The 137,317-nt window shown below is 38.5% G+C and overlaps 4 protein-coding genes and 2 pseudogenes across 6 annotated transcripts; 1 reads left to right on the top strand and 5 right to left on the bottom strand.

Annotated features, from left to right (window-relative positions):
* Positions 1-6,754: 6,754 nt before the first annotated feature.
* ENSA (endosulfine alpha) lies at positions 6,755-13,641 on the bottom strand. Its single transcript, XM_069603631.1, has 4 exons — positions 13,406-13,641; positions 11,625-11,750; positions 10,149-10,315; positions 6,755-7,504 (listed from the first exon to the last, which is right to left on the bottom strand). The coding sequence occupies exons 1-4, from the start codon at positions 13,460-13,462 to the stop codon at positions 7,489-7,491; spliced, it is 366 nt and encodes a 121-aa protein (XP_069459732.1). The 5' UTR covers positions 13,463-13,641; the 3' UTR covers positions 6,755-7,488.
* An 11,484-nt stretch (positions 13,642-25,125) lies between these two features.
* Positions 25,126-72,785, bottom strand: GOLPH3L (golgi phosphoprotein 3 like). Of its 2 annotated transcripts, XM_069603594.1 has the most exons (5): positions 72,555-72,785; positions 70,304-70,510; positions 48,900-49,031; positions 46,372-46,486; positions 25,126-27,549 (listed from the first exon to the last, which is right to left on the bottom strand). In XM_069603594.1, the coding sequence occupies exons 2-5, from the start codon at positions 70,484-70,486 to the stop codon at positions 27,122-27,124; spliced, it is 858 nt and encodes a 285-aa protein (XP_069459695.1). In that variant the 5' UTR covers positions 70,487-70,510; positions 72,555-72,785; the 3' UTR covers positions 25,126-27,121. The 2 variants fall into 2 exon arrangements, with proteins under 2 accessions (XP_069459695.1, XP_069459704.1); XM_069603603.1 differs by lacking the exon at positions 48,900-49,031 and having other exon boundaries at positions 72,555-72,768.
* On the bottom strand, positions 36,285-36,915 carry LOC138447540 (ubiquitin-ribosomal protein eS31 fusion protein-like; annotated as a pseudogene).
* LOC138929730 (enhancer of rudimentary homolog pseudogene) lies at positions 63,254-65,990 on the top strand (annotated as a pseudogene).
* A 795-nt stretch (positions 72,786-73,580) lies between the features above and the next one.
* On the bottom strand, positions 73,581-92,656 carry HORMAD1 (HORMA domain containing 1). The gene is made up of 15 exons (XM_069603667.1): positions 92,576-92,656; positions 91,982-92,039; positions 90,986-91,130; positions 89,387-89,450; positions 88,949-88,985; positions 86,845-86,865; positions 86,553-86,579; positions 83,681-83,748; positions 83,036-83,187; positions 81,610-81,869; positions 80,117-80,183; positions 79,959-80,032; positions 79,135-79,218; positions 75,371-75,439; positions 73,581-74,251 (listed from the first exon to the last, which is right to left on the bottom strand). Exons 2-15 carry the CDS (start codon positions 92,012-92,014, stop codon positions 74,171-74,173), a joined length of 1,182 nt encoding a protein of 393 aa, XP_069459768.1. The 5' UTR covers positions 92,015-92,039; positions 92,576-92,656; the 3' UTR covers positions 73,581-74,170.
* Positions 92,657-105,772: 13,116 nt separating this feature from the next.
* CTSS (cathepsin S) lies at positions 105,773-132,201 on the bottom strand. Of its 2 annotated transcripts, none has more exons than XM_069603704.1 (9): positions 132,075-132,201; positions 129,978-130,072; positions 128,916-129,042; positions 125,627-125,749; positions 124,643-124,792; positions 122,696-122,923; positions 121,299-121,464; positions 119,928-120,030; positions 105,773-106,494 (listed from the first exon to the last, which is right to left on the bottom strand). In XM_069603704.1, exons 3-9 carry the CDS (start codon positions 129,039-129,041, stop codon positions 106,395-106,397), a joined length of 996 nt encoding a protein of 331 aa, XP_069459805.1. In that variant the 5' UTR covers position 129,042; positions 129,978-130,072; positions 132,075-132,201; the 3' UTR covers positions 105,773-106,394. The 2 variants fall into 2 exon arrangements, with proteins under 2 accessions (XP_069459805.1, XP_069459813.1); XM_069603712.1 differs by lacking the exon at positions 132,075-132,201 and adding an exon at positions 130,325-131,172.
* Between the last annotated feature and the right edge of the window lie 5,116 nt (positions 132,202-137,317).

Here is a 137,317-nt window from a genome sequence, read left to right on the forward strand (position 1 = left end):
ACTGTTTCCTAATTCTTTTACTTAATAATACTACTTTTTGTCATCTCTCTTTCATCCTCCTCCCTTTCATCCTCTCTTCAATACTGTGGCCACTCTTAAGTCCCCTAACTCCCACCTTCCTAACTCTCAAGTAGTAACTTCACATCCTATTCCACAAAGAACAAGAAAGCCGTCAGACAAGGACTCCTATAAATTACCGACCCCTATTCACAAACAGCTGTGAGTTTACCCGTTGTATCTTTTTTTAAAAATCATTTTTTACTGCTTTACAATGTTGTGTTAGTTTCTGCTGTACAGCAAAGTGAATCAGCTATGTGTGTGCAGAATCACGTGTGTGTGTGTGTGTGTGTCTCCCCTCTTTTCTGGATTTCCTTCCCATTTAGGTCACCACAGAGCACTGAGTGGAGTTCCCTGCGCTCTACAGTCGGTTCTCATCAGTTATTTTATACACAGCGCTGTGCATGTGTCAACCCCAGTCTCCCAGTTCTTCTCACTACCCCTTCCCGCTGTGGGGTCCATAAGTTTGTTCTCTATGTCTGTGTCTCTATTTCTGCTTTGGAAACAAAGTTCTGTATCTTCACCTTGAGTCTCAAGCAGGATGAGGCATCTGCCCTTCTGCTTTAGACCAATTTCTTACTCAGCTGGCTTGCTAACTAGATTAACCTCAGTACCTCACCTTGTACAGAGGATAGCACATATGTCCTCAATTAATGTTTGCTGAACTATTGTTTAATTAGCCACATCCACTTGAGTTGTTTCCACACCCCACCCTTTTTGGAGCCCTGCTTTTTGGTTATCATCCTTCTCTATGATGCCTCTACTTTTACTTGTTTCTTTTACTTGGTAAATATCCATGCCTATCATTCCCATTCTAAAACAACAACAGACAAGAAAACCTTCACACACCACTCAGGTTTACAAGCAAGATTCTACCTCTACAATACACTGAAACTGGTCCCAAAAGATTACTAACTGGTAAATCAAACTGACACCCTTTCATCCATCAGAAAAAAAACCAAAAAACAAAAACTGTGATTTTATTCTTGTTTTTAGAATTAAAAGTACCTCTAATCATCAAATAGATGCTCATTGTCAAAATCTTGAAAAGTACAGAAAGTAGAAACATACATACACTCCTTAAACCATAATCTTGAAAGTTATTCACAATTTTGGTGCACTGCTTTCCTGAAATTTGGGGGCACCCTGGTGGCTCAGATGGTAAAGAATCTGCCTGAAATGCAGGAGACACGGGTTCAATCCCTTGGTCGGGAAGATCCCCTGGAGAAGGGAATGGCAACCCACTCCAGTATTCTTGCCAAGAGAACCCCATAGACAGAGGAGGCTGGCAGGCTACAGACTATTTGGTTACAAAGAGTTGGATGCAACTGAGCGACTAACACTTTATTACACAGTGAGATTTAAACTTAACTTGTAACAGTACTTTACACTACTGACTGCTTCCATTAACTCTGTTCTTAGGCACCCCATCATCCTGACTCTATTCTAGTGAGCCTGTTTCTCTGTTTCCTTCAGGTGTCAGTCTTTCTGCTCCCTGTCCATGGCTTTACTCGTGTATCCTGAGGTCTACAGAATTTGTATCTCCTATTCTGAAATTTTCTCCAACCTCTAGATGCATAAATCCAGTAACTTAACATGAATCGAGTAACCTACTCTTGGATGTCCTACAGGCACCTCACATCAACTCCTCTGCAAAATGAACTCATTGTCTTCCATGCCAAACTTGCTCTTCCAGCTGTATTCTCTCTGGATTACGGCATCATAGCTTACCCAGTAACTCAGGCCAGAAACCTCAGAATTTTTTTAATAGTGTCCCGTCTCTTTCCGAGTTCCACTCCTCACATCAATTTCTGTTGATTGTACTTCTCATGTATCTTTTGAGTCTGTTCAGTCTTCTTCATCCCCACTATCATTACCTTATTTCCTCATCATATCTAACCTATAGTACTGTAGCTACATACAGGTTGTTATTGTACCTCAACTAACCCATGGTTAACAGTTTACAAGTACAGAATTCTCCACTTAGATGTTTGTTAAACTTATGTCTCAAATTGAATTAATCATCTTCCTTTTCACAGTAGCCTTTTCCTATTCCATCCCATTAGTATTTTCTTAATACACCCATTTTACCATCTCCAGTCTCCTCCTGACACTACAATCAGAAAGATTATCTAAGGGGCCAATCTGATCATGTCATTTCCTTGCTCAAAATCTTTATTCAGCATCTTCGCACTGACTCCAGGATGAAGCCTAATGGGCCCTCTGTGACCTAACCCTTGGTTACTTCCACCCAGGTCCAGCCTACTATGCTACAGTTACTCAATTATTTTAAGTTTCCAGAATATAATACCTCTGCATCTTTGCAGACTGTTCCTTCCACCTGGAAGGCCCCCTTTCCCAATCTAACCCCTTTCCCTAAGTCCTACTACTCTTATCGTATTTCAGCTCAGAAGCTACTCTCCGTGTAAGGATTTTCCTGGCTGATCTCCCATTTATTCAAATTAGGTGCCCAGACTCTACTTCCAGAGCATTTTATGCTCTTCCCTATCTTAGCTCCGAATCCTTGTACTCTAATTACTGTCAGTCCACCTATTCTCAGTATATCCCTCAATAGTCTGTAAGCTCCCTGGGCAGGAACCATACCTTAGGCACTGCTGCAATCCCTGAAGTAAGGGCTTTACATGCTCTATCTTGTTTAATCATCACGGCAATCCCGTACAGTGGGTACTACATCATTCCTATTTTATAAAATAAGTAAACTGAAGCAGAGAGTTTAAGAAACTTGTCTCAAGTCATTCAAATGTATCAGAATCAGGATTTAAAATCAGGAAACTTGATGCTAGAACCAGTCCATCACTAAATCTATCACTTCTAAATCTCACTGGAGAGACTGGTGCTGAAGCTGAAGCTCTAATGCTTTGGCCACCTGATGCAAAGAGCCGGCTCATTGGAAAAGATCCTGATGGTGGGAAAGATTAAGGGCAGGAGGAGAAAGGGATGACAGAGGACAAGATGGTTGGATGGCATTGCTGACTCAATGGACGTGAGTTTGAGCAAGCTTTGGGAGATGGTGAAGGACAGGGAAGCCTGGCATGCTGCAGTCCATAGGATCACAAAGAGTTGGACATGACTGACAGACTAAACTAAATTTCACCTCCACACGATTGGGTGGTGACCTATTTAAAACACAGAACTAGAATTCTTCTTTGCAGTCACCTCCGTGGTTCCTATGCCTGCCTGCAAATCATATCCTTCTGTCTGCCTTTCTGGCCTGGTCTCCAGTCCCTCCCCAGGACTCACTTGATACTGTACTGCAAACTCAGCAGATTCCACATTGCCTCATGCTTCTCTTAGTGTTGGTCCTGCTACCAAAATGCCCTTTCGCACCTTTCTAGAAAAATCTCGTTTCTCCTTTGGACTTTGCTCCATGAAACCTTTCCTGATTACTTTCTTTTGGGGTGTGCCATGTGGCTTGTGAGACCTTAATTCCCTAACCAGGGACTGAACAGGCCAGGTAGCAGAAGCGTTTCCTGATCACTGTCTTCGCCATCCCATGCAGGCACTGGAGTTCTGCCTCCACTCTCAGAAGCTGTGTGATTTGGCCAAGTTACTGATTTAGTTTTCTCACGTCTATAATGGCAGTACTAGCTACTTCGTAGAACTGTTGTGAGGATTAAATGAGGTGATGTAAATTAAGGACTTAGCAATGGGCTAGATGTAACTACTATTAAATATTTGTCCCTATTCCTCTATGTCGCTAAACTTCTATCGCTGCAAGCTTAACACTGCAGCATGATTTCCTCAGGTGTAGTTACCGCACCAGAGTGGAATCTCCTTGCAAGTTGTTTGTTTAGTCTCTAAGTGGTGTCTGACTTTTTTGCAACCCCATGGACTGTGGCCTGCCAGGGTCCTCTGTCCATAGGATTTCCCAGGCAAGAATACTGGACTGGGTTTCCATTTCCTACTCCAGGGGGCATATTACAGGCACTTATCAACTAATAATTAAACTAGATTATTTAATACTACCCATCTTTTAAAGCCCAGTTCAATTTCCATTTCTTCTACTATTTACCTAATGATTCCAGCCCTTTCCCTTCTCTGAATTCCTTTACCACTATCCTGCATTATATGTAGAAGTGCTATCTCAGTGAGTCTTCAAGTTCTTCCAGGGCAGACACCATCTCTTACACTGCTTATTTGCTCAATAACTGCTGCTGCTGCTGCTGCTAAGTCACTTCAGTCGTGTCCAACTCTGTGCAACCTCATAGACCATAGCCCACCAGGTTTGCCCGTCCCTGGGATTCTCCAGGCAAGAATGCTGGAGTGGGTTGCCATTTCCTTCTCCAGTGCATGAAAGTGAAAAGTAAAAGTGAAGTCACTCAGTTGTGTCTGACTCTTAGCGACCTCATGGACTGCAGCCTACCAGGCTCCTCCGTCCATGGGATTTTCCAGGCAAGAGTACTGGAATGGGGTGCCATTGCCTTCTCCTAGTATTTCCAATTGCAAAGAGTCAAAAACTGCTAGTATTTCCCAATTACTTGTAAATTAAAATATCACTGCCCAAGCATGGGGGGGCCTTATCTTTTTAAGTAAGTCACCCACCTCTAAGGAAATTCAGCCAACAACTCATCTCCTGACTCTCCTCTTAGTTCACAGGAATTCTGCTTAGAACTACAGTAATCTGGACACCTTCCGGTGGCCCAATGGTTAAGACTCTGTGCTTCCACCACAGGGGGCATGGGCTTGATCCTTGGTCAGGCAATTAAGATCCCATATGCTTTGTGGGATCTTATTACATTAATTTGCTTTTATTTGCATGCCACTGTCATACCTTAGCTTCCAAGGGAAGAGATCTTTCCTTTCCTTGTAGACCTCCTTCAAGGTCCAGTAGAGGGCACTATGCACATAAGGGCTGCTAGTGTGGGTGTGGCTGGCAGACCAACAGTAGGTATCTTCAATGGCAATTCTCCCAGCTATTTTCTTTTTGCCTGTGTTTTCCATGCTCAGGCCACATCAGCTTAAAATAAATGTGGCTGGACAATAATAATGATGACTTCATCCCTGCCACCCTGCATATCAGATGGCTCTACTGAGAGACTTGTCAACACAATTATCATTCAACCATGCTGGAGGAGTGGCAGAACCCTTGAATCCACTCTTTGGAATAAAGATAAAACACTAAGCTAAAACAATGAGCAAGAACAGCTTTTTGAAGCACTGCAGAATCGGACTTCCTGACTGCCTAGCCCTGTTGTATGAGAGCAAAGGAAAAGGAAAGGCAGGTTTTAAACTGGAATAGAAACAGCAATGACCATTTCTGGGTACCCCAGGATTCCTAAGGCTACAGCTTAAACCTAAGGACCAGGAAAGCCAAGAGCAATGGAAAAAGCATGTAAAAGCCTAAAAGTTAAGAGATGTTAACTCAAGGTCTTCAGTAAACTAGCACTGCCACCTTATAACTTATTTCTATGTCAACGTCCCTTCTCTTTATATTAAATGGAACTTAACTAGATGCTTTCACATTTGGAGCCTTGTTAACCTTATTGCCCAGCTGTTGCCACTTGGCAAACATAAAAGTAGGGACAATGTGCTCAAAAAGAAGTCATGGGACTGGCTTAAGGGGAATAAGACTCAAGAAACCCCATCATAATAAACACTCCTAGCTTTACATACATACATACATCTCCTAGCTTTAAGATGTAAGTTTATACTACTGAAGTGTATAAACTTTTTCATGTATTTTCTTCCAGTTAGATAAGAAACGCCATTAAAGGTGGGGCATGCGTTTCTTTAATGTATCTCCAAACCACCTAGCTCAGTGTCTAGCATGCTATTCAGAAAGGCTGATGGTTAGGAGGCATTGCAGTCCCCTGACTAAATTAGGAGAGAGCAAGTCAGCTTCCTGAGAAGTTGAAAACTTATTTGGAAAGTTTCTGATTAAGAAGAGAGAATGAATCACACGCTGAGAACAACATTCCTTCTCTAGTTCAGAAGTACTCCACCCTCTCAATGTGATAGAAATGTCTCTAGAATATCTCGTCTTCCTTGATGCATGCTCATTTGAGAAGATAACTATGGTAAAATCTCCTACTCATAAAATCTCCTTTATGCCTAAAATCTCCTTGGGCAAATGGGCAAGTTTCCATCTTCACACATAGTAGATTGGTGTGAGGGTGACAGAAGAAAAGTGTGAGTCTGTTTCTCCTTTGGCAACACTTCTTTTGTATATTACACTCACAGGTAGCTTTAAACCCGTTTCAGTGGCAGGATTCCAACGATGGTTAGCACATCATGAGGAAAGAAGTGACTCTGCCTCCTGCTGGCCACTAGCAGAAAGGCAGATCACTAGTGGTTACAATTCAGAGACACAGGAGCTTGAGAAGAAAAGGAAGACTGAAAGGGAAAACAGAGTGGCTTCCTTTCATGCTTAGCCTGGAGTGATCTTCAGGAGTCAATAAACCCTTCAGATCAAACACCGCAAACCCCTCATTTTGTGAGTCAGAACCTGAGGAAGATTCATCTTTGCATTAGCTATAGAAGTCCTGGTCTATATGCCAACGTCCCTGCACCCTCTCCCTAAATGATGGAAACGGAGAACCCAGACACATCCCATCTGAAGGGCCCCTGTTCCTTAGAGGCTCAGCACCCCACACCAGCTTCTCCTGAATGGTATCTTCAGTCTTATTTTCTTCCCTTTTGCCAAACCCCAATAAAACACACCAACTGCTGCAGAGAATTTCTGGGTTGGTTTTTTTTTTTTTCCCGTGGATCTTCTTCTTTGTTTTTTATTTCAAATACTGAAAAAGTCCCCTGGGCTCTGCGGAGCTCCCCACACTCATCCCCTTTCTCCCACACTCACTGCCCTTCTTCCCACAGCAAATCTACTTCAAAGACAGCATTTTTTTCCCCACCCAAACAATTAACATTCAGTTCTTAGCTTGTTCTGCAGAACCAGAGGAGTCATCCGCATCTTTCATATTTAGACAGTTTATCTGACATCAAGTCCCAGTCATATCCAAGCTAGCAAGGCACTCTTCTACACAGCTCAATTAGAACCCCTCACCTTTAGTCCATTTCACTCCCCCCAACCCACCCCCACCCCACACCAGCCACAAGGCCAAGAAGGAGGATAGTTAGGAATGTTTGTGTTATCAACTCTAAGTCCTAATTCATAACCCCTCACATCTCCCACTCCACCCTCTCAACCCCCCACCCCACCCCACCCCCAGGATTTCACTGAGATGTCTCCCAACAATTACTTGGAAAAAAAAGAAAAAACAAAAGAGTCAAGGTCTTGGTGCTCGGCCCAAGGGGCTCCATGCGCTGGGACACCGACGGGCAGGGGCTTCTGCCTCTCCAGCCCGCACCCGAGCCACCTCCTGACCCCTGGCTGCAAAAGCAGGGAGGGGCAGGAGCCAGCACAGGACCCAGGGGGCAGCGTCTCAGGATCTGGCGGAGCCCCGGGCAGCATCATTCGACTTGGCCACTGCGGACGAACACAGAAGAAGAGAAAGAAAACACTGTCAAGTAGTAAGGGAAAAAACCCTAAGTTCCACCCCAGTCTCTACCCCATCATTCTCCCACACTTATCAATCACTGGGGATACACGGCACATCTCTTAATCCTATCCAGAGAGTTGTCTTTTTTTTTTTAAAGAAGAGGAAAATTTTGGTCTTCGCCTAGTTACAACACTGTTCTCTGTCTTTTTGGAGATACCCAAGAAAACAAAGATCAAAATAACGAGGTTTTCAGAGCAGGCTCAGTTTCAGGGGCATGGCCAGAGCCACTTGTCACAGGGGAGATGGACGGACTGGGGTTGGGCGGCACAGAGTGATGAGGAGGCAGCTGCATGGAGGCCAGGGCCAGACAACACACGTGTTTTGAATGGACTTAATATTCTAGGTTTAATCAAACCAAACTGAATTTCAAAATGACCCTTTCTTGCCATGGAAGATATGCACTTCACGCTGTGGAAGCAGGTGGCATCTTTGTTTCCAAGACCGGGTGGAAAGACAGACCAATAGTCTTTCTGATTTCCCTATTTCTTCTATTCCTTCCTGAAACTGAGACTCACTGTGACTTCAGTCTTGAGGATTCACACTGACTGATAGAGAGAGCAGCTCAGACAGAAAAGAGTACAAAATTCGAAAAGATCGGAGATGAAGAAAACGTACAAAATTATATATATATTTATATATATAATAACATGACATATCTATGTACAACATGTCTGGGACGGTTGAGGAAACTATACAAGGATATTCGGCATTTTCCCCTTCCCACATGGACTTTAGACTAAGGAAGACAGCATGAGGAAATGAAGCAAGAAACACAAAAATTATATACAATTACAAGTGACAGTCAAGGAGTTGCCCTAGGGGCCAGGGCATCACGGCATCCTGCTCTCTCCTTCCTTCCTCACCAACTTTTTCCTATCCAATCTGAATGACGGCCTGAAAAGTGAACGGCTGGTCAGGAAAGATGTGTAGACACACCCCAAGGCCCCACGTGTGCATCAGCAAGTTCATCAGTTGTTCTCATTGGGCCAGATGTGTGGCATATCAGAACTGGTGGGCTGAGAGGTCAAGAGAGGACTAAAGACAGACTCTTCCTCTCTTGAACTGCTAGCTCTCACTTGGCCCTCTCTGTCCTAACTAGCAGACTGCATTCAGTGTGGTTCAGGCCAAGCTAGTGATAATCAGATAAACGATGCTGGCCACTCGCAGCCCCTCTTCCCTCCACCTGGTTCATGATCAGCGTTGCTACCTCTCAGAGCACAGGAGCTGAGCTCCAGGAAGGCAGAGGTTTCTCAGTGCTCCTTCTATTTCTCCCTAACTGCCTTCTCTAGCTTTCTCCAAGGTGAATCATCTCCTGAGAACCTGCTGCTCCCAGCCCCACAGCAGCACTAAGCCCCAGAGCGACCTTTCTTCCCTTTTCTTCCTGTCTCCCTAACAATACACCTGGGCAGCTGAGAACATCTGAAATGTGGGACTCCACACATGCATGACTGAGCATGTTTCTTCAGGCCCACAGCCTGGCTCCCAGAGCAGCCTTCTAGCAGCCAAGGCCCAGATTTTAGGAAAGAAGAGAGAGCAGAGGCAAGAGCCTTCGTGGCTAGCTTCTTAGAATTTTTTTTTCTTGACCCTCAAGACCATGACACTTATGAGGTCCTCTTGTCCGCATTTATAATCTCTAAATCTCAACTTCTCTCCTCACGTGGTCTTCAATGAGTTCTCCTCTGTAGTCTCCCCTATGGTCCTTCCTCACTTTTGGTTTTACAATGAATAGCACAGAGTTCTTCAGGATGTTAGAATCAGAATCAATCTGATCTACATTTGGATCTATATTACAGATGAAGAAGTAGAAATCCAGAGAGGTGAAGTGACTTACCAAGGCTACAGGTCAGTTCTGTCTAGAATTGAATGGAAACAGAACCCAGATATCCTGACTGCTAACCCACTGTTCTTTCCACTATCCCATGATACCTTCAAAAAGCAACATGCTGGAAGAGAGAGAGAAGGTGCCCATTTTACATGAATAATATTCGCCAGGGCAAATTGTAAAAGATACTGAACAAAGAAGGTTAGGTGGGCTTTAGGGTTTTAGGCAAGCACATCAGTTTTTCTTTTTGAGGGTTTGCTAAACCTGCCATAATGAAAACATGAAAGCAATAGCAGCCCAAAGGACAAAACACTTAAAGCACAGAAAACAGATCTCGTTCAATCTATCTTTCCCAATCATATCAGGTTAGCCTCGGGATGTTAGACCTGTCATATTATTCCCAAGGCTTAGCCTCACCTATTTTGGAACACATTCTCTTCCAAAAGGAGAAATGACATCTCCCCAGTTTCTCACACAAATGAAAAAGAAAGTCTGCAGCATTATCCAATCCTAGGCTCCTATTTCTGAGCCCCTACTTGGGCCACACGAGAGTGTGGAAATCTCAATTTAACCAAAGCAGTGAACTCAGAGCCTCTCTTTAGCCCATGTTACAGTCTCAGCAGCCCCCAGAAGCAGCATAGTCATTTCTGGCGAGCAAGCTGAGAAGAGACAGCTAGGTGCCTATGTCCCTGCCTATGATATAGAAAAGTCCAGTGGGTGAGAAGGGGGGCAGAGGGGACCCAGGTTACCCCGCAAGCTTGCTGGTGACGAGCGAGGACTTTCTCTGGGGCAGATCCTGGGGGGTGGGGATGTGGTCACCGGTCACCAGGTTCTTGTCTGGTCCTGCACTGGGCAGCTGCTTATTCTTCATCTTGGCTTTGGCCATGTTGTAGTCTCCTGAGTCAAAGTACTTTTGCTAAGAGACAAGAGGGAGGTTTACGTGAGTGAGGAGCTCTGGTCTTCCTCAAAAGCAAGGAGACTCAGGTCTACCATAAACCCTATAAACCTGCATCCACACTCAGATCTTTCAAGTCTTTTTTGATTAGCCTCATGTATACACAGCTTAGTATTAACTATATTTATGCTTTCTCCCCAATGTCTTCTGACTTTTTCACATTTGTAAGCAGTTTCCCAGCTAGGGTGTATATTTTTGGAGTTAAGAGATAGCTCCTATAGCCTTTTACAGCTCCATGAGTCCACAATGTTTCAACCATATTGCTGACTTTAATCCCAAAGGTTTATATAGGACCTATTAGCCTCCAATGGGCTTGGTGCTGGGGAAACAGTAATGAATAAGATATATAAAGGGTCAACCTGGGGCTCTCAGTAGATGATCAACCTCAAGCTAACAACCTCAAAACAAGAAACTGTTCTCTCAGACTATGAATAGAAACTGGGCTTGTTTCTGAGGATAATGTACTTTCCTCCTACTCCAACCACTCCCACACATGTTCCATGGCTGGGAGAGCCTGCCTACGCCTGTCTTGCTTACAGCAAGGTAAGCTGCAAATCAGCATCACTTCATCATCTGTGACTAAGACTCAGTAACTGGGATTCTCCACAGAGATCTGTTTCCCTCTCCATTTCATCTGCATAGAGAAATACACTGCAGGTTAATGACTGACAACCCCTCAGTCAGCTTTAGGTACCTCTGAGGACTGAGGAACCCGAAGAGGAGCTAGAAGGCTATGAAGGTAAGACTCTCCCTTGGGAGAAGGACCACTCTGGACTTTTCCAGTGAGTCTCTTCAGGCACCATAGTTAATGGCTGGTGCTAACTTCAAGGGCCTGAAGAAATCATTTCAAGTTGAGGAAATCTGTAGGACAGATTTCTGGGCCTTTCTTCGGAAATGATGCACCTCAAAATTTAGCTCTAATCCTACATCTGCAGTCCTAAAACTCCCACCATCCAAACAGGCAAACATCTGGAGGCTGTCAGCATTCCAGACTCTGACATCCTTCCCTCACTCTTCCAAGGCCATTCCTACATGCCCCTCCATTAAGCTTTAGTATCCTGAGGGAAATCAGAAAATAACTGATACCCTTTCAGGAATTTACAGTATTTGCCGTGGGTTTGTGGGTTTTTTTTTTACCAAGTTTCTAATTTTTCTTTACTACTGCCCAACAACAAAACCTTCATATCAGTGTTCAGCAGAACTTCCACAGATCTCATCCCTAAAGCCCCTTTGGTTCCAAAGTAAGAGGGTAAGAGATTGTGCTCCATACCCCTTTCTGGAGTCTCTTCATGAGGAAGTCGGAGCCTCCAGGCTTTTGTCCCAGGCTTGGATATTTGGCTTTTAGCTTTGCCTCCTCAGCTTTCTCAGGGAGAACACCTTCTTTCTCTTGGGTGTCCTGGAGGAAACAAATGGGGCCAGTAAAATTAAACACTGAGAAGCAATGCTTCCAATATCTGCTAACTTTTACACTATTACCTTTTCCTGGAGATCTACCCATTTGTAAACATGCTATTCACACTCTTAAATAAAGCCAGACCTTTGTTCAAATCCCTGAAGCTCAAGATGACTGTATTGTGAGAAAAAAATATAAGCTGTTTGTCACACTACACCCAGGGAACCACCCCAGTGACCTGTGAGTACTGAGTTAAAGGTAATACTGAAGAACAATACTTTAATCAAAGAGCAAGCAGTAGCTCACTTAGAACAGAAGCTAGGAAAGACAGAACAGAGCTAGCAGGGATTCTGGTGATGCAAGATTAGTAGGGAGATCTCCAGCTGTCTGTAAAATACAGTACAGGTCAAATGGGAAATTGAAAGGGATAACTGTTGAGATGTTCCCTCCTAAGCTAGGCTTTTGATAAATCTCTCTATGGAGGCTAGCTCTGTGGCCTTCTCCAGAAAGCACCTTAGCAATGGTCAGTACTGGAAAGCAATAATGGACAGCACTGTTTCCATAAACATTGTAGTAGGAAGGTGACAAGTAAACAGAAATTAATCTCAGGAAAATTAAGATATAGTGGGTTCACTAGTACTTACCCACCACCTCTGTCAAAAAATCAACACCTTCCCTAGTGATGGAGGTTTGGGAACATGCCAAGAGCCCAATTAACTTGCAGGGTCTCTTACTGTTGTTGTTACTGTCTGCCTCCCTTTTTTGTGGGCCCTGTCGCCCTCTTCTTTGACTTTTTAAAAAAGGACATGAAGCCAATTTGTGGTTCTTTTTAGTGGAATTGCATTCCTTTGCCTTGAAAACCTGGCCCATATATAACCCAGGGGTATTTAACGAACCCGAGTCCAGTACTAAATGTTATAAATCAAATACAAAACACCTAAAGAAGTTGCCGTGTTTTCATCACAGAATTGCGGGTGAAATAAGTCCCCACTATCTTAGAAGTCGGGGGGAAATATGGTGGCGTCTTTCTTTTCATGACTCTCTAGGGGTCTTTCCTAGGTTAACCTCCATTATTCTGTTTGAAACTCTAGCCCTCTTCAATTTTGTAAGGTCCTCTTTGAAGGTGGGCAACAGACCATCTCCAGGTATCAAAATGTCTCTTTGAGAAAGTTGCAGTCTTAAATTAGCCATGATAATTACTCTTCTCCCTTCCCCCGGTGCTGACCCCTTTTTAAACGTCTATATCTTGACCTGTATCTTTAGGATACAGAATGCAGGACCCAGCCTGGCTGTTGGTTCATTTTACCCCTACTAACCTATAACATACATCTCATCCGGAGACCACCAACCCCCTTTCATTCACCCACTCTTTTCAAACACCCGCCCCACGCTCAGATTCGGCCAATTACAGCACAGCTTCAATAGGCCTAGCAGTAGGTCTACTGACCAATCAGGAAGGGTACTATACTGATTGACAACCCAGCCAACTAACCAGAGCCAAAGCAGCAGGCCCTGTTGAAACTCACCCTGCATGACGCAAGACGTGGCCAACCCCTGCAGAGCCCGAGACCATGGCGACCAATCCGCACTGGTGGGAGACCGCCTCCCGCCCCATCACAATCGCCCCCAACTCGCCCACCGCACCCCCTCCATTTCACCTGCTTCTCCTCGCCGGTCTCTTCCGTAGGGTTCTCCTCTTCTTGTTTCTGGGACATGCTGGGACCGGGACTGTGGAGTGTGGGGGACCCGGGAAGTCAGCCGGAGAAGGGAAGGGGGAGGGGAAACGGGACAACCAGCACTGCTTCTTCAGCTCCTGTCACTAGGATTGCTCAGTCAAAATGGCGGCCCTTGCCTGTGACGTTGCGACCGCCCCTTCCTATGGGAGCCAGTGGGAGCTGTGGATAGGGCAATGACGTAACGATCTACCAATAGTTGCTGGCTAAATGTGGGTTCTATGGAAGCGACGGGCAAGCTGGAACGCCGATCTGGGAAGAGAGTGACTCACAAGGACCAATTGGAAGCACGTGGGGGAGGTTAAGGGGTGGTGCTGGTAGCTTTGGCATTTTCGCTCCTTTCGTGGGGGTCAGACTTTCTGCCGCCCTACCTCGTCGCCCCCAGGGGGCTTTTCTGAGCTTCGAATTGGAGAGCGAAAGGCTGGAAACCTTTTATTTCCAGGTGAAGAGGATTAAGCTTCGCGCAGTAGCAGAAAATTATCAATCTCCAGAAAATAATAGGAAGGTCAGAGTGGACTTTAAAGTGGTCCTCCTCACTCTTCCAGTGTGTCATTTAGGGTGTGGAATGGAGAGACTGAATGGTCCAGCAGAATATGGATGGCTTACGTTTCATCGTTTAACTCTTAACGTACAGTTTTTTTATTCGTTCAGTGCCATCCCATGGAAACTGAGCTCCTTGAAACAGCACAGGTCTAGGTACATGGTAAACACTGCGTAAATACTCGCGAACATATTGAGTGTTTGAAGATGGTACTGTTTTAGTTTTACAAGGAATATATATGTAGTAAGGCAGTCTTTGCCATAGAGGGTTTTCACAGTATGCTAGGTGTACCCAAATCTTCGAGATTAAAAGAGACTCATCTTCCTAGAGTGTTAGTTAAAAAACGTCATTTTTATATTAAAACAGTCTAATACTAACACTGAAGAATTGATATTAAATTTTAATTTTCCAGGGAACCTGTTGTGGCAGCTTTAGGGCTATCTGTTCATTTTTCTGTATAATTAAGTACATTTCTAGTGGGAAAATCTGAGAATCTTAGAATACACAGATTATTATACAAGGCAAAATCTGGTCAGCTTGAAATTAAAATGTTAATAAAGTGGTAAAGGGGTTCAAAGGAAAGTTCACATTCAGCAAATGGCAACCCACTCCAGTATTCTTGCCTGGAGAATCCCATGGACAGAGGATCTTGGCAGGTTACATACAATCCATAGGGTTGCAAAAGTTGGACAGGACTGAGCGACTAAGCACCCTACCCACCCCACCCCACCCCCTGCCCGACCCCCCGCCCTGCAAGAAAAGAAGACTTAATGATGGAGCTGTGTATTTGAAATCAGCTTTAATTTTGCCAGGTAAAGGTGATGGAAGGACATTCTAGGTGATGGGGTCAGTATGAAAGCTAGAAAACTAGAACTGAGTCCAGAACATGGAGGGCTTGAGTGTCAGGATAAGAAACCAGTGGATAATTTAGTTATCTAGGAGGGATATTTAAGGCTTTTAGGCCAGACAGTGGCAGATCAGAATTGTTCTTAAGGAAGATTAATCTAGTGGTAATGAATAAAAAATCATTTAGAATTCCAAACAGAAAGATACTAGAGGGGGACAATCTAGCTAGGAGTCCTCTGCAGTACTCTGGTTGGGAAGTAATTAGTATTTAATCTACAAACGAGGTAGTTTAGAATAGAAAACAGTGATTCTAATTGAGAAAGTCTGTGGCAATGGAATCTACTAGATTAGCATCAAACTGAATATAGGGAATAAGCAGGCCATGTGCCTCAATGTGACTATTTGTAGAAACAAATTCAAGGAAAGGAATCAATTTGGAAATGAAATTGGAAGTAGATAGAAAATGAGGTGTTCAGTTTTGAAAACACTGACTTTTTCAAAGCCAGTGAGCCATTTGGTGGAGATATCCAGGCAATGAAGTCTTAGGATAAGTGAACTCAGATCTCCATATCTGAAATTTTACCATTATAGGACATATAGATCTGGAGTTTGGGATAAATGTAGAAGCCAAATATGAATAAAATTTGGACTTCTTCACATAAATATGGGTTTCCCAGGTGGTGCTAGTGGTAAAGAACCGAACTGCCAATGCAGGAGTTGTAAGAGACATAGGTTTGAACCCTGGGTTGAGAAGATCCCCTGGAGGAGGGCATGGCAACCCAATTTAGTATTCTTGCCTGGAGAATCCCATGGACAGAAAAGCCTGGTGGGCTACAGTCCATGCGGTCACAAAGAATTGGACATGACTGAAGCTACTTAGCATACACGCACAAAAATATAAGTGAAGTTGTGGGATTAGATGGGATCATTGAAAAAAGTAGAAAAGAGGCCCCAGAACAGAAACTAAGGAAAAGTTGGCAAGGGCCACAGATATAAATGATCAGAGTGGTAAGGAGGAGAACCAAGAGAGAATCCCTTGAACAGTATGAAAAGAGAGAAGGCACAGAGAAGTTAAAGTCGGAGCGGACGGAAGCTAGTTGTGCTGTGCTCAGCCACATCCGACTCTTTGCGACTGTTTGTAGCCGGACAGGCTTCTCTGCCCATGGGATTCTCCAGGCAAGAATACTGGAGTGGGTTTCCATGCCCTCCTCCAGGGGATCTCCCCCACCCAGGGATCAAACATGTCTCATTGGCAGGCAGGTTCTTTACCATTAACACCACCTGGGAAGCCCAAGGGAACTTTATAAAAATACAGGGCTGATTTCCTCAGCCCTCTTTCACCCCAATTGAATCAGCATCTCTGCACTTGGGTCTGTAAGTCCGTATTTAAAAAGAAACACAAAATTACCTAAGGAGAGACTGCAAATAAGGCTGATTTGGAACCCCTATGGAATGGCAAGACATGAGGCTGTTCTGGTTGCTGGGGTCCCGGGAAAGACTTGCAAGTCATGCTGAAGTGTTGAGGTTTCATGAAGACAAAGGGGGACTGTCTGATTTAAGCAGGGAAATACTACTGTTAGATTTGGGATTCGGAAGAGGTAACTGTGGAGATTGAACTGAAGTGGAGAGGAAGACTCTAGGGTTGCGGTAATCCAGGCAAGACTTGAGAGGCCTGATCAAAGGCAGGCCTGTGTGAATGGAGGGGAGCTGAAGAGACAAATGATATTGGATGTGGGAAGTGAAGGTGAGGAGAGAACTAAGGATGACTTCCAAATTCCTGAGTAAAGGATGGTACCATTCACCGAGAAGCAAATACAGGGAGAAGAGCACACTGGAGGGAGGAAGTGAGGAGAAAAGAGAACCTGAATTACTTGTTTATTCCTAGTCTTTTGGTCTTTCTTCTTATTTATGTCTGAATTTTTCAAGGGAAGATCTAAATCTTTTCAGAGTGTGAGAGATGAGATATACTGGAATAACACTGTAAAATTTGTCAGTGCTTAAGCAAGATTGTGTGGATCACAATAAACTGTGGAAAATTCTGAGAGATGGGAATACCAGACCACCTGACCTGCCTCTTGAGAAATCTGTATGCAGGTCAGGAAGCAAGTTAGAACTGGATATGGAACAACAGACTGGTTCCAAATAGGAAAAGGAGTACGTCAAGGCTGTATATTGTCACCCTGCTTGTTTAACTTTTATGCAGACTACATCATGAGAAACGCTGGGCTGGAAGAAACACAAGCTGGAATCAAGATTGCCAGGAGAAATATCAATAACCTCAGATATGCAGATGACACCACCCTTATGGCAGAAAGTGAAGAGGAACTCAAAAGCCTCTTGATGAAAGTGAAAGAGGAGAGTGAAAAAGTTGGCTTAAAGCTCAACATTCAGAAAACGAAGATCATGGCATCCAGCCCCATCACCTCATGGGAAATAGACGGGGAAACAGTGCAAACAGTGTCAGACTTTATTTTTTGGGGCTCCATAATCACTGCAGATGGTGACTGCAGCCATGAAATTAAAAGACACTTACTCCTTGGAAGAAAAGTTATGACCAACCTAGATAGCATATTCAAAAGCAGAGACATTACCTTGCCGACTATGGTCCGTCTAGTCAAGGCTACGGTTTTTCCAGTGGGCATGTATGGATGTGAGAGTTGGACTGTGAAGAAGGCTGAGCGCCAAAGAATTGATGCTTTTGAACTGTGGTGTTGGAGAAGACTCTTGAGAGTCCTTTGGACTGCAAGGAGATCCAACCAGTCCATTCTGAAGGAGATCAGCCCTGGGATTTCTTTGGAAGGAATGATGCTAAAGCTGAAACTCCAGTACTTTGGCCACCTCATGCGAAGAGTTGACTTATTGGAAAAGACTGTGATGCTGGGAGGGATTGGGGGCAGGAGGGGAAGGGGACGACAGACGATGAGATAGCTGGATGGCATCATTGACTTGATGGGCGTGAGTCTGAGTGAACTTCGGGAGTTGGTGATGGACAGGGAGGCCTGGTGTGCTGCGATTCATGGGGTCGCAAAGAGTCGGACACGACTGAGCGACCGAACTGAACTGAACTGAAGCAAGATTGTATGGAAGAATGGCCATTATAAAAAGTGAAACGACAGAAATGTCTGGGTTTAATACATATGCCAATAGTACCCTCCAATGGACCAGACTCAGAATACCAGGGAATTAACTAAGCTCAATCCTTTCTTGGGTTGGCTGCCCAAGAAACCCAACAGTGATACTCTTCCCAGGCCTGCCTGCTCCTTTGCCCTGAGATGTTTGAGCAGAAATCTGAATAAGGTGGGGAGTAAGCTAAGCAGCTACCTCTGGGGAGAATTGGTCCAGGCACAGAGGGAACAAGCAGATGCAAAGCTCCCAAAGCAGGAATATATTTACAGTGTATCTGAGAAACAGCAAGACAGTCAGGGGAGCTAGAGCTAGAGTAAAAGAGGAGATGTAGGCAAGGAGTAGATGGCTTTTGGTGCTTTGGATTTTATTGTGTGATGGGCAGCCCTTAGATGGTGCGGAGCAGGGGTGGAACACAAGTTGATACAAGTATTAAATGGATCACTGTGGCTGCTCTGGGGAACAGGAGTGGAAGCAGCAGCAAGATATCAATTAGGCTTTTATAATAGTTGCAGAGGAAAGATGGCAGTGGTTTGGACTAGGCGGTAGTAACTACAGAGAAGGTTGAAAATAGCTGGACATGGAATTTTAAAGGTACAACCAACAGAAATTTGCTGTTATGAGAATACAGGATAACTTCAAAGCTTTTGGCCTGAGCAGCTAGGTGCATGATGGCACCATTTAGTAATATGGGGACATCTGAAAGTAGGAGGTTTAAGAGAAGAAATAGAGATTTTGTTTTGGACACATTATACTCTAAAGACATCAACTAAGATGTGATATTTCTTTTTTTTTCTAAAAGAGTTTGGTTCTTAAAAAAATATCCACTTTTATTTATTTTTTGACACAGTGGTGAGGGGAACAATATTTTATTTTTTGGCCACACTCTGCAGCATGCAGAACTTACCCAACCAGGGGTAGAACCCATGTCCCCTGCAGTGGAAGCAGAGTCTTAACCACGGGAGCCCCAGGGAAGTCCTAAAATGTGGTATTTCTATACAGTGGAATATTAGTGAAAGTGAAGTCGCTCAGTCATGTCCGACTCTTCGCAACCCTGTGGACTGTAGCCCGCCAGGCTCCTCTGTCCATGGGATTCTCCAGGCAAGAATACTGGAGTGGGTTGCCATTTCCTTCTCCAGGGGGTCTTCCCAACCCGGGGATTGAACCCGGGTCTCCTGTATTGCAGGCAGACGCTTTATCCTCTGAGCCACCAGGGAAGCTGGAATATTATTTGGCAATGAAAATAAATGAAGCACTGATACATACTACAACATGGATGAACCTTAAAACATTATGCAAAGTGAAAGCAGCAGTCACAAAAGACACATATTATGTGTTTCCACTTATTGGCAAATCTGTAGAGACTGAAAGTACATTAGTGTTTACCTAGGACTGGCGGAAATAGGGAATAACTGCTAATGGACATGGGTAATGATGTGTTCTAAAATTGTTGTGATAGCACAATGCTGTGAATATACTAAAACCCATCAAATTACTCATTTTAAATGGGCATATTGTATGGTATGTACATTTTATCAAAAAAATGTTATGTAGTTATCAAAATATGTGGTTATCAAAGCATTATGAAATTATTTTAGCAAAAGTTTAACCTGCTAAAAATAAAAGGAAAACTAAGTGGTCAAGGGTGCTAATCTTTCTCTCTTAACCACAGGAAATCTGGCTATTCAGACTGTCTCTGTCAACACACCATAACCAACGTAGGACAGTTTGCTAATTGCAGGAAAATAGTTCCCCCCCGCCACCCGCACAAATAGCTTCTTGATTGCTGGGTTCCTATAAGTCATTCTTAGTGTGAGTGTGAAGGATTGAATTATGTTTAACTTTCATGTACATTGCCATCAGTTTTCCAAAGTATTCAAAATCTATCTTTGCGAATCTCATACAATCTGTGTTTCTCTCTCCAAAGTGCATGCATGCAAAAATATTGTACATATTTTCAGGGTATAGAGACCCCCTGAAGCCTACAAAGTAGTCCAGTTTCTATTAATTTAAACATTGTCACAGGAATTAACAGTGGCCTTCATTTATTGGGCTTCCCTCGTGGCTCAGCTGGTAAAGAATCTGCCTGCAATGCAGGAGACCTGGGTTCGATCCCTGGGCTGGGAAGATCCTCTGAAGAAGGGATAGGCTACCCACTCCAGTATTCTAGCCTGGAGAATTCCATGGGCTGTATAGTCCATGGGGTCACGAAGAGTTGGACACGACTGAGTGACTTTCACTTTCATTTATTCAATACAGGAGACCTGGGTTCGATCCCTGGGTGGGGAAGATCCCCTGCAGAAGGAAATGGCAACCCAGTCCATTTTCTTGCCTGGAAAATCCCATGAACAGAGGAGCCTGGTAGACTACAGTCCATGGGGTCGCAAAGAGTCAGACACGACTGAGTGACTTCACTTTTCATTTATTCAGATTTGTGTTCAACTCAATCATGTGCCCCAAATTTATGACTTGACAATATAAGAGCTCTGTAGTATGGCTGATGGGAGCCTAAATTAGTACAACCATACTTTGGAAAACTATTGGCCCTATGTACTAAAGCTAAATGTAATTCAAACCCTATGGCCCAGCAATTCCACTCCTAGGTGATATATCCAGCTGAAGTGAATCCTCATATTCACCAAAACATGTGTTCATAGCCACTCTATTTATAATCACTCCAGATCCCCTGGAGGAGGGCATGGCAACCCATTCCAGTATTTTTGCCTGGAGAATCCCCATGGAGAGGGGAGCCTGGTGGGCTACAGTCCACGAGGTCACAGAGTCAGACATGACTGAGTGACTAAGCACAGCATAGAACAACCCAAAATGTTCAAAGTAAAATAGATAACAGTCACAAAAAATACATACTGTATGATTTCATTTATATAACGTTCAAAGGCAAAACCAGTCTATCGTATTAAAAAGATCATGGTTACCTCTAGAGAGGGATATAGTGATTGGGAGAGGTTAAGAAGGGGGCTTTTTGGGAGATGATAATGTTTTGTTTCTTGACTGGGGTGCTGGTTACATGGGAATGCTCACTATTATTGAGTTGTATATTTTTATTTATCTTGATTTATGTACTTTTCTCAGAGAAGGCAATGGCACCCCACTCCAGTACTCTTGCCTGGAAAATCCCATGGATGGAGGAGCCTGGTGCGCTGCAGTCCATGGGGTCGCTGAGTCGGACACGACTGAGTGACTTCACTTTCACTTTTCACTTTCATGCACTGGAGAAGGAAATGGCAACCCACTCCAGTGTTCTTGCCTGGAGAATCCCAGGGATGGGGGAGCCTGGTGGGCTGCCATCTATGAGGTCGCACAGAGTCGGACACGACTGAGGCAACTTAGCAGCAGCAGCAGCATGTACTTTTCTCTTGTTAATTTCATAAACCATTTAAAAAGGTATCTAATGTGAAGAGTAAGATGGAGTCTAGAAGCAAAAGGCTGAATTGTCATCTAATTTTTAACACAGGATCATGTTAAAATGAAAAGTATTTGTTCAGGCTTTTAAATATTCATAATGTTTAGAATATGATCAACTACTGTTACCTTCTCTAGTCTTCCCCTCTTTGATCATGAACATCTCTTCCTCCCTGCTCTCAAAGGGAAAGGAATTCAATCAATATAAATTAATTTATCTAAGAGTTTAGATAACTAAAGTTTCTAGCCTCACCTAGCAGTTCAAAAAACCTGGGGTGACACAGCTGGGAGGGAACTTTAAAAAAAATATTAAGGCTAACCCACAAGTATTTTGAGGTATTATATTAATATCATGGCTTTGAATGTCCAGAAATCTTTGAGGAAGTACTCAGCTTTTGATTGGAAGTGGGATCTCAACATCTCTGAAATGTGAGGAAAACTTTGGCTTTGAATTCCGCCCCCCGCCATCAAATCACGAGAATGATATACATCTACTAGGCTTGCTTATGTGGCAAATATATGGGGATTTGGTCAAGAAGCCCTTCTGAAGGGAGAGAAGAAGCCTCTTGATTCCTAGCTGAGTTTCTAAATTAAGTTTAGATAAAATATTCTTTTATACTTGGGGAGGTTCACGTAGGTTGAGAAAAACAAAGTGGTGGGCAGATTATTGAAATTCAGGGGGAAAAATCTACACAAAAGCTTGTCTATTTGAAGAGTTCTTATGGAGTACTTGTTCCCCACCTTCCACCCTAGTGGAATCTACTTTTTTACAATCTGAAATGTAAAGAAAAACTAATGGCAGTGAATTGGGCTGCTAGAAAAAGATTTCTGCCAGGAAGTGACCCTTGGTTTTCTGACTTGCATTCTGTGAGAATTTTATTGCTTTCTGGGAGGGATGGCTCCCTTTCTCATATCAGTAAGAAGTTGTGTCTCTTTCCAAATTATATATACACCTGCAACTCACTGAGGAGAAAAGGAAGACAGACCAAGGCATTGAGAAGAACTGGGGATGCAAAACAAAGATTCATGCACTCATGTAATAGGTGATAGAAAAATATAAAAAAATCCATTCTACCTAACTTATTTCATCATTAAAGCAATGATTATTTAAAAATTAATATTTTTATTCTTTTAGGGAATAAAACATTTTTAGAAATTATATGAATATATATGTATGTTAGCTATATAGAAAATGGGAGGAACAAATTTTTTAAAATCTTTCAATTAAAATTCTTCATAGTTTTGTTAAAATTTGATATCAGAAAACACTCACGCAAGAAGAGAGTAAGTAGAGTGAAATATTTGAAGTGTTATAAAACAAAAACAAAAAATAAAACCACCCATGAATCAAGAATTCTATAACCAGTAAAATTATCTTTCTGAAGTGAAGGACGAAGACTTTCTCAGACAAAAACTGGGGAATTTATGTCCAGCACACTTGACCTGTAAGAAGTGTTAAGCTATTAAGGCAGAAGAATGATGTATCAGAAATTTTTACACAAGAAATCATCAGAGAAGGAATAAAAGAAGGTGAACAAAAAATTTTGCTAGTTTCGAAAACCCTTCTTTAGTCTACAATTTGAATATAATCTCTTAGAATGATCTCTTTTGGAAATATATAAGAAAAGCACACACAATTCATGAAATTCTAGCATGTAACAAATTATTCTGTACATTTTTAAAAAGTTCCTTTATTTTTGGCTGTGCAGGGTCTTTGCAGCAGGTTTTTCTCTAGTCGTGGTGCACAGGCTTCTCATTCAGTGGCTTCTCTTGTTGCAGAGCATGGGTTCTAGGGTGTGTGGGCTTCTGCAGTTGCAGTTCCCAGGTCCTAGAGCACAGGCTCATAGTTGTGGCCCATGGGCTTAGCTTCTCCTTGGCATGTGGGATCTTCTGGACCAGGGACTGAACCCACGTCTCCTGCATTGGCAGGTGGATCTTTACCACTGAGCCACCAGGGAAACTCTATTTTGTACATTTTGTGTTTTGTTTTTTATATTTTGTTTTCCTAGCCCAGAATAGCCTCAGCTCTTCCTTCTCAACCTGAGAAGATTCTTCAAGACTGAGTTTAAATGGAGGAAGGAGAGAGTAGTGGTTAAGAGCATGCATTTGAATTCAACCTCTGCATGGTGTCCTTAGGCAAACCTCACTACCTCTGAATTTTCTTTAGAATTTTAGAATTTTAGTTTTTTAGAATTCTGAGGAATAAATGAGAAAATATATGAAGTGGTTAACATAGCAGAAGTACTCAATACATGAAAGCCACTCGAGTAAATATACTCCTGTAAGTTTTTCCTAATGTTCCCAGGAAGAATGCTACTCCTTTGTGCTTCTAAAAATTAAGTTTATACTTCTACTTGAGCATTTTTCACAGAGTACCTCATTTTCCCACTTAAATGTGAGTTGTTGGGAGCTGAGATTGTGTCCTATGTAACGCCTGTGCACTACAGCTAGTCAAGTCTGTGTGCTGCAATGAAGACCCAGCACAGCCAAATGAATTAAAAATAAAGTGTTCTCAAACTTTAACATATAAGTTTTTAGAGACTATGTTTTAAATGCAGCTTCCTAAGCCCTAAACCCCAGTGACTGATTTACTAGGAACGCCTATTTTGGCAAAGTACTTACACCCACAAAAGTTACTTTGATGCACCATATTTTGATAAACATTGTTATACTTTGTTTTTATACTTTCTCTGAAATACAAATAGCAAGGAAGTAGACAATTCTAGTAAATACATTTCATGTTGTTCCTTATGCTGTGTGCCTGTGTGCCAAGTTGCTTCAGTCATGTCTGATTCTTTGTGACCCTGTGGACTGCAGCCCGCCAGGCTCCTCTGTCCATAGGGTTCTCCAGGCAAGAATACTGGGTTGGATTGCCATGCCTTCCTCCAGGAGATCTTCCGAACTTAGGGATCGAACCCGAGTCTCTCATGTCTCCTGCATTGGCAGGTGGGTTATTTACCACTGGCACCACCTGGGAAGCCCCCCTTTATGCTGTAGACATTATAAAAGACAGAAGAACAGTAAGCCGATAACAAGGTCAATTATCTTTCTTTTCATATGTTGTTAACTCTGTTACACTTAGGTTTGTTACCTACGCTTGGAACTTAAAGACTTTCAGCTCTTCAGTAACTTCAGGTGTCACTTGCAAGTAGTTATTAATAGACTAGAATATACTCATTCTCTTCCTGGTAATAATGATGTAATTGGGTAACTTATTTTGCTTGAGATGGAGACACTATTCTTCAGACTTTACATTAGCTGGTGTTTGAGTTAGATTTAATGTACCCTGCCCTCCAGTATGTGTGTATATATATATATATAGTGTATATATATGTATATTTGTGTATTCCTAATTTTCCACAAGGGAGTCTGGGTGGCTCAGTGGTAAAGAATCTGCCTGCCAATGCAGGAGACGCAGGTTCAATCCCTGGATCAGGAAGATCTCCTGGAAGAAGAAATGGGAACCCACTCTAGTATCCTTGCTTGGGAAATCCCATGAACAGAGGAGCTTGTGGGCTACAGTCCATGGGTAGCCCCATGTCTCACAAAGAGTCAGACATGACCTAGCAACTGAGCATGCATACACAGTTTTCCACACAGAATGAAACAGAGGCTGGTATCCTAGGGTAAGCAGGGAGTGTTACTGGCCTTGTATGAAAAGTTATTTCAAGTTAAAATAACTTTAGTTGTAAAATTGCACAGAGAGACCAGGGAGCCAATAATTGATCTTTATTACACAGAAATGCGAAGGCCATATGCATTAAATGGTGTTTTGCAGTGAACATTATGCAGATTCAAACTGAAGACATCCTCATCTTAATGAGATACAATATAAAAATAAACACTGACCAAGAGTTGCCAGAAAGAACTCAATTTCCACTCTCCCAATCAAGCTGAAACTCTCCACAGAAAAACCTGGTTTAAATTCATGCCAAACTGTTCAAATGGAAAGAAAAACTAAGTCAGGTAGAGACATCCATGGACTGGTTTTTATAGTTTTAGGGAGCCAGACTGAAGCTCTTCTCAGCTTCACATTTTTTAGGAATTTGTTTCATTTAAACTTTTTATCTTTAGTCACCTAAGTGATAACCTAAAGTGAAAAAAAGTTAAGTGAGTTGGGGAATTTTGTGGGGCTAGACAATTTTAGAGGAGGGAAAGTTACAATCATTCATTTAATTACTTCTGATCAGGAAAATTTGATATCAGGTCTGGATCATCTGTATTAGCCCTTTGATAGACTCTTTGTCTGTAGTGGTCAAGAGGCAAGATCCATTCAAGTATCAGCATTAACAAATACTTGACATTAGCACAGTTTGGTGCCTGTCCTCTTTATATTCCCAAATGCTGGACTTTATATAGGATGCTTTTAACATAAAATTGCCCTTCTGAATACGATTTTTCTCAATAAGCTTCTCTTTGCATTTACTACTGACTTAAAAAATGTTTTAGAGAATGAGTTAGACAAAGGATTGTGTTGAGACAAGACTAATGACTAGGAGGGCATCTGTGGATTAAATAGATAAAACTACTTCCAGGACCTCTAAATGTACACAGAATAGGTGGCACTAGTGGTAAAGAACCTGCCTGCCAATGCAGGAGACTGAGACTCGGGTTCCATTCCTGGGTAGGGAAGATCCCCTGGAGGAGGGCATGGCAACCCACTCCAGTATTCTTACCTGGAGAATCCCATGGACAGAGGAACCTGGCAGGCTACAGCCCATAGGGTCACAAAGAATTGGACACGATTGAAGTGACTGAGCACGCACACCCATCAGTTTATGTAGGAAGCCAAAACAGGTAACACGATCTAGAGTTTAGATATATTGTCTGGACTCAGGATGGTGCTATTCAGCAATTGAAATTTATAACTCCCTAAATTCAATCAGAACAGAGACACTTGAAGTAGCCTGGAGGAATTCAGATAGTGATGTGCTAAAGAGTAGAAATTCTGATACCACTTTCCTTCTTTGCAAATTGTATTGGTGACTGCATAAAAGAGGTGGTTAAGAGATACATTTTTTAAAAAATTTAGATTTCTGTTCTAATGAATGATGGAGTAGGACAATACTGAGAGAAAGTAGAGAATATATTTATGGTTCTAGGACTGCGAGAACCAGGTAATCACATTTGGAATAGTCTCATTAATTTAGAAAAGGAAAGATGAGAAAATCAGTAGTGGAACATAACATTTATATCTCAGAGACCATCTGCTCCAAAAATCAGTTTTATTTCCATTGCCCCTTATTCAAAGAGATGGTTACTTCAATAAGCTACATTACTTAGCAGAGCCTGAGAGATAGGCTGAAAACATATAAGACAGAAAACAAACTTTAAAAAATGAGATAAATGGTTTGCTCTACATCTCATTCACATTCTATGTCTAGAGAAATCCAAATCTCACTGAAATATTCCTGATAATCCAAAAGCACACTGGATGGAAGTGAGCCAAGAAATGAGAGATAATGTTTACTGGGTGAGTGCTGGTTCACCCAACTTATTCACCTCTGGAGTGGAAGTATAGGGAGATATAAAGCCTGCTTATAAGAGACAAGGTCTATGGAGAAGCCCTGAAGTTGCTTTCCCCAAATAACAAATTTGATTCAAGAGGAAAAAAAAATGATGGAAAACATCTCATCACACAAAACTCGGTGATGGTGTCTCTGATAGTCACTGGCCAGCAATGGAAAAGGAGAAACCCAACAGCTGGCTTACGATTTATTGAAGGCTGCCAGCACAGCCCAGATCATCTCTGTGGCACTGTGCTTTGTCCCCTCTACCTCAGGGTCCAGTTCTACTAGGTCCTTGGCTCGATTCATCGCCATATCATACTTGTCATCTGTCAGAGAGGAGAAGACATTCTCTAGCACATCGGAGGAGTGGGCTAGCACCAGCAGTGCTAGTGTTCGCTTGTCCATACGCTGAGGGTCATTTACCCACCGCTCTAGGACACTATCTTGAAGTTTTTTCACTAGTCGTTGCTTCTCTGTTGTATTGGTCACTGGGTGAGTAGTCATGTCAAATAGGAGGAAATTCTGCTTCTCAGTGGTTAGAATACCCTTCTCTACTAGGTTCTTTGCAATTCTCTCTCTTACATTTCTCAGCTGGTACTGTAATTTGAAAGGGTTCCAGGTCTCACCTATGGGAAAAATAAATAGAATGCTTGAACAAGACTATAAACCAACTAGACTTCAGAAGACATCTATAGAATATTCTACCCTATAACAGTAGAATGCACATACTTCTCAAGTGCATATGAAACATTTTCCATGATACACCATATGTTAGGCCATAAAACAAGCCTTAATAAATTTAAAAGAACTGAAAACATACAAAGTATGCTATTCAATCACAATGGAATTATAAATTGATAACAGAAGGACATTTGGGAAATTAAAAAGATATGTGGAAATTTAAAGCCACACTCTGAAATAACCAATGAGTCAAAGAAGAAATCATAAGAAAAAATTAAAAAATACTTTTGAGTTGAGTGAATATACCAAAACTTATGGGATGCAGCTTAAAGCAGTATAAAGAGGGAAATTTATGATCCAAATGCCATATTAAAAAAGTGAAAGTCACTCAGTCTTGTCCAACTCTTTGCAACGCCATGGATGTAGCCTGCCAGGCTCCTTTGTCCATGGAATTCTCCAGGCAAGAATACTGGAATGGGAAGCCATTCCCTTCTCCAGGGGTTCTTCCCAAACCAGATCTTCTGCATTGCAGGTGGATACTTTACCATCTGAACCACCAGGGAAGTCCTGTATTAGAAAAGATGTCAAATCAATAACCTAACCTAACTTTAAAAAACTAGAAAAAGAAGAAAATACTAAATCCAAAGCAAGCAGGATAAAGGAAACAATAGAGACGAAATAGAGAAAATTAATAAAATAAAACTCTGGTTCAGTGAAAAGATGAAAAAAACTGACAAACCCAGATGATCAAGGAAAAGAGAAGACTCAAAATTACTAAAATTGGGAATGAAAGAGGAGACATTACTACTAAACTTACAAAAATTAAAACAGTATGACAACAATTTAGACAACCTAGAAGAATGGACAAATTCCTTGAAATACAATTACCTAAACTGACTCAACAAGAAAGAGGGAATTTCAATAGAACTATAACAAATAATGCCCTGGTGGCTCAGACAGTTAAGAATCTGCCTTCAATGCAGGAGACTGGGTTCTATCTCTGGGTTGGGAAGATCCCCTGAGGAGAAGGGAATGGCACTCATACCCCAAATGTCCCAGTATTCTTGCCTAGAGAATTCCATGGACAGAGGAGCTTGGTGGGCTATAGTCCAAGGGGTCACAAAGAGTCAAACACGACTGAGCAAGTAATACACACACACAATAACAAGTAAAAGGCTTCCTAGGTGCTGCTAGTGGTAAAGAACCAACATGCCAATGCAGATATGAGTGAAGTCGCTCAGTCATGTCCGACTCTTTGCGACCCCATGGACTGTAGCCTACCAGGTGGCTCCGCCCGTGGGATTCTCCAGGCAAGAGTACTGGAGTGGGTTGCTGTTTCCTTCTCCAGGAGATCTTCCCAACCCAGGGATTGAACCTGGGTCTCCCACATTGCAGGCAGATGCTTTACCATCTGAGCCACCAGGGAAGACTCTAATGCAGATATAAGAGATGCAAATTTGATCCCTGGGTTGGGAAGATCCCCTGGAGAAGTGCGTGGTAACCCACTCTAGCATTCTCTCCTGGAGAATCCTATGGACAGAGGAGCCTGGTGGGCTACAGTCCACTGGATCACAAAGAATCGGACATGACTGGAGCAACTTAGCACACATAACAAGTAAATAGATTGAATAGTAACTCTAAAACTTCCCACAAAGAAAAGTGTGGTCAAGACGGCTTTTCTGGTAATTCTACCAAACATTAATGGAGAATTAATGCCAATCCTTCACAAACACTTAAAAAAAAAAGAACAGGCAGAGGAGGGAATACTTCCTTAGTCTAAACAGTAAGTATTCCTCTGATACTAAAATGAGACAAAACTTCACAAGAAAACTATAGACCAGTATCTCTTATCTATATAGGTAAAAAATACTGAACAAAATATGTACAAACAAATCTAGCAATATAATAAAGACATAGGGAACTCTCTGATAGTCCAGTGTGCACTTTCATTGCCAAGGGCATAGGTTCAATCCCTGGTCAGGGAACTAATATCCTACAAGCAGTATGGCTCAGCTGAAGGGAAAAAACAAACAACCCTATCCCTAAACTACATAATACGATAAAAAGGGGGACTTAAAACAGAAATGTAAGTTTGATTTAAAATACGAAAATCAATAAAATGAAAAGCAAAAACCAAATGATCATCTCCATAGACAAAAGAAAAGCATTTGATAAAATCCAACACTCTTACATCATAAACACACTCCATAAGCTAGGAATAGACAGAAACTTTCTGAACTTGATAGAGGAATTTATGGAAACCTCACAGCTAGCATATTACTTAACAGGGAAAGACTGAATGTTGTCATCTTAGATCAAGGATAAGACAAGGAAGTCCATTCTCATCATTGCTATTCAGCACCATACTGAAAGTTCTAGGCAGGGTAATTAGGTAAGAAAAATAAATAAAAGGCATCTAGCTTAGAAAAGTTAAACTATTTTTATTTTCAACTGAAATAAATTCAATTTTATTACAATTTTAATTACAGCAAAATTATAAGTAACAAAAGAAAAAAATTAGGTGAAATGGATCAAAATTAAAAACTTGTACTTCAAAGGATACCATTAAGAAACTGAAAACACAACCCACAGAACTGGAGAAAAATTTTGTATTTAGACTTGTATTTAGAACATATTTTAAAAGTACAACTCAATAGTAGAAAGCAAACCCAATTTAAAAATGGGCAAAGGATTTGAACAGACAGTTCTCCAAAGAAAATATACAAGTGGCCAATAAACACATATAAAGACGTTCAACATCATTAGTCATTGCTGCTACTAAGTTGCTTCAGTCGTGTCCGACTCTGTGCGACCCCATAGACGGCAGCCCACCAGGCTCCCCCATCCCTGGGATTCTCTAGGCAAGAATACTGACGTGGGTTGCCATTTCCTTCTCCAATGCATGAATGTGAAAAATCAAAGTGAAGTCGCTCAGTTGTGTCCGACTCTTCGCGACCCCATGGACTGCAGCCTACCAAGCTCCTCCGTCCATGGGATTTTCCAGGCAAGAGTACTGGAGTGGGGTGCCATTGCCTTCTCCATCATTAGTCATTAGGGGAATGCAAATAAAAATCACAATGTGATACCACTATGTATCACTAGGATAGCTAAAATAAAATTACAAAGACAGAATAACAAGTGTCGATGAGGATGTGAAGGAACTGAAACTCACACATTGGTGGTAGGAATGTAAGACAGTCCCTATTCCTGTCCTCAAGAAATTTACAATCTAGTATGGGGTGAAAGTGGGGACCCAAAAATAGTATTTGAAGTAATCCCTAGTGACAAACTGGATATACTTGACCAGTTGAGTTCAGTTCAGTCACTCAGTCGTGTCCGACTCTTTGCGACCTCATGGACTGCAGCACCCCAGGCTTCCCTATCCATCACCAACTCCTGGGGCTTACTCAAACTGATGTCCATCAAGTTGGTGATGCTATCCAACCATCTCATCCTCTGTCGTCCCCTTCCCACCTTCAATCTTTCCCAGGATCAGGGTCTTTTCAAATGAACCAGTTCTTCACATCAGGTCGCCAAAGTATTGGAGTTTCAGCTTCAACATCAGTCCTTCCAATGAATATTCAGGATGGAGTTCCTTTACGATGGACTGGTTGGATCTCTTGGCAGTCCAAGGGACTCTCAAGAGTCTTCTCCAACAAAGCATCAATCTTTGGCACTCAGCTTTCTTTATAGTCCAACTTTCACATCCATTCATGACCACTGGAAAAACCATAACTCTGACGAGACAGACCTTTGTTGGCAAAGTAATGTCTCTGCTATTTAATATGCTGTCTAGGGTGGTCATAGCTTTTCTTCCAAGGAGCAAGTGTCTTTTAATTTCATGGCTGCAGTCACCATCTGCAGTGATTTTGGAACCCAAAAAAATAAAGTCTGTCACTGTTTCGATTTGTTCCCCATCTATTTGCCATGAAGTAATGGGACCGGATGCCATGATCTTAGTTTTCTGAATGTTAAGCTTTAAGCCAACTTTTTCACTCCTCTTTCACTTTCATCAAGAGGCTCTTTAGTCCTTCTTAGCTTTCTGCCATAAGGGTGGTGTCATCTGCATATCTGAGGTTACTGATTTTTCCTGGCAATCTTGATTCTAGCTAGTGCCTCATCCAGCCCAGGGTTTCTCATGATGTACTCTGCATGTAAGTTAAATAAGTAGGGTGACAATATACAGCCTTGACGTAGTCCTTTCCTGATTTGGAACCAGTCTGTTGTTGTATGTCCAGTTCTAACTGTTGCTTCTTGATCTGCATACAGATTTCTCAGGACGCAGATGGGTCTGTTATTCCCATCTCTTTAAGAATTTTCCAGTTTGTTGTGATCCACACAGTCAAAGGCTTTGGCATAGTCAATAAAGCAGAAATAGATGTTTTTCTGGAATTCTCTTGCTTTTTCCATGATCCAATGGATGTTAGCAATTTGATCTTTGGTTCCTCTGTCTTTTCTAAATCCAGCTTGAACATCTGAAGTTCATGGTTTATGCACTGTTGAAAGCTGGCTTGGAGAATTTTGAGCATTACTTTGCTAGCATGTGAGATGAGTGCAATTGTGCAGTAGTTTGAACATTCTTTGGCACTGCCTTTCTTTGGGATTGGAGTGAAAACTTACCTTTTCCAGTCCTATGGCCACTGCTGAGTTTTCCAAAATTGAGCGAAGCACTATAAAAGCATTGTCTTTTAGGATCTGAAATAGCTCAACTGGAATTCTGTCACCTCCACTAGCTTTGTAGTGATGCTTCCTAAGGCCCACTTGACTTCACATTCCAGGATGTCTGGCTCTAGGTGAGTGATCACACCATTGTCGTTATCTGGGTCATGAAGATCTTTTCTGTATAGTTCTTCTGTGTATTCTTGCCACCTCTTCTTAATATCTTCTGCTTCTGTTAGGTACATACCATTTCTGTCCTTTATTATGCTCATCTTTGCATGAAATGTTCCCTTGGTATCTCTAATTTTCTTGAAGGGATCACTAGTCTTTCCCATTCTATTGTCTTCCTCTATTTCTTTGCATTGATCACTGAGGAAGGCTTTATCTCTCCTTGCTATTCTTTGGAACTCTGCATTCAAATAGGTATATCTTTCCTTTTCTCCTTTGCCTTTCACATCTTTTCAGCTATTTGTAAGGCGTCCTTGGACAATTATTGTGCCTTTTTGCATTTCGTTTTCTTGGGGATGGTCTTGATCACTGCCTCCTATACAATGTCACAAACTGTCCATAGTTCTTCAGGTACTCTATCAGATCTAATTCCTTGAATCTATTTGTCACTTCCACTATATAATCGTAACAGATTTGATTTAGGTCATACCTGAATGGTCTAGTGGGTTTTTCCTACTTTCTTCAATTTAAAGCTGAATTTGGCAATGAGGAGTTCATGATCTGAGCCACAGTCAGCTCCCGGTCTTATTTTTGCAGGCTGTATAGAGTTTCTCCATCTTTGGCTGCAAAGAATATAATCAATTTATATTTTGGTATTGACCATCTGGTGATGTTCATTTGTAGAGTCTTCTCTTGTTTTGTTGGAAGAAGGTGTTTGCTATGACCAGTGTGTTCTCTTGGCAAAACTCTGTTAGCCTCTCACCTGCTTTGTTTTGTACTCCAAGGCCAAATTTGCCTGTTACTCCAGGTATCTCTTGACTTCCTACTTTTGCATTTCAGTTCTCTATAATGAAAAGGCCATCGTTTTGGGGTGTTAGTTCTACAAGGTCTTGTAGGTTTTCATAGAACCATTCAGCTTCTTCAGCATTACTGGCTGGGGCATAGAGTTGGATTACTGTAATACTGAAATGGTTTGCCCTGGAAACGAACAGAGATCATTCTGTCATTTTTGAGACTGCATCCAAGTACTGCATTTCAGACTCTTTTGTTGACTATGATGGCTACTCCATTTCTTCTAAGGGATTCTTGCCCACAGTAGTAGATATAATGGTCATCTGAGTTAAATTCACCCATTCCAGTCCATTTTAGTTCTCTGATTCTTAAAATGTCGATGTTCACTCTTGCCATCTCGTTTGACCACTTCCAATTTGCCTTAATTCATGGACCTATCATTCCAGGTTCCTACGCAATATTGCTCTTTACAGCATAGGACTTTACTTCCATCACCAGTCACATCCACAGCTAGGTGTTGTTTTTGCTTTGACTCTGTCTCTTCATTCTTTCTGGAGTTATTTCTCCACTGATCTCCAGTAGCAACTGGGCACCTAGGGACCTGGGGAGTTCATCTTTCAGTGTCCTATCTTTTTGCCTTATCATACTGTTCATGGGGTTCTCAAGGCAAGGATACTGAAGTGGTTTGCCATTCCCTTCTCCAGTGGACCATGTTTAGTCAGAACTCTCCACCATGACCCGTCCATCTTGGATGGCCCTACATGGCATGGCTCATAGTTTCATTCAGTTAGACAAGGCTGGGGTCCATGTGATTATAGCTGATAAGGTTCTTTAGAATGTTAATCATTGAGAGATTACATCTGGGATAATGGCAGCAAGCATTAGAAATTCATCTTTCCACCTAGACAATAATTATACTAGTAGCATCTATCTGAAACAATTATTTTTGGAACTCTTGAGCTTCCACAAATACTTGTCAGTTCCAGGGGAAGCTAGGCTGGCAAATGTGGTCAATATCAATTTCAGTCAATTTCAGCCTTCAGTGCAGCAGTGACTACTTAGCCCCTAGTCCCATGAAAGGTAGCTGTGGGAACAGAAATCTGTAGTTCTGGTGTAGCCTACTGGAATCAGGATGAGCAATAAGGACCCTGTCTTTGAAATCTCAGGACCAGTGTTCTGGTTATGGATTGTAGCTTTTGATGGCTGACATACAGCTAAAGGCTGCCACTGTTCCAATCCCCACCAGCTAAGCAGCTTCCAGGGGATTTAAAAGAGAAGCTTTTTTTTTTTTTTTACATTCAGAAACAACTGCATGTACACAGTATTTAAGAAAGCACCCGTGGTTGCTTAAGAAAACATGTAATCTCTGAAGTACAACCTTGGAAAAGACCTGAGATCTGAAGCTTTCACCTCAGTTGGATCTACAACACAGAGAAACCATAATATAATCAACAAAACAACAACAAACAACTCAGCAAAACCTGGGGAATGGGGAAAGTCTGATTTCCAGAGTTACTGTATTATAGGATTTCAATATCCAGCTCTCAACAACGAAAAAATTACAAGGCACATAGTGAAAGAAAAAGGTACGTTCCACTAAAAGGAACAAAAGAAAAAGACAAAATTTGTACTTGAGGAAGCCAGATGTCAAGTTTACTAGATAAATACTTGAGAACAGCGGTTTTAAAGATGTTTCTTTATGATGCTTTCTTTAGCAAATAGCTAAAGGAAGACATGGATAAAGATAAGAAAATTATGAACAAAATTAGAATACCAATAAAGAGATAGAAATTACAAAAAGGAACCAAAAAGAAAATCTGGAGCTTAAATACAACAGCTAAAATGAAGAATATACTATATGGGTTCAAAAACAGATTTAAGCAGGCAGAAGAATTAACAAATTTGAAGATAGTACAACTGAAGTAATAAAGTTTAGGGAAAAACAACAAAAATGGTGAATGAAGCCTAAGGAACCTCTGAGACTCCATCAAATGGACAAATATTTTCATTGTAGGAATCCCAGAGGAGAAGAGAGAAAGGGCAGAAAAATATTTGAAAAAATAATAGCTGAAAATGGTCTAAATTTCATGAGAAATGTGAATCTACAAATCTAAGATACTCAATGAGCTCAATGTTGACTAAAACATCCAAGATAAATTATCATCTAACTATTGAAAGCCAAGGATAAACAATCTTTTAAAACCAATTTTAAATTGAAGTATAGTTAATTTACAATGTTACATTAGTTTTAGATGTGTGATACTGAGTTACACAAACATATATTTGAGCTTCCCTGGTGGCTCAGATGGTAAAGAATACACCTGCAGTGCAGGAGACCTGGGTTCGATCCTGGGCTGGGAAGATCCCCTGGAGAAGGGATGGCTACCCACTCTAGTATTCTTGCCTGGAGAATGCCATGGACAGAGCAGCCTGGCAGGCTAGTCCATGGCGTTGCAGAGTCAGACAAGACAGTGATTTTCATACACACACACATATATATTTTAAATTCTTTTCCATTCTAGGTTATTATAATTGACTGACTATATAGTTCCCTGTGCTATGTAGTAGGTCCCTATTGTCTACTTATTTTATATATGCTGTGCTTAGTCACTCAGTTATGTCCAACTCTTTGTGACCCCACGGACTGTAGCCTGCCAGGCTCCTCCTCTCCACGGGCATTCTCCAGGCAAGAACACTGGAGTGGGATGCCATGCCCTCCTCCAGGGGATCTTCCCAACCTAGGGATCAAACTCAGGTCTCCCATACAGTAGGCAGATTCTTTACTGTCTGAGCTATCAGGGAAACCCATGAATACTGGAGTGGGTAGCCTATCCCTCTCCTCTAGATCTTCCTGACTCAGGAACGGAACCGGGGTCTCCTGCATTGCAGGTGGATTCTTTATCAGTGGAGCTAACTGTTAGTCCCAAACTCCTAATTTATCTACCCTCCCCCCACTTCTGCTATCCACTTTGGTAACCATAAGTTTGTTTTTTATTTCTATGAGTCTATTTCTGTTTTATAAATAGTTCACTTGTATCATTTTTAAAGATTCCACATATAAGTGATATCATATGGTATTTGTCTTTGTTTGTTTGTTAGCTCATATCTTTATTAACCAATATACAATTACTTGTCTTCTGGTTTGTTGAAACAATAGGTCAGACAACATTTGCCACAATAATGTCTGCTGAAGTGACTGGCCATAAAATACTCCAGGACCACATTCATCTGAGGGACACTCCTGGCTAAGGTGACTGATTTTGCCATTCTCATCCACTTTATAGTATTTCAGAACAGCCAATTTAACCTTCTTTCTCTTATGCTTATTCTTGGGAGTGGTATAAGACTTCCTCCTTTTCTCAGAGCCACCACAAAGTCTCAACACTAAATGAAGAGTGGACTCCTTTTGAATGTTGTAGTCAGACAAAGTACGTCCATCTTCCACTTGCTTGCCAGCAAAGATCAGTCTTTGCTGGTCAGGAGGAATTCCTTCCTTATCCTGGATCTTGACCATTACATCTTCTATTGTATCCGAGGGCTCAACCTTGAGAGTGATGGTCTTCCCTGTCAAGAGTCTTCACAAAAATCTGCATCTTGGCAGCGGTTCCACCACAGATGGAGGATCCGAAAGTGGTATCTATCTTCTTCTGTCTGAGTTACTTCACTTAATATGATAATCTCTAGGTCCATCCATATTGATGCAAATGGCCTTATTTCATTCTTTTTCATGACTGAGAAATATTCATATTATATATCCATATCTATATATCTTCTTTATCCATTCAGCTGTTGACAGACATTTTGGTTGCTTCCAGTCTTGACTATTGTAAATAGTGCTGCTATGAACACTGGGTTGAATGTATCTTTTTGAATTAGTTTTCTCAGATATATATGCCTAGGAGTGTGACTGACAGATTGTACTTAACTCTACTTTTAGTTTTTTAAAGAAACTCCATACTGTCCTCCATATTGGCTGCACCAATTTACATTCCTACCAAGCATAGGAAGATTTTTTTTGTTCCACACCCTCTCCAGCATTAATTTAGCTTACAAAGATAAAGAATCTTAAAAGCAGGAAGAGAAAAGTGAGTTGTCATACACAAAGTTATCTTCAATAAGATTATCACCAGACTTCTCATCAGAAACTTTGGAGGCTAGAAGACAGTGGGTTGACATACTCAAAGGGCTCAAAGAAAAAAATCTGTCACCTAAGAATTCTATATCCAGAAAAAGTGTCCTTGAAAAATGAAATTAAGACTTTCCCAGGTAAATAAGGAGAAGGCAATGGCACCCCACTCCAGTACTCTTGCCTGGAAAATCCCATGGACGGAAGAGCCTGGTGGGCCGCAGTCCATGGGGTTGCTAGGAGTCGGACATGACTGAGCAACTTCACTTACACTTTTCATTTTCATGTACTGGAGAAGGAAATGGCAACCCACTCCAGTGTTCTTGCCTGGAGAATCCCAGGGACATGGGAGCCTGGTGGGCTGCCATCTATGGGGTCGCACTGGGTTGGACATGACTAAAGTGACTTAGTAGCAGGTAAATAAAAATTGAGGAAGGTTGTCACCACTAGACTTGCCCTGCAAGAAATGCTAAAAAGTACTGCAGGTTGAAATGAAGGAAAGCTAGAAGTAACTTGAAGCAGTAATGAAGAAATAAAGACACTCAATAAAAGTTAAATACATGGACAACTATAAAAGTTAATTAGTTAAAAAACTAAATAGTTAAATAGTTAAAAAACTATTTTTTAATTTCTATATACTTTAAAAGACAGATGCATTAAAGAACACTTATTAACCTATGTTATTGGTCATACAATTTATAAAGGTATAATCTGTGACATCAAAACGGAGAGTGGAATGGAGCTGTATAGGAACAGACTTTTTGTGTTATTGAAGTTAAGTTGGTATCAATTCAAATTAGGTTGTCATAACTTTAAGATATAAAATGTAATCCCCATGGTGCAACAAAGAAAATGTCTATAGAATATACACTAAAGAACATGAGAAGGGAATCAAAATGTTTCACTATAAAAAAATCAACCAAACATAAAAGGAGATAGTAATGCAGGAAATGAAGGACAAAAATCTATAGGCCATATAGCAAAATGGTAGTGTCTCCTTATCAGTAATTACTTTATTTATTATTTATTTATTTTATTCTTGACTGCACTGGGTCTTTGTTGCTGTGCACAAGCTTTCTCTAGCTGCAGCGATCAGGGGCTTATGCTCTAGTTGTGGTGGGAGGACTTCTCCTGTTGCAGAGCACTGGCTCCAGAGTATGCAGGCTTCAGTAGTTGTGGCACATGGGCTTAGCTGCCCCATGGCATGTGGGATATTCCCAGGCCAGGCATTGAACCAGTGTCCCCTGCATTGCAAGGCAGATTTTTTAACCACTAGACCACCAGGGAAGCCCCAGTAATTACTTTAAATGTAAACATATTAAACTATTTAATCATAAGAAAAAATTGGCAGGATGGGTTAAAAAACATGATCCAACTATATGCTGTTTATGAGAGACTCACTTTAGATCAAAGGACACAGACAGGTTGAAAGTGAATGGATGGAAAGAGATATTCCATTCAAATAGTAACCAAAAAAGAGAAAGGATGTCTATACTAATTTTGGACAAAATACACTTTAAATCATACAAAAGAGACACAGAGACATTATATATTAATAAAAGGTTCAGTACAACAAGAAGATAAAACAATTATAAATATTTACACTCCTAATAACAGACTCAAAATACATGAAGCAAAATGGACAGAACAGACAGAAGTAAACAGTTTTGTATCACCCTACTTGCAGAATACATGTTCTTCTCAGATTTACATGGCACATTCTCCAGGAGACACCGTATGTTAGGCCATAAAAGAAATCTCAATATATTTCAAAAGACAGATATCATACAAAGTATCTTATCTTCTCTGACCATAGTGGGAAGAAATCAGATATCAATAAAAGAAGGAAAATGAAAATTTGCCTATATGTGTAAATTAAACAAGCTGCAAGGAGATCCAACCAGTCCATCCTAAAGGAGACCAGTCCTGGTGTTGTTCACTGCAAGGACTGATGCTGAGGCTGAAACTCCAATACTTTGGCCACCTCATGCAAAGAGTTGACTCACTGGAAAAGACCGCGATGCTGGGAGGGATTGGGGGCAGGAGGAGAAGGGGACGACAGAGGATGAGATTGCTGGATGGCATCACTGACTCGATGCACATGAGTTTGGGTGAACTCTGGGAGTTGGTGATGGACAGGGAGGCCTGGCGTGCTGTGGTTCATGGGGTTGCAAAGAGTCGGACATGATTGAGCGACTGAACTAAACTGAACTGAAACACCAATGTGTCAAAGAAGAAATCACAAAGGAAATTAGAAAATACTTAGAAATGGATGAAAACACAACATATGAAAGTATATGGGATGCAGTGAAAGCAGAGGGAAATTTGCTGTAAATGCGTAAATTTAAAAAGTCTAAAATCAATCTCCTAACTTTATACTTTAATGGACTAGAAAAAGAAGAGCAAAATAAACCCTAAGTTAATAGAAGGAAGGAAATAGATTAGAGAAGAGATATACAAAAAGAGAGATCAGAAAAACAACCAACAAAATTGAAGAAACTAAAAGTTGTTTCTTTGAAATGATCAAAATTCACAAACATTTAGCTAGACTGCCAAAGGAAAAAAGATAGAAACAACTAAAAATCAGAAATGAGAGTGAAGGCATTACAATGGATCTTGCAGGGATTAAAAAAAGGATTATAAAATAATACTATGATGCTTAACATCACTCATTATCAGAGAAATGCAAATCAAAACCACAATGAGGTACCATTTCACGCCAGTCAGAATGGCTGCGATCCAAAAAGTCTACAAGCAATAAATGCTGGAGAGCGTGTGGAGAAAAGGGAACCCTCTTACACTGTTGGTGGGAATGCAAACTAGTACAGCCACTATGGAGAACAGTGTGGAGATTCCTTAAAAAACTGGAAAGAGAACTGCCTTCTGACCCAGCAATCCCACTGCTGGGCATACACATCGAGGAAACCAGAATTGAAAGAGACACGTGTACCCCAGTGTTCATCACAGCACTGTTTATAATAGCCAGGACATGGAAGCAACCTAGATGTCCATCAGCAGATGAATGGATAAGAAACCTGTGGTATATATACACAATGGAGTATTACTCAGCCAGTAAAAACAACACATTTGAATCAGTTCTAATGAGGTGGATGAAACGGGAGCCTATTATACAGAGTGAAGTAAGCCAGAAAGAAAAACACCAATATAGTATACTCACGCATATATATGGAATTTAGAAAGATGGTAATGATAACCCTGTATGCGAGACAGCAAAAGAGACACAGATGTACAGAACAGTCTTTTGGACTCTGTGGGAGAGGGAGAGGGAGAGGGTGGGATGATCTGGGAGAATGGCATTGAAACATGTATAATATCATATATGAAATGAATCGCTAGTCCAGGTTTGATGCATGATACTGGATGCTTGGGGCTGGTGCACTGAGAAAACTCAGAGGGATGGTACGGCGGGGAGGAGGGAGGGGGGTTCAGGATGAGGAACACGTGTATACCTGTGGCAGATTCATGTTGATGTATGGCAAAACCAATACAATATTGTAAAGTAATTAACCTCCAATTAAAATAAATATATTTATATTAAAAAATGATACTGTGAATAATATTAAACCAACAAATTAGACAACCTAGAAAAATGGACAAACTCCTTGAAAAGTTCAAATTATTTAAACTGACAAAGAAAATTTCAACAGATTTATAGCAAATAAAAAGATGAAATCAGTAATCAAAAATCAAAACATCCCAACAAAGAAAAGTCTGGGGCCAGATGACTTCATCAGTGAATTCTACCTTACATTTAAAGAAGAATTAACACCAATCCTTCGCAAAGTCTTCCAAAAATCTAAAGAAGGAACACATTAATTCATTCTGCGAGGCAAGATTATCCTCATACTAAAGCCAAATAAAGACATCACAAGAAAAGAAAGTTACAGACCAATAAGTCTTATGAATGTAGATTCAAAATCCTTAGTAAAATATTAGCAAACTTAATCCAACAACATGATAAAAGGATTATTCACTGTGATCAAGTAAAATTTATTCCAGGAATGTCACATAAACTCAAACAGACTAAGGATCTAAATAGACGCTTTTCAAAAGAAGACATAAAAATGGCCAAAAGACACATGAAAATGTGCTCAACGTCAATAATCATCAAGGAATTGCAAATCAAAACTATAGTGAGATATCACTTCACACTTGTTAGGATGGTTATTATTAAAAAGATAAAAAATAACAAGTGTTCAGGGAACTCTGCTCAATGTTACCTGTTAGGCTGGATGGAAGGGGAGACTGGGGGAGAACAGATACATGTATATGTTTGGCTGAGTCCCGCTGGCCACCTGAAACTATCACAACATTATTAATCGGCTATACTCCAATATATAATAAAAAGTATTTAAAAAAGATAGGGACTTCCGAGGTGGTCCAGTAGCTAAGACTCCACCCTCCCAATGCAGAGGACCCAAATTTGGTCCCTGGTTGGGGAATTAGATGCCTCATGCTGCAGTTAAGATCCTGCATGCTGCAACTAAGACCCAGTGCAGCCAAATTAGTAAATAAATAAAAATAAATATCTGAATATTTTAAAAATTAAAAAAAACCACAAATGTTGGCAAGGACATAGAGAAAAGGGAACCCTCATGCACTGTTGGTGAGAATGTAAATTGGTGCAGTCACTATAGAAAACAGTATAGAAGTTTATCAAAAAATTAAAATGATAACTACCATATAATTTAGTAATTCTACTTCTCAGAATTTTTCCAAAGGAAATGAAAACACTAATTTGAAATGTTGCAGTGAACTACCCATGTTCACTGCAGCATTATTTACAATAGCTAAGACATGGAAGCAACTAAAATATCAATTATGGATGAACAGGTAAAGAAAATGTGGTATACACACACACAAACATACACATATACACATACACATATACATACATTGGAATACTAATAAGCCATAAAAAGAGGAAATCTTGCCATTCATAACAACATGGATGGGCCTTGAGGGCATTATGCTAAGTGAAATAAGTCAGACAGAGAAAGACAAATACTGTATGATCTCACTTGTATCTGGAACCTAAAACAAAACCAAAAAATTCCAAAATTTTAGATACACAGAACAGATTGGTAGTTGCTAAGGGTGGAAAGGGGAAGAATGCCACAATGTGTGAAGATCAAAAAACACAAAATTTCAGTTATAAAATAAATAAATCCTGAGGATGTAATATATAGCATGGTAACTATAGTTACTAACATTGTATTATATATTTGAAAGTTGCTAAGAAAACAGACTTTCAAATGGGCTTCCCAGACGGCACTAGTGTTAAAGAACCTGCCGGCCAATGCAGGAGACATAAGCAACGCGCGTTTGATCCTTGGGTTGAGAGGATCCCCTGGAGCAGGGCATGGCAATCCACTCCAGTATTCTTGCCTGGAAAATCCATTGACAGAGGAGCCTGGTGGGCTACATACAGTCCACAAGGTCGCACAGAGTTGGACACAACTGAAGCGACAAAGCACTCAAAGCACTCAAGAAAACAGATCTTAAGAATTCTCATCACAAGAAAAAAAAGCTATTTGTGATGATGGATGCTAACTAGACTTATTGTGGTAATTATTTCACAATACACACAAATAGTAAATCAACATGATGTACATCTGAAACTAATATAACATTTATGCCAATTATATTTCAATAGAAATCAAACAATGTATCAATAATACATCATTTAATATAATTTTTTAAAAAACCCACATACAAAAACAAACACCCTTTCATTATAAAAACTTATAGGAAACTAGGAATAAAAAAAAATTCCTCAATATAATAAAGAGTATTCAGGAAAGCCTTACAGTTTATCTCTGTCTGCAGATGACATGATCCTATACATAGAAAATCTCCCCAAATACACAAAAAGCAACTAGAACTAACAGACTCGACTAAGTTGCTGGGTACAAGATGAAAACACAAAAATCAGTTGTTTCTGTATATCAGAAATGAATAATCTGAAAATGAAATTAAGAAAGCAATCCCATTTATAACAGTGTGTAAGAAAATTAAATATTTAGGAATAAGTCTAACCAGTGAGGTTAAAGATTTGTACACTGAAAACTATAAAACTGATGAAAAACAATTAAAGAAGACCTAATTAATGGAAAGACAGCCTAAGTGTCTTTTAATGGACAGGAAGATTTAACACTGTTAAAATGGCAATAACCACCCAAAAAGATCTACAGGTTCAACCCAATCCCTATAAAATTCTAACAGCCTTTTCCACAGAAGTGGAAAAGTTGATCCTCAAATTCATACAGAATTGCACAAGACCCAGAACTGCCAAACAACTTTGAAAAAGAAGGATAAAATTAGTGGATTCATACTTTTTCAACTTCAGAACTTACTACAAAGCTACAGTAAGTAAAACGGTATGGACAAACATACAGGTTAATACAACAGAATAGAGAGTCCAGAAATAAACCTTTGCAGATATGGTCAACTGATTTTCAACAAGACTTCCAAGGCCATTCAAGGGGGAAAGAATAGTATTTTTAACAAATGGTTCTGGGAAACTGCATATCCACATGCAAAAGAATTAAGCTGAACCTTTATATCATATTCAAAAATTAAGTAAAAATGGATCAAAGAACCAATTTAAGAACTAAAACTGTAAAACTCTTAGAAGAAAGCATTGGGAAAATCGTTATGACATTAGATTTGGCAAAGATTTCAGTGATATGACACCAAAAGTCAGGCAACAAATAAACTGGACTTCATCAAAATTAAGAACTTTTGTGCATCAAGAGTTACTCTTAATAAAGTGAATAGATAACTGATAGAATGAGAGAAAATATTTACAAATCATACATTTGATAAGGGATTACTGTTGAGACTATAGAAAGAGCTTGAAAACTCAACAAAAACAACAGAAGCCAATTGAAATATGGGCAAAAGACCTGAATAGACATTTCTCCAAAGAAGATACATAAATCATCCATGAAAAGATGCTCAACATCATTAATCATTAGGGAAATGAAAATCAAAACCACAATGAGATACTGCTTCGTATCTACTAGAATGGCTATAATTATAAACAAAACAAGAGCTAATGAGGATGTAGAGAAACTGGAAACTTACCATGGCTGGTAAGAATATCAAAGACTGCAGCTTCTGTAGAAAACAGTTTGGTGGTTTCTTAAACTATCGAACTATCACATGACCCAATAATTCTACTCCAAGATATACATCCAAAAGAATGGAAAGCAATGACTTTATCAGATATATGCACAAGGTTCACAGCAGCATTACCCACAATAGCCAACAGATGGAAATACCCAAGTGTTCATTAACAGATGAAATTAACAAAAGGTGGTATATCACATACAACAGAATATTACACAACCATAAAAATGAATGAGATTTTGATGTAAGCTGTAAGATGAATGGACCTTGAAAAAATGCTTAGCTTTCAAGTAAGTCAGGCATAGAAGGACAAATACTGTATGATTCCACTTATATGAGTTACTTAGATCAGGTAAATTCATAGAGACAGAAGGTAAATAAGAAGTTGCCAGGGAATGAAGAGAGGGAGGAAGAGGGATATTTGGATGATGAGAAAGCTTTGAGTATAGAGAGAAGTAACAGTTATATAACACTGTGTTTTTAATGTCACTGAATTGTACACTTATGATTAAGATAATATGTGTATTTTACCACAATAAAGTTAACTATATACCCCCGAAATGAAAATGTGTCCACACAAAAACTTGTCTATGAATGTTCACATTAGTCAAAAAGAGGAAATAATTCAAATGTCCATCAACTGATAAATAAATAACTAAAGTAGTATAACCATCCAATGAAATATTATTTGGAAATAAAGAGCCAAATTAAAACTGGGGAAATTTGTGACTTCACTGGCTGTCCAACAGTTAAGATTCTGTGCTTCCACTGCAAGCGGCAAGGTTTGATCCCTGGTTGGGGAACTAAGATTCCACATGCCACGTGGTGCAGCCAAAAAGAACAAAAAAAAACAAAAAACCTAGGCAAATTCTAACAAGATTGGTGAATCATATCAATTTCAGTACTCTGATTATCATACACTAAAAATTTGAGAAATTTTACCAGTGGGGGATTCTAGACAAAACATATAAAGGGATCTCTCTGTATTAATTCTTACAACTGCATGTCAATATATTGGGTTGGCCAAAAAGTTCCTTCGAGTGTTTCTGTAAGATGTTATGGAAGAAACAGAATGAACTTTTTAACCAACTCAATACAAATGTCTCAATAAAAACTTCAGTTAAAAAAAACTGCTCCAGAAGGTGACACTGGCTATGACCTCAAAGTGCCTTGCGGAAGATTCTCCTATAATTTTATGCCATAGGCTTAGTTATTCATATTAAAGTTTTTGAACTTGCCTTAGAGGAAAAAAGGAATGAAGTGCTGATACATGCCACAACATGGATGAACCTTGAAAATATTATCCTTGGAAGTCAGTCACAAAAAACCAAAAGTTGTATGGTTTCGTTTATATGAAATATCCAGAATAGGCAAATCTACAGAGATAGAACGTAGATTAGTGGTTGTCGGAGCTGGGCAGGAGGGCTGGGAAACATGGGGAAAACCGCTAGTGAGCATAGGGTTTATTTTGGGGATGATGAAAATGTTCTAAACTTAGGTTGTGATGATGGTTGCACAACTGTGTGAATATACTAAAATCCATTTAATTGTATACTTTTAATGGGTCAACTGTATGATGACCCTGTATGTGAATTATACAACAACTGTATGTGAATTATACATTAGCACAGATGTTAAAAAAATTTCTTGTGAGCTTATGAGGTGTACAGAGGTAAGGTGAAGCTTTGGGAAACTTTATGTATTGATTAATCATGCCTTTTTTGGTTCCTCATTAGTACAGTTTAAAAGCGAAATATATACATTTTACTCAGTACCCTGAATTTCTATACTTCTTCTCCCAACCTTAAGAGTAGGGTAAAGATTATAAAATGTGGGATATTTTAAAAATCATTCTGCATCATCTTACCAGTGAGTAGCTCTATCCATGTTTGGACAGTTTCTGTGGGTTCAGTTGCTTTGATGTGTTTGAGAGTTTCATCCAGTAAAACATCACCCGTTGGGCTGTCTGACTTTAGCAGTACCTTTCAGAAAAGAAGAAACAAGAGACTCTGGTTCATCTATTTCATTCAAATTAAAATCAGTGAATATGTTATATATATGAAGTGAAGTGAAGTGAAGTGAAGTCACTCAGTCATGCCCGACTCATTGCAACCCCATGGACTGTAGCCATGGGATTTTCCAGGCAAGAATACTGGAGTGGGTTGCCATTTCCTTCTCCAGGAGATCTTCCCGACCCAGGGACTGAACCTGGGTCTCTGGTATTGTAGGCAGACGCTTTACCATCTGAGCTACGGGTTAAATGTCATAGGAAAAGCAAAGCAGCATAACATATTGTCTCTGTTTCCTCAAGAAATTTAAAATCTAGTATGGACAGATAAAAATAACATTTGAACTGGGTCCCAGTGGCAAACGATATAAATGGTAATGGAGAAAAACAGATTCAATAATAACTCTTTGAGCCTGGAAAACCAACTTGTGAAACAATTAGTAAAGATAGGAAACTCAGGTAAAGTTGATGAAGCTTGGTTTTAACTGATATGGGATAGCCAAGTTGAAATGTCTGGACAATAATTAACTATGTCCTTGGAGGAAAAAGAAGACAGGTCTAGTAATTTGAAAATTAATAACATAAGGGTGTGATAGATGAAGCTGTAAAGGTAAATGATATCTCTAAAAGGATACAAGGTGATATAAATTGAGATTTAGATATCAAGGAATGGAGAAGTAAATGAAATAGGGTACCGCTAGAGAAGCAAGAGGATGTAATATAACAAAGGTCAAAAAGAGAGGAAATTTCAAATAGGAGGTAGTCAAAAGTGTCAAACACCACATACAGGTTAAAAAAGAAAAATAAATTGAAGACTGAAAATTAGCTGGTGACACCTAAGAAGGTAGTTTCACTAGAGTGCTAAGTATGACAGTGAAGTTGTGAGTGGAAAAAACAAGTAATAAGAAAATGGAGAGAGTCGTATAACTCATACTAGAGAGGACTTGCAAAATAATTGGAAGGAGGGAAACGGAATGGTTATCTGAGATTGACCAGAGTTAAGACTGCATCTGACCCACATGTTTACCTCCTCATTATATAATACTGTTTCATAATATTACAGCTATAGATAAATACAGAAAAATAATCAACACCATCTTAGATCTGACTTTTCTGCATAAAAAGGGAAGACAAAACCATGAACTTCTTACAACTCTTTAGACCAAGGATACTTAGATTTCTCTCTCTGCTACAGGATAATTAAACCTGTTAGACAATAAACTGTGGAAAATTCTGAAAGAGATGGGAATACCAGACCACCTGACCTGACTCTTGAGAAATCTGTATGCAGGTCAGGAAGCAACAGTCAGAACTGGACATGGAACAACAGACTGGTTCCAAATAGGAAAAGGAGTACATCAAGGCTGTATATTGTCACCCTGCTTATTTAACTTCTATGCAGAGTACACCATGAGAAATGCTGGACTGGAAGAAACACAAGCTGGAATCAAGATTGCCAGGAGAAATATCAATAACCTCAGATATGCAGATGACACCACCCTTATGGCAGAAAGTGAAGAGGAACTCAAAAGCCTCTTGATGAAAGTGAAAGAGGAGAGTGAAAAAGTTGGCTTAAAGCTCAACATTCAGAAAATGAAGATCACGGCATCCAGTCTCATCACTTTATGGGAAATAGATGGGGAAAGAGTGGAAACAGTGTCAGACTTTGTTTTTCTGGGCTCTAAAATCACTGCAGATGGTGACTGCAGCCATGAAATTAAAAGACACTTACTCCTTGGAAGAAAAGTTATGACCAACCTAGATAGCGTATTCAAAAGCAGAGACATTACTTTGCCAACTAAGGTCCATCTAGTCAAGGCTATGGTTTTTCCTGTGGTCATGTATGGATGTGAGAGCTGGACTGTGAAGAAGGCTGAGCGCTGAAGAATTGATGCTTTTGAACTGTGGTGTTGGAGGAGACTCTTGAGAGTCCCTTGGACTGCAAGGAGATCCAACCAGTCCATTCTGAAGGAGATCAGCCCTGGGATTTCTTTGGAAGGAATGATGCTAAAGCTGAAACTCCAGTACTTTGGCCACCTCATGCGAAGAGCTGACTCATTGGAAGAGATTCTGATGCTGGGAGGGATTGGGGGCAGGAGGAAAAGGGGATGACAGAGGATGAGATGGCTGGATGGCATCACAGACTCGACGGACTTGAGTCTGAGTGAACTCCGGGAGTTGGTGATGGACAGGGAGGCCTGGTGTGCTGCGATTCATGGGGTCGCAAAGAGTCGGACACGACTGAGCAACTGAACTGAACTGAACTGACAATGGGACAACTGAATAAGTGATATTTTTATTCTGGCGTCTCAAATCTTCCTATTCTTCCAAAATGGACTGTTGGTATCTGCCCTTTCATAAGAGGATATTCATAGAGGATGCTCTACCTTTCTGTCTAGTAGTCGCTTCTTACGCATGGTTGGGGGTTCTAGATAGATTCGACCTCGCATGGCCAGCTCTATCAGGATGCCACCTCGCAGGCCAGATGATATGCAGTCATTCCAGAAAGATGTGTAACCCTAGGAAAGGGGAAAAGAGAAAAGAAAGAACGTTCTGAAAGGGGTATGGACTTGCAGCAAGCACCCAAAGAATGTTCCATTTTGTTCTGTGATTCATTTCACATCACATTACATGAACTCAAGGCAAAATACAGAATAAATGAAAAAAAAAAAGTCTCTTTAACTTCCTTAATCCACCCCTCCCCTCAAAGTATGACTTTCTAACTTCAAGCTCTTTGTGAATTCCTATGGTTGGGCTGTTAATAACTGGCATGCCAAATTTCAATTTTTGAAAATTTTTTCAATTTTCAGTTTCAATTTTGGTTTCTTTGCTTCCATGACATTCTAAATTTCACAGTGGGATACAAATAAATAGAAAGATGTATATTGTTTGAGCTTTTTTACCTCCAAGGTATGTATTAGTTGCAGGCTATTTTGATGGATGGTGTAGTAGAAACCCACCTGTCCCATTGACTAGTTAAATGCCTATGTATGTTACTTAACCGTTCTCAAGTGCAATGTCCTCATCTGTAAAACAAGGGCACTAATGTCTATATAAGTTTATTTTGAAGAATAAGATATATATTATCAATATAAGAAACCATTTAGCATAATACCTGGCATATTGTACGCACTTACATGTTAGTTTCCCTTCCTGAGGAACTACAGGGAATACAAAGATATACAATTAATAGCCACTATCTTAAGGATCTGAAAATGTAGCTGGAAAGACCTGGAAACTTGAGGGAAGCTTTCTGTGACAATATGAAATTTAAATAAAGGCTCAACTGAAAAATGGAGTAGAAGAAACAGGTATAAATTACTATAGAAGGCCTGGTTTAGATGATACATTTTCAAATTATAAATTACTTTTGGGCTAGAGCAGTCAGGAACTCTTATGGGACCTGAGCTGGGATTTGAAGAATAGGTTGGATTTAGCAGAAAGTGAGGGTTTTCCAGGTGAAGGAAGTCATTCAAATTTTACCTATTCTTCAAACAGGCATTTTAAGCAAAAGCATTAAGGAAGGAGACCTCAAATATGTTTAGAGATTTAACTCAAGGATTTAAAGAGAACTCATGAGATCAAGTTGGTCGGGCTAGGCTGTAGAAAGCCTTGAAGCTTTGAACTTTTTACTGAAAGGCAATATTGAATTCTGAAGGTTCTAAGCAAGGAGTTGTGATTAACACAAGGAAGACCTATCAGTTTTGAACTGTGTAACACGTTTTAGCTATCTTTGGGTGTAGCTTTCCCTCTCACTGGAGAGAGGATGGGTGTGATATTGGCAGATTCTAGCATGGCTTTCAAGCATGAACAAGACTAAGTCACTATTCTTAACAGTAATGTCTAATATATATTGAACACCTAACTGTTGTAGATTTGTGCTAAGCTTCTTTGCATGCATTATATGATTACATCTTCACAACAGTCCTGTAAGGGAGGTTCTACTATTATCCACATGTTAAAGATGAGGAAACTAAGGCTTATGGAGGTTATGTAACATGACAGGTGTGGATTCAATCCTTGGTAGGAAACTAAGATCCTGCATGCCAAATGGTGTGGCCAAAAAACATCCAGTTTTCCTCTTTATTGATTTAGAAGTTATACATTCACTTTTCTTTAGGAAGTTATCTTTGAAATTTTAACATGCATGATAATTTAAAATTAATATACTATTAAAACAAATCAATATATTAATCTCTCCTAATTGGCCAATATTGTATCTTTTACTTCACAAATTAGACATCATTATTTTATACAGGTAGCACTTGTTTAGATTTACTCAGATGCTTACCAAATTCTTTGCTCACCATTTCTTCTTGCATCTCAGATCTCCTTTCTGGTACCATTTTCCTTCTTCCTAAAGTAGAATTTCCTTAAGTAACAGTCTGTTGAAGGCAAATTCTATTTTGTTGATCTGAAATGTCTTCGTTTTACCATTGTTTTAAAAATATTGTTTTTCTGGATATAAAATTCTAGATTGATAGTTTTGTCTTTATCATATTGAAGATATTATGCCCTCCTCTTCTAGTTTCCATTGTTGCAGTGAGAAATCGATCATTCTTATTGATTGTGGTAGGTGGCTTGTCTTTTTTCTCTGGTCCTTTCAGGTTTTCTCTTTTGGTGTTTTTCCATTTGACTACAACATAAGTGTGTGTAAATTTATGTAACCTGTTTGGTATACACTTCCTGTATCTGTAGGCTCATTTATTACTTCTCAAAAAATGTCAACTCTTATTTCTAAGAATTTTGGCTTTCCTCTATTCCCTTAATTCTTTCAATTTTTCTTATTCTAACCTCCATGCCTTTTAACATCTCCTATATATTTTCCATTTCCATTGTCTCTATATTGCTTTTTCAAGAGTTAGTTCATATCTGACTTTTTATTCTCCATCTATATTTAATATGTTAAACTAACCCCGAGAAAGTGTTAGTTGCTCAGTCGTCTCCAACTCTTTGCAACCCCATGGACTATAGCCCTCCAGGCTCTTCTGTCCATGGAATTCTCCAGGCAAGAATTTTGGAGTGAGTAGCTATTCCCTTCTCCAGGGGATCTTCCTGACCCAGGGATCGAACCTGGGTCTCCTGCACTGCAGGCAGATTCTTTACCATCAGACCCACTACTTTACATCTCTTAAAGTTCCATTTATTTTTCACATTTACCTGGTCATTTGTGATCATTTCTTCTTTTGTGATTCATTTTGTGTTCATTTTATGATTCTTTTCTTTAAAAAATCATAGACATTTCACATTGTTTGATCATTTTAGTATCTAAGGTCCTTGAATGAACCATTGTTACTTCTGCTGATTCTTTCTCATGGGTGTATTTTTCTTTGTACGTTTGATGACATTTGATTAAGAGGCCCATATTTAATTTTTTATAAACCTATGAGATTTTGGAGGCCTAAACTTAGGATGTATTCCTTTACCTTTTTTTTGACCACAATATGTGGCACATGGGATCTTTCCTGATTAGGGATCAGATCTGTGCCCCCTGCATTGGGAGCTTGGAGTCTCAGTTACTGGATCACCAGGGAAGTCCCTGAGGATGTCTTCCTTTAGAGAAGATCTGCATTTGCTTCTGCTGTGAGTAAGGCATGGTGGGACTGGGAGACTACCAAGAATACAGTTCTGGCCGGGTGGGGGGCAGGGGAGCACACCATATGACTTGTGAGATCTTAGTTCCCTGACCAGGGATCAAACGTGGATCCCTGGAAATGGAAATACCAAGTCTTATAAACTGGACAACCAGGGAATTCCTCCAACAATACATTAAAAAAATTAAGCCTTACCACTATACTGCAGAACTAGAGGTCTTCTAATTCCATTTTCCCCATAACCTTCAAGCTCAAATAAATTATATAACTTCCTTCCCCTCTTCTCCTCCCAGTCAAATCCAAATTTCTTAGTGAAAGTAGTAGTGAAAGTGTTAGTCACTTAGTTTTGTCCAACTTTTTTTGACTCCATGAACAGTAGCCCACGAAGCTCCTCTGTTCATGAAATCCTCCAGGCAAGAATACTGGAGTGGGTTGCCATTCCCTTCTCCAGGGAATCTTCCCTACCCAGGGATTGAACCTGGGTCTCCCTTATTGCACTTAAATCAGGAGGCTGCTTACTTGTTTCTCTCTGGCATATTTTCCCTAGAACACTATTCTCCAGCTTTCTGGAACAATTTTAAGTACTCTTAATGCACCTTTTTTGCCTACTGGCCTTTGCACACACAGTTCTGTCTAGAAGAAACAAAACTCTTCTTTACTTAGCTCTTCCTTGTTCTTAAGGATTGAGTACAAGGGTCACATCTTCCACATAACCTTCTCCAACATTATCTTTTCCTCCACTCCACCCTCTGGGTTAGGTTCCTCACCTGGGTGTGTGTGTGTGGGCCTACTTCTCCTCTATCGTTTATTATTTCATATTGTAATCAACTGCTTATCCTCAGTAGAATATAAATTTATTATATATTCTATATAAGGAGAGAATATATGACAGTATTTCTCAATAAATGTTTCTGGAAAGCACAAATTTATGATTTAAAGTAAATATGTTAACTTGGTAAAAGCTCAGCCTGAACTATAAGCATTCCTAGATTTATCCAAATTTCCTGAGGGTCTGATCTTAGACTCAAAGGTGGGATTAGTTCTCTTCACTGCTTGCCTCATGGCTACTTCAAGAGTAATCTTTATAACTCCTCTTTAAGGAGGGAGTAAGCCTACCCACCACCCCCACCTCCTGAGTAATACTTGGCTTTATAGAAGTTAGCTGCCTAGTTAAGGTTAAACTATAACTTTACTGTAGAATATATAATTTACTTAGGTATAACTTTTAATCCTGTTGACTATGAAGCTCAACAGGTGTACAAACATTTCAACCAGTAATACAGCAATTAGAGGAAAGTTTTCCTTGTTTTTTCATTTCTACCTGACCATATAACTTCTGTTTCAGTAACAACGATATCAGATTGTCAACAGAACTATAAATGAGAAGTGCTGCAAATGAAGAAACAATGGCCAGGATGTACAAACTGTGTTTTTCAATAGCACGCTTTCCCAACATAGTATCTCACACTATATAAAACTCTTCAAATCAGTTTTTTAACTTTTTATTGAATCATGTCATAATAGTAAAAAAGTATAAGAATATACATGAAGACTTTAAAATACAGTTATAACTCTGAAGTCCATTTTCCTCTCAATTTATCTAGCTGTCTTGGTAAATTCTCAAGCCATGTATAATGGAGATTCCATGTGCTTTAGTGTGCAGGATGATCTAGCATATGCATACTGAAGTTTACTATTCAATCATTACATTTAATTACCAAAGGCTATATACATGAGGGAAAAAAGAAGAATTTTAGAATCTACTGAGAAACCAAAATTGCACACTGCTTCATGATCGACAGAAAATACTGGAGGACTGGCAGAATGAGATCTTTGAATAGCAGACTTTGTCTTGATTATAAATGTAATACATAATTGTCAAAAAAAGAAGAGATATTTTAGAAATGTATAATTTAGAAAGTAGAAGTCTCATAATCTTATCACTTCCACATAACAGTTTAGTGGATATTTTCTAGACTTCATATGCATAATGTATTGTATTATACGTTTGCTAATATTACATACAGAAATATGATTATACTGAGTGGCAACTTTCCACTTAGGCATTATTTTGGATATCTTTCCACATCACTAAACACACAGCTACCTCAACCATTGTTATGGGCATAGTACTGCATTTTAGATACACTATAGTTTATCTATTCAAGTTCTTATTGATGTATGTTTGGGTTGCTTACAGTTTTTTGCCGTTATAAAAAAATGCTGTAAAGAAATAATTCATTTGTATGTGTGCTTCTGTTGAATAAATTCTTAGAAGAAATTTTTGAATCAAAGATTATACATATTGAAACTTTTGATAATGCTATTTTATTCTTGTAAAAGTTTGGGCAATAAGATTTCAATAAATTCTGAGAGTCAACACCTTTGCGCTGAATTTCCACTTAGTCAAGTGATCATTGTTCAAACCTCTTTAAAGACACACCTTAAGACAACTCTGAAGGTTAAAGATTTTAAAGTTGCCTCCTTGGGGTAAAAAGAGGAAAGAAACCAAAGAAGCGTAAAGCATCATTAAAAGGAGCTTTAAAAAATGTTAGAAACTCCTTAAAGTTGAATGAAAAACAGGCAAATATACAATTTCATATTCAAGATTATCAGTTACATAAAATACTGTCTACTTTAAAAGGTGGTTTTCTAATTTTTCCAAATTAAAAAAATATTTTATTAGGAAAAAAAATCTCAGAAAAAAATCTTTCTCTCCCCCCAATCTGAAGATTCAACATTAAAATTGCTTCAAGGGAACCCTCCTACACTGTTGGTGGGAATGCAAACTAGTACAGCCACTATGGAGAACAGTGTGGAGATTCCTTAAAAAATTGCAAATAGAACTACCTTAGGACCCAGCAATGCCACTGCTGGGCATACACACCGAGGAAACCAGAATGGAAAGAGACACATGCACCCCAATGTTCATCGCAGCACTGTTTATAATAGCCAGGACATGGAGACAACCTAGATGTCCATCAGCAGATGAATGGATAAGAAAGCTGTGGTACATATACACAATGGAGTATTACTCAGCCGTTAAAAAGAATTCATTTGAATCAGTTCTGATGAGATGGATGAAACTGGAGCCAATTATACAGAGTGAAGTAAGCCAGAAAGAAAAACACCAATACAGTATACTAACACATATATATGGAATTTAGGAAGATGGCAATGACGACCCTGTATGCAAGACAGCAAAAAAGACACAGATGTGTATAACGGACTTTTGGACTCAGAGGGAGAGGGAGAGGGTGGGATGATTTGGGAGAATGGCATTCTAACATGTATACTATCATGTAAGAATTGAATCGCCAGTCTATGTCTGACGCAGGATACAGCATGCTTGGGGCTGGTGCATGGGGATGACCCAGAGAGATGTTATGGGGAGGGAGGTAGGAGGGGGGTTCATGTTTGGGAACGCATGTAAGAATTAAAGATTTTAAAATTTTAAAAATAAAAAACTAAAAAAAAAAAAAATTGCTTCACTTTCCATTACAGAGGAATTTTGCTGTGTCTTCCTGAAGCCTTTCCTACATGCCCAATTCCAAAGGCCAATGTCTGTAAGATGATCTCTAGGATTATCAAAAATTATACAAGAAAACAAGTTTTACAAGCAAAGTGAATTTTATTTCATTTTTTCCCTCTAAAAATTAACTTTAAGAAGAGTTAATCTACTATTTTCCTGTAAAGTACTCTATTAGGGACTTCCCTGGTGGTCCAGTGGTTAAGATTTTGCCTTCCAATACAGCGGGTGCAGGTTCAATCCCCAGCCAGGGAGCTAAGATCCCACATGCCTCATGGCCAAAATCCAAAAACAGAAAGTAGAAGCAATATTGTAACAAATTCAATAAACGTTTCAAAAAAAAAAAGTACTCTATTAAATGAATGGCTCCAAGATCTGATCTATTTTCCTCTTTTATAAATTAATGTGATTCATTCTAACTCCAATTAATATTTCTATGTCTACAGAGCCAAAAGAGACACTTTAGAAAAGAGATTAAGCATTACTAAAAGCTCACTCTGCTTAATCATAATGGGGAATAAGGAACTATGACGTTATTGGATGTTATTCTAATTTTTTAACAGATGATTTCAGCATGATTGGGAAGAATGGATTATAAACCTAGAAAAATGGATGTAATTTCTCAATAAACTACATGAAGACTATATCCTTTTAGGATTACTCAGAACATTGGGTGGGAAGATGCAAAGCTGATCATAATAATCAGTTTATTAGTTTTCTCAGGGCTGCCAATTGAGGTTTTGTGTGTGTGTAAAAGCCAGGAATCCTAACCACTAAGCAACCCAGGGAACTCCTTTTTTTTTTTTTTTTTAAATAAAAGCCACTATCAAAAGTTCAGAAAATAAAAACAAATAACACAGTGGTTGCATTAGTGGTAAACAATCCACCTTCCAAAGCAGGAGAAGCAAGAGGCATGGGTTTGATCCCTGAGTTGGGAAGATTCCCTGGAGTAGGAAAAGGCAGCACACTTCAATATTCTTGCCTGAGAAATCCCATGAACAGAGGAGCCTGGTGGGCTTCAGTCCATGGGGCCACAAAGAGTCAGACACGACTGAGTGACTAAGCACAGTCCCTTGTCAGTGAAAAAGAAATCCAAAATAAAAGAAAACTGGTTAGCTTTGAATATTCCTACCTTAGCTTTACACCTCATTCTGACCAGTAAAAATGTCCTTAATTTTTATTCTAAACAATTAAAAAATGATTGTAGCACCAGAAACAGTAACTAACTTATATGCCTTTCTTTTCCCACAATGTTACTCAGCAGTATACATACATTTTAGAAAATACAGAAAGAAAAAAGAATCATATAAAATAATTGTTCATAACTTCTATCATCTTATTATTTGCATATATATATAAAACCAGATTTTTCTTTATATATATACTACACATATCTTTTCTAATACCCACCAATTTTCCCATCTGCTTCTTCTCTCACCACAGTTTTGGGGCTTTCCTTCATAGAACATTTGCGTAAATTATGGAACAGAATGCACACACTATAGAAAAGAAAGTGAAGTCGTTCAGTCGTGTCCAACTCTTTGTGACTCTATGGACTGTTGCCTGCCAGGCTCCTCTGTCCATGGGGATTCTCCAGGCAAGAATCACACACTATAAATTTTCATAAAATACTGAGGCACAGAGGTAGAAGAAACTGTGAGAAAATTTCATAACTTTTCCTAACAAGGAATCAATAGAATATAGCCTAAAATGGAACCATGATTTAAGAAAACATGATCCCAACACTCTTTTTAAAAAACATTTTTGGGAAATTCCCTGCTGTTCCAGTGGTTAGGACTTGGTGTTCACTGCCAAGAGCCTGGATTTAATCCCTGGTTGGGGAACCTTTAAGATCCCACAAGCTGCATGGCCAAAAACAAACAAAAACGTCAATACTATCACACCTAAAAAATTAACAATTCCTTAATACTATAAACTATTCTGTAAGCCTCCAAATTTTATTAATTGTTTAACACATTTTTTAGGATAATTGGTTTGTTTGAATTAGGAGCCAAACAAAGTCTACACATAGTCTTATGTTTTCCACAAGCTCTTTTTTAACCTTATTTGGGTCTTTTAGTAAATGACATTTATGAAAAGTAAGTGATGAAGAAAAGCAATGTTCAAGTTAACCTCAATTTCCTCTTTATGTCAATTTCAAGTAACATGACATCACATTTTTTAAAAATGGAGTAAATCATACTACATGTGCTATTTTTAAAGTAAAATGTAATAAACACAATTTTACTAAAATTTAACACAAAGAGAAAATAAAGTGAACCTGAAGGAAATACTGAACTTCAATCATTTTCTTATTACAAGAGATTTTCCTAACAGACTTATTTCTATGGTTAAGAAAACAGATTATTAAGAAGTTGAGTTTTGTTGTTCAAATGTTTCAATTTTAGACAACATCTAATTGACTTCTTATTATAAAAGATAGAGTTAATATCTCTCCTACACTTTCTCCCATCTTTATTCCTTTACTTCCCAATTTTTAAATTATAAATTTATATGGATACTACTCTTTTATTGATATATAAATTTACATTAGTTTCAGGTATACAACATAATGATATATATATATATATATATATATATACACACACACACACACACATTGTGAAAGGATCCTGGCAATAAATCTTCTTAACATCAAACATAGTTAATTACAATTTTTTTCTTGTGATGAGAACTTTTAAGATCTACTCTCTCAGCAACTTTAATATATACAATACAATATTATTAATTATAGTTATCATGCTTGAAGATTATATCTCCAGGACTTTAACTGGAATTTTGTACCTTTTTGATTGCCCATAAGACTTAGAAAATGAAGTAACTAAAGACATTGAGAGGTATGATAAATGCAAGGGAATTTAGAGAACCGCAAGGTCACTTTTTGATTTGTAATGGGCTTTGAAAGGAAATGCAGAATTTAACATAAGTTATGGGGATAGTAACACGGCCAGAATATATAAAAAAGAAATGTGGGGATTCTGGGAAGTTGCCTTATAGGAAGTATCAGAAATCTGTTTTCCCACCAAGACACAATTTTATCAGTACAATCTGTCTGATATAAGTATTTTCGAACTTGGGAAGCTCTTGAAGGTTTGCAACTTCCAGGGGGAGCCATGGATCACTAATTACAGTTAATTCTAGTCAATTTCAAATTTTAGTTTAGCACAGGCTACCCATCTCCCATCCCCTAATCCCATGGCAGGCAGCCATGCATGTGGCTTATATGCAGCTTATATGTTCCAACTAGGAGCTAGGGTAGGCAATATGGACTCTGCCATCCAAATAACAGGGATCTGCATTCTGATCATGGAAGTGCAGACACAGAGACCATTGTAACCTCCCTTGTTTGCTGCAAGCCCTTCACCTTCTGGCTGAAGTGACTGCCAGGTGATTTAAAGGGTTGATGTCTTTTTCTTCCTCTTTATTTTCTCTTGTCTCCTTTTTGGAGTCAGATACGAAAGACTAGGACATTCAAAAGCAACTACATACACAGGGGAAATTTAAATCAACTAAAAATGAATTAAAGACTGAAGCATAACTCCTGAAAAACAGTAAAACTACAAGAAGAAAACACAGAAGGTAAGCTCTCTCTCCAGGTTTTTTGGACTTGATGCCAAAAGTACAAGCAACGAAAGCAAAAAAATTTAAAAGGGGACTACATCAAATTAAAAAGCCTCTGCACAGCAAAGGAAACCATCAATAAAATGAAAAGGCAACGTATGGAATGGGAGAAAATATTTACAAACCATATATCCAGTAAGTGATTAACATCCATGGCATACAAGGAACTCATGTAACTCAATAGCAAAAAACCATATTGTGCAATTTAAAAATGGGCAAAGAACTTGAACAGACATTTTCCAAAGAAAATACACAAGTGGTCCACAGGCACATGAAAAGGTGCTCAACATCACTAATCATAAGGGAAATACAAATCAAAACCACAAAGAGGGACCTTCCTGGTTGGTTCAGTGGCTGGGATGCCACGCTCCCGGTGCAGGGGATTGGGGTTCGATCCCTGGTCAAGGAGCTAGATCCCACATGCCACAACTAAGAGTTGGCATACAGAAACTAAGGATCATATGTGTTGCAACTAAGACCTGATGCAGCCAAACAAATTAATTTAAATAAATTAATTTAAAAAAATGACAATGAGATAACAACTCATACCTGTTAGAATGGCTATAATTAAAAAGATGAGATAACAAATGCTAGCAAGAATGTGGGGAAAAGGGAATTTCTATATACTGTTGGTGGGAATGTAAACTGGTATAGCAACTATGGAAAACAGTGTGGAGGTTTCTCAAAAGAAAGTAGAAACAGGATTACCATATGATCCAGCAATTCCACCTCTGTGTATATATACAAACGAAATAAAACCACTATCGCAAAAAGATATCTGTATTAAACTACAGCATTTTTCACAATAGCCAAAGTGTGGAAACAATCTAAGCGTCCATCAACGGGTAAATGGATCAAGGAAAAAAATATTACTCAGTCTTAAAAAAAGACAGAAATCCAGTCACTTGTGACAACACGAATGAATCTGGAGGGTATTATGCCCCAGAGATATTTCACCTAGAGGTGAAATAAGCCAGAGAAAAAGATAAACACTGCATGGTATCACTGACATGTAAAATTAAAAACAAACAAACTGAGCTCCTAGAAACAGAGAGTAGAAAAGTGGTTGCCAGGGATTGGGAAGTAGGGGGAAACAGGTAGAGGATAGTAAAAGGGTGCAAACTTTCAGTTACATAATGAATAAGGTTCTGATGTATACCATGGTGACTATATTGACAACACTATATTGCTATCTACTTTTTCTTAAAGTACACCTGATTTACAATTTTGTGTTAGTTTCAGATATATAACATAGTGATTTGGTTAAATAGATACAGATATTTCCTTTTTTCTGATTCATTTCCATTATAGGTTATTACAAGATACTAAATATAGTTCCCTGTGCTATACAGTAAATTCTTATTTATTTTATGTACGGTGATGTATATCTGATGTCACTGTACTGTATAACCAAAATTTGCTAAGAGAATAAATGTTCTCTCATACATACACACAAAGGCAAATATCCATCAGGTGATGGGTGTGTTAATTAATGTGATGGGATAATCTTATTGCAATGTATATATATACAAAATCATCATGCTGTATACTTAATTCCACAATTTTTTTCAGTTATACCTATATAAATCTGAAAAAACAAAACCCAGCAAATCTGATTTCCAGAGTTACCTATCATTACACTCAAATGTCCAATTTTCAGTCAAAAAATCATAAACAGTTCAGTATCACTCAAAAGAAAAAAAAAAAAACCCAATAGAAACTGTTCCAGAAAGACCAGATGACAGACCTAGTAAACAATACTTTAAAATGATAGATTCTCAAATAACTAAAGGAAGATGTGTAGAAAGTCAGGAAAATAATGTATGAAGGAAATGGAAATATCAGTAAAAAGAAAACCTAAAAATAAATCAAAAAGGAATTCTAGAGCTAAAAGTATAATTACTGAAATAAAAATTTACTAGAGGGACTCAAAGGAAGATTTGAGCAGGCAGAAGAATTAACACACCTGGAGATAGGACAAACTGAAATTATTGAGCCTGAGGAACAGAAAGAAAAAAGATTGAAGAATAATGAACATATCCCAGGGAATTGTGGGATATCAACAAAAGTGAACCAACATACACACTTTGGGTATACTTTTGCTCTCTGCAGGGAGTGCAAAAGGGGCAGAGAGATTATTTGAAGAAATACTGGTCTAAAATTTCCCAAGTTTGATAAAAAGGTATGCATATAAACATCCAGAAGCTCAATGAACTCCAAACAGAATGAACTCAAACATATGCACACTGAGGCACAGTAAAATCAAACAGATGAAAGTCAAAGACAAAGAGAGAATCTTGCATGCAACAGAAGAGAAGCCACTTGTCCCATACAAGAGAGCCTCAATAAGATTATCAACAGATTTCTCATCAGAAACTTCAGAGACCAGAAGGCAATGGGCTAATATATTCAAAATTCAAAAAGGGGGGGAAAAACACCTGTCAACCAAGAATTCTCTATCCAGCAAAATTATCTTTCAAAAATGAAGGAGAAATTAAGAAATTTCCAAATAAACAAAAGCTCAGGGAGTCCCTTTCCACTAGGTCTGCCCTGTAAGAAATTCTAAAGGGTACCCTACAGGTAGAAATGAAAGGACACTGGACAGTAACTCAAAGCAGTATGAAGAAATAAAGATGTCAGTAAAGTAAACACATGGACAATTAAAAAAGCTAGTATTATAGTAAAAATGATTTGCAATTCCACTTTTTGTTTTCTACATGATTTAGGAGACTAATACACTTTAAAACATTAGTCTAAAAGCGAGTATCGGTGTAACGTTGGTTTGTTATTCTATATTCTGTTTTGTACATAATTTAAGAGACTAATGCAGCATAATTAGCTTAAGTTTGAGGGCATAAAATATATAAAGATGTAATTTTGTAACATCAATAACTAAAAGGGGTGGGGTGGAGCTGTAGAGAAGCAGTTTCTGTGTGTTAGTTAAGTTGGTATAAATTCAACTTAAAATGTTATAACATTAGGATGTTAAATGTAATCCCCATGGTAACAACAAAGAAAACAGTTACAGAATATACAGAAAAGGAAACGAGAATTGAAACATGTCAGTATATATATGCTCAACTTGAACATAAATTTCGCAATTTATTGTTCCAGTTTAACTTTGACTCCCATAAAGAGAGGATAATATGTGCTGTGCAGGATCAAGAAAGAGAAAGTGCAAACTTTTTTGAAAACTCTATTGCTATACTAACAAAATATGAAGAGAGAGACAAAGAGATGAAATGGCTCACATCAAGTTTATAGAAGCAGTGGTCAGAGCCAAAAGTCCAAATTTAAGTGGATGGCTCTTGTCTTAACGTCAATACCAGAAATGTTAAAACAGCATGCATTTGGGTACTGGGGAGCATATATAGAGGCAGGCTCTCAATGAAACAGCTTAAATTATATTTTCCTACTGTTAAAATAGGACTTTGATCTCCCAGTTTATTACCTTTTGAACCAACAGTAAATAATCCTTTGGGATCACTTGACTAGATACTAAAAAAAAAAAGAGCAAAACAAAAGTTCTTTCTTGGGGGGGTAACAGCCTATGTTAAAACCATAAAAGCTGACAAGTCTTTCTGATACACTTGGCCCTATTCACAATGGCAATACCAGGGACAAGAGATTTATTGTTCATTTTGTGCAATCAGGAAACTAAAAGACCAGGTTGTGACCTAAATTATAAATTATACTTTTAATCTTTTGATTGTAATAAAATGTTTTTGGACTGAGCACCTTTCAAAGAGGAGCAATTTTCTCCACCTATAGCCATTCATCCACAAGTTGTATACTAACTTATTGCAGCTGATTTTGTTTTTAACTTACAGATTGTTCACTGAGATTTTTTTTTTTAACCAGCTTAAAAAAAAACTGGCACTTCCAATCTCCCATTGCGAATAAATTATAATGAGTAAATTACAATTGATGAAGGATCATTAGTAATTTTGAAAAGATAAGCATTAACATATTTTAGATTTATAATTTAAAATGAAAGTTTTATTCAGTTTATTATTTTTTTATAGGTATGAATGGTGACATTGTTTGAAAGAACATAACTGGTAAAAGTACAAGAATATTGTTAGCAGCACTATTCATAATGGACTCCTGAGTGTCCATTTACTAGTAGAATGGCCATATATTCATATAATGAAATACTACACTGTAATGAACTGAATTAAATTATATTCAACAATATGGATAGATTTCAAACATAATGAACAAAAGAATACATGACAGTACTAACCCCAAAACATAAAGTTTAAAAAACAAGCAAGACGGAAATATATTATTTAGGGATTTATACACGCTAAAACTATAGGGAGATAGAGCAGCGTGTGATTAGGGAAGGGCACAAGATGATGCTTCTAGGATGCTGACAATGTTCTATTGCTGGTGGTTACATGAGTGTTTGTTTTTGGGGACTTCCCTGGTGGTTCAGTGGCTAAGACACTATGCTCCCGATACAGGGAATGCAGGTTCAATCCCTGGTCAGGGAACTAGATGTAGGGTACACATGTCGCAACTAAAGACTCCACATGTTGCAATTAAGACAGCACATGAGTGTTTAAAACTACTTGTTAAATTTTACATATGTGTTTTAAATACTTTTTTGGATAGGTTGTATTTTATAATTTTTGAAAAGTTAAACAATAAAACACACAACTGGATGTCCAACTCTGGTACTTCTTTATAACATCTAAGTTCATTTAAAGGAAATAGGATGCATGTGGTTATTCCAGTATATGGATCACTGAAATTATTTCAAACATGCAACTGATGTTCTTTTTTCCTAGAAACTGTCTCTCTTCACTGACTAACTCTTGCTCATCTTCAGAATTCAGATTAAGACTTATCACCTCCCATAAGTCTTCTCCAATATCTTTTCTCTTTCCCTCTCCCACCTATTATTTTCCACACCTATCCAAGTTAGGTATCTTTCTTCTCTGTTCCCTCAGTACTCAGAACATAGTATGCATATATCTCACTTTAGCGCAACAGTCTGCTGACTTTTCTGACCCCTCTCCTAACTTCTCCAGCCACTCTCAGGTCATAGACTATAAATAATCTCAAAAGCTGGGACTATTGTTTTTGTTCTTTTCTAATATTCAGCACTTGTCATATACGAAATATTCAATAGATTTTTTGGTGACTAAACGAATGAATGAAAATATATTTCCAGGGGACCTTCTTGTGGTTCAGTGGTTCAGTGCAAGGCAAGGGATACCAGTTTGATCCCTGGCCAGGAAGATTCCACATGCCCCAGGGCAACTAAGCCTGTGCATCACAACTACTGAAGCCTGCGTGCCTAGAGGCCTTGTTCAGTAAGAAGAGAAGCCACCACAATAAGACTGCACACTGCAACTAGAGAGTAACCCCTTCCTCCCACTTTCAGCTCTCTGTAACCAGACAAAGCCCATGTGCAGCAACAAAGACATAGCACAACCAAAAAGAAATAAAAATTTAAAAAAGAAAACACATTTTCATAATACCAGTGAACAATACTGTCAATTTTTACTCCAGTGAGATGAGAAATATGGTGAAAAGCTTTTATGTTACATTGCACAGTTGTTGTTCAGTCAGTCACGTCTGACTCTGCAACACCATGGGCTGCAGCACGCCAGGTCTCCCTGTCCCTCACCATCTCCCGGAGTTTGCCCAAGTTCATGTCCACTGACTCAGTGATGCCATCCACCCATCTCAGCCTCTGTTGCCCTCTTCTCCCTCTGCCTTCAGTACTTTCCAGCATCAGGATCTTTTCCAATGAGTCCACTCTTCGCATCAGGTAGCCAGATTATTGGAGCTTCAGCTTCAGCATCAGTTCTTCCAATGAGTATTCAGGGTTGATTTCCTTTAGGACCGACTGGTTTGATGTCCTTGCAGTCCAAGTGACTCTCAAGAGTCTTCTCTGGCACCACAGTTTGAAAACATCAATTATTTGGTGCTCTGCCTTCTTTATGGTTCAACTCTTACTACATGACTACATGACTACCGGAAAGACCATACAGCCTTGACTACATGGATCTTTGTTGGCAAGGTGATGTCTTTGCTTTATAATACACTGTCTAAATTTGTCATAGCTTTCCTTCCAAGAAGCAATTGTCTTCTAATTTCATGGCTGCTATCACCATTGCAGTTGATTTTAGAGTGCATATAAGTACTCAATAAATGGCATTATTAAGATAGAGTTTTGCAAGGAAGGGAAGAGGGTTAAAAAACACTATCCAAATTTAAAAGATTATGACCAAAAGTCAAAAGCATTAGTAGGTTCATGCTTCTTATAGGTAACTTAGTTATAAAGGTTTTCATAAGTGAGAAATTTAAAATATACTAGCAATTTAATTAAGGCATTAGGTGCGGCAGCAGAGTCAGCATCGGCTGCAGCGGGAGACTTTGGCACGATGTTTCACACCATCTTGCTGGTACAGCCTACCGAGAGGCCAGAAGGCAGAACTTACGCTGACTATGAATCTGTGAATGAGTGTATGGAAGGCGTTTGTAAAATATATGAAGTACATCTGAACAGAATGAATCCCAACAGCCCCTCTATCACATATGATATCAGTCAGTTGTTTGATTTTATTGATGACCTGGGAGGCCTCAGCTGCCCTATTTACCAAGCTGATACCCAGACATACCAGCCTTATAACAAAGATTGGATTAAAGAGATCTACGTGCTCCTTCATCAACAGGCCCAACAGGCTGGGAAATAGTTGAGTTTGGAAGCATTAGGGGAATGGGAGAGGGCTTGGAACACAGGTGTGTGCAGTGTGCTGTAGTGGAAGTTTTGTATTATAGTTATCCTGTTTCCATTTTGGTATACCCTAGCCAGAATTCAATGTATTAGATAAAATGTGATTATCTTGTTCAATCTGAAAACCCCTTTGCACCTCCCCTTTTTTTACTTAAACATTTTTATGATGATTTAGATGGAAGTTGGTTTTTGTCGGTTAACTTTGGTTCCAGTACCTCAAACCGTTCATACCTGCTTTATAACATCCACCGTACTAATCCTCCTTCAAATTGGGGTGGGGAGTGGAGGCGCAGTTTAGTTACGTCCTTAAGATAAAGTCTTGGTGAAAAACAAATAAATGTTCTTTAGTTATATTTTTCAAAAAAAAAAAAAAGAAAGCATTAGCTGTCCATAAATCAATATTAGTATCTATAAAAAAACTTTTAATAAAGGCGATAATGACAAACAGGATCTTGATTTCAACAGGAAATAAACCTATTTTATTGTGGTCACGCTGGTAACTCAAGTTTAATTTTCTCAGTTAAGCTTAGTGTTATTGAACCAAGGAAACATCTAATTTTAAATGTATTTGAAACACATATTTAAATTTCCTGATTATTTCACAAGACAGTGAAGCTTAATATTTTAAACCAGTCTATGGCAGCTACTCCTCAGAAGAATTTTGAGAAAGTATGACAGTAATATTTCACAAGCAATTGGACTATAAGACCTACTATAATTTCTTTCTAGGCCTACAATTCTTGAAATATTAGTCTCATTATGTTATTTTCTTACAGCTTTTTAAAATATAATCTAAAAAAGTTATAGCATTAGGTTCTACACTGAAAATTTAATGGAAATCTTCAGCAAAAGTTAACTTTGGGATGCAAAGGTTAACATTTAAGAATTTTTTTTTGACATGTCACAAACAAATGATGTAAAAACACGAAATTACACATATACCAAAACATATACTCAAAACATATACCAAAGAAAATAAGAGCAAAAATATTCTCCAACTAGACCCCAAAATGAAATGGATGTTGCTGTTTTCATTAGGCTGATTCCCTTTTACTTAAAGGAGAGTCTACAAGTCTTGCCTGGCACTCAAAATCATTTCTACTCTGATCTGAAGCTAATTTGTCAATTTTGAGAAAATAATGAGATCACTGTTTTCTAAGAATACCACCTGCTTCAGTCATGCTGTTTTGGGTTGTAGTTTCAGCAGCTAAGTGGTGTCTGACTCTTTCGCGACCCTGTGTACTGTAGCCCGCCAGGCTCCTCTGTCCATAGAACTTTCCTGGCAAGAATACTGGAGTAGGTTGCTATTTCCTTCTCCAGGGGATCTTCCCAACCCAGGGACTGAATCCATGTCTCCTGCATTGCAGGCAGATTCTTTACCACTGAGTCACCAGGGAAGTACATATTTTAGTCATACTGGTACTCAATTATCTCCCAGATTCATAAAGCTCAAGATACCATTGCTAACTCATCCAGAAGTTGAGTTCCGTTCTCTCCATTTATGTAAATCTATGGGCTTCCTCGATAGTTCAGTAGATAAAGAATCTGCCTGCAATGCAGGAGACATAGGAGTCTGGGTTTGATCTCTGGGTTGGGAAGATCCCCTAGAGAAGGAAATGGCACTATTCTTGCCTAAAAAATCCCATAGACAGAGGAACCTGGCAGGTTACAGTCCAATGGGTCTCAAAGAGTCAGACAACTAAGTGTACAAACATAACACCCATTCTTAAAGATCCAGCTAGTTTCACTGCCTTTTGTTCTTCCCCCAATTATTCCAACCTATGATGATCCTTCCTCTCTCCAACTTCCTCTGCACTTACTGTTCTAACATGGAAAAACTTGGTGTTTTTAATTTACTTTAAAAATCTTTTGAATTGTGAAATATAATGCACACAGAAGAGAGTACACAAAAGTGAAACACTCAATGATTTATCCCTAGGTGAATATCTATGAAATTTTCTCCAAGTAGAGAATCAGAAAACTGTTAGAAAAGCCCCTTCATGCTCTTTTCTCATCACTAACACTACCTCCTCCTCTACTTCTCACAAAAAGGTAACTACTACCCTAACAAATATGGTAATCCCCTTCTCTGTATAATTTTACCACCTAAATATGCAACCCCAAGCACCATAGCTTAGTTTATTTTATATTTACCTTACTATCTGTATAATGCTATGCCATGCTTAATTGCTCAGTCGTGTCTGACTCTCTGCGACCCTGTGGACTATAGCCCACCGGGTTCCTCTGTCCATGGGGTTTTCCAGGCAAAAATACTGGAGTGGGTTGCCATTTCCTACTCCAGGGGATCTTCCCAACCCAGGGATCAAACCGCGCCTCCTGCACTGACAGGCAGATTCTTTACCACTAGCACCACCTGGGAAGCCCTGTATAATGCTAAGCGCATTAAATGTTAATTAAATAAATCAACAAGTGGTTTGAAAGATAAGAAAACAAGTTGAGCTGGAAATCAATGTAATATTTTTAGAGCTAGTTATGCTACTGGCATTTTGGAACAACTATTACAACTTTAATAAATCAGAAAGTTTGACTTCTCCTATTTTTGTATGCCTGAGGATTTATCATTTCTCATTCTTTTTGAGTCAACTGAAAGCTAAAAATTTATCAACTATCCCCCAAAATAAAATTAGAACAATTCAAAAGGTGGATATTATCTACCCATCTTTGTACAGTGTTTTACCAGTATATCTAACACCTACTATGATCATCTCTCTAAACAAGCTTCTTTATTTTTTTATCCTATTTCCTTCAGTTTATATTAACTATTATAAACTCAGAAACACAAGTTTCTGTGTCCAAAAGACAAATCCAAAGTAAGTTTCGCTATAGAACCAAAGCAAAAATTCTAGTATCTAGATTCAGCAGGAAATTAATCATTCCTATTCAAAACTAAACCAAACAAAACAGCTTTTTATATCTAAATTCTTCTTTTATAGTCAGTGAATGTTTCTGAGGCACTGTGTAAACATCTCAAAGTCTTTATACCACCTAAACTTCAGACCTACTCTGACTTTGTCTTAATGAGTCAGTTTTGCTTTTTCATTTATTTAACTTTTATAAAACTAGAGCCTCACCAACCTTCTCAGCAAACAGGAAAATATACTTCTAGGCAAGATTTTCTGGTATGTTTGTGTCTTGGCCAAGTACATATGGGCATGTCTCTAGTATTAGTTTTAACAATACACAGGCTATAATGTCTATAATGTCTTGTAATCTTGTTCAAGTTGGTAATTTGACATGACAAAAAACAGAAGAGGGAAAAGTGATAGAGAAAAAAAATAAAATAGCATAATACAAAGTAAAACAAGGGTATTCTCAAGTTGAGGAGTCAGTGTAGTAAAGAAGAGATATTACTAGATGTATGTAGCCAATTCATTTCTATCTAAGGACAATTATCAAAGCCACATTTAGTGTTTTTTAAATATAAAGGAACATTTAAATTTGATGTTTTCAAAACTGAGGGCAATAATAAATATGCCTTTTTTGTATATACCAAAGTCTTCTTGAAAAGGAAGTAGATTGTTTAAAATATTACTTACATTATCTTTATAACCTCTTCATAAGGGAGGAAAGTGAAGGGAAAACACAATAAATAGTTAAATCACAAATGAAGGATAATGTATACTACTAGTAGAAAAGCGAAAAAAATATTTGATTATATCACAAGCCTTGCTATCTCAAAACTAACCTCATTATAAAATAAATGTTCTATTAATAAGGGAAAAATTAGAAAAAAGAGAAAGCTACAATTAATTTTAAAATATTTTCTAAAATAATCTTCATCAATTGTTGATCTTTAACTTCTAAAGATCCACAGAATGGAAGTTATTCTTACTGTATTATAAGAAACCTACCCATTATTTATTTTTGTAAGCAGCTAACCACACATGTTCCTTGTCTTCTCATTTAAAAGACTTTTCTCCCTAAAGCTCAAGAAGACTTCAACGTGTGTGGGTCCCCTTTCTTAGTTTAGTAAGAGGTCATTTCACCATCAATCTCACTTGGGAAACTACAAACACTTTACACTGTGTCTTAAAATTTTGGAGTAATTCTGTAATTACACTTCAAGTGATTATACTTCTGGATTTTACCTTCCAAGAATCAGCCATCCTCCCAGACTTCCCCATGCCCCAGATGGCTGAAGCACAATTCTAAGGCCAGTTTAGCATTAATGAAAATATTTTATCAGATACTTCTTAAAAACATTCCAATATTTAAGTCTTTGAGACAGCCAAGCAAGCCGAACTGCATTACCTCTTTATCTTTTAGTCCCAGGAGCAATACTTCTTCCATAAGGGTGAGGCGGATATCCTTAGAGTCTCCAATGTCCTCATTGTCTTGATTTCGGTCTTGATTCATATCTTCCTCACTTTCTACCTTCTTTTCAGAATTCTTCCCTACTTCAGTACGACGGGCCCGGTGAGTTAAGGTGGTCATTCTCACCTGTTTCTGGAGAGGGTGCTGAAAAAATATATGTATGCTTGTATAAATAAACATCTAAATATTAATGCATGCACACTAAAAATGTATACAGATAAGAAATATTTACAAACTTAAATGAGAAAGGAAGGAAGGAGTAACGACCAGAAAATATTAGGTAGATAACACAGTATCTTTTCCAAAGTATAACAAGTTGAACTGCACTGGAAGCACTGACAAGAAATCCAATCAGTAATTCTAAAGACCAGGAGAAATGATATTGTTTTTTAAGCCTGCTGATTTCTTGTGCATAGCCTACAACCTAGGGAATTTCCATTATTGTGATTCCTTTCACAAAATGGATTCTCCACAAGTTAAATAATATGGAACAGCAAAAAAATGTGAGCATCCAGCTTCAAAGAGCATACAGTAATCTATATATAATTCCTAAAAATATTCAACAATGCATTATAAAACACAAAAATTAGTAAAAAAAAAAAAATTAAGAAAAACTAAATAGAAATACATGTTCTAATACTTCCTTCCCAAACCCAAATGACTCATTTCATGCAACCACTTTGGAGATCATCAGTCTAGAGAATAACACTCAGAATATCATGTATTGCATTTCCATATAGCTAAAAACTTTCATCTCTATTCTTAGGCTAATCATCTTGCAAATACATAAACAGGTGACAACAAAAAGTACCGGCAAGAGAATGTTAAAAGATTAGCAAATTCTTTCTCAAATACAAAAAAATCAGCCTTTTTATATCATGCACTATAGGTTTTTGCTTTTTTGACTTTTCATACTGTTCATGGAGTTCATTTGGCCACCTGATGTGAAGAGCTGACTCACTGGAAAAGACCCTGATGGTGGGAAAGATTGAGGGCAAGAGGAGAAGGGGCCACAGAGAATTAGATGGTTGGATGGCATCACTGACTCAACAGACATGAGTTTGAGCAAACTCCAGGAGATGGTGAAGGGCAGGGAAGTGTGGTGTGGTGCAGTTTATGGGATCGCAAAGAGCTGGACACGACGAACGACTGACAACAACGGCCGTTTAAAAAATCTACAGTCAAGAAAAATTCCACTATCATGTGTGATAAAGTTTAAAGTTAGCATACTTCACATCAACCTAAATGCCAGTTCTTAAGGTGAAGTACAGTAAGTATTTTAAACCAGCAATTATTGAAAAGAATAGCTTTTTCAAGGTCAAAAGAGCACATTCAAGAGCCTCTATGACTGGATCTCATTCTATCTTCTAGCAATATTTCCCATTACTCCAAATGTACTGTTAAGCCATTTCACAAACATGTCATGCCTTCCTTTGTAGAGGATGGAGTTCTCTCCCCCTTCCCTTCCTCTCTAAATTCTACTAATTCTTTGAAGTCTTACTGAGGACCCACTGTAGTCTTCAGGGAATCTGCTTTTCCATTACCCAGTGTCCCATGGCTAGGTCTTTCTCTCAGCTGTACTTTCAAACAACTTTATTTATACTTACTTCCTTTAAAGTATTTATTATAGTCTTTCTTTTGGTATGGCTGTCTCTCAACTGTAAACTTCTTGAGGGCAGGGATATTGTCTTCTTGGGTATTTATATTCTCCATAGCAACTAACACAAATGTCTTTAACGTTGTAACTGCTCAACAAATATATACTGATTAAAATGAATACTCAGAAACACATGAGAACATTTAAAACATAAAGTGACTTACAAAAGATTCTTTGTTCAAGGCTGTATTTCAAATAATTCTTGGTGGGAGGCAGGCGTAGGAGTGAAAAAAGAAGAGAACCATGAAATAAATGCTTCTGGGCACTAACCCTATCTGGCACTGTGAATAGGGCTTATTTTCTAATCCAATCCAAGAAACTTAGTCTCTTCAGGGCGGAAAAAAAAAAAGGAGTGGGGATTTTCTTTGAAGAATTAATCATCCCTGGACATTTACTAGTTAAAAAGCCTATTAAAAAACAAACAAAAAAACCGATGGCCCCCAAATTAAATATGAACCTCCTTCTCTCCATAAAGTAAAATATTTGGAGAGATTTTTTTTGGACGTTAGATGTATTTCCCCCGTTGCTTACCTGACGTTACTCCTGGGTTACAGCCAAACGCAGGTTGCAGCTTGCGCTCTATTTTATGGGGACATTTGTCCCCACCCCCACCAACTACCCCCGTCCTGCTAGGTGAAAAACTTCTCAGCCACGCAGAGAGAACAAACTTCCTGATCCTTCGATGCAGAGAAGGAATAACACATCAGCTTCCTCAGGATCACTAGGCAACCTACCTTGGTGTTTCTTCATTGGGCCAATCAGAAACCTCCGAGGCTGAGTTCAGCCAATTAGAGCTTGCGAGGGGAGGCTCTCCCCCCAGCTATTGTGTTGCGCTCCAGACAAACACGACCAAAAGGAGGCAGGTTTGGGTTTAACCTGACAGCTGGTCAATCCAATGAAAGAAACTTGGTAGCTAGAGGAAAGAGGGCTGCGATCCCCACCCCCATTAAACCGGCCAATCAAAGCGTTTAGTGAGCTATCACCAGCTTCCGATCTACAAAGGTTTTTGTTGGGCAGTCTCAGTGTAGCAGGTGTGTTCTGTAGCAGTGTATACTGGGACAATTAGGTGAGATGAGTTGGGATCCAATAAAGCTAAGAATACATAAACATTTAAAAATTGGTTGTTTTCGACAATTAGCTTATCCCTAACTTTCCTGTTCCAGAAAAGCCCGATCTGGGTCAGTTTGTGGACGTTTATTTGGTTTACATTAAACAGGATAGGCACATTTCTACCACAGCATTCATACTAACATTTCCCATTACTGTTTCTCACTGGCAAGTTCATGGATAATGTATATTTTTTTAGAATATGGCTGCTGAAAATGCAAGAGGCAAACAGACTAAGTTTTAAGCCTTCCTTTTCTAGAGCACAGGAAATACTAAAGTCTAGAACCGGGTCCCAGGTTTCTCACTGAAGGCACAATATCTTTCACATTACCATCCAAAAGTTCTAGGAAGTGTGCTCAACTCTTGAAAAAAATATCTACCAAAATGATTTCAAAATTAGTGCCTAAACATTTTCTACTATTTAAATAAAAAGTAGAAGCCATGAAAGAGTCTAGATGCTGAACAATATTTTATTTATGCTGCCAAAAATGCTAGATTTTAAAATCAGTCATTTTGTCTTGTAAAAATTATTTTAAAAGGTAAAACACCAATTTTAAATTGTACATTATATATTATCATGTTAATACACTGTGTCAAAGTACTGAAGACATTGTTTTAATAAGACAATTAACAGCGTGTTAAACTGTAGTTTTAACAGGTAAAAAGTAAATTTCTAGAAAAATTTAATACAAAAATAAACATCATTTACTTCAAAAAATGGCTTTTAGAGGGCCTTAAAAAATTAATGTGTTTAAAGGAACTGTCTGCCAAAATGGGAGATACATCAATATCGAGAGGATAATTAATAGAATTATGACACTGGTACTTCTGTTTTTATACAGAAGTTCTCTTGAATTTGTCTCAGATAAGATTAAGGATCACAATATGATAGTCAGTTAAGGATTCATTTTAGTGTGCTGACTGCTTAAGACCATATATACGTTTTCAGAGGTAGGACAAACACACCTTAAAATAGCAATATAGCGACCTTTAGTTTAAATGTTGTGAAGAACTCTGCAAACATGCAGAAAAAAAAAATTTTATATACGCTCCTTCGGTTCACTAAACTTTCTTCTTTTTGGCACTGACTCCTGACTAGAAGAATCAAAGGGATGAAGGACCTGTCAAAAGAAAACAATTACTAAGAATACTTTCCAGTTTAAATATCTTTAATTTTAGAGGTTTTTTTTATGTCTGAGTTTCCTTCTTCCCTTTCTTCCTTCCTCCCTCCATTTCTTCCTTTTAAAATTTTGTTATTTATATCTCCTAATGGCTGCTGAATACAGTTTTGCAAAGTATAAGGTTTTCATTAGGGATGCTGGAGTACTTAGAAGATTTGATATTATGTCCTCAAAATAGTAGAACTTCCCTGGTAGCTCAGTTGGTAAAAAATCTGCCCCCAGTGCAGGCAACTGCCTTCAATGCAAGAGATCTGGGTTTGATCCCTGGGTTGGGAAGATCCCCTGGAGAGGAAATGGCAACCCACTCCAGTATTCTTGCCTGAGAAATCCCACGGACAGAGGAGCCTGGCAGGCTATAGTCCATGGGGTTGCAAATAGTTGGACATGAGTTAGCAACTAAACCACCAACTCAAAACAGTAAAATATTTTGAGGGGAGTGAGAAGAGTCGGACATGACTGAGCGACTGAACCGAATAATACTCAAAATTGTGGTTGAAAACATATAAATATTTATCTCAGAAATGACAAATACATCATCTGATTTGCTAAAATAAGGTTCCAAATATAATACAACTTGTTATAGAATTTAGGTCAGAAAAATTTTCTAAGAGATGCTATATTTTTAGAGAACATGTGGATTTAGTAACTTAACTTGTTTCTACTTCAGTTTTAATCTGTAGAAAGCTCAGATGAAATCTGTGGCCCAATTTTAATTCTACATAAATAAAATGGCCTGAGTATTCTTGTACTTTCATTTTTTTCTTATCCTATTCATATTTTTCCTGATGTTGATTTTTATTTTATACATTCCTCCAACTATTTCAAATCATTCATGGAATAAGACAGTAAATGTTTACATGGGAAAATTAATAAAACAATGTACCACATTTTATTTTAAAATGACCCAATTTTTTAGAATCGAATATATTTAAACAAGATCTGAAAACTAGAGCTTTGAGGTATATCCAGGGATATCATATTTATCATTAACTTAATCTACAGCAATAATATTCTGATACTTGCCATTTCATTCAACCTATATATTATTATAAGACTTACTGTTTTCCCAGATTCAAGCTGAGTTCTCTTCCGATTGTCCTTAGATTTTACTTGTTGATTTCCATTAGCCTCCACAAAGATAGAATAATTACCAATTGGTTATTTCTCAAAGAACAATCAGCATGATTGTTCAACCACAGGCAACTATATGCAGTTTTTTTTAAAAAAAACTTTACTGAGATATAATTCAGATACATAAAATTCATCCATTTAAAATATACAAACTTCAGTGATTTTAAGTATATTCACAGAGTTGTGCAACCATCACAGCAGTCAATTTTAGAGCACTTTCATCCTCTAAAAGGCTTCCCAAGTGGCACTAGTGGTAAAAAAAAAAATCTGCCTGTTGATGCAGGAGACACAAAAGACCTGAATTTGATCCCTTAGTTGGGAAGATCCCCTTGGAGTAGGAAATGAGAACCCACTTCAGTATTCTTACCTGGAAAACTTCATGAACAGAGGACCCTGGTGGGCTACAGTTCATGAAGCCCCAAAGAGCTGGACATGACTGAGCACACAATATATCCTCTAAAAAGAAATCCTGTACTCTTAAAACTATCACTCCACTATTCCCTCATTCTTTCACAGCATTAAGACTTTGTCTCTATAGAAATCCTTATTTTGGACTTTCATATAAATGGAACCATATAATGTTTTTGCATGTGTGTGTGTATGATTGGTTTCTTTCACTGAGCATAATGTTTTCAGGGTTCATCCAAGTTGTAGCATGGACTGATACTTCATTCCTTTTTACGGCTGAATAATAGTCTACTGTATGGATATACCACATTTGTTTATCCATTCATTTGTTAAGAACATTTAGGGTTTTTCCCCATCTTTTGGCTATTGTGAATAATGCTACACATACAATTTTTAAAATGAATATTAGATGATGACAAGTTATTCATTTTCATAGTATTATCCTCCAAAAGTACATATTTATTTTCTGATGCTTGAAATGTACTTTTCAATAACTTCCTTACTATATATATTAAATATCTTCACTTCCTGCCTGTTTCTAACCATAATTCAGTCACTATTGACAAAATTAGGAGTACTTCGGTGGAGTAAAGGATAGTAAAGGATACTCATCTTAAATAGAAGCTGCCTAGAAATAACATTTTGCTGCTAGAGGTAGTAATTTTTGGAATTCTTTTATTTCTTGCTTGCCAGTTCTAACTTTCCATCAAGAATGTGGGAAAAAAAGGACACCTAAAAATGGCACTATCATCAGTGGTGTTCTGGTAAATGTTTAACAACCAGTTCTCTGGGAGAAATAAATCCTGAGTTAAGGCATGGCCAACGGACTGGAAAAGGTCGGTTTTCATTCCAATTCCAAAGAAGGGCAATGCCAAAGAATATTCAAACCACGTACAATGTGCTCATTTCACATGCTAGCAAGGTAATCTTCAAAATCCTTCAAACTAGGCTTCAACAATACACGAACCAAGAACTTTCAGATGCACAAGCTGGATTAGGAAAAGGCAGAAGAACCAGAGATCAAATTGCCAACATCCCCTGGATCACAGGAAAAGCAAGGGAATTTCAGAAAAACATCTACTTCTGCTTCATTGACTATACCAAAGCCTTTGACTGTGTGGATCACAACAAACTACAGAGAACTCTTCAAGAGAAGGGGGTACCAGACCACCTCGTGAGAAACCTGTATGCAGGTCAAGAAGCAACAGTTAGAACTGGACATCAAACAATGCACTTCTTCAAAATTGGGAAAGGAGTATGTTAAGGCTATATATTGTTACCTGGCTTATTTAACTTATATGTAGAGTACATCATGTGAAATGCTGGGCTGAATGAAGCACAAGTTGGAATCAAGATTGCTGGGAGAAATATCAACAACCTCAGATATGCACATGATACTACCCTAATGGCAGAAAACAAACAGGAACTAGAGGGCCTCTTGATGAAGATGAAAGAGGAGAGTGAAAAGGCTGACTTAAAAGTCAACATTCAAAAAACTACCATCATGGCACCCAGTCCCATCACTTCATAGCAAATAGATGGGAAAAAATGAAACAGTGACAGATTTTTTTTCTTGGGCTCCAAAATCACTGCAGATGGTGACAGCAGCCATGAAATCAAAAGACATTTGCTCCTAGGAAGAAAAGCTACATCCAACCTAGACAGCATGGCATCACTTTATCAACAAAGGTCTGTCTAGTTAAAGCTATGGTTTTTCCAGTAGTCATGCATGGATGTGAGAGTTGGACCATAAAGAAGGCTGAGCACTGAAGACTTGATGCTTTTGAACTGTGGTGCTAGGGAAGATTCTTGAGAGTCCCTTGGACAGCAAGGAGATCAAACTAGTCAATCCTAAAGGAAATCAACCCTGAATATTCATTGGAAGGACTGATGCTAAGCTGAAGCTCCAATACTTTGGCCACCTGAAATGAAGAGCCGACTCGTTGGAAAAGATACCAATGCTGGGAAAGACTGAAGGCATGAGAAGGCGATGACAGAGGATGAGATGGTTGGATGGCATCAACAACTCAATGGACATGAGTTTAGCAAACTCTGGGAGATGGTGAAGGACAGGAAGCCTTGGCATGCCACAATCCATGGGGTTGCAAAGAGTCAGACATGACTGTGCAACTGAACAACAACAATGCTGTGAATACTTTCATTATGTCCAGTTTCAAGGTAGGTAGGAAAAACATAATGTCACTGAATGAAGAGGGGGAAAGAAATCCTTCAGCATACCACTGTTAAGAGTGTGCCATTTGTTTCCTAACTTTGGATATCTTTTTTTTGCTGAGCTGTACAGCACGTGGGATCTTAGCTACCTGACCAGGGATTGAACCTGTGCCCCTGCAGCAAAAGCATGGAGTAATAACCACCGGCCTGCCAGGGAATTCCCTGATATAATAGCTCATATATTTTATAGAATGCTTTTTATTCACCTTTGAACCTTGGAGAGTAACTTAAAAGACCTAAAATAAAATATAAACCTCTATTTGCATACATGCTAAATTGCCTCAGTTGTGTCCTCCTCTGTGACTCTATGGACCACAGTCCACCAGGCTCCCCTGTTCATGGGATCCTCCAGGCAAGAATACTGGAGTGGGTTGCCACTTCCCACTCCAGGGGATCTTCCCGACCCAAGGATGGAACTCGTGTTCTCTTGCGTCTCCTGCATTGGCAAATGGGTTCTTTACCACTAGTGTCACCTGGGAAGCCCAAATCTCAGTTTAGTACAACTCAGATAAAAAACTAAAATAAAGTAGTGGTGTTTTTTCTTTAAAATATTAGATTCCCTTTATGTAAGATATGTATGTATATATACTTTAATGTATAATTATTTTTAATGTCTTATTAATAAGATAACCTACTCACAAGATAGAGCATGGGAACACTTTAGCATTCCTGGGAATTTCCTGGGAGTCTGGGAATAGAGGAGGGTAGTGTCACTATCCTGAGGAAGTCTGGAGGACAGTGTCACTTCTCAAAGCTCCTCTGCATTTCCCTCTCCACTGCACCTTCAGTGAAATTAACCATTCTTTCCCTTGTGTCTCTGTAGCCTATTCTGACTGCTATCATAGTGCTATATCACTGCTTGTTTACCTCAAATTACTAAACTTTAAGCTAAGAGCATATTATATTTCCAGTACCTAGTAAAGTGACACATATTAATAGTATGTGCTTACTAAATGTTGGTCCAATAAATGAAGTATTCAAAGCAAAATAAACTCAACTACGGGGAAAATTACAAGGTTAGAATGAAATCAAATCTAAAGAGATGCCTTTACCATTTTATTCTGAAAAATTTTTCCACTTCTTGTTTTGCTTTCAGACACATCAAGCTCAGATGTTTTACTGACTAACTGTTCAACCTAGAAAAGAAAATAATTACATGAAACCACTAAAACAATACAAGAGAAGCTTTTCATAATAATGGGGGTCAAAAACTCAATCACATAAAATTTAGGGTCTTGCTATTTTGAGTTAATTAAAGTCAATAATTTTGTGTTGATTCTTACTGTCATAAAAAGTACAAAGGTAAAGATACTGAAACTGACTCTGTACACTGTACATTGACCATTCACTGAATTGAGAAAGATTGAAATTATCACTAGATACCACTCTTTCAGAAGAAAAGAACTTCAGCCCACACCCACTGGAGAAGGGCTGTGCAGAAGAAGGTAGGCAATCATCAGCCCCATTATTTTCAGGTTGATTTTTTCTAAATGTTATTTCAGGATTTTACTATATTTAGAAAAACAAAATTAAACATGTTCTGCTCCAAGGCAACAAAAATGTATTATACACTCCATTTGCAAATACAAAGGTGGTTGATTTAAATTAATAATTGCTTAAGATACTATTTACCTCTGAAATTCTGAGATTCTTTGAACAGTATTTAGGTTTATTCCTAAACAAATCAAACAATAATGCACTCAAAACTTTTCAATATATAATTCCCAAATTTTGTTAGTAAGCATTCTTAATAACTAATTTTCATCTAAAATACCTAGAATATAAGAAAATCTGAGAAATAATCAGATAAGCATATAAGAATCTGTCTTTTGAAAAAATTCAAGTTAAAAATGAGATAGAACTATGAAGTTTATACCTGAGAATGAGAAATTGAAAAATCTGGACTTCCTTTAGATTTCATTTCATCTTCCTCACAAACCAAACCTGCTTCTGTTAAGAAAATAAATAAAAGAGTTAAAATGGTATAAAATTGAATTGGAAATGAATTAATTTACATTTTCATTAACTTCTCACCTCTATGTACAGAACAGCCAGGGTTTTTTTCCGGTTCTTCCATTTTAGTTTCAGTGTCAAACTCATCCTACATAATGACATGAAGGAAAAAAATGGACACATTCCAAAAAGAAATTAAAGCAACTGGGTAGTATTTATTAACGAGCTTGTTTTACATGAAGGTTAAATATAATATAACACTACAATGACCTCACGCTTTTTGCAAATAAAGTGGTCTTATACTTATTATAAGGCAGCTTATTTATCCAAAGTATAAAATCCTACTTTTCTTTACTTTGTAAGACTGCTTTAAGGTAGACAGTAAAAATACACAACTTTCTGAAAAATGTATGATGACTCTAAGAACCCCAGATCTTACTATCGTTTGAGAGCACTGAATTAGACATGGTAACACAATAAGCTACAACTTCCGTAGCTCTGAAATTTTTGTATAGATACTAGTATAAACTCTGAACCCTCTTCAGGGAGTTGGGAAAGGATAAGCACAGTTATGGTATGACATAAAAAGACATATAAAGTATGTCTACTTTATTATTCTCCTTGTGACATACGTCAAAGAGCTTTAAATATTTTAAAGAATGCTTCATAAATCCCAGCCATTTTTGTTTATAAAGCAAGACTGGCATTTAGGTTTAGGAAGACGATTCCTTCTTGACTGAACTGGTTGAAAATTGAGTTTTCTATTTGTAAGGATTTGGCTACAGAGCCTAAAACAGAATAGTTAGTCCCTATCATAAGAACTGTGATCATAATTTAGAATAAAATGAGAGAAAACCACAAAGGTGAGATTAAAGAACAAACAATAATGATGAAAGATTTTCTGGGAATGAGGCTGTAATTTAAAAAAAATCTTTTTTAAATAGTTCAATTCATCCATCCATTCAACCAATATTGAGAATACATTCTGACTCTAAATGCTAGGTACAGAAGAAATACAAAGCTGAATAAGACACTTTTCCTGACTTCCAGGAACTTCCAAGCTCCTTCAGGACACTGATTTTCAGGCCCTGAAGAAATTCAACCACAGGCTTACATGAGCACTTAATAAGGGTGTTGAAGAAAAGATTTCAGCATTAGTCTGGGTGACTGGAGTCATTCAGTGGTTTTCTTTTCTTTTTTTTGAACCCAGACCCAGATAGTGAAAGTGCCAAGTCCTAACCACGGGACCACCAGGGGATTCCATGGTTTTCAAATTATGCTCCAGACAAAGGGGTTTTCTTAAGAGTCCACCATGAGGGTAGGTGAGACGGTGAATGGCTGGGCCTCTAGGACCATTCCCTACTTCATTCACAATAGTTGTGCTTTTAAATTTCTGAGAATAATATTCTTCGCACCCACGTGAAAAGTTTTAAAACCACAAGCCTAAACCTTCTTTATGGTACCTTTCAAACTTGAGTTTATGGTGATAATAAGTATTTATAGCTACTGAAGTACTCAGAATTCAATAAAACATTCATTACTACTGTACTTTGTAACTCCTTAAGTATACTTACACTTATGTAATGCTCCTGGTCATCTTCTAAATCATCTTTGTCCGTAAGAATTTTTTGAAGTGGTGTTTTTAATTGTTTTGGTGATAATATACCTGAACCAATGTTTTCCATTCGTTCCCTCTCAGTGGTCACTTTTACTTTGAAGGTGTGAAAAGGCGTTGGTACTTCTCCCACATTTAAGTACATAGGCTCCCCTTCAAATATCACTCCTTCACAATCACCATCCTTAAAACCAGGAGGCTGGTAATCTGGGGGTGTAACTGCAGAAAAGTAAGTATAAACTATGTTGTTCATGAAATTGAAGAAAATATATTAATTTTATTATAGAATATACTGCATATTAAAGAAGTTTTAAATAGTATAGAAGGACATACAATAATAAGTAAAATGCAGTCTCCTACTATCTCAAAGTTCCTATTTTATTCCTTAAAGGTAAACTTTTTTCCTTACACTTGACTAGCTATGTGACTTGAGGAAACTATTTGTCATTCTTGATTCAGTTTCCTCATCTGTCAAGAGGGGAAAATACTAGCACCAACCTCCTAGGGTCACTGTGGTATTGAAGTCTATAAAATGATCAGAACAGAACTGACACAGAGGAAGTATTCACTAAATGTTAGTTATTATTGTTGATGCTTTGTGTTCTTCTAGAAGATACTATGCATGTTATATATATATATATATACATATATATATATATATATATTCTTAAAAAACACAAATGAAGTCATAGTCTTCTGTACCTAGCTGCTTTTAACATCACTTTTAAATCTGCTTTAATATTTTTTGGATAATAATTTAACAGCACATTCTTTTAAATAGCTTGCACAGCATTCTATTATATAGATACACTATAATTTACTTACTCAATCCTCCAATAAAGAACATTCAATGTTAAATTTCCAGTTTGTTTCCATTTAACAAATGCAATAATGCATAAACATATAACCTTGCATATTTGTCTTTGTATATTCCCAAGATACTTTTCTAGCTACAGAATTTCAGGATTAAAGAAAATTTAATATTTTAAATATTTTAAAGAGAATTTAAAATTTTTATATTGCCAAATAGTCCTCTTAAAATGTTATATGGCACATTAATGGTTACATTCCATCAAGAGTATACGAAAGTGCTTGCTTCCCCCTACATCCCTGCCAATAATGATTTCATAAGTTGTATGATCTGGTAAGTCATTGCTTCATTTCTTTAGTTATGAATGAGGCTGAGGTTCAAATGGACATGTTCTTATCACTGGAGAAGTGTACGTTTTTTTCAAATACCAACATAAAATATAAATTTTATAATTAAAATATTATATATATAAAAAAATTTAGGTGCCTAAAAATATTTGGGATGTAAACCAACTGTTTCATTAATAAGAAAATATACAGGTACCAACTAAAACAGGATGATCTGGAAATAGTACCTTCATCATAGTAAAAAAGTTTCATGGTCAAACAAACATCATTAGGTAAAGGTCCCAGATTTTGCATTAGAATATAAATCTTGCGAATGAGAAGAATACTTGCTTTCTTGGTGTCAGCAGATGACATATTAGGTTCACTGCTTTGGTTTTTACTAGAAGAGAATCACACAGTTTCTTTTATGACATCCATGGCTTCTAATAACATAACTTCATGTTTTACTACTTAAGATTCTTATTCTTATTAATGTATCAAGTTGTTAAAAGTTACAATTTCATGTGTTTAATACCACTATTATAAAAAATTTAATATCATTGTTAATATTATAATTCTAAATTAATTTACATATGTTAATACACATTTTATGTAAGACTTTTTAAAGGACACAAATGATGAATTTTATTGTATTTCTAATCACATAAGCATACAATAGATTTCCTACTCTTTGGCTCTGTTTCACAATTAAAATATATACAATTATCTGTAGAATTCTGGCTTGCAGCCACTCCAAAGATATTTTGTATCTTTGATAGTACATTAGGGATGTTCGAGAATTTCAGAATTATTTCTAAAGTTTAGCTGTACAGTATTATTATGAATAAGTGGTAATCTGCAATATGAAGAGAGAACTATAGAATAATAATTACCTTGTGAAGTCCATGACTGGTCCATTATTGGTGTACTTGAATTTAAATTGGTAACATTCTGAAATTGTCTAAAATAGAAAATATCATAGTTACGAATCTGATATATAATACTGGTGGCTATCACGATGGTGTGATCACTCACCTAGAGCCAGACATCCTGGAATGTGAAGTCAAGTGGGCCTTAGGAAGTATCACTACAAACAAAGCTAGTGGAGGTCATGGAATTCCAGTTGAGCTATTTCAAATCCTGAAAGATGATGCTGTGAAAGTGCTACATTCAATATGCCAACAAATTTGGGAAACTCAGCAGTGGCCACAGGACTCGAAAAGGGCAGTTTTCATTCCAATCCCAAAGAAAGGCAATGCCAAAGAATGCTCAAACTACCACACAATTGCACTCATCTCGCACACTAGTAAGGTAATGCTCAAAATTCTCCAAACCAGGCTTCAGCAATACGTGAACCATGAACTTCCAGATGTTCAAGCTGGTTTTAGAAAAGGCAGAGGAACCAGAGATCAAATTGCCAACATCTGCTGGATCATTGAAACAGCTAGAGAGTTCCAGAAAAACATCTATTTCTGCTTTATTGACTATGCCAAAGACTTTGACTGTGTGGATCACAAGAAACTGTGGAAAATTCTGAAAGAGATGGGTCAGACCACCTGACCTGCCTCTTGAGAAACCTGAATGCAGGTCAGGAAGCAACAGCTAGAACTGGACATGGAACAACAGACTGGTTCCAAATAGAAAAAGGAGTACGTCAAGGCTGTTTATTGTCACCCTGCTTATTTAACTTATATGCAGAGTACATCATGAGAAATACTGGGCTGGAGGAAGCACAAGATGGAATCAAGATTTCTGGGAGAAATATCAATAATGTCAGATATGCAGATGACACCACCCTTATGGCAGAAAGTGAAGAAGAACTAAAGAGCCTCTTGATGAAAGTGAAAGAGGAGAGTGAAAAAGTTGGCTTAAAGCTCAACATTCAGAAAACTAGGATCATGGCATCTGGTCCCATCACACAGTGTCAGACTTTATTTTTCTGGGCTCCAAAATCACTGCAGATGGTGACTGCAGCCATGAAATTAAAAGACGCTTACTCCTTGGAATGAAAGTTATGATCAACTTAGACAGCATATTAAAAAGCAGAGACATTACTTTGTCAACAAAGGTCCGTCTAGTCAAGGCTATGGTTTTTCCAGTGGTCACGTATGGATGTGAGAGTTGGATTATAAAGAAAACTGAGCACCAAAGAATTGATGCTTTTGAAGTGTGGTATTGGAGAAGACTCTTGAGAGTCCCTTGGGCTGGAAGGAGATCCAACCAGTCCATCCTAAAGGAGATCAGTCCTGGGTGTTCATTGGAAGGACTGATGTTGAAGCTGAAACTCCAGTACTTTGGCCACCTGATGTGAAGAGCTGACTCATTGGAAAAGACCCTGATGCTGGGAAAGATTGAAGGCAGGAGGAGAAGCGGACGACAGAGGATAAGATGGCTGGATGGCATCACCGACTCGATGGACATGGGTTTGGGTGGACTTCGGGAGTTGGTGATGGACAGGGAGGCCTGGCGTGCTGCAGTTCATGGGGTCGCAAAGAGTCAGACATGACTGAGTGACTGAAGTGAACTGAACTGGTGGCTAAGTAGCTATGTATAGATTTTTTTATGTCTCACCATTTAATAATTCTTTCTGCATGATAATCCATATTCATCCATTGAAACTTTCCAATCCTAAATAGTCAATTCCAGGGCCTGGGATTTGGGACTTCAGTGCCGGTAAGATACTTATTCCCCACTCACTGCAATTTATGTTTTACATACCAGAGGGAAGGAACTCCTTAATAGGCAGGTAAGGGAGGCAGCACATCTTTTCCACTAACAGAATGGTTAAGCACAGGACTTAAATCCTTACTATATGGTAAGCACAAGCATTACTATAAACAAAGCTAGTGGAGGTGATGAAATTCCAGCTGAGCTATTTCAAATCATAAAAGATGCTGCTCCTAAAGTACTGCACTCAATATGCCAGCAAATTTGGAAAACTCAGCAGTAGCCACAGGCCTGGAAAAGATCAGTTTTCATTCCAATTCCAAAGAACAGCAATGCCAAAGAATGTTCAAACTTCTATACAGTTGCACTTATTTTACACGCTAGCAAGTAATGTTCAAAATCCTTCAAGCTAGGCTTCAACAATACATGTACTGAGAACTTCCACATGTACAAGCTGGATTTAGAAAAGGCAGAAAAGAATTTAGAAAAGGCTCCAGGTGCGTGGACTCAGAAGTTGTGTAGCACTGGCCTAGTAGCTCCAGGGCATATAGGATCCTCCTAACCCAGGGATCAAACCTGTGTCCCTTGCATTGGCAGGCGGATTCCTAACCACTAGATCAGCAGGGAAGTATACCGTTTTGTTTCTCTGGTTTTCCCTTTCACTTCTTATAACCCTTTCTTTAATTGTCAGATGAACAGGTAGATGTAATTGGATTAGGGTTTACAGTCAAAGATCAAGGATTAGCATCTTATTTTTCTAAAACTCAACTCCTTTTATAATTCTATAAAAAGAAGACCGTTAAAAATAAGAACACTGTAAAAGATCAGAAGTCAGGAGATTTAGGTTATTTCTAATGGTTTGTATCTTTGTGGCCTTGAATCAGTCACACAAATCTCCCTTGTAGTTAAAGACGTTAATCTGTTTAAGGGTAACAATACACGCCTTGTCTTAACTCAGAAGTCTTTATGAAGTTCAAATGTGAAAATATATGTGAAAGTGCATTGACAAAAGTACAGTTAAAGCATTAGAAACTATTATACTTTTATGTTACTTATAGATATTAGAGGCATTATGTTTCTTTACTAACTTAAACATACCTGAGGGTCTTCTGGATTGGTGTACACCTATTTAAAAACAATTTACAACTGAGTTACATAAGTTACATATAAGGAGAACTAAACTGGATATTTTGATTAAAATATTAAATGAATTCAGTAAAGCAAAATACAGAACAACCCACCCACTCACAACAAAATTACTTTTTTCTAATGAACAGATCAGTGGTTTGTATCAAATGATATAATAAATAGATGGTTTCAGCATTATTTAATTAAGCAATGCTGAATTTAACAGTCTTTTATAAGGAACATACAATTTAAAAATACTTACAGCTAGAACAACCATCCTCAGCTGAAATATAACAAAGAACAAAAATCTTATTTTTATTCTATATTTTTGCATGATGGATCATAAGAATTATTTGTCCTATTTCAACATTTATTCCTAATGAAAATAATCTCAGAAAAAACAAACTTCATTTGTTGCAGGTAAAGCGGTATCTCAAATATCCTTCCCTATTCCCCCAAATATTTATTTCTAGCTATCTTATTGAAAGTCGAAATTTCTATCACTGACTTAAGCAAATGAGGCATTACTGCCAGTTAAAAGGAAAATACATATTGTGAAATAACTCATTAAATCTTACCCAATATGAGAACTGGTTTTGAGAAAAACAGTTCAGGGCCCTGCTCGTTGAGTAAAGGGAAGAGACTTTGGGGCCTAACAGAATAGAGAATCACAGGAAATCATTCACTCTAGTAATCTGCCAAAATCCAAGTCACCCTTAATTTGGATCTTTTCCTTATACTCCAGAACCAATCTATCAACAAATCCAATCAGTTCTGTCAGATACATCCTGAATCTTTTCATTTTTTTTCCTTTGTCATCCTGGTCTATATGTGTGTGTGCTCAGTTGCTTCAGCCCGTGTCTGACTCTGGGCAACCCTATGGACTGTAGCCTGCCTGGCTCCTCTGTCCATGAGATTCTCCAGACAAGAATATCAGAGTGGGTTGCCACGCCCTCCTCTGGGGAATCTTCCTGACCCAAGGATCAAACCTGGGTCTCCTGCATTGTGGGAGGATTCTTTACCACTGAGCCACCAGCAAAGCCCCATCCTGGTCTAAGACACCATTATTTTTCATCAGTACTTCTGTAATGGATTAAGTGTTATTGATCTTAATTACAATCTTTTTCTCCTTTGATGGCATATTCTCTAAATAGCAAAGTGATTTTTCTTTTAATTTAAAATATAAATCTAATGATGATACATTTCTACTCAAATCTTTCAAATGGCTTTTATTGTACCTAAAATAAAGTCCAAGCTCTACCTACTCAGCCCTGAATGCTCTGGCCCTGGCTCTCCACAGGTTCATCTCCTGCCACTCTCTTGCTCTGCTCATCACACTCCAATCATTCTGGCCTTCTTTTTTTTCCTTGAACTGGCCAAATTCCCCTCCAACTCTTTGCATTTGCTGCTCTGACAGGAATATTCTCCCAATATCAATGCCTAACTGGTTTCCTCTAATTCAAGTCTCAGCTTAAGTATCACCTCCTCAGAGAAGCTCTTCAGACCACCTACCCAATCTAAAGTTACACCATCTCTCCATTTGCCACATTCTTTTTCTTAAAATGTTAATGGCATCTAACACAATTGGATGTTATCTAATCTCCTTGTTTTATTGGCTGTTTCCCCATTATAGAAGAGGCCCTCTTTGTCTTGTTGACCATTTTAACTTTCCAGCTCCTACCTAGAATATATGTGCCTAGCACAGAACAGGCACTCATTTAATGAATATTAAAAACATAATGTCTTAATGAAGAAGGCTGGTGACCATGGATAAAATTTTATCTTTTTCATAATTTTTTAGAGTTAGATTTGCTTTGTTGATATAAATGTAAGCTCAGTAAGTATATATAAAACCTTGTCACAGTTTAACCTAGACTACATGTAAGTTTATTTTTAAATTCTCATGAAGAATAATTTATTACATTATTAGTATAAATATGATTTTAGAAGGCATGTGAAACTAATGAAAGAACTATTTCAAAGGATGTTTTAATTCATTAAGTTTTTATAAGTTAATATATGTTATTAATGCAAATGGGGCTTCCCAGGTGGTGCTAGTGGTAAAGAACCCATTTGCCAGTACAGGTGACATGACAGATACAGGTTCAGTCCCTGGATGGGGAAGATCTCCTGGAGAAGGGTATGGCAAATGAGTGCTAATAATCAAAACTGGCTTGTCAAAATTTGTTAAGTAATAATTCTGTTAGCTTTAAGTGAGTTGAATATGAATCTTTAAAATATTCAAACTTTTAGCTTTGGGCTGGCCTATACCCAAGTTAGTTTAAATTAATCTTTTACTATATGGTAACTGTTTTACATTTGTAGAATATAAACTATGAAAAAAGAATAAAGAGATATTGACTTACATATTTTTTGTGTAAAGCATCATAGCATCCTAACATCCTAAAAAGTAAATAAGGATTCATTTTTAGACTGAATTCACTTCCAGAAAATAGTTCTTTTAATGTCTCATTATCTCATTACTAATATACAATTATTATTAATAATGAAGCTCCCTTATTTACTAGCTTAAACAATAAAACAAAACAATGTGGTAGAAATATAAAATGTCAATAGGGGATTGAAAAAAAGGAAAACAGAGAAACAAAAATAGGAAAATTAAGCCTGCTCACATGGAGCATGAAATAAAGAAAAATTTAATGCAAAAATCCAAAGATCTGCAGAAGTGGTATCCAGCATAAAAGGGGGAAATCACTAAAACTGGGTTAAACACTTAAATGTATACAAGGTACCAAAAAAATATTTAAGAAAAATAATTTTCTTTCATTATTTATTTTACTTACCACTTCACTAACTGTGTAGATCCTGGACAATTTTTATCTTCTCTCAGAATTTTGACACAAAGATCTAAATACAAAAGTAAGGATACAGAGATACTTAAGATTAGTAAGCATCAAAAAACTTAAATGAAGATTATTTTCTTCAGTTGTATATTACAGGTTTATTATTAATAGCAATGAACTTCCAGATGATTGATGTTAATAAAATTAAAGAAAGAAAGGTTGCATGGAAACAAATCATCTTTTTATCCTTATTATAAAATAGCATCATAATTGCCTAGGATGAATGTTGGTGGAGAGAAAAAAATTTCCATTTTAAAAGATATAGAACACTTAGATACAATGTTTTCATGAAATTGTCATCTAAGATTCTTAGAAAATTTGCTCTGGCCCCTTATCCCAATTAAATACTTGCAAAAGGCCAAGAAGTTAAAAGGCTATCAGACAGAGCCCTGCAAGGAAGCAATTAGTAATACAGCGGAAAGGACTAAGATCAGTCAGTCTCAGGTTTCATATGTGAAAAACATGAATAGTATCTAACTTATAGGCCTGTAATATGAACTAACAAGATATCACACATTAACATGGTGCTTAACATATTGCCAACAAAGTTGGTGAACAATATAAGGTACACATTACGTGATGTATGGTAAATCATTATTATAGTATAAAATGGCTGTATTACTTTTACTTCTTTAAAATAACACTACAAGAACATACACTACCACTGTAGGAGACTATAAGCAATAGGATATTTTTACCTATTTATTTCATCATTATAAGAGTAATGTCAGGTGATATTATACTTGAGAGATGAGGGAAAATTTTATGATTAAGTGCTTTCAAAGGTATTGAATATACTTTGAAAAATCACTTACATGTCCAAACAAAAATTTGTATATAATTGTGGCATTATTTGAAAAGCCAAAAGTGGAAACAACCCAAATATTCATCAACTGGTAGTAGATAAATAAAATGTGGTATATTCATATAATGGAATATTATTCGGCAAAAAAAAGGCAGTAATCCAAGCTACAAAATGAATGAAACTTAAAAACATTATGTCAAGTGAAAGAAGCCAATTACAAAGGACCACATATTACATTATTTCATTTATTTATATGTTTAGAATAGGGAACAGAGAAGGCAATGGCACCCCACTCCAGTACTCTTGCCTGGAAAATCCCATGGACGGAGGAGCCTGGAAGGCTGCAGTCCATAGAGTCGCTGAGGGTTGGACACACTGAGCGACTTCACTTTCACCTTTCACTTTCATGTACTGGAGAAGGAAACGGCAACCCACTCCAGTGTTCTTGCCTGGAGAATCCCGGGGACAGGGGAGCCTGGTGGGCTGCCGTCTATGGGGTCGCACAGAGTCGGACATGGCTGACACGACTTAGCAGCAGCAGCAGCAGTGGTGAATATACCCAGAATCAATGAATTCTGCACTTTAAATCAGTGAATTGTTGGATATGCAAATCATATCTCAATACAGCTGCTATTATAAAAACAAACCCTTTAAGTAAAAAACTACCATTTTAGAGCAAGTCAAACTAAAAAATAACATGTTTAAAGAAAGTTTTAAAATAAACATTACGTTACCATCTAGATATCTCGTTCCATAAGCGCATTCTGGAAATATTCCTCTCAAATATGTGATGCAGGATACTGAAACTGCTAGGAGCCTCTTCACTAACACTAAAGACTGCTGCTCAGTTGATATCCTATTAGGAAATATCAGTGCACTCTAAAATTCAAGGGAAAGTAAAAACATTTTATTTAGCTTTACTAAAAACACAATCTCGGAGAGAGGAGGGAGGGGGGTTCAGGATGGGGAACACGTGTATACCTGTGGCGGATTCATGTTGATATATGGCAAAACCAATGCAATATTGTAAAGTAATTAACCTCCAATTAAAATAAATAAATATTTAAAAAAATAAAAATACAGTCTTCTTGAACTTAAAGTAGATCTAATATTTTTGCATAAACATGGTGCTTCTCCAAAATTCTTAACCATGGTGGTTAGAATCCCCAGAAAATCAGGATGGCTTCTACACTGTGAGGGAGTTTCCAGGGTGGCAGTCTAAAGGTAACAGGCAAAAACTGCTTAAATATCATTAGAAATCCCCTTGTAGGTTAACTGCATAACACATGGATAGATAGCACTGACTTTTCTATCTAATTTTTTCCTTCTTTTCTCTTTAGTCACTTACTGGGTTTAACACAGACTGGTAACTGTAGTGCAAGATATGTGAAGAGAAGACAATTTTATATCTGTGGGGCATAAAAATTCATGTTCTAGGAGAGGACTAATATTAGCGATAATTTCATCAAGGCAACGTAATAGCATTCACTGATACCTGATAATGCAAGCTGAATTTGAAGCGGCAATTTAATTCAATGCATCAAGCATCCAATAAAATTCTCCATTAATTCAAATTAGTTTAGCAAATATCTATATTTCTTACAACATGGAGTTTACTGGCATCATTAAACTCTCAAAGGTTCAACTTTTTCAAACATAAAAACACTTGATAATTCAAGAAACAATAAAATTAGCTAAATTAAAATATATTAAAATACAAGAAATCATACCATGGAAGTTCTCTGTAATTGTGCAGTGGCCATCTTCTGATATTTTCTTTAATCCAACCTTGTGACAGAAATACAAGCTTTAACTTCAGATCTTATTTTTATCTCTAATCTGGTTCACTACATGTAAAGTCAAGAGAGTTTTATGGGAATAAATAATGGGACTCTTTTTTTCTTACTTAGAATCTTTGAAAACAGAGGTTCATTTTGCTATAAAATTTAGTAAACTGTTCATTTCAAGCCGCTTGACTAGCAAGCCTGACACAAAAATGGGTTATTAAGAAAGCTCTTTAAAAGTCTTTTTTTTTTAAAGGGATTATCATGAAAGCGCTTTAAAAGAGTGCTTTTTTTTTTTAAAGCACAGTCTACTATTTTCTTCACTTCGCAGTATTCAAACATTGATAACACTGTACAGGTAGGTAATGAAAAACTGCCCCTGCCAAATCCTTTAAAATAATCTTTTAATTTTTGTTTTAAATTGGTAGTTTCCAAATGACCAAATCACGTAACTTTCCTTCCCGGAACTTGAGCATGGCTCTGGATATAACATATTGTCCTACGCTGTGGAACAACGGCACCCCACTCCAGTACTCTTGCCTGGAAAATCCCATGGACGGAGGAGCCTGGAAGGCTGCAGCCCATGGGGTCGCGAAGAGTCGGACACGACTGAGCGACTTCACTTTCACTTTTCACTTTCATGCACTGGAGAAGGAAATGGCAACCCACTCCAGTGTTCTTGCCTGGAGAATCCCAGGGACGGGGGAGCCTGGTGGGCTGCCGTCTATGGGGTCGCACAGAGTCGGACACGACTGAAGCGACTTAGCAGCAGCAGCAGCAGCAGTGGAACAACCATAAAACAGCAGTAAAACATATTTTAGATTTTTTGGACTGATTCAGATTTCTCATTTCTTTGATAAAAGTTTTGAGGGTTTTTTTTTTTTTCTTTTGGTGCCAATTTCATTTTTCTTAACCAGACAATTCATCTAGAAGAATTCACGGAAGAGTCTATTTACCGTGACCATTTACTGTTATCCTGTCAGGCCTGGACTGGATGCCAGAGTTCACCTAATCTCAAGACCTCTGTGAAAAAAAAGCAGGTATACATTTTCTCCCTCCCCTGAATGTTTCACCACTAAGATCTTAAGAAATTCAAAAGTAGATGGGAGGTAACGGAGAAGACATTATAAAGCAAAAGACGAAAAGAATGAAAACAAAAACGAAACAAATATGTATTACGTATCGTCTGAGAGTCGTGCCGACAGCAACCAGGGGACCGGAAAGAAACGGCACGCGCTCCCGTCTGTCGCGCATGCCCATTCCTTCAACGGTTGCCTGCGCAGGCGAGACAGTAGAGTTTGACCCCAGATTCAGGTCACCTTTCCCGCCAAGAGCAGCGCAAGGCTCGCTGGGAAACCCGAGAGTCTGAAGGTTTCCTTCTCAGGCTTCGCAAAAGCCACGTGCCCGCGGGGAAGGTTCATTGTGTGTGCCAAGCCCTCCCGTTGTACATAACCGTCTTACAGTGAACAAAGTGTTCTCAACAGCCATTTAATTAATCATGTTAATTTCTAATTGTTTTTACACTTTTGATTTTGTTACGGGATCTACCACATATTGCGTGCCTTCCCAGCTTACAGTCTCCTGTGTCTTCAGGAAACAGTTGCTCTAGCAGTCTCCTATCTAGATATTTCTACTTTGCTGTGTCTGTGCTGTGGGGACAGTAATAGCTTGAGTGTAATTAATGTCTCATTTAGAAGCAAAATAATACTCAGAGCTGGTAGGTAGTTAAAGATTGTCTAGTAATACAAACTTAGTTTGCAGATTGTTGTATGTATCTTTCATGCATTGGAGAAGGAAATGGCAGCCCACTCCAGTGTTCTTGCCTGGAGAATCCCAGGGACGGGGGAGCCTGGTGGGCTGCCATCTATGGGATCGCACAGAGTCGGACACGACTGAAGCGACTTAGCAGCATATATCCAAGTAGTGTCAGTAGTGTAGACGTATATTAGTAATTCATAGTCTTTGGTAGGTCTACTTGCCTTACCAGTTAGAAAACAGCCACCCTAGATATGAAAAGCTTTTCTCACAGTCAATTCGGAGAGGAATGAAGACTAGAACTCTGTATTCACAGTCAAAAATAGTGAAAATCCCCTGGTCTGATTATTTTGCTTTTTATTTCCCTTACACTTAATGTTGGAGAAGGAAATGGCCATCCACTCCAGTACTGCTGCTGCTGCTAAGTCACTTCAGTTGTGTCCGACTCTGTGTGACCCCATAGACAGCAGCCCACCAGGCTCCCCCGTCCCTGGGATTCTCCAGGCAAGAACATTGGAGTGGGTTGCCATTTCCTTCTCCAATGCATGAAAGTAAAAAGTGAAAGTGAAGTCACTCGGTCGTGTCACTCCAGTACTGTTGCCTGGGAAATCCCATGGACAGAGGAGCCTGGTAGGCTACAGTCCATGGGGTGGCAAAGAGTCGGACAAGACTTCACTTTCACTTTCACACTTAATGTTTTGTAAAAAATTAAACAGAAGCCTCACTTAATGAGGTTGGGAGATCAGAATGGAGAGTTCTCATGCCCTGAGAGACAGCAGAGGTCAATAGGAAGAAGTACTTCACTTCTTTCCTTACAGGGATTCAGCCAATGAAAAGTCATAGAATCTTTGCTTACTGTGGCCTTCCCAACTTCCAGTTTCTCTCTGTAAAAGCATTGTCCTCCCTATGCTACTTAAGGATTTGCACATGGCTGGCCCTGGTTGCAAACCATTGGAATTGCAATTTTCTGTTGATCCCAAATAAACCCATCTTTGCTGGAAAAATATCTGGCAGTCTGTTTCAGGTCAACAGTTTATCAAGACCTTTCACATTCATTACCTCATCTTTCTGTTACTTTATTTTGCTTCTTCCAAGAATTTTGTGAGGATAACACAAGTATTACTCTATTTTAGGGTAAAATTGGTTTCCTGAGATGAGCTCACAAGTAATTTCAGTGCTGGCAGATGGGCAGTCACTAGACCATCTAATGATGACATATTAACTTTAGGACACAGTGCATGTGTGCTAGGTCGCTTCAGTCGTGTCTGACTTTGTGTGACCCTATGGACTGTAGCCTGACAGGCTCCTCTGTCCATGGGACTCTCCAGGCAAGAATACTAGAGTGGGTTGCTGTGTCTTCTTCCAGGGGATCTTCTCCATCCAGGGATTGAACCTGAGTCTCATATCTCGTGCATTGACAGGCAGGTTCTTTACCACTAGCACCACATGGAAAGCCCTATGATACAGTGCTTCATATTAAATTTATTTTTGAGTCACTAACAACTATACAAAAAACAAAAAAACATGTGAAAAAGTAAATAGCTCATCTGTGAATGATAGAATCATAATAATGTTGTAGGGGAGGAATAATTTCTCCTCTGTTAGAGTTGTTAGAGTGTCTGGCTGGTCCTATGAATTAAACTGACAGAAGGCAGATCAACAGCAGAAAACATACAAGTTTTAATTATATGTTTTTCACAGGTACATGGGAGTCTTCAGAAGAAAAGTGAGGACCCAAAGAAGAAGAGTTGAATGCTTATGTATTGATTTGGCAAGTAGTAAAATTGTGAAAATGTGACTAGGCAAAGGGGGGATTGCCGGGATCCAGCCCCAGTGGATCCAGGGTAATTCGAAGGTGGGGACGGAATCGGTGTCCTGGAAAAATCGGCATCCAGATATAGAGGGAGATTAGAAACAGATAGTGTAGTAGGAGAATTAGTAGAGAAAAGAGGCTGAACAACTGGTTTACATGGAATACCAATCACCACCTACGTAGGCCACAGGCGTCTTTCCATTCTCCCAAAGGAGAGGAGGCACTGAGGCCTCCCCGGTCCGATCTCAGAAGCCCAGGCAGAATTAGCAGGCTTGGTGAGTACCCACATTTCAGATGGGAATTCAGCCAGGAAAATGGGGAGCGAGAAAGAAATGACACAGGAGAATCAGTCTTTCCAGAAACTGATCCAATTTCTTTATTTTTCAGGTTTGTTTATATATCTTTTTGTTATACATAGGGATGAATACAGAGTCACGTGGGGGTCAGCAGACCTGACCCTTGTCACAATCAGGTGCTTCATATAAAATTATACAACGGTCTTATGAGTTTCATCATCTTTTAGCCATGAGGTCTGCTGACATTTTATGGCCCTTTCTGATACCGGTCAGTTAACCAGAAAACTTATTTTTCCAGGGGTGATTTTTTCTTAAATCAGGCGCCACCCTCCAAATAAAGTTGCATTCCTATAGGGTGAGGGTGTAGTGAGTTACAATCAAGAAAGGAATTTACTTAACCTAAGGTTTAACATGATTAGTCTTAAAGGTTAATACTTATTTCTCCTATATGCTAGTTATATTTATTATAAGGGCAGGAATATGGAGATTTAGCAGCAAATATTGGCTCAACAAATGTAAACCCTTCACCAATGTTTCCCTTAAGATCTATTTTGTCTTAAGATAGTGATAAAGTTACATTTTTACATAGCATAGTGATTTATAACAAAGTACAGTGATCTATAACAAAAGAGAAGATTCATTAACTCAAAAAGTCTAGTATTGCTAACATCAAAAAACTACTATATTTCCTTTTCTATATTCCAAATACATTGATTAATATATTCCCAGGTGCCTAAGGATATGGAGGCCTGATGGCAATCATTGACTCATCAATGAAAAAAGCCCTATGCTAATACTCCAAACTCTCTGTGCTGTTTATGGTTGAGAGGTTGTCACACAGCTAGTCTGTCAGCAGAGAGGTTTGACCTGAGACATCCTTGTCACACCCAGGGCAGGGAATTAGCAGTAATTATTGGCACGACAAATGAAAAAACCCTTCACCAATATGATTCCTAATCAACCCACTATACTATACTAATGATCTTCTAACTTCTCAAAAGAGTCTGTATTTAGAAAGTTTTAAAACATCCTGTGCCTCTCACAGTTGGGAGGCTGTAAACAATCACATGCGGCTGGACGAGCCTGATCAGGCAGGCCAGAGAAACTTCAAAGTTCATAAGTTGAAACACTCTTGTCATGCCCAGAAATTTTTATTAACTGGAGCTGCAAGTTAATTCCTTCTCTGAGAGAAATGGTTATGGGGGAGAGCTCCCCGTAAAGTACTCTGGTTTTGGGGGTAGATGCTCAGGAACAGGGGGTTTCCTGAGGCTTGATCACGCCTTTGCGTATGCCAAGCTTCCTTCCTCATGACCTTTGCCATGGGCGGAGTTCCTCACGCTGGCTCCCAACAGGGGATGCATTGGGATAGTTAAATGAGTAGAGAAATGACTAGGAATGTGAGGGTTAGTTAAACAAAGTTTGTACAGATTTATTTCAGCATGTCCTTGATAAAGAATGTTTCTTTCATTCTGGTAGAGAAAGGACGTCTTTCCTATGGGAATTTGATCTCCTACTTTTAAGAAAAAGAAGAAAGATTAGAATGTCCTTTGTGCAGTCACTGTTTTTCAAGTGCCCTTAACTCAAAATAGGCAATACACCAGAATGGCACATTTAGGGTTGGCACATTGAACCCCTTCAATGCAATATCTAACTACTGGTTTAATCAACTGTATCAGTGAGTCTGTTTTGAGGATGAGAGTGGAGAAATGGGTGGTGTTGGTGCAAGAGATCTAAAATATCAACTACCATAATAATAAGCATATAGATACCATTTAAAATTGATAAGTAAAACATAACAATACAAATCTATCGGAAGGTAAATACTAGAAGAAACAACTAAAATAATTATCATTGACGTAAAACTATTCAGTTAGTTCAGTTCAGTCACTCAGTTGTGGCTGACTCTTTGTGACTCCATGGATTGCAGCACCCCAGGCTTCCTTGTCCATCACCAACTCCTGGAACGTACTCAAACTAATGTCCATTGAGTTGGTGATGCCATCCAACCATCTCACCCTCTGTTCTCCCCTTCTCCTCCTGCCTTCAATCTTTCCCAGCATCAGGGTCTTTTCCAATGTTCGCATCAGGTGGCCAAAGTACTGGAGTTTCAGCTTCAGCATCAGCCCTTCCAGTGAATATTCAGGACTGATTTCCTTTAGGATTAACTGGTTTGATCTTGAAGTACAAGGGACTTTCAAGAGTCTTCTCCAACACCACAGTTCAAAAGCATCAATTCTTCAGCGCTCAGCTTTCTTTATGGTCCAACTCTCACATCCATTCATGACTACTGGAAAAACCATAGCCTTGACTAGCTGGACTTTTGTTGGCAAAGTAATGTCTCTGCTTTTTAATATACTGTCTAGGTTGGTCATAGCTTTTCTTCCAAGGAGTAAGCATCTTTTAATTTCATGACTGCAGTAACCATCTGCACTGATTTTGGAGCCCAAGAGAATAAAGTCTGTCACTATTTCCATTGTTTCCCCATCTATTTGCCATGAAGTGATGGGACCAGATGCCATGATCTTAGTTTTTTGAATGCTGAGTTTTAAGCCAATTTTTTCACTCTCGTCTTTTACTTTCATCAAAGGCTCTTGATGAAACTATTGATAAAACTGAGCCTAAAGTGAGGCTCTTGATAAATCTATTACTGCTTTTTAAAATGTTGATTGAGACTAAGAAGTTCAGCTCTTACAGATATTCACCATAAAACAATCTTCAACTATGCATAGTGTTAATCATAGTACCATTTTGCATATGCCTCTGAATTGTTTAATAATAGCTGTTAGGTACTCCAGGGAACATAGCATTTTTGCTGTCTAGAAACTGATAAATTCTTAACTATATTACACAAGCACTGCCAACATACACATATCTATATTCTACTGATCAATTTTTATACAACTTATTTGTTATTTGAAATTGTTAGGGAAGGAAAACTTTTCCTCTACCCTCTTAGTCTAATACTTGGGGTCTGAAAATTAAGCTGACAACAATATGATGGGCAATAGAAAAAAACCCCCACAGATTTAATTATATATATTTGTATGGGAATTCATAAAGAAATGTGACTCAAGGATGTGGTTAGAATGTGAAGTTAATATGCCATCTTAGTAGGGGATAGAGAGAGACAGAGGGGAACTTAGAGGAGAACAAATGACTTACAGGTAAATATAAATGAACCCTTAGGAGAATGGATGTGATATATGTTAGTTTTATGACAATGGCTGCTTAGGTGACTTCTTATCCAGGTACTGACTTATATTGACTTTTTCTCTTTGGACAAGTTTGTGTTCTGTCTTCTTGTTTAAGCTCTCCTACACGATGGTGTGATCACTCACCTAGAGCCAGACATCCCGGAATGTGAAGTCAAGTGGGCCTTAGGAAGCATCACTACAAACAAAGCTAGTGGAGGTGATGAAATTCCAGTTGAGCTCTTTCAAATCCTGAAAGATGATGCTGTGAAAGTGCTGCACTCAATATGCCAACAAATTTGGAAAACTCAGCAGTGGCCACAGGACTCGAAAAGGGCAGTTTTCATTCCAATCCCAAAGGAAGGCAATGCAAAAGAATGCTCAAACTACCCCACAATTGTACTCATCTCACATACTAGTAAAGTAATGCTCAAAATTCTCCAAGCCAGGCTTCAGCAGTACGTGAACCATGAACTTCCAGATGTTCAAGCTGGTTTTAGAAAAGGCAGAAGAACCAGAGATCAAATTGCCAACATCCACTGGATCATGGAAAAAGCAAGAGAGTTCCAGAAAAACATCTATTTCTGCTTTATTGACTATGCTAAAGCCTTTGACTGTGTGGATCACAATAAACTGTGGAAAATTCTGAAAAAGATGGGAATACCAGACCACCTGACCTGCCTCTTGAGAAACATACATCAATATACACGTAATTACAATTTGATGTAAGTGTTATGGCAGAAAAACACTGAATTCATTGAGAAAGTCAAGAGCAGAGAAGCTTAATTTAGATAGGAAGATCTCGCCGAGGAAATGTCTTTTGAGTTACAACCAGCAAAGGGGTATGGACAAGTATTTTGGGCAGAGAAAATAATACTTGCAAAGGCCCTAAAGTAGAAAATACTTCAGAAACTGAAGGAAGGCCACTATGATAAAAGCATAGCAAATATATAAAACTGTCTCCAGATGAGAAAAGAAAGCCAGGATATGCAGAATTGAATAGTCTGCATTAAGAAATTTGTGCCTCCTTAAAGCTGTAATGGGAGATATTAAATGATTACAATTGGAAACGATATTATCTAATTTGTATGTTCAAAGGCTCACTCTGGCTAGTAGGAGGATGAATTGAATATTGGTAGTGGCGTGGCCCTTATGGCAGAAAGTGAAGAGGAATTAAAAAGCCTCTTGATGAAAGTGAAAGAGGAGTCAGTCGTGTCCGACTCTTTGCAACCCCATGAATCGCAGCACGCCAGGCCTCCCTGTTCATCACCAACTCCCGGAGTTCACTCAGACTCACGTCCATCAAGTCAGTGTTGCCATCAAGCCATCTCATCCTCTGTCGTCCCCTTCTTTTTCCTGCCCCCAATCCCTCCCAGCATCAGAGTCTTTTCCAATGAGTCAACTCTTCACATGAGGTGGCCAAAGTACTGGAGTTTCAGCTTTAGCATCATTCCCTCCAAAGAAATCCCAGGGTTGATCGCCTTCAGAATGGACTGGTTGGATCTCCTTGCAGTCCAAGGGACTCTCAAGAGTCTTCTCCAACACCGCAGTTCAAAGACATCAATTCTTCGGCACTCAGCCTTCTTCACAGTCCAACTCTCACATCCATACATGACCACTGGAAAAACCATAGCCTTGACTAGACGGACCTTAGTCGGCAAACTAATGTCTCTGCTTTTGAACATGCTATCTCAGTTAGTCATAACTTTTCTTCCAAGGAGTAAGCGTCTTTTAATTTCATGGCTGCAATCACTATCTGCAGTGATTTTGGAGCCCCCCAAAATAAAGTCTGACACTGTTTCCACTGTTTCCCCATCTATTTCCCATGAAGTGATGGGACTGGATGCCATGATCTTCGTTTTCTGAATGTTGAGCTTTAAGCCAACTTTTTCATTCTCCTCTTTCACTTTCATCTAGAGGCTTTTTAGCTCCTCTTCACTTTCTGCCATAAGGGTGGTATCATCTTCATATCTGAAGTTATTGAGATTTCTCCCGGCAATCTTGATTCCAGCTTGTGTTTCTTCCAGTCCAATATTTCTCATGATGTACTCTGCATATAAGTTAAATAAGCAGGGTGACAATATACAGCATTGACGTACTCCTTTTCCTATTTGGAACCAGTCTGTTGTTCCATGTCCAGTTCTAACTGTTGCTTCCTGACCTGCATATAGATTTCTCAAGAGACAGGTTAGGTGGTCTGGTATTCCCATCTCTTTCAGAATTTTCCACAGTTTCTTGTGATCCACACAGTCAAAGGCTTTGGCATAGTCAATAAAGCAGAAATAGATGTTTTTCTGGAACTCTCTTGCTTTTTCCATGATCCAGTGGATGCTGGCAATTTGATCTCTGGTTCTTCTGCCTTTTCTAAAACCAGCTTGAACATCAGGGAGTTCACGGTTCATGTATTGCTAAAGCCTGGCTTGGAGAATTTTGAGCATTACTTTACTAGCATGTGAGATGAGTGCAATTGTGCGGTAGTTTGAGCATTCTTTGGCATTGCCTTTCTTTGGGATTGGAATGAAAACTGCCTTTTTCGAGTCCTGTGGCCACTGCTGAGTTTTCCAAATTTGTTGGCATATTGAGTGCAGCACTTTCACAGCATCATCTTTCAGGATTTGAAACAGCTCAACTGGACTTCCATCACCTCCACTAGTTTTATTCGTAGTGATGCTTTCTAAGGCCCACTTGAATTCACATTCCAAGATGTCTGGTTCTAGATTAGTGATCACATCATCATGACTATCTGGGTCTTGAAGATCTTTTTTGTACAGTTCTTCTGTGTATTCTTGCCACCTCTCCTTAATATCTTCTGCTTCAACAGAATGTGGTCCACTGGAGAAGGGCATGGCAAGCCACTTCAGTATTCTTGCCTTGAGAACCCCATGAACAGTAGGAAAAGGCAAAATGATAGGATACCAAAAGAGGAACTCCCCAGGTCATTAGGTGCCCAATATGCTACTGGAGATCAGTGGAGAAATAACTCCAGAAAGAATGAAGGGATGGAGCCAAAGCAAAAACAATACCCAGCTGTGGATGTGACTGGTAATAGAAGCAAGATCCGATGCTGTAAAGAGCAATATTGCATAGGAACCTGGAATGTCAGGTCCATGAATCAAGGCAAATTGGAAGTGGTCAAACAAGAGATGGCAAGGGTGAACGTCAACATTCTGGGAATCAGTGAACTAAAATTGACTGGAATGGGTGAATTTAACTCAGATGACCATTATATCTACTACTGTGGGCATGAATCCCTCAGAAGAAATGGAGTAGCCATCATGGTCAACAAAAGAGTCTGAAATGCAGTACTTGGATGCAGTCTCAAGAATGACAGAATGATCTCTGTTCATCTCCAAGGCAAACCATTCAATATCACAGTTATCTAAGTCTATGCCCCAGCCAGTAATGCTGAAGAAACTGAAGTTGAACGGTTTTATGAAGACCTACAAGACCTTTTAGAACTAACACCCCCCAAAAGATGTCCTTTTCATTATAGGGGACTGGAATGCAAAAGTAGGAAGTCAAGAAACACCTGGCATAACAGGCAAATTTGGCCTTGGAATGCGGAATGAAGCAGGGCAAAGACTAAGAGAGTTTTGCCAAGAAAATGCACTGGTCATAGCAAACACCCTCTTCCAACAACACAAGAGAAGACTCTACACATGGACATCACCAGATAGTCAACACCGAGATCAGATTGATTATATTCTTTGCAGCCAAAGATGGAGAAGCTCTATACAGTCAACAAAAACAAGACCAGGAGCTGACTGTGGCTCAGATCATGAACTCCTTATTGCCAAATTCAGACTCAAATTGAAGAAAGTAGGGAAAACCGCTAGACCATTCAGGTATGACCTAAATCAAGTCCCTTATGATTATACAAAGGAAGTGAGAAATAGATTTAAGGGACTAGATCTGATAGATAGATAGAGTGCCTGATGAACTATGGAATGAGGTTCGTGACATAGTACAGGAGACAGGGATCAAGACCATCCCCATGGAAAAGAAATGCAAAAAAGCAAAATGGCTGTCTGGGGAGGCCTTACAAATAGCTGTGAAAAGAAGAGAGGTGAAAAGCAAAGGAGAAAAGGAAAGATATAAGCATCTGAATGTAGAGTTCCAAAGAATAGCAAGAAGAGATAAGAAAGCCTTCTTCAGTGGTCAATGCAAAGAAATAGAGGAAAACAACAGAATGGGAAAGACTAGAGATCTCTTCAAGAAAACTAGAGAAACCAAGGGAACATTTCATGTAAAGATGGGCTCGATAAAGGACAGAAAAGGTCTGGACCTAACAGAAGCAGAAGATATCAAGAAGAGGTGGCAAGAATACACAGAAGAATTGTATGCTTAAGAGCTGCTTTTATTTTTGTTTTTAAAGATAGACATGTAAGTTAGAGTGTAAACGTGTATATGAAGCATCAACAAGATTCTTGTCTAGAGAAGAGTAAGGAAAGGATCATTCTTTTCAAAGAAATAATGTCTGTCTTCATATTTTTCTAATATTTTTAAAAATAATTTTTATTTGTTGATTTTTGGCTGTGCTGAATCTTCGTTGCCAGAAGGGCTTTTCTCTAGTTGCATGAGTGGGGGCTACTCTTCCTTGTGGTGTGCCAGCTTCTTATTGTGGTGGCTTCTCTTGTTGCAGAGCATGGCTCTCTGCAGGGGATTCAGTGGTTGTAGCACATGGGCTCAGTAGTTCTGATTTCCGGGCTCTACAATGGAGCTCAGTAGTTGTGGCACACGGGGTTTCTTGCTCAGTGGCATGTGGGATCATCTTGGACCAGGGATCAAACCCATGTCTCCTGCATTGGCAGGTGGATTCTTTACCACTGAGCCACTGCGGAGCCCCTTTTTTATATGTTTTTAACGGGATTGTTCAGTGGATTCCTAGTTCTGGAATGCTTAAATACTCTTGTTTCTTTACCTTTATTATCCATTTAAATCCTAGATGTGCTCTTTGTTCTCGATTTGTTTCTAATTTTTTCCTTTTTTCACAGTTATTACATTTGTCCAGGGTTTTATCACCATAGGCTTCCTTCATAACTCAGTTGGTAAAGAATCTACCTGCAACGCGGGAGACCCCGGTTTGATTCCTGGGTTGGGAAGGTCCCCTGGAGAAGGGATAAGCTACCCACTACAGTATTCTTGGGCTTTCCTTATGGTTTCCCTTGTGGCTTAGCTGGTAAAGAATCTGCCTGCAATGCAGGAGACCTGGGTTCGATCCCTGGGTTGGGAAGATCCCCTGGAGAAGGGAAAGGCTACCCAATGCAAGATTCTGGCCTGGAGAATTCCAAGGACAGTCCATGGAGTCACAAAGAGTCAGACACAACTGAGTAACTTTCACTTTTATCACCACACATGTATACTTACTATAGTATTTTCTAGCTACTATTCTTTTTATTTTCTTCAAATTACCCTATATACAGCTTCCAGAATATTTTTAATTTCTTTTTTGATTTGAACTTTCCTTTGTGTAAGCTTTTTATTTTTAAAAAAAGGCTCTTTATTTCCGTAAGTTTAAAATTACTTATGGCTGAAATTTCCCCTTTGTGTTAGACATACAATAAAGATTTTTGTTATATATTTCATTAGTCTACTTACTAGTTCAGAGGTTCTTCACCTAGGATCCACAGATTCCTAAAGGATCTATGGATAGAATTCATAAAATTTGTGGATTTTTATGGAGAAAAAAAATGATACCTTTATTTTCAGTAATCTCTAATTGAAAGCATTTCCTTCAATTCTGAACACAGTCCATAAACCACAGTAATAATAATACTTGTAATTCTGTCACTAAAAGAAAACTCAGGTATTTCTATACCATATTACAGTTTTTTTCAGATACCTTCAAATATCATTTATATTTGTCACTATTTCAAAATTAAGATAGTCATGAGCTCTTGTTATTTAATGCATTTTAAAAGAAGCATGTTTATTTCTATAGCACAAATTTATATTCAGAAATTTTAAGAACTATATTTTAATATAATCAGTAGCCTTTGTAATCCTATGAATTTTATTTTAAGGATTTAAAAACTTTTCTGAGAAGGTACCCATAGGTTTAATCAACTGACAAAGATTAAGAACCTATGTTTTTGTTCCATTTACAGTGCTTAAAAAATTGTGGGCAAATAAAAATTTAAAAATACTTAAAGAAAATATTTATTTATTTATTTGTCTGGGCAGGGTCTTACTTGTGGCATGTGGGACCTAGTTTTCTAACCAGAGATTGAACCCAGGTCCCCTACATTGGGAGCTCAGAGTCTTAGCCACTGGATCACCAGGGAAGTGCTGTCAACTAAATACTTTTAAACTACAATGTTTTTCTACAGTTTTGATGATAGTCATATGTTACTACTATGTTTTTATAGTGAGCAATTCTTTTTCTTTAAAGTGTACTTTGTGACAAGGGAACCAAAGATTAGTTTAAGTTCAGTTTATGATATACTGATGGCATCATCCCATCCATTTTTCATATCATAGACATGAACTTAGACAATTTAAAGTTCCTGCTACCTCTTCAGGAACTGTCTCTTAATCTGGAGCAGGTGTGAGGAATATCAATCCAAATTAGATAAAATATGGGCAATGCATTATTTTAAAGAAATGCAGTTTGTTTATTTATTCAGGTTGACTTTTTGCCCTCAAAAGGTACTGGCCAAATTGCTAATGACTTAGGTAAAAATAATTTGAATTAGTATATTTATTGTTGATCAATAAAATAATTCTTACAAAGTGCTTGAAAATAGATTGTCTCATTAGCATTTGTCTTCTTTGACATTGCTGATTTTAAAATATTTACTGAATCCTTTTATGTGCAAAGATACAATCTCAGGACATTAATAATCTAATAGTTTCTTCCATAAAGTTGCCATAGCACATCACCAGCACACAATTTATATTCTTATAACAGATTATAATAGTTACTTAAGAATAAAAGAGAATGGTATGTGGTAATGATACAGAGTTGAAAAGATATATATTTATTAAGCATCTATATGCCATCAAGTTTCAACAGCATATTAGGGAACTTAAAAGGACAAAGAAGAGAGTGATAAACACAACAGATTGTCTCAGTTGACTAACGTTCATACAATTATATCTATTATACATTATTAATTTACTTAGCAAACTTTTCCCCAAGATCTGCAAAGCTAAAAAAAGTAGATGAATCAAGCTATATTTTCTGTTAGTACAGTAAATATATATTGATCATATCACACTTATTTCTACTGTCACAGCAGGTAAAATTAAATTGTGAGAAAGTGGTTCTTTTTTCTTGAATTGTTATAAAACAAAGAGGTCCTTTAGATTTCTGGGTAAGAAGGAAAATTAGCAATCCCACAGTGATTTCCACTATTTCTTGCCATCCGTATATATCCTTGGTCACCAAAGTTGAGGCCCCAGCTTTAGAAAAAGAAGTAACACAAAATTACAAATGAATATAAACAAACCACATTATCAATTTTCAATCTTAGATGGCTTTTCTCCTAAAGTGATTATATAAAAGAATCTATAAAGCAAAATTAGAACAACACAATATATAATAATTTCCCCAGTGCTTTCAGGCAATTTTCAAAGGATGGTTTGATAGGTTTTATTGCTATATTGAACAGATTAATACCTAATTTAATACCTAGGAAAATAATATGTTTCATTACAAACCTATAAATCCTCCTGCTTCTGCATAGAATGAGTTTTATTATATTTTCCAAGGCCCCATCTTGAAGTATTTTTGTATAACAGGATCAAAGTCGATGACTTCCTATCAAACTTCAATTTCTTCAGAGTGTCATGTAGAAATATTTTGAGAGATCACTAGGGAAAAGGCATAGGACAGGAGTTTTCTAAAAGAGTAGCTCTCAAACACCTTTTTGAAGTGGAGCTCAGACTTGTTTACAGTTAAATCTGTAAAAAAAAATGGAATATGCTACTTTGGGAGGAGATGAGCTCCCTGGCACTGGAAGTGTTCAATCAGAGGTTTACATAACTTGTTAGAGATGTTGCTAGAGAGGGAATTTCTGGGTCAGATAAGGGTTAGAGGAGATCAGTGGTTCATGACTTTAACATTTCACAGACTTCAAGAATTTCAAAAACTTTTGCAGATTGACATAAAGTTACCAGTTTTTAAATTAGCAAGTACTAGACATTAAAAGGAGAAGGCAATGGCACCCCACTCCAATACTCTTGCCTGGAAAATCCCATGGATGGAGGAGCCTGGTGGGCTGCAGTCCATGGGGTCGCTAAGAGTTGGACACGACTGAGCGACTTCACTTTCACTTTTCCCTTTTCACTTTCATGCATTGGAGAAGGAAATAGCAACCCACTCCAGTGTTCTTGCCTAGAGAATCTCGGGGATGGGGGAGCCTGGTGGGCTTCCATCTATGGGGTTGCACAGAGTCAGACACGACTGAAGCGACTTAGCAGCAGCAGCAGACATTAAAAAGAAAAACTCTTTATTATCACCATCATATTGTAAAAGAAAGGAAATTTTAACACCAAAAACAAAACTTGAGGGGACATGATCTCTAAGGATAGTCCTTTGAATCAAATAAATTTAGATTTATGAAAGATTCACCAAAATATTTTTTCTCCCTTTTTCACATACTAGTAAAAAAATTGACAAAATCCTTGCAAGAGAAATGACTTGTGAGGTTCTTTATTATTCTGAGATTTTATAATTATATAATTATAATTATACAGGTAATTATAATATAAGGCAAAATTCATACTCTGTATGAACTGTGCTATAACTAGCATACAAATAAAAGCTCAGATTACTGTGATTTTATTTGAAGAGCAGCAAGGAATTCAGTTGAAAAGAAAATTAAACATCCTTAGGAAACCAGTGGGAAGATAGAAGGTTGGTTTGGGGCTAAGTTATACAGAGCATAGAACAGCAGACTGAGGAACTTGCTTAACTCCCTAGGCAAAGGGAAGTTGTTGCAAATTTTTGCTCAGTACTCAAAGGAAGGTTGTGTTTTTGCCTGCAGTGGAGAAACTAAGACATGCTGGCTTATTGGAAAAAGACAAGTGGCATAATTTAAAGTAGCTGTTCTTCAATAGGCCTTAAATGTTCTATGTATCAGCCATTCACTAGACAATCTTCAGGTGTTGTTTCTCTCTCTCTCGTACCATTTAACACAGTTATCTACTCTCATCTCAGGCTTCCCTTGTGGCTCAGCTGGTACAGAATCTGCCTGCAATGCAGGAGACCTGGGTTCAACTCCCGGGTTGGGAAGACCCCCCTGGAGAAAGGAAAGGCTACCCACTCCACTATTCTGGCCTGGAGAATTCCATGGACTGTATGGTCTATGGGGTCACAAAGAATAGGACACAACTGTGATTTTCACTTTTACAACTCTCACCTCACTTCCCTCTTGGCTTTAAAATACTACTGTATCCTGATTTTCTCTTCTCTTTCTGATCACTCTTTCTTAAACTCTCTTATGGGCTTTTTCTTTTCTTTTTTTTTTTTTGCCTCACCACAGGCTTCTCTGGTGGCTCAGTGGTAAAGAATCTGCCTGCCAAAGCAGGAGATGCAGGAGACACAGGTTTGATCCCTGGGTCAGAAATATCCTCTGGAGTAGGAAATGGCAACCCACTCCAGTATTCTTGCCTGTGAAATCCCATGGACAGAGGAGCCTGGAGGGCTACAGTCCAAAAGGTCCCAGAAAGTCGGACATGTCTGAACGACTGAGCACCCACGTCATACACATGTCTTGGAGGATCTCAGTTCTCTGGTCAGGGATTCAGCCAGGGCCCTGCAGTGAAAACACCAAGTTCTAACCACTGGACCTCCAGAGAACTCACTGGGCTCCTTTTTTGATTCCTTTCATTTATTGCCATTCCCATTTAAAATTCTTGAATGCCTCCCTAATACCTTGAGAATAAAATCCAAACTCCACTGTCACCTCTCATCAATGGATGCAGGTTTTCAGTATCCAGTTCGAAAAGCAAAAGCAATAATAAACTCTGGCTAAGCTATTATTAGTATCAATAGCCACCACTTATTGAGCACTTACTCTGTGCTAAGTAGCTTAACATATATTATCTCATTTAATCATCATCCTATGAGGTAGGTATATTATCTTCTTTTTACTAAAGAAAAAAACAGGCAGAGGTAAAGTGGCTTGCCCAAAGTCATGCAAGTGGTTAATTGCAAAGCAAGGGTTCAAATCTAGGCTTTTATGCCAAAGCCTATACTAACTTTTAAACTATCCTTTTCTCTACATTCTTCCTGTGAGTGAGGTAGTATAGGGAATGGAATTCAAACCAGAACATCCAGGATCTTTTTACTGCCTAAAAAATAGGTAAAAATTTTAGATAAACTGAATTTAGACTTAAGTTCTGGTAATGAAAGTTGAGTGGAGGCTCTTATGACTAGTAATATGAACTTAGTCAGTGAGATTGATCAGTCCCTGATCCCATTCAATATCCAATTCAATTCAGTCCCAGTCCCAGAGAAAGTCAACTGGCCCAACTTTGTAGAACATCCCAGATCTCTTTTTGGCTGAGTACTGCTAACTCTGTTTTTAAAAATACAACTGATTAAAAACCTCAAGCTAGATAAATATTTGAGGACAAATTTTTGTCTTCAGAATTGTGCAAGATCAGTTCCAAATGTTCATTTCAGTCCTTACCAAGTTGTTTACTTTTATTAACTCTATAGACCTTTCACTCAAACTGTTCAACTTCGGGCAAGTTTCTTAATTCTCCCAGTATCAGGAGCTTCCTATCCTGTGTTAAGGGGATAAAATGCCTATATTATAGATTACCTTAGAAATTAAATGAGAAAATGTATTTAAAGTGCTTGCACAGTGTCTGTAGTAAATGCTTGACAAGTAGAGATGGCTGTTTTTGTTTTTATCCAAGTATAAGTCCATCTGATTGGACTCAAAGGGGAATCCAACCCCTTCAAAAATATGTAGTGCTTTTCCTAGGGTGAGTAACAGTTCCATATTGCCTAGGATTGTCCTGGTTTTAAAAATAAAATCCTATGGGCTTCCCTGGTGGTGCAGTGGATAAGAATCCACTGACCAATGCAGGGGACATGGGTTTGATCCCTAGTCTTGGAATATTCCACATGCTGCAGAGCAGCTAAGCCTGTGTGCTGCAACTACTGAAGCTCAGGTGCCCTAGAGGCTGTGCTCCACACGAGAAGCCACTGCAATAAGAACCCTGCCCACCGCAAGGAAGAGCAGCCCCCGCTCACTGCAAGTGGAGAGAGCCCGTGTAAAGCAATGAAGACCCAGCAGAGCCAAAAATAAAGTAAATAAGTAATAATAAAGAAATAGCATTTTAAAAAATCACAAAGTCTTGTGGCCTGGGAAACGTCTTGGTAACAAAATAGGGTGTTTGGTCCTTCTACTTTCTCCCTGCATACTATAGACACTAACATCAGAAATTCCTTCTAAAATACATGCTGATTTCCTTTCTAACAAATTACAGCTTTGAACTTTCTAGGCTGTGCCAGACACTACTCTAGGCATTAGGATTATGGAGGTAAACAAGGTAGACAAAGTCTTTTTAAAGCCTATATACATTCTACAGGGGAAACATACAATAATCAAAGAAATATGTAATATGATATAAGTACCATAAAGAACCTGGAGAAGGGAATGGCTACCTACTCCAGTATTCTTGCCTACAGAATTCCATCAACAGAGAAGCCTGGTGGGCTACAGTCCATAGGGTTCCAAAGAGTTGGACATGACTGAGCGACTAAAACTGTCACCTTCTTTCAGTATAAAGAAAAATAAATGGTAAGGGGATGCAAAGTGTTGGGAGTCAGGGCTATATTTTATTTTATTCTTTGGCTGCGCCACATAGCTTGTAGGACATTAGTTCCCTGGCCAGGTATCAAACGTGGGCAAGTAGTGAAAGCACCGAGTCCTAACAACTGGGCTGCCATGGAATTCCCCAGGGCTACATTTTAGATAATATAGTCAGAGGATGCTTATCTGAGGAAATATTTGAGCAAAGACCTAAGAAAAGTGAAGGTACAAGTGATGCAAAGACCTGGGGAAAGAGCTGGGGATAATCTTGGTATGTCTGAGAAACAGCAATAAGTCTAATGTACCCAAAACTGAATGAGAGAGGAGAAAGGATTTGGAGAGGTGGTTGGAGAGGCAGGTTGAGTCCAGATAATGTCATGCTTTACTTATCATGAGTTTTATTCTGAGTGTAGAGGGAGCCATGAGAGGGGTTAGAGTAGAAGAGTAATAAAATTGGTTTTTTTGATTAAAAAAAGATCATTCTGGCTACTATGTAGAGGATTGACTATAGGCAAAGGAGAGGGAAAGTGACTATCAGTTGGGAGATTATTGCAGTAGACCAAGAGAGATGCACAGTGGCTTGAACTAGAGTGGTAACAGTAGAGGTATTGAGACGTAATACGATTTGGGGTAATTTAGTGATGGTAGAAATGACAGGATTTGCTGATAGATTAGACGTAGGATACCATATGAAGAAAGAAAAGATGGCTCTAATGTTTTGGCCTGGAGTAAATGCTGTTGGCATTTACCAAGACGGAGGAAATTGGGGCAGTAGCAGAGAGTCAAGAGTTCTATTTTGAACATGTTAAATTAAAGAGCCTAGAGACACTCCAGTGTTCTTGCCTGGAGAATCCCAGGGACGGGGGAGCCTGGTGGGCTGCCATCTACGGGGTCACACAGAGTCAGACACGACTGAAGCGACATACCAGCAGCAGCAGAGACGCACAGGTGAAGAGGTCAAATGGTAGACAGTTGGACATGGAGTCTAACACTCAAGTTATAAAGGTAAGAGTCCTCAGCACATACATGATGTTTAAAACCATAAGACTAAATGAGATCATCTGAGGAGTGAGCTGAGAGAGATAGGGAACTGAGGTCTAATGTTTAGAAGTAAGAAGTAAAAAAAGGAACTAAGGAACTCAAGAGACTGAAGCAGAGGAGGAGGAAAGCCAGAAGAATGCGGTCCTCTGGAAGTTAAATAAAGAGTTTCAGAACAGAGAGAGAAATTATACATCAAACGTTAAAAGGGCAGGTAAGATGAGACTTGAAAAGTGTTTAATGAGGCAAGATGGAGGTGAGTGGCAATCTGGGCAAGAGTGATTTCAGTGAAATGGTGTAATAAATACCTGTCTTGAGTTATAAATCAATAAGCATATTCTTAATCTCTTTATATAGAAATTTCTAAGAAAAATCACTAGGTTGTAACTTTTTTCCTTTTAGATCTTATTTCAGGCTTTGATTCCATTGAGAAGAGGCAGTATGTATGAATTTAATATAGATTCTTATAATGTTTCATGTAAAACCTGTACCCTAACTCTACACTGAAAGTCAGGATCTCTTGAAAGATCAGACAAGTTTTCAGTGACGGAAAATGGAGTATTCTTTTTTCCTAGTTTATACTTTAATAACTTAAAAATAAAGACGGAGAAGGCGATGGCACCCCACTCCAGTACTCTTGCCTGGAAAATCCCATGGACAGAGGAGCCTGGTAGGCTGCAGTCCATGGAGTCGCAAAGAGTCGGACACGACTGAGTGACTTCCCTTTCACTTTTCACTTTCATGCATTGGAGAAAGAAATGGCAACCCACTCCAGTGTTCTTGCCTGGAGAATCCCAGGGATGGGGGAGCCTGGTGGGCTGCCGTCTATGGGGTCACACAGAGTTGGACACGACTGAAGTGACTTAGCAGGAAGGATAAAGAGGAGTCATTTCTGTACCCACTCCCAACCTACTCCATCAACTTACTGCATTACCTAGAAGCCCATCTATTTCACAACTGTTTATCTTAGAGAGGTCACCAGGTATTGCTTCAAGGCATCCTGGGTACTTAGTTTTTGGTGTGTATGTTTACATGACTGTGTGTATGTGAATACATGTGTGTTTAAAGATCTATTGGGCACATAGTTAATACCTTTAACTTTTTCCTCAGGTCAAAGTTGTCTTATGCCCAATAACTGTGGAGCCTCCATTTCTCATTGATCTGCATATTAAATAAAACTCCTCCCTTTTTTCTGCAAAGACAATCTTGGTCCATCTTGAGGGCAGTCTGACCAATGTGTCCTTGTCAGGCTCCTAAATTTTTCTAAGTCCCTAGCAGTTGTATCTCTAGTTCAGCTAGCTTTCTAAATTTATAGATCTGCCCATCATTGGCAACATAGACTATCCAAATAACTAAGGATCTTCTTAGGTAGTTTAACCTCAAAAATCTCTAGTGCCTAATATTTAGGGAGATGTCCCTGGAGAAATATGTAGTTCATCATTCTTTACTTATACTCTCCAGCTTTATTCCTGGATTCAGTCAAACCATCAGAGGGTTTATAATCAGGTATTTTACATTATTTTGGCTCCCATAAAATAATTTTTACTCAAGTATATTTTGGTATTAAGTCATTTACATATATTGCTAGACATTATGAAAACATTCTGTAAAACTTATAACTGCATTTACATTGGGATATTGCTGAGGGCATAGTTTTCTATATCAGATCATATTCTCTTAATAGGAATTTAAAGGAGGAATAATAAAAAATAATAACTATGATTTCTTATACATGATCTGTGCCAGATACTATGTGATAAATGTTTTACATAACCTTGTTTAATCCTTATAGTAATCTTGAGACTATTAGTCCCATTTTACAAATGGGAAAACTGAAATTTATTCAAGATATTAAATAAGATGTTAAATAACTTGCCTAAGGTCACACAGACAGTAAATTCTAAGTAGGGTCTCCCAGACTTCAAAGTTAATGCTTTTATTTATTATGCTGTACTGTATTATAAAAAGGAGCTAATTACTTATATCCAGAAAGGGAGAAAAATTCAGGAACATAGAACAGTGTTATATACATACCAAAAAGATTAAGTAGAAACAACAGGAAAATAAAAAAAAGAAGAGGCCAATTAGAGGAAGACCTCCACATTCTTCTACTGAAGGTTAACTTGGTATCATTGGAAATCACATAGAATCTAACCTTTCAGGAGAGCATTAAGAACAAGTTTGATAATATTAAGAGGGCTTTGTTTGAGTAAACCTCTGTGGAGCCTGTAATTCATGATTATGTCCAATCTATCTTTGTTGGGCCAGCAATTGTTGCGGTTGTTCATAACTTTTTCCCTTCCTATCTCACATCTCTTTCTAACAGGCTGCAGTGTTCTCAACTCATTTACTTTCTCTCAGTTTTGGACTTTGGCACATTTACCTTCCTCTGTTCTGATTACCCTTCTTCGTCTGGCTATTTCTTTCTCCTCCTTCAAGATTCAGTCAAATAATCTGGCTAAAAGGCCTTCCCAGACTCCCCAAGCTAGGCCAGGAACCCTTCTGTGCTTCCACTGCAATGGACGCATACCCCCATCTTAGCATTTATTGCATTCTATTGGGATGGTCACCTGTATCTGCCTGTTTCCTTGACTCTACGTTTTAGAGCATGAGTATCTTGAGGGATTTTTTTTTAAATTTTTTAAAGTCGCTCAGTCATGTCTGACTCTTTGCAACCCCATTGACTCTAGAGTCCATGGAATTTTCCAGACCAGAATACTGGAGTAGGTAGCCTTTCTCTTCTCCAGGGGACTCTTCCCAACCCAGGAATCGGACTGATGTCTCCTGCATTGCAGGGGGATTCTTTACCAACTGACCTATCAGGGAAGCACCCCCCCCCCCCGCCAAAAATCAATCTTGAAGGATGATAGAGAAAGGCTGTATTTTTCATTGTCTAACACTATACTTGGTGCATGGTAGGTGCTCAATATATGTTTGTTGAATCAACGTATGAAATGAAGATATAAACAGGAGCAAGAGACTATTCTACCACTGAGGAGTTTATATTTTAGTGAGCAGAGCATGATTTTTAGAAATAGCTATAATAGAAGCTAGAATTTACTCCTTGGAAGAAAAGTTATGACCAACCTAGATAGTATACTCAAAAGCAGAGTCATTACTTTGCCAACTAAGGTCCATCTAGTCAAGGCTATGGTTTTTCCTGTGGTCATGTATGGATGTGAGACTTGGACTGTGAAGAAGGCTGAGCGCCAAAGAATTGATGCTTTTGAACTGTGGTGTTGGAGAAGACTCTTGAGAGTGCCTTGGACTGCAAGGAGATCCAACCAGTCCATTCTGAAGGAGATCAACCCTGGGATTTCTTTGGAGGGAATGATGCTAAAGCTGCAACTCCAGTACTTTGGCCACCTCATGCGAAGAGTTGACTCATTGGAAAAGACTCTGATGCTGGGAGGGATTGGGGGCAGGAGGAGAAGGGGACAACCGAGGATGAGATGGCTGGATGGCATCACGTACTCAATGGACGTGAGTCTGGATGAACTCTGGGAGATGGTGATGAACAGGGAGGCCTGGTGTGCTGCGATTCATGGGGTTGCAAAGAGTCGGACACGACTGAGCGACTGAACTGAACTGAACAATTTGCTAAATGCTATAATAGAATCCATAAAGTATTGCTAGAGCTAGAAGTTAGAGAAATAATTCTGAGTTAATGAATGGGGTATGGAGAAGATACCATTCAGGGTACGTTTTGAAGAATAAATAGAATTTTAATAAGTTTTTAAAATAATTTTAAAAATAATAAGTGATTTGTTAAAGATAATTTCAAAAATACATAAAGGAAGACAAAGACAACATTTTTATTTTTTGCTGTGCCACAAGGCATTTGGGATCCCAGTTTTTTCCTTAGCCGTGCATGGCATGTAGGATCTTAGTTCCCTGACCAGGGTTGGAACCAACATCCCCTGTAGGGGAAGCATGGGGTCTTAACTCACTGGACTGCCAGGGAAGTCCCCAGGACAACCATTATTAACATTTGGTATAATTCTTTCTGGTCCTTTAATATAATATATATCAGAGAAATGAGCTATAAACTTAATACTTATACTGAATATAAATATTGTATTTATATATTTTTTCCATTTAAACATATATTCTAATTATTTTATTCAGTTACTGATAATGATTTCAATGAATATAATTTCTAATACATGGGCTGATTATATCATAATTTATTTAATACTACCTATTTTTAGGTATTTCTGGTTGCTTACTAGTTTTCACTATTAAAGAAAAAAATGCTACATTTACATAAATCAGGTATGAAGTTTTCCCAAAATTCAGGATTATTTTCTTCATATACATTCCAAGAAATGGAAATAACTGGATGAAGAATATGAACAGTTAGAAAGTTCTTGATTCATATTATCAAATTGCTTTCAAGAAGAATTGTAAAAATTTTACAATCCTTCCACCAGAATGTATGAGGGTGCCCATTTGACCACAGACAGTGGGGTTTCTATAGGCAGCAATGGGCTTTAAGGCCATTTCAGAAAGATGAAATGGCATAAGTAACAAATTAGAAATAGCTAAGTGTCTCTGCATTTAGGGAATGATGAGAAAGTGGTTCACTGTGGCCAGAATGTGAGTATGGGTACATGAAAATATAGTGGAAGAAACGTCTGGAAGGCTATGTTTGAAGTCACTTAGTGGAGACCCTTGAATGACTGGCCAGAAGTTTAGGCTTTATTTTGATGAAAATGGTGGACTATTTACAATTTTTACCATAGGTTTGGATGATACATATTTTAAGAAGAAATTTCCACAGCTGAGTGAATTGAATCTGAATTAGATAATGTCATTAGCAAAGGAAAAGAGAAAACCCATCCACAGAAAGTGTCCTGAGGGACAGGGCTGTGTGGGTTTAGGGAGAGAAGGAAGAGCACAAGATGATACCAAGGCTTTGATAATCTGAAGATGGTAATGTATTACTAAAAATAGAGAATAATTTTCCCTTGAGTTTATTCTAAAATCTAGACACATCATATCATGATGTATTGTATTTTGTTGTTCTAATTCTCGAGTGGGCTGTGAGCCCTTACAGAATAGGATAACTTCTTACGAATTTTTATATTTCCATGGCCTAGATACTATCTATCCCATTGTAAGATGCCTAGTAAATGCTTATTAAATTAGCAAGTGCTGAGAAGAGGTTTTGAATTAAAACTCTAAAAGATGTATGATCTTCAAGAAGAAACTTCAGTAGAGAAGAGAATTTAGTATACCTACTGTAGGGAGTAAATAAGATATATAGAAGTGAAAGTATTGCTCCATTTTAAAAAGCTATCACTGGTTTGGACCCAAGCTGATTAGTGCTGTGAATAGGTTTTAAATGAACCAAGATATTAATCACTTCAACTATTTCCCAAAGGGCTATGCAAAGACTACCATATTCCTTGTGAGCCACAAGGTGGAAAAGGTAGAAAAGTACCTTTTTGTTTATTTATGATTTGTAGACTATGTATTTTCCGTAAACATCTGAGGGCTGCTAGGGGTTGAATTATTTAACTTAAATGCAGAGTACATCATGCAAAATGCTGGGCTGGATGAAGCACAAGTTGGAATCACGATTGCCTGGAGAAATATCAATAACCTCAGATATGCAGATGACACCACCCTTATGGCAGAAAGTGAAGAGGAACTAAAGAGCCTCTTGATGAAAGTGAAAGAGGAGAGTGAAAAATCTAGCTTAAAACTCAACATTCAAAAACCTAAGATAATGGCATCTGGTCCCATCACTTCATAGCAAATAGATGGGGAAACAATGGAAACAGTGTCAGACTTTATTTTGGGGGGCTCCAAAATCAGTGCAGATGGTGACTGCAGCCATGAAATTAAAAAACACTTGCTCCTTGAAAGAAAAGCTATGACAAACTTAGCATATTAAAAAGCAGAGACATTACTTTGCCAACAAAGATGTGTCTAGTCAAAGCCATGGTTTTTCCACTAGTCATGTATGGATGTGAGAGTTGGACCATAAAGAAAGCTGAGAGCTAAAGAATTGATGCTTTTGAACTGTAGTGTTGGAGAAGACTGCTAATGCATGTATTGAGGGGCTGTTGGGTGCCACATACTGTGCTAAGAATTCAAAGACAAAACATAATCTCTGCCCCAGAGGCATACATAGAATACTTGGGTGATAGTTAGGTGAATGAACAATTTAAATATATTGTGTAAAATACTCTAGAATGCAAAGGACAGTTTATTTGCATAGAAAAAAAAAAAAAAAAAGACATTTTGCCCAGCCCAAGGATTTAGGGAAAACTTTCCGGTATAGATAATGACTAAGCTAGTTTTGAAGGAAAAGAAGGAATAAACCAAGTGAGGAAAAGGGATATTGCAGGCAGAGGGACCAAAACAAGCAAGATGCGAAGATATTGAAGATAAAATGATATGAATAGGAACTGTAACTGTGTATGTTTCAATAATCTAGAATGAAAAGTGTGAGACAAACTGCCAGGAACTGAGGCTGACAGACAGGTAGGGACCGAACAGAGGTGACTTGTCTTTTCTACTCAGGAACACTCATCTCACACTGACTGGTTCTAAGAGATAAAATTCTAAACTTATAGTCTAGACAAACCAGATTGAAAGTAGTATATGGGACAGATTTAAGAATAAAGGAGACCTGGGTATAAATCCTGAAAAAGCAAAAACACTAATTCAAAAAGATACATGCACCCCAATATTCATAGCATATTTTCAGTTGCCAAGACATGGAAACCACCTAAATGCCCATCAACAGATGATTCCCATGTGGTGCTAATAGTAAATAACCTGTCTCGCCAATGCAGGAGACCAAAGAGATGTGGGTTTGATCCATGGGTTGGAAAGATCCCTTGGAGGAGGAAATGGTAACCCACTCCAGTTTTCTTGCCTGGAGAATCCCATGGACAGAGAAGCTGGGTAGGCTACAGTCCATAGGGTCTCAAAGAGGGGGACATGACTGAAGCAGCTCAGCAATCAAGAATATATGTATAATGGAATACTGCTGCTGCTGCTGCTAAGTCACGTCAGTCATGTCCAACTCTGTGTGATCCCATAGACGGAAGCCCACCAGGCTCCTCTGTCCCTGGGATTCTCCAGGCAAGAACACTGGAGTGGGTTGCCATTTCCTTCTCCAATGCATGAAAGTAAAAAGTGAAAGTGAAGTCACTCAGTCATGTCCGACTCTTCGACCCCATGGACTGTAGCCCACGAGGCTCCTCCATCCATGAGATTTTCCAGGCAAGAGTACTGGAGTGGGGTGCCATTGCCTTCTCTGAATGGAATACTACTTAATCATAAAAAATATTGAAATTTCATCATTTGCAGCAACATGGGTAGACTTGGAGGACATTATGCTGAATGAAATAAGTTAGCCAGAGAAAAATAAATGCTATATGATATCACTTGAATGTGTAATCTAAAAAATACAATAAACAAATGAGTATAACATAAAAGAAGCAGACTCACAGATACCGAGAACAAAGCAGTGGTTTTCCGTGGGGGTGCAGGGGAGTGGGTGTTACTAACTAGTGGGTGTAAGACAGACTCAAGGATGTATTACCCCAACTGGGGAACATAGCTGATAGTTTGTAAAAACTATAAATGGAAAGTAACTTCTAAAAATTGCACAAAAGAATTTTTAATTAAAAAAATGGTTTTTAAATAAAGGAGGCCAGCTAGAAAGCTACAGGGATAGTCCAGGCAAGAGATCTCTGAACTAGAGCAATAAATAGAAGAAGTGGAGAGGGAGCAGGATCAAGAACAGACATGACATACAATTAATTTGACTTATTGCTTGATTAGTTCTGGAGGATCTAAGACAAATTCATAGTATCTAACGGGGTAACTATGTTGTGTTGTGTTGCCTTTGAGTGAGATGGGAAGTTCTGAAAAGGAACAAAATGGTGAGGAGGGTACTGGGTTCCCTGGGCATATTAAGTTTGGAGAAATTAAGATACAGAGAAGTGCCTGTGTCCAGATACCAATTTTAATTAAATATACAGTAAAGTATGAGTACATTACCTGTTTTTCACAAGCCAGTAGTCCTTCCCATTAAGGCTACCATAGCCAACCACTAGTACACCGTGATTCACATTCTGAGTACAGGAGGGGTCATAGTAGACACCTGAGAATAACACATGAGTAAAGAAAAAGAGTAAGCGGCATGTGACACTATCTTATTAGCCAGTTTTGGATATATGTGAGGAATATATACTCTCATGCTTAAACTATTTAGAGTTCATGGTTCTTTGCTCCCAATGCTATAGTTGTCACAACTGGGTTTTTCTATTGTTTGCTTTTTGGTTTCACAAAGTTTGGCATCAAGTTAATCACAGTTCCCTCAGAAAGCTCCTTTGATGAACTGCCACCTTTTTCCACTTAAAAAAAATGATCTATTTGGCTGTGTCGTGTCCCCGTCATAGCCCATGGGATCTTTTGTTGGGGTGCACAGACTCTCTAGTCGTGGTTCACGGGCTCAGTTGCTCCATGGCATATGTGATCTTAATTCCCCCACCAGGGATCAAACCCACATCTTCTGCATGGCAAGGAAGATTCTTAACCATTGGACCACTGGGGAAGAGCCCTAATATTTTTTTAACTTATATTATTGTATTTCTTTGTAGATATTCCTAAATTCTTATGCATTTTCATCCTTTACTGCATTAAATGATCTTTAAGGTGAGGCTTTAAAACAGGATGATAACCTTCTAGTTTGTTTAGTCTGATGTTCTGTGCTTAGTGGGCGGCTTCCAGGTACTCTGCTGTGCTGCCCCTACACTCCACAGTAGACCCGGAGGCTAGGCGCTCAGGCTCTGGACTCAGGCAGCACAGTTTCTCATCCCAGCTGACCACCTGCAGACTGTATGACTTTAGGTAGGTTAACCTGTCTAAGACGTGTTTTTTTTCACCTGTAAATAGGGTTATTATAAAGATTAAGGGGCTTCCCAAGTGGTACTAGTGGTAAAGAATCTGCCTGCCAATGCAGGAGATGCAAGAGGTATAACTTTGATCCCTGGGTCAGGAAGAAATGGCACCTTACTCCAGCATTCTGGCCTGGAAAATTCCAAGGACAGAGGAGTCTGGCAGGCTATAGTTCATGGGATCGCAAAGAGTCGGACACAACTGAACAACAAGCACACATGGGGATTAAATGAGATAATGTGCAGAAAGAATTTAGCATAGGACCTGGCATGCAGTCTTAGTAAATTTTTTCAAGTCTTATTTTACTAATTAGAACTGGGTGTAAAAATACGTATATGAAGTGAAATGAGGTGGAGGATTCCATTTAACCTAGTCTAAGCATTCAGAGGCAGAGTGATAGGGAAGGTGGACATTCTTTCCTCCAGTGCGAGGGCAGTATAAAGCATGAGGGTAATATGTCTAGGTTTTTACCAGTTTTGTAGAGGAAGAAAGAAGTCTGTCTCGCGTCTATACCAACAGACACAGGTCCTTTATTGGCCACGGCTTCTTTTAAGGCCTCTTCGCTGCCGAAGGGAAGTTCAATATACCTTGAACACGTGGCAGCTCGATTTTTTACATCATACTGGCACCTTCCATCCTGTGGGGAAAGGATAAGTCAGATAAAGAAGTGAACTTCAACTTTCTTTATAAATTGACAGTATCCTAGATCTGGATTGCAAATATGTTTTCTTTCCTCATTCATCCTTTCAAGTATCTAAGGCTCTTTCTTATGTTTTTAAAAAGAAATATATAATCTTCTAAATGCTAATAGCTCTATGTTTCACCAGTAACGGAGGAAATATAGAACTATTCTATTGCTTTAAATTGTGAACATCTTCATGTGTACAAAAGTTGCCAGGGTAAAGTCTCTCAGATTCTAGGTGGATTGTTAGGGAAACACTACATTAAGACTCTAGTCTAGAGTTTTAAAATCTTTTTGATGGTATAATGCCTGCAAGATGATCTACAGATTAAATATTGGTTTGATTGTTTAGTTGCTAAGTCGTGGCTGACTCTTTTATGACCCCATGGACTATAGGTGGCCAGGCTCCTCTGTCCATGGGATTTCCCAGGCAAGAACACTGGAGTGGGTTGCTTTTCCCTCCTCCAGGGGATCTTCCTGAACCCATGTCTCCTGCATTGACAGGCAGATTCTTTACCTCTAAGCCACAAGGGAAGCCCAAATATTGGTTTAAAAATACCATATCTCAAGTGAGAACGGGGAAGTTGCAAATTCACATTTGTTGTGTATACAACTAGGTTTTTAAAAATGCCTTATAGGAAAAAGAACTTGAAAGAAATATACCAAAATAATAGTGGTTAAGGTAGGAGAGTTTGAGTGATATTTTTATCTTTTCTAAATTTTCTGTCATATCATTTAACAAAACGTGTGGTGAGACTTGGAGGAAGAGGAAAGCATTATTTCACTTTTTAGTAAGGTAGAAGAATTGTGTGGTTGATGATCTGAGAATAAGGTTGAGCACAGGAGTTTGGAGGACAAAAAAGTTTAAATACCAGGCAGATATACAAAGAATTTTAAGGAAGGTTTGCTGAAAATTCATTTTTAAGCATGAACTCCACCTGCTGGTTTTAAATTATTGTGCCACTGATAAATTAAGAAGGCTGCTGCATAAGAAAGAGAACTCTTAAGAATTTAGGGATTCTTGATTGACGTTCGTTCTCCTTCTCTCTCTCTCACATACACACACACATACATACCACGCAGCGCTGCTTCTCAAGCACTCGGCTTGGTGATAAGTTTAGTACAGTGAGTTGGAGGGATAACATAAGGTCAAGGGGCAGCACAAAAAGTTAACTTGCAGGCACACCATGGCTTTGTAGGGATAGGAAGCTTCTGAATCGATGCCATTGTTATCGATGATATATTGGAAAGCCTCTGTCATGAAGCCGCCATTGCAGCCCTTATTCCCATATTTTACAGTTGAGCAATCCACCAGGTTCTGTGCACTCAGAGACACCAGCTTTCCTGTTTTCAGCTTCACTTGTGCTTCCAGGGCTCCCACGGCACTGAAAGCCCAGCAAGACCCACAAGCACCCTACAACAGAGACAAAGTCGCAAGGGCAATCATAGTTAGCAAGGATGGCTTCCATAATGCAAACTGCGCAACTCCCAACATGTCAGCACTTTCATCAGTTCAGGAAAACCTCCCCCTCTACCGTTTCCCCTCCCCTTAGACCATGGCAATGATTGTTCTCCGGAACAAGGTCTAACTTTAATAAATATTTATGAATGGCTGACCTCACGGAATAATTGCCGTATTCAAATATGTTAAGAAATAGTATTTACTGAGCATGTACCAAATACCAGCTATTTTTACCCCATAATAGAGGAGATAGATGCCAACAGGAAAGGGATTTTTGAGAGGAAGTAGGATGATTCCCTTGACCTAAAACACCCTTCCTCCTGCCAAATGTAGCATTTTTTGGACATTTTTAGCTGTAGAATTTTTTTGATCATAAGTTATTTTACCAGGAAGCATAAATAGAAAAACACAAAGCTGCTTTAGTTTAAAAAGGTGCACAGGGGCCTGAGCCACATCATAACTGCACTCCCTCTCCTCCTCTCATTCCACTTGGCTGTCTCTTGGAAGGAAGCAAGTTCAGTCTGCTTTTGGTTAAACTAAAATCACCCATTGAAATGTAAGTACTCAGAGAAAGGAGCTCATTAAATTATTAATATTTATAGTGAACACTTAGATGGGTAGTTATTGGGTCTTCTCAAACTTTTAGAGAATTCCACTGAGAAACTCAAAACTAGTTGAAAGAAAAATATCTAGGTGGAAAAGAATTATGAAATTAGCAGTATCATTCGTTTCCTAATTTATATATTTTTCTTTGGTCACAGGCTTGGGGCAACTTTGAAGGACATTGATTCTTCTCCCTTATCCTGAGCTCCAAGGTGATATATATGTTTTATCCTTGTGTGCTAAGTTGCTTCAGTCATGTCTGATTCTTTGCAACCCTATGGACTGGAGCCTGCAAGGCTCCTCTATCCATGGGATTCTCCAGGCAAGAATACTGAAGTGGATTGCTATGCTCATCTCCAGGGGATCTTTCCAACCTAGGGATTGAACCCGCGTCTGTTGTGTCTCCTGCAATGGCAGGCAGGTTCTTTACCACCAGCACCACCACCTAAAAAGCCTTTTATCCTTAGTTATCCCTAATTAATTTAGGATTTTTGTAGCTTTTTTTTGTAAGCAAATTAAAGGAAATACAAAAATATAGGAACACATTTATAAAGCCCATATTTCTTATCTTAGCAATGTAAGCCTAGTCAAGAACTAACTTGACTGGTACAATTTACAGGTCACATTTAGCTTTAGTTATTTCCTCTCTATCAATCCTGAAATTCCTAAGTGAGATGGAGGAATAAACTTTTTGATTGAAATTTTCTCACACATATGATACTATTTCTCAAGTAACTGACTGGTGGAGGGTCCAGTGCAGTTGATGGATAGTATGAACACTAAAAGTCTTTTTTAAAGACCTATTTGCTAAGTTCACAGTTTTTCGCTTAGTCAAAAATGACTCTAACTGTTGGTATTCTCAGCACTATGGGAAATAAGAAAAGTATGATGTGTGGTCCAGGCCCTTCAGAAGGTCACAGTGTAGTTGGGAAGATAAGAATAGCAAACACATTTAGAAAGTAACCTAAGGGACTATGAGAGTCACTGCTAAATGATACAGCTAGACTAAGTATTTAAGGAAGAGAGACCTCTGCCTGAGGTACAGAGGCCTAAGATGATAATACTCACCTGGTATTTCACTTCAGTAACACACCCCTTCTCTCTCCAGTCCAGAGAATCAGGCAATTTCTGATTAGGGCTTGACTTGTAAGTGACATTTCTTGGCCATTGGCTGGGAACTCTCAAGGAACTCATTGAAGATATCACTTCTTCACTTGTCTACAAAGATATACACATATGTCCTTTCACTTATATCCTCTGGTCAATATCTTGAAAATTGTAACTGTGAATATGTTTAACTGAGAAAAATCAGTGGTAGTTGTGACTAACATAGGTAACTATCTGGTAGGTGAATTATCCAGGTCTCTTTAGTCCTACACTTTGCCGTTAGCATCCCAGTCAGACATCGGGAAGGAGAAGAGGAAAAGATAAAAACCTAAAAGTTACAGAGAGGTATATTTTTCTTTCAAAGCAAAGCAGAATTTTATAAGAAGGGTTCTCTAAAAAGTGGACTAAACTGATTTTGCTTATGACAAAGAACGGTAAAAGATTCCTGCATTTAATCCACTTACCGTGTTCCCTTCCAAAGGGTACTATTATTCTTAATTTTGGCCACAGTGAAAATTTTTTGTAAGATAGAGCAGAATCTAACAACTAATGAAAGGTTACTTTATATTAATACCCACACTCCCCCATTAAGAAAGCAGGTGGACCATATTACATTATCAGTTTAGATTTATATAAGTATGGTAACGTATTCTAAAATGTTGTGAGTAGTCTTTAGGCAATATTTTCTAGAATTAATAAAAGTAGAATTAACTGTGGTCTGTGAGTTTAAAATATTCCCCTAAAGAAGGGATTTATTAAGGAAAGTGGTCACAGTGTAGATCAATAAGGAATCTGCAAATTCTTATGTCCCTAAATTCTATTTTCTAATTTTATGTTCATATACAGATAAAACATTCCTTTGTTGTTTACCTTCAAATTGCCTTTGGGGAGACAGAAATCCAATTTACCCAAAGATGAATGTAGGATTATTTATAATTTACCTACCATGTCTCCCAGGTGGTTCATGCCTAGCTCATATGAATGCATTCCCATTGAATGCTCCAGATTGTGAAGCATAACAGTTTTTAGATTCTTTTCCCAGATGAGACGCCGTGCTACTTCCTCATTCTAAAATAAAAAAAAATCATTATACTGAATCTTGCACAAATGTGTTCAATAATGAAAATATACGTATTATGAAGCATTCCATTAAATGTGGATCTGTCTGGGAGCATGCATATAAATGAATATGAATAAATAAGTGTAATGGAAAAATTGCACACCAATCTTAACTCTTCCTCTTAATTGCTCTCTTGGTGATTAATATCATTTTAGATATGTACAATGAACTTCCTTAATACGCTAGAAAGTTTTTGTTTTTAGAAATTGCAATTTGTTGAAGCATATTCTTTGTAAGTTAGTACTTACTTAATCAGAAGCAATATTTGAAGGGATACTGGTTGAGAATTTTCCAGATATGGAAAAAAGAATGTTCCTGAATCCTCTAGTCGAAAGTGCTGATAAGTACTCACTTAATCACTATAGGCCTTTTAAAACATCTTTAAAAAAAAAAAAATATATATATATATATTAATTGATTATTTATTTATTTAACTGCACTCTGTCTTAGGTCTTAGAAAAAATCCTGCAGAATCTTTGTTAGAGCATGCGGGATCTTTAGTTGTGGCATGTGGGATCTAGTTCCCTGACCAGGGATTGAATCGGAGCCCCCTGCATTGGGAGCAGGGAGTCTTAGCCACTGGACCACCAGGGAAGTCCCTACCCTCACTCTTGAAACATAGTTTAGTCTGATTATAAATTTATAGCTGTTTTTCTTCAGTTATTTGAAGGTATTTCTGAATTATCTTCTGGTATCTATTATTGTAGATTAGAGGTCTATTGTCAGTCTAATTACTGTCATGTTTCTAATTTCGATAACTTACATGATTTTCTTTTTTTCTTTGATATTTTGCAGCTTCACTACATGTTTGTGGGTATGGGTTTCTTTATTTTCCTTTGTGTAGTATTTTTGACTGGAAAGCACTTTCGACTAGAGGATTCAGGAACATTCTTTTTTCCATATCTGGAAAATTCTCAACCAGTATCCCTTCAAATATTGCTTCTGCATCATCATTCCATCAGATGTATTTGGCGCCTCAAACTTTCTTTCATCTCTCTTATCCACATTTTCATAGTTTTTCCATTTTATTTTTGTGTGCTGCCTTCTTGGTGAATACCTCGGTACTGTCTTCCAGATCTGATTCTATCCAGCTCTTTCCAGTTTGGAGTTTACCTCTTTTACTGAGTTCTTATTTCAATGACTCTATTTTTTCATTTCTGAGGTTTCTAATTGGATTTCTAATACATTTCACAATTTCTTTTTCATTCATGTAGATGTCATTCCATTATTCATACTTTAAAAAATAACTTTGGTCCTATTATCTTAATTTTATCCAGCATAAATTCATATTCAGGCTACTGATTTTCTTGCCCTCCAGGAGCTTAATTTACATAGAATGCAATATACATGGTGCCTCTTAGAATCGCTGACCCTCACCTCCACCCACAAGGCCATAGTTCACAACAAGCCATAGCCCAGTGAGCAGTCAGCAACAACTCTTTTCATCTAATTTCACTGAGTGTTAGAACCAAGGCCTGAGTGCTGGTTCTAGGTAGTAAGTAAGTCTAGGTAGTAAGTTTAAGCAGTCCCTTTGCCTTCAAGCAAGATTTTACTGTTATCCTAGTAAAAGACATATACAGATACACTTCCAAACCACTAGAGTGAAAAATAAAATAAAGACAAATCTAATGAAGTATAGGAAAGGAAAAAAAAAGAGGAGAACTGTGAGAGAGATTTTAATAGTGGGGTACTAATCAAAAGTCGCTTTCACTCCTCCTAATGGACTAGAATCATTACAAAGTAAGATAACATTCATTTAACCAGATAGTGGTGCTAACTGCACATTTAACTTTGGTTAACATGGAAATTAGAGGCCTGTAATTTTCACCCTCGCCCATAAAGGGGAATGGGTGAGGGTGAAATTCATCACTACTAAGAAAACAACTCAGGGCATTTTTATACAAAAATCACATCAAATAAATAAATTTATATATAATCTTTGCTTACAAACTCATATATTATAGTTTTAGGTGGAGAAGGAAATGGCAACCCACTCCAGGATTCTCGCCTGGAGAATCCCATGGACAGAGGAGCCTGGCAGTTCGCAAGAGCTGGATATGACTTAGTGACTAGATCATCATAGTTTTAGGACTTAGTTATTTGAAGCACCAGGGTTAAGTATGAAAGTCAATTAAGAAGTATGTTTAGAAATAAAAACAAAAGTACAAAGTGGGAAGCGAGAGTCAAGAAATAACATCTGCCAGTGCTTCTCTGTGCCAGGGACTGAAGTCAGGTCTTTTTGTTCCTCAAACGTGCACTCTTTCCCTCTTGGCCTGGGACCTTCCGATGTGAGGCCTTCCCTGACCATACTGTCACTTGTGTAAGATAATCACTCCCAACCCCTCACAGCCTTCACTGAAGACCCTCTTCCAACCCCCTAGGTCTTGTTTTATTTTTTTCCACTGTTTGCATCATATTGTTGTTCAGTGGCTAAGTCATGTCCAGCTCTGTGCGATTCCCTGTCCTTCACTATCTCCCTGAGTTTGCTCAAACTCATCTCCATTATATATCTGCTTATTTATTTACTTCTTTCCTGTCTCTCCTTCTAGAATATAAGTGCCCTAAAAACAGGAAATTTTTGTTTCCTGATGAAATTCTAGGGCCAAGAAGAGAATCTGGTAAGAAAATGAGTGTGTAACATTTATTGAAAACACCGCTTGCCAAAATATGTAGGGGAGGGACTTCCCTGGTGGCCCAGTGGTGAAGAGTCCATGCTCCCAGTGCAGGGGCGGGGTGCAGAGTTCGATCCCTACTTAGAGAACTAGATCACATATGCCACAGCTAAGAGTTCACATTCTGCAAGTAAGGCGTGGTGACAGTCATTTAGTTGTGTCCGACTCTTTGTGACCCCATTAACTGTAGCCTGCCAGGCTCCTATACTATCCATGAAATTTTCCAGGCAAGAGTACTGGAATGAGTTGCCATTCCCTTCTCCAAGGGATCTTCCTAACTCAGGGATTGAACACGGGTCTCCTGCTTTGTAGGTGCATTCTTTACCATCTGAGCCACTTGGGAAGCCCCCAAATCTGGTGCAGTCAAATAAATAATTTTTTTTTAAAGAACATGTAAGGGTACTTAAGTAAAAGCAAATTGCTCAAACGGCAGCCTATCCACCTTTTCTTCGTATTGTTTCCCATAGGTTTTCTTCCAGAGATCCCAGTGATGATCCAGAGTGGGGTCTCTGTGCACTTGTGCCATTGCAGACGAGCACAGCAGGAGTGCCCACCCCAGCCATTTCATTCTGTTAAAGGAAAGAGGACACCGGAAGACTCAATATTAGCTGCATCTAATGTGACTGTACTTTTTTTTCAACAACAAGAAGCAGCGCAGAGTCTCAAAGAGACAATGTTACAAATCACAATCATGCAGGAAACCTTCTGGATTATATACTGACAGGGAGTAACTGCAGGTCTTTGTCTAAAATGCCACTTCCAATTCTAAATAGCATTTTGATTTCCAAAAAATTTCCTGATATCTGGTAAACCAAATTTACATCTGAATTTGGGAGGATGTGGAGATGAAGGAAGCAGGGACTTTACAGGATTTGACAACAAATCTAATCAAGGGAAATCCTCTTTTCTCTGTTCCAAAATATTAATAATATTTAAGAAGAAGGCAAACCTTTGAAAAATCAGTTTATCTTGGTAAATTTTGAATACACAAGCTCTCCTTAACTGGTCTATTCAAACATCCACAACCTTCAGAGGTAGTTAAAAAGACAACTCCTATGTACTACTTTCATATCCTTGGATCATTTTACCTTTTTATCCCTAAAAATCAAAATATCTGCTTCAAAAAGAAGTGTTAACTACTTTTGAAAATGTCACTTCTATATTTAATACAAAGAGACTGTTCAGTGACTAACTCCCTCAAACTGGATTCTACTTTCTTTTCCACTCCTTTTTAATTCAAAACAGCTATATTTTTAACCATATAAATCTTCAAATTATAGTCCAAAGAAAGCTATGTGTTAGCCTCAGGATTGAAATATTCAAGCCAACATTAAGCTTTTCAAAAATGGATTCTTTTTAGTCAAAAAAAAAAGAGGTAAATTGAGCTAGAATGATTGTTTACTTCCTCAAAGAAACAATGTAAAACCTGGCAGGCAGAGCAAGCTAAAAACACCAATGTAAGGTTTAAGGACCAAGTAGGAGAAAAAGAACAGACAGTACATACGTGACAGAATAAGCAGGTGCTCCCAGACTAAGAATGTTGACGGTGGGCTCTCTCCAAAGTTTTCAAAGGCAGCAGTGAGACTTCAGCTAAAGTGACTTTAAAAAGAAATTGGAACTTGTCACATGAGGCATCCACAATGAGGAAGTGAACTTTCATTTCAGTTTCATTTAAAATCTAAGTAAGCGTGCCACCTCCAGCTCTCTCACTATGGTTTTGGAGACGAAGTGGGTATAGTAAACCAACAAAAAAGAGCCCCCAGTAAAAGAGATCAATAGAACAAACTCAGCAAAATAACATGAGTACAAGTTTACTCTTTAAAGTCTCATCATTTTGATTATTCAATTTACCTAAAAACAGCAACTTTCAGATGGAAAATTTTAGTCATGAAGAGATTAAGAATAAGTTCCTGTACTCCTGGTTTCCTCTGTGATTTCCTAGGAAAAACCACTTTATTCTTTTCAACACAGCTCATCCATGATCTGCTGCTGAGTCGCTTCAGTCGTGTCCGACTCTGTGCGACCCCACAGATGGCAGCCCACCAGGCTCCCCCGTCCCTGGGATTCTCCAGGCAAGAACACTGGAGTGGGTTGCCATTTCCCTCTCCAATGCATGAAAGTGAAAAGCGAAAGTGAAGTTGCTCAGTCATGTCCAACTCTTCACGACCCCATGGACTGCAGCCTACCGGGCTCCTCCGCCCGTTGGATTTTCCAGGCAAGAGTGCTGGAGTGGGGTGCCATCGCCTTCTCCACATCCATGATCTACTGTTGTCTAATTCTCACCCAGATGAGAATTCCCATTTATACATGGGTCAGTTTCTGAGCTCACTAATGCATTCTCTTTCCTATTGCCCCTTCAATAACACAGGGTTTTAATTAAAATAGCTTTGAATATGTTTTGATGTCTAAGAGGGTGGGTCACTCTTATGTTTATTCTTCTTTATCAAAGTTGTCTTAATGTTTTGTGCCTGTTAACTTTTCCACATGAGTTTTAAAAATCAGTTTATCAAGCTTTCTGAAAATTTCTGTCAGTTTATTTAAATTGATATTTATATTGAATTACTATATATATCACGAGGGAGTGAGTGTGTTAGTGTGGACTCTTTGTGACCCCAAGGATGGGGGCCCACCAGGCTCTTCCGTCCATGGGATTTTCCAGGCAAGAATACTGGAGTGGGTTGCCATTCCCTTCTCCAGGGGATCTTCCCCAGCCAGGGATCAAACCTGGGTCTCCCGCATTGGAAGTAGACTCTTTACCATCTGAGCCACTAGAGAAGATATATGTATCATAAATATGTTCAATATACATATTATAAATTTGTGGAGACTCAAGATCATTACAATGTTAAATATTCTTATCTGTAGTAGACATTTACATGCTTATGGTCATTTAGCTTTTTTTATTACAAAATTTTATTGGAGTATAATTGCTTCACAATGTTGTGTTAGTTTCTGCTGTACAGCAAAATCAGCTATATGCATCTAGCTTTTTTTTTTTAAAACACTTTTATCGTGGACAATTAGACATAAATAAACATAGAGATATGGTAAAGTGAGCCCCATGAGACCATTATCCTGCTTTAACAATTATCAATATGTGGCCAGTCTTGCTTTATTTACCTTCCCACTTACCCAGATTATTTTGAACCAAATACTAGACATCAGATTATTTCACATGTAAATATATCAGTGTGTATCTCTAAAAGATAAAGACTCTGAAATAAATAAAATTCCAATACCATTATTATATCTAATGTTCTCAAACATGTCAGTATTTATATTTCCCTATCTTAAACATTTAAAAAAATAGTTTATTCTGAGTTCCAAATACAGTCTGAGCCTTGCAAACCTTTAAACTATTTTTGTATCATTATGAATTCGTGGGTTTAACCATATCTTATGTGCTTCAGTTCAATGCAGCTTAATAGTTAATGTTTCTCGTATTGTCCCATCTTCCGTCAGTGAAAACATTCAAAATGGCTTCTGAGTCCTGAATCTCTATATTTGGCATGACATTAGTGCTCTTTTATGGACTCTTTTCTAATATGACAAACCACGGTAGGTTTATGTTGAACACTCCCAGCCCAGAGAGCTTCCTTACCCCTTTCATCTTGGAGGACACAGCTCACCATGTGTTCACTGACAGCCATATATGAACAAGGAAGGGAGCCTCACCAGACAATGAATCTGCCAGCATCTTGATCTTGGACTTCCCAGCCTCCAGAACTGTGAGGAGATAAATTTTGGTTGTTTATAAGCTTCCCAAGTGGATCAGCGGTAAGGAATCTGCCTGCCAATGCCGGAGATGCAGGAGAGATGGGTTCATTTCCGGGGTCAGGAAGATCCCCTGGAGGAGGGCATGGCAACCCACTCCAGTATTCTTGCCTGGAAAATCCCATGGACAGAGAAGCCTGGTGGGCTACAATCCCATGGGGTTGCAAAGAGTTGGACAAGATGGAGTGCACACACACACACATTTATAAGCCACCCAGTTTATGGTATTTTATTATAGCAGTCAGATTAAGGCAGCTCTTCTCATACATAAATCTTACACTCAAAACAGCTAGCTTTATTCATGTTTCAAGGACATTTATGCTTATTATCCTCTGTACTTTTTCCACACTTTGTTGTTACAACAGTCCTAGCTAACGTTTGTTGGATGCACCAATTATATGCCAGTGAATGTGCTATGTGCATGCGTGATAAGTCACTTCAGTTGTGTCCAACTCTTTGCAACCCCATGGATCTTAGCCCACCAGGCTCCTCTGTCCATGAGATTCTCCAGGCAAGAATACTGGAGTGGGTTGCTACTTCCTTTTCCAATGTGCTATACTCTTTGTATATTATTATTTAATCTTCTCACCGCTGTGAGGTAGGACGATTATTATCTTCATTTATAGCTCAATTGGTAAAGAATCTGCCTGGAATGCAGGAGACCCTGGTTTGATTCCTGGGTCGGTAAGGTCCCCTGGAGAAGGGATAGGCTACCCACTCCAGTATTCTTGGGCTTCCCTTGTGGCTCAGCTGGTAAAGAATCCACCTGCAATGCGGGAGACCTGGGTTGGAAAGATCCCCTGGAGAAGGGAAAGGCGACTCACTCCAGTAATCTGGCCTGGAGAATTCCATAAACTGTATAGTCCATGGGGTCGCAAAGAGTCAGACACGACTGAGCAACTTTCACTTCACTTTCACTCAACAGAGGGGAAATTCAGTTCTGAGAGGCTGTATATTTTGCCTTTCAAAACCTGGGATTGAACCCAGTTTTAAAGTAGTACTTCTCCAACGAATCATTTTGCTTCCCACTGTCTGGAATTTTCTTCCCCCATCACTGCCTGTTTCTCCTTCAAGGCCCATCTCAAAAGATATCTCTTTCCAAAAAAACTTTCTTTATCCCTAGCTTAATGTCTCTTTTTGAGCCTCTACAGTACTTGGAGGCTCTGTTGTGGCAAACTCATAGATTCTGAGACCAGAAAAATCATTCATCATTCTCTTCTCTATCTAATCTCACAATTATTTGTGTATTGGACATACAAATAACCGGTTGGGCCATACAAATGTACCGGTTGGTCCTTTAAGTACAGAAATTAGGTGTACTTTGTCACCCTGCTTATTTAACTTATATGCAGAGTGAAGTGAAGGGAAGTCGCTCAGTCGTGTCCGACTCTTTGCGATCCCATGGGCTGTAGCCTACCAGGCTCCTCTGTCCATGGGATTTTACAGGCAATAGTCCTGGAGTGGATTGCCATTTCCTTCTCCAGGGGATCTCCCCAGCCCAGGGATCGAACCTGGGTCTCCCGCATTGTAGACAGACGCTTTACCGTCTGAGCCACCAGGGAAGTCCACATCATGAGAAACGCTGAACTGGAAGAAACACAAGCTGGAATCAAGATTGCTGGGAGAAATATCAATAACCTCAGACATGCAGATGACACCACCCTTATGGCAGAAAGTGAAGAGGAGCTAAAAAGCCTCTTGATGAAAGTGAAAGAGAAGAGTGAAAAAGTTGGCTTAAAGCTCAACATTCAGAAAACGAAGATCATGGCATCTGGTCCCATCACCTCATGGGAAATAGATGGGGAAACAGTGGAAACAGTGTCAGACTTTATTTTGGGGGGCTCCAGAATCACTGCAGATGGTGACTGCAGCCATGAAATTAAAAGACGCTTACTCCTTGGAAGAAAAGTTATGACCAACCAACATAGCATATTCAAAAGCAGAGACATTACTTTGCCGACTAAGGTCCGTCTAGTCAAGACTATGTTTTTTTCCTGTGGTCATGTATGGATGTGAGACTTGGACTGTGAAGAAGGCTGAGTGCTGAAGAATTGATGCTTTTGAACTGTGGTGTTGGAGAAGACTCTTGAGAGTCCCTTAGACTGCAAGGAGATCCAACCAGTCCATTCTGAAGGCGATCAACCCTGATTTCTTTGGAAGGAATGATGCTAAAGCTGAAGCTCCAGTACTTTGGCCACCTCATGCAGAGTTGACTTATCGGAAAAGACTGTGATGCTGGGAGGGATCAGGGGCAGGAGGAGAAGGGGATGACCGAGGATGAGATGGCTGGATGGCATCACTGACTCAATGGATGTGAGTCTTAGTGAACTCCGGGAGTTGCCAGTGAGGCCTGGCGTGCTGTGATTCATGGGGTCGCAAAGAGTCGGACACGACTGAGCGACTGAACTGAACTGAACTGAACTGAACTAGGTGTACCTTACTCATTTTTGTATCCTCCACAGTATAGAATGCAATGATACAGTAGGAACTCAATAAATATGTACTGACATGATTTAAATTATTTCAACAGCCTTCAATCCAATCTACCATGCAGTTTCATCGTGTACATCACTACCCTGTTCTCTTAAGACAGATTTTTTAAAAGTTTATTTATTGTTTATTTTTTGGCTGTGTTGGGTCTTTGTTGCTGCACGCAGTCTTTCTCTGGTTGTGGCAAGAGGGGGCTATTCTCTAGATGCGATGCTTGGGCTTCTTAAGTGGCTTCTCTCGTTGCAGAGCACGGGCTCGAGGGCAAGCAGTCTTCAGAAGCCGTGGTGCACAGGTTTAATTGCCCTGCAGCATGTGGGGTCTTCATGGATCAGGGACTGGAATCTGTGTCTCCTGTATTGGCAGACAGATTCTTCACCACTGGACTGCCAGGGAAGTCCTAAAACGCATTTTTATCACACCATTTTTACAAATGCTTTCTGTAGCCTGCTGCATTGTCCCACAATCTCATCCATTCTTAAGCATTTTACTCAATTAAGAGTAGATTTTTAGAAATGTTCACCCTCTGCTGGAGTCAAGTTGGTCTTGTGAGGCCCCACATTACACAGTCATTTGTGTCTTTCTGAAATGGCTCTCTCCACCCCTTGGCCTCTCTACCTTGTAAGTTCTACTTCCCAAGTATTGCCTTTCCCAGTCTTCTCTGGCTACTTCACCATTTTTCATTTCTGTATACTTTTTAAATTTAATTTTTATTGTATGTTAGAGACAAGTTGATTTACAATGTTGTTTTAGTTTCAGGTGTACAGCAAAATGATTCAGGTTATACATATATTCTATATAATGTTAAGAAACAAACTGTACCATGCAACTCTGAACTTATTCTCTATTTCCATCACATAAGATCATTTCATATTATGTTGACTTGAGAATACAGAATCCTGTCTTACTTATCTTTGTATTGTTTTGTTTAATACATGTTTAAGCAAAAACTAATAAATATTTATCGGATTAATTTTCTAATTATCATCTTCTACATATTTTATCTTCACTTCTGATGCATCACCCATTTGGCCATGTCTTCTGAGGCTTTTTAGCCAGCCTTAGGTTTGTCTGTTCTTTTGCTCCCCTCCTGATATATAAAAGTCTATAAACAAACATACTATTTAAAAACATTAGGGGAATACATTATTCCATAAGTCTACCCTTGTGTATACTTGCTGCATGTTATAAAATGAAGCTCACCCTGCAACCTTCCAAACCTGTAAACTTGATTTTTGCACAGTAGTCTCCTTTGAAATGGGGCATACTTGTTGCACGTTTAACTAGTTTTTTTTTTAAGAGAGGAAATCTGCAATAGTACATTATTAAATCCCTAGCCTGCTGCCTCCCTTCCATCACAGATGAGGAAACATCTCCTGAATGATGTCAAAAAGGGAAATGAAAGCAGAATAAGGAAGCCTAGTGCTTTCTCCAGGTTTTAAGTCACCACTTCGTAGGCTTATGCATTCTGAAAGTCAGCTGCTTCAAGTTTCTCTGAGGAACTATCTTACGTAGTTTTACAGAAAAAGACTCTGACTTTTAGGATGATACCAATTGATGCTGGGAGGGATTGGGGGCAGGAGGAAAAGGGGACGACAGAGGATGAGATGGCTGGATGGCATCACCGACTCAGTGGACATGAGTTTTAGTGAACTCCGGGAGTTGGTGATGGACAGGGAGGCCTGGCGTGCTGCAATTCATGAGGTCGCAAAGAGTTGGACATGACTGAGCGACTGAATTGAACTGAACTGAATGCTAGTTTTACTCTCTGTTAATTTAGCCAAGTGATTAATTTTGTACTGGGAATTTAATAACAGACATTATTTCCATAGTTAAAATAGTTCAGTTGTTACTGACCCTTCTGTCCCAGAAGTACACAAAGGTAAGAAGAATACACTTAATAGGGACTTCTCTGGAGGTCCAGTGGTTAAAATTCCAGGCTTTCACTGCAGGGGGCATGGGTTTGATCCTCAGTTGGGGAACTATGATCCCCCATGCCATGGGAACATGGTCCAATATACTCTCATACTTAGGACAGTATGGGAGACTAGAAAATTAATTAACTCTAAGTCAAAATTATCCAGTTTACATTTTCTGAAGAAAGAAAATAGGATTCTTGAATCACCAAGGAAAAGAGGCATTTTTAATTGAAAATCTACAGTATTTCTAATACTTCCTGTGTAATTATCTGCTTGGTGCAGAATATATTTGATCCAGTAGACATCCCCCCTTGTCTTGGGTTCCCACCTTGGTCACTTGGCAATGTGTGCTCAAAGAAAGAAGGTTAATTTTACCAAGATATCAAAACAAGACATTACCTAGTAGTACTGGGGTACCAAAAATGAGACCCTTCCTCCAACAAATGTATAACAATTGTGACACACTTGATGAGTTATAATCAATTCCAACTTAGTCTCAGAAATTTGTCTGTAATAATAAAGTACCAAAATTTATAAGTGATACATTTAAAATTAATTAGATTCAGGTTATCTCTGTAATAGCATCACTCTGATAGAATATATGTACATTCCAGTATGCTTTCTGGGGGAGGAAAGGGAAGTTTATGGTACACTCACATTATTT

Source organism: Ovis canadensis, chromosome 1 (genome assembly GCF_042477335.2).
Source record: "Ovis canadensis isolate MfBH-ARS-UI-01 breed Bighorn chromosome 1, ARS-UI_OviCan_v2, whole genome shotgun sequence".
In the NCBI taxonomy this organism is placed as follows: domain Eukaryota; kingdom Metazoa; phylum Chordata; class Mammalia; order Artiodactyla; family Bovidae; genus Ovis; species Ovis canadensis.

Excerpts from the sequence above, each read along its gene's own strand:
- GOLPH3L (XM_069603594.1), bottom strand. The coding sequence starts at position 70,486 with ATGACCACCTTAACTCACCGGGCCCGTCGTACTGAAGTAGGGAAGAAT. Across the intron at positions 46,487-48,899 it reads AGCGACTACTAGACAGAAAG|GTACTGCTAAAGTCAGACAG; the intron begins GTAGAGCATCCT and ends CTTTTCTGAAAG. Across the intron at positions 27,550-46,371 it reads ATGGATAGAGCTACTCACTG|GTGAGACCTGGAACCCTTTC; the intron begins GTAAGATGATGC and ends TTTTTCCCATAG.
- HORMAD1 (XM_069603667.1), bottom strand. The coding sequence starts at position 92,014 with ATGGCCACTGCACAATTACAGAGAACTTCCATG. Across the intron at positions 88,986-89,386 it reads TCTACACAGTTAGTGAAGTG|GATGTTAGGATGCTATGATG; the intron begins GTAAGTAAAATA and ends TTTACTTTTTAG. Across the intron at positions 86,580-86,844 it reads TGAGGATGGTTGTTCTAGCT|GTGTACACCAATCCAGAAGA; the intron begins GTAAGTATTTTT and ends GTTTTTAAATAG.
- ENSA (XM_069603631.1), bottom strand. The coding sequence starts at position 13,462 with ATGTCCCAGAAACAAGAAGAGGAGAACCCTACGGAAGAGACCGGCGAG. Across the intron at positions 11,751-13,405 it reads AGACCGGCGAGGAGAAGCAG|GACACCCAAGAGAAAGAAGG; the intron begins GTGAAATGGAGG and ends TGTTTCCTCCAG. Across the intron at positions 10,316-11,624 it reads TGAAGAGACTCCAGAAAGGG|CAAAAGTACTTTGACTCAGG; the intron begins GTATGGAGCACA and ends CTTGTCTCTTAG.
- CTSS (XM_069603704.1), bottom strand. The coding sequence starts at position 129,041 with ATGAAATGGCTGGGGTGGGCACTCCTGCTGTGCTCGTCTGCAATGGCA. Across the intron at positions 121,465-122,695 it reads CCTATCCCTACAAAGCCATG|GATGGAAGGTGCCAGTATGA; the intron begins GTGTGCCTGCAA and ends CTTTCCCCACAG. Across the intron at positions 106,495-119,927 it reads TACTGGCTTGTGAAAAACAG|CTGGGGCCTCAACTTTGGTG; the intron begins GTAATGTACTCA and ends CTTTTTCTAAAG.